General features: G+C 40.9%; 3 protein-coding genes, 1 long non-coding RNA gene and 1 pseudogene across 6 annotated transcripts; 1 reads left to right on the top strand and 4 right to left on the bottom strand.

The window, feature by feature from the left end:
• Positions 1–36,033: 36,033 nt before the first annotated feature.
• TTC32 (tetratricopeptide repeat domain 32) lies at positions 36,034–43,471 on the bottom strand. Its single transcript, XM_036872356.1, has 3 exons — positions 43,037–43,471; positions 38,273–38,439; positions 36,034–37,527 (listed from the first exon to the last, which is right to left on the bottom strand). The coding sequence occupies exons 1-3, from the start codon at positions 43,186–43,188 to the stop codon at positions 37,400–37,402; spliced, it is 447 nt and encodes a 148-aa protein (XP_036728251.1). The 5' UTR covers positions 43,189–43,471; the 3' UTR covers positions 36,034–37,399.
• A 3,968-nt stretch (positions 43,472–47,439) lies between these two features.
• Positions 47,440–110,096, bottom strand: WDR35 (WD repeat domain 35). 3 transcript variants are annotated; one of them, XM_036873776.1, is made up of 28 exons: positions 109,968–110,096; positions 108,937–109,054; positions 101,608–101,679; positions 100,448–100,540; positions 98,764–98,892; positions 95,626–95,759; positions 94,581–94,746; positions 94,315–94,460; positions 91,001–91,126; positions 88,037–88,222; positions 85,381–85,413; positions 84,961–85,021; positions 78,804–78,948; positions 76,034–76,103; positions 74,947–75,000; positions 72,943–73,052; positions 72,250–72,460; positions 66,257–66,337; positions 61,863–61,999; positions 61,343–61,546; positions 60,338–60,484; positions 59,598–59,730; positions 57,459–57,569; positions 56,376–56,540; positions 55,199–55,339; positions 54,373–54,529; positions 50,460–50,700; positions 47,440–50,160 (listed from the first exon to the last, which is right to left on the bottom strand). In XM_036873776.1, exons 1-28 carry the CDS (start codon positions 109,989–109,991, stop codon positions 50,010–50,012), a joined length of 3,546 nt encoding a protein of 1,181 aa, XP_036729671.1. In that variant the 5' UTR covers positions 109,992–110,096; the 3' UTR covers positions 47,440–50,009. The 3 variants fall into 3 exon arrangements, with proteins under 3 accessions (XP_036729671.1, XP_036729672.1, XP_036729674.1); XM_036873777.1 differs by lacking the exon at positions 85,381–85,413; XM_036873779.1 differs by lacking the exons at positions 47,440–50,160; positions 50,460–50,700 and adding an exon at positions 51,320–52,974.
• On the bottom strand, positions 103,285–105,028 carry LOC118906284 (annotated as a pseudogene).
• A 93-nt stretch (positions 110,097–110,189) lies between the features above and the next one.
• Positions 110,190–111,815, top strand: LOC118906254. Its single transcript, XR_005022463.1, has 2 exons — positions 110,190–110,350; positions 111,465–111,815. It is a non-coding gene; the product is annotated as an uncharacterized LOC118906254 (long non-coding RNA).
• Positions 111,816–112,388: 573 nt separating this feature from the next.
• Positions 112,389–133,204, bottom strand: MATN3 (matrilin 3). Its single transcript, XM_036873425.1, has 8 exons — positions 132,956–133,204; positions 128,252–128,818; positions 125,516–125,641; positions 124,455–124,580; positions 122,903–123,028; positions 120,020–120,145; positions 114,869–114,979; positions 112,389–113,190 (listed from the first exon to the last, which is right to left on the bottom strand). The coding sequence occupies exons 1-8, from the start codon at positions 133,164–133,166 to the stop codon at positions 113,135–113,137; spliced, it is 1,449 nt and encodes a 482-aa protein (XP_036729320.1). The 5' UTR covers positions 133,167–133,204; the 3' UTR covers positions 112,389–113,134.
• Between the last annotated feature and the right edge of the window lie 10,975 nt (positions 133,205–144,179).

Below are 144,179 nucleotides of genomic sequence, written 5' to 3'. Positions count from 1 at the left end.
AGAATCAGAATGTCATCTATCACCATGTCCTTACAGGTGACCCACCCTGGTGGTTTTCAAACTATGCTTGAAGGAGCCCCGGGGTGCACAGGTCCTTTAAGGGGTGCTGGGGATCAGATTGAAAGGGCAAGGTAGGGCCCTGCTGCTCTCCACCCCACCTTAAAAGAGTAATTCCGAGGTTATCTATTCTATGTGTGGGGCTTTTTGTTTGAAGAAGGGCTCTCACGGATCCTTAAAAAAAAATTTTTTTTGGATACTTCTTGCTTTTTACAAGAGAAAATAAAACCAAGGCCCAAAGAGAGAATGGAATTGGCAAAGGCCACCGAATGGGATGTGATGATCTCCTGAGTGTCCAGCCAAAGTTCTTTTCATGCAATTCACCCAAACTTTAGCGCTACTTTAAGGGAAAAGGCACTACATAGGAATATTGAAAGTGAGAGGTGAGAGGCAATTACTCTCTAATTGTGGATCGTAAGAAATGCAAATGGATGGGTTTTTTCCCTGCACAGAAACCACACACAATCCGGGCTTGGACAGAGCACCTGGGACCTGGGCAGGTCCCCGTGCTAGATTGTTCCCAGGTCAGATTGACGGTCTGCACATCATCAGGCCCAGTCTCAGGGCCATCACAAAGCCCGGTAAATGCTTCACTTTCCTGAGCCTGTCCGTGAACTTGAGCATAGAGACCATCCTAGGGGATTTACCTGGCTCAGGTATGGAATCTTTCAAAGCCCCAGACGAGAAGGCCCCAGGCAGGGCCCCAGCGGGGCTGAGTCAGTGTCAGGAGGAGACATGGTGTCAGCGTCTAGCTAATGCGCAAATAGATCATGAATAATTTGCTGGAAGCAGCTGAAGGCCATACGCATTCTACAGCCATCAAATGTAGACTGTACATTGTTTTTAAACTTATTTCACTTTCTCTTTTGCCAAAAAAGGGGGGAAAAAAAGACACAAGTTTTGGGCCATGAGATCAACCCACTTCATCTGCTCTATGTCCCTGTGTTTCTCCAGGCCTGGACTTTTATTGGTGTTTTGTCTGCAATGGGCTTTGGCCATGTAAATGCAAACAAAATGAGGTAACTCACACTTAAATCTTCTGGCTATATTGTGGCTGAAGGCTAGTGCCTCTGAGTGTCGGCAGAGATAGACAGGCAGGCAAGCACCCCAATCGATTGGTGGCCATCAGACCGGGAGCCAGCATGTTCCACAGATTAGGGGTTCAGACCAGTGGTCTGGGATGGGGAGACTCGGGAAGGCAGGACAGGATGAACTTAGCTACAGCCTGTGGGGTCTGCTTCACGACACCGGGCACTGAGAGTCACTACGTCCTGAGCCACAGTGGGGTCCCCATTCTGAGTGTAGCACCAGGGGAATTCACTGCCCTGAATGGACCACACAACCCCTGGTAAGGAGAAATGGCCAAAAGGAGACCACAGCCCGTCCTCACTCATCCTTGCAGAAGTGAAGGAAGAGAGAAGAGCAGGAGGGGGTCGGGCATGGGGGTGGGTGCAGCGGGACACAAATAAGGAGAGAGATTGGACGTCCAGCAGCCAGGAGGCTGGGGACTGAGCCAAATTTGATTTAGAAAAATAAATGTGACATTTCTTACACCCAGATGACATGGATCAAATTCACACTGGTTATACTTGTTTTAAGTGTATCAAACTTAAAGTTTGCCAGCTGTCCACACCCACAGATACTAAGCACCCATTTTTCTATCAGCTCTTCTGCTGTGACTCTGCTCAGCCCCAGCAGATCCCCTGCACACCGAGGCGCACTGACACTCCAGCTCCTGCAACAGGGGACGGGCAGATTTTTTCTGCCACAAGGGAAATTTGGGGCCTGGCTGAGGCCTTTGCATCTAGAAAGCCATTGGAAAACACCTGAAATGCTCCCAGGTGAAGAGTAAACAGAACTCTCCCGAGATGAAGGGGCGGGGTGGGGGGGCAGTGGGTTTTTCCTTCCTTCCATGTATTCACCTATTCAACCAAAGTTTCTGGGGCCACTTCACTAGACACATCCGGTGCTCACCAGTGTCTGTTTCTTTTCTTCTTCCTGGAAGTAGAAGACCCTCTCACAGTTAGAGGGGGCCCCACAATTAATTCTAGCCAACGGGCTATAAGCAGAGGTGATGAGTGTCACTTCCGGGCTGGAGCATTCAGAGCGGTTGGGGGACCCTCCTTCATCCCCGTCTACCACAGCATCAAGAGAGACCATGCTCAGACGATCCAGATACAAGTGACGGAGCTTCCGGCAGCTTAGGACTTTGAATGGCTGCGTGGAGCAGAGTCTCTGGCCCTGATCTGTGGTGGAGAGGAAGCATGAGCGAGAAGTAAAACACTGTATGAAACCACTGAGATGTCCAGGGTCATTTGCAAGCCAACCTGACCTAGCCTGACTACTACAGTGGCCAACCCCATAAAACCTGTCCCAGAAACAGGAGTTTTGGGGGGAGGGTCAGAAATCAGCAGAATGGAGAGAGAATGGAGAACATAGGGAGAAAAGCCACAGAAAGCAGGGCCTGGGGGCTGCCAAGGGGAACTTTGCCAAGTTCATGGTCTCTGGAGGTCAATCCCAGCCAGCAACTATCTCCCACCACCTGGAAATGCCCTCTGCTCTGAGCCATTCAAAGTCTGCTCTGCCCCCTCCCCAGCCCTCCCTGGTCATCTATCAGAGCTGCACGAAGGGTGGGAGAGACTACCTGGGCGTGGAGACGTGAGCAGCTACATAATTCAGGGGGCCCAGTGGGAACTGAAATATGAGTCCTCTTGTTCAGAAGTTAGGAAGAGTTTCAAGATGGTGATGGTGTGAGGCCCTTCTAAGCACGGACACCCACGGAGTGCGGAGGCCACAAGACAGAGGTACAGGCGGGGGCGAGAGCCTCACACGGGGTCTCCGAGCCACTGTGGGTGAGTCACAGCACCCTGTTCCTAAAACACCCCCAGGAAAAGCAGCAGCTCCTGGAGAAGCCCAATGGGACACACAGCCAGGGAATAGCACACATGCACCCCCCGAGGCCAGGCCTCCCCCTGCACCCCGTGTCAGATGGGATGCTGGGGGAGCTGAAGCCGTGAGCTTGGCCCCGTGGAGGCCCCGGAGGGGCAGGCGTGAGGTTCAGACCCGCCACCTCCCAGGGGCTGCCGCCATCAACAGAGTGAAGGAGAATGAGTCACTGTCACATGGCCAGGCCAGGAAAGAGGCCGCCAGGGCTGAGTTCTCTGGCAACCCCTGGGCAGCACTGGGCAGCCTCAGGGGAGGCACTAGGACATCTCAGCAGCAGCGCGCTCAATGCCGGGGGCGGGGGGAGGAAGTCACAGGCTGGGACGGCACCCAAGGGCTCAGGAACCTTGCCCACACAGGAGGACCACATCCCCACAAGCTCAGGGCGTGTTCCCACCCCTCGCTCCCCCTCTCTTTGGTCCAAAGCCGCAACCTGAAGTGGGGAAAGAGGTCTGGTCTCAGCCCCAATGCCGACCTACTTCATGACCCTCGGCACGGCTCCCCTCTCTCTCCCAGCTTATTTCTTCCACGGTAAAATCCAAAACTGGGTTATATGATCTCAGAGGCACTGCTGTCTCCAAAATCATGATTGTTCCTGAGAGGACTCTTCCTCGAGTGGGACAAGTCACGCTAGCCTTGGGGACTGAGTTCCAAGTCCCCCTAAGAGCAGACGGGGAGACAGGGCTGCATGACTTTACCTCCTTCCCAGCTTTTCTGGAGCCAACCTCCCTGCGGGGTCCCGGGGCCCCTCTGCTCAGCCCCAGGTCGTGTGGTGCGATTTCACACCATGGGGGCCGTCCCAGACCGAGGCTTTGCCGTGGAATCAGCCAGAAGCTGCCGTCCAGCTGGCAATGTGTGGGATCTCGGACAAAGGCCATGTGTAAATCACCCATAAAATCTCTCTCTTGCTCTCCACCGAGCTCTAATGGACCCCACGGAATAATTTATGTAGCCCAAGTGGGGAAGACTTCATCCCTCACCCAGGGCCATAAAGCACAGGGTCTCCTGGTCCTTCCCCAACAGTTGCCCCAGGCTGGAACAGGGGACCTCCCCTCATGCACGTGTTTCCAGTCCCAACCCAGGGGGGCTATTTCAGTCCTGTGAAGGCCCGGGTGTCACGGCCTCAGAGTAAGGACGTGGGCAGAAGCACAGGCATCCCAGGGCTATTTATCACCGTCGCTGCCCCCAGGATCTACAGCACACTCATGTGGAATTTCATAAATTTTTTCCAGATATCTATTTCATTATTAAAATCAAGGCGATGACTGTATAGAGTTAAAAAGTCAAATAGCGCAGAAATTTACACGATGAAAAGAAAACCCCCCATCTGACATTGAAAGAATCATCTCATGAGTGGAATCTAGTCCCCTCTACAGATACAGAAACTGCAGGAAGAGAGATCAGGTGGCTTGTCCAAGGTCACTCCGCTGGTCCGTAATGGAGCCCAGGCCCTCTGACCACCTGAGGTGACCGGTCCCTCGGGATGGCATTTGCTACCCATTCTGGAGCTGGGAGGTTCAAGGTGCCTCCTGTCTACTTCCTGAGCCCCACACAGACCCGGATGCACGGCCTACCCTAAAGAAAGATGGGACTGAAGCTGGTTTCTGGTCCCTCTTGTGCCCGTGTGGAGCCTGGCGTCCACCACCTCATCCACCAACGGGCCCCTCTGCTCCCGGCTCGGCAGCCCCAGCTCCTCGTGGAGCTGGGGCTGCATCACGTCCCCGGGCACGGCTCACACTGAGAGGGTCTGAGCTAGGGCTGGAGGGGCGTGGGGAGCAAGAGGGAGGAACTGTCCAGCCTGGCACCCGGGGGATGGGGGCCCTAACCTTCAGAGCAGACTCCAGGGGAGGGTAAAACACAGACGGGTGGCTTGAATGAAGAATAAATGAATGAGTATCTCATCTGGGGACAAATACACTTGCAGTACCATTGGGCCCCGAGGTAAAAGTCCTGCAGGCCATGAGGAAGGCAGCCAGAGACCACCAGGGCCAGACCACCTGCTGGACGTGCAGGGCCCACCCCAGCTGTGGCAGGATGACAGTGTCCGGGGGGCTCACATTCTGAGCAAGAAACCTGCGTCATCTGGGCCTGGCCCAGCCAAAGCTGTGTGATCTGGGATGAGTCCCAGAATCATCTGAACCCCCAAAAGCACCCAGAATTCTAGGGTACTGAATGTTAGGAGAGCCCAGGATAGAACGTTGTATGTCCTTAAACAGAATCGCAGAGAGGAGGAGAAAGTCATCTGTGATGGTAAACTTCTCCCCACCCCAGGACAGGGTCCTCTCAGCAGCTGTCCTCACTCACCTTAAATACTTCCACCAAGGGCACTCACACCCCTAGAAGTCTGCTCATTCCTTGGTTCAAATTTGTATTTTTTGAAAGTTTTTTTTTTTTTTTTTAGACTAGAATCTGCCTTTTTGTAATTTCTGCTAACCAGCTCACGTCTATCCTCTTAGAGCGGATTTTTGCCACATTTTCTTCCTCCATGACATGTAACTGCTGGCTTCCAAGTGTGCCTCATGGGCATTCACGCATGCGTTCATGCAACACATTTTATTGAGCATCTACTAGGTGCCAGGCACTGGAGCAGAAGAGAGCATGAAAAAGACAAAAACTCCTGCCTCACAGACCCTATATTTATTACAGTATTGCTTATAATAATAATAAATAAAATACACAGTACGTCAAATGGAGATAAGGAGAAAAATAAATAAAGCAGGGAAGGGGGGTTAGTACTCAGGGTAAGGTTTTAGATAGAGTGGTCAAGAAGGCCGCATGGAGTAAGGACCGAAAAGGGGGGAGGGAGCAAGCAAGTCATGCAGGGGGAGTGGTAGGTGCAAAGGCCCTGAGGCAGCAAAGGCTGGGGCACAGATGGGCTTCAGGACAGGCACGATTCTATGGAGTCTGGGGAAAACTCCACCCTTAGCTCTCCACTCAACAAGGAAATGGGAACGCAGGGGAATGAGAAGGACGTCTCAGAGATGAACCTTGAATCTGCTCTCATTTCTTTTATAACGTACATTAGTACTTTATTATTTGCAACAGATTATGCTGGCAACACACCTCACAATGAAGACGACTCCCCAAGGCAGTGCCACACCGTGCTGGGAATGCTCTCCTAGTGACCAACACAACCAACACAGCCCTCTCCTTGGAGAAGAGAAGGGAGCTCACATCCCTCACTGTCCTGTCCCCCTCCTGGACCCCCTCCAGCCTGTCTAGGTCAATCAATCAGTCTCCATCCTTCTTTAAATCACGATGTGCAGCTCACAACATGAAAGATGGAGAAAAGGCACACTGCGTATCCGTTCACACGCAACTCAGGTTGCCTTAACCCAGACGCGTGACCTCCATGTTGGGGAGTCCGCACACGGGCCCCCCCTTCCCCCCGCATCCACGTCACCTCCAATACCAGAAACATGAATCACTCGGATCCTTTCCCTTTTTTTAAGATGTTCCCAGGAAAATCTGTATTTAATTTATGGGCAATTTATAATGGAAATAGACCATATAAAATGTATACAAATGTGTAGGACTGTATATAGGGCTTGGAAGGAGACAGTTGAGCTTAGCAATAATTAACGTGAAGGGTCTCTTCCCCGCTGCCAGGTAGACGTTTGGATTGCCTGTACTTTCATTAAACTTAAACCAGAAAGGGCTCGGGGGCCGAGGTCCAAACATTCCTCAACTCTACAGAGGACGTCAGGACACAGAGCCCGACGACAATACATTTCACCAGGATTGCCAAAGCCCTGTTTAAGTTTAGAAGATGCCTGCATTGCATTACTAGGACAGAGAGAGCCAGACTGTGCACCACAATCAATTTTCCGGAGAAACAAAACCATTTCCAACCAAACCAACCCCAAACCAATGTGAGGCCTCAAGGGTTTGCAAGGCAGTCAGCAGACACACAGCACACCTGTCTTCTGTCCCCACTCTGGGCTCCTCGGCCTCCAAAGGCAAGACAGCTGCTGCTCCCAGCCTAGGGCCGTCCTGCTCAAGTCAAAGAAGAGTTACAGAGAACTTCAGAGTTGCCAAAAGTTATTTCCAGGGGACTTTGATCAACTGATGCTGTAATCTCTGAAAGGAAACATACTTCATTTAGAAGGTATTCTTTGGTGTCATTCCCAAGGAGAAGGCACATACTTGTTTTTGGAAGAACAGAGCACTTTCTCTCTCTCTCTCTCTCTCTCTCTCTCTTCTTCTTCTTCTTCTTCTTCTTCTTCTCTCTCTCCCTCTCCCTCTCTCTCCCAGCCATGAGCACTCTAATTATGATGGTGCACAAATAACCTTGCTGAACACAGGGAAAGATCATAGAACATGCTGTCAGCCAGAAAAGCATGTTTTCAACAATGCCCCATTAGGAGCCAAAATCCTAGATGGCGGCAACACCATAGCCTAAGGGCCAAATCCCAGGCTCCAGCCTTTCCTACCCACCCCCTCGCTGGTCTCCTGAAGTCCCCACCCCCTGAGGATTCCTCCTCTCTGACCCCATTCAGGGTGAGACCCGAGTGTAATAGAGGCAGGCCCCCCTAGAGCACATGTGGGTCCCTCGAACCCTCTGGATGCCATGGTGAAGGGTGGTACATTTAAATAAGTTTTTCCTGGCATATTCTGACATGGCTTAGATCAACTACCTCATTTTTCAACAATGAAAAGATTAAACAGTTGTTAAGAGTTATAATATGATATAATATGCTATTAAGCAGAGATGTAAACTATCAACGTTTAAGTTTCCAGAGAGAGACTTAAATATCAATTATATTCGAATCCAATTTGTATCCAGCTCCCCCCATGCCCCCATCCAGAAGCCCACGTCAGGGACAGCTCCCTGCCGCTGCCATGGGCACACACAGCCCCTCCGAAAACATCTTTGGAAATCCAGTTCCCATGCGCTGCTTTCATGAGAATTTGTCGCGGCCAGGGAAACCAGGCTCAGGCTGTTCACGACACTTGTTTCCTTTAAATGGAGAACGATATCAAGTTTTGGAGACATTCTGGGGATACGTCTCCGTGCTGAATGATGGGAAAGGACCGTTAAGTACCTGATTTGAAACCAGAGTAGGACTCTAACTTCTGAACTCTCACTGGTTCGGTGCTGGCAACTTTTCAAAGTGTTTTTGTTTGTTTGTTTGTTTTTTCCAAATTACCTTGTAAGGCAAAATGCAAAAAAAAAAAAAAAAAAATTATTTTCTTCATCTGTTTCCTCTCCTTGCATTCACGTTTAAAAATATGGGTTCTTCTGTCTCACTTGACTCCCCCAAACCATTCAGCCTGAAAACCCGCAGCCCCAGCTACTGACATCTTCCCGATTCGCAGAGCCCCGTTTACATAATGCATCAACAGCCGTGTACCTGCCTCAGTTCACCTCCAGGCCGCTGGACAGGTTCCGACACCGTGGGCCTCATCAGGAGAATGACTCCGTAACCCATTTCATCAATTGCAACTGCAAGAAGGAAGGGAAGGCAGACCCCACTGCGGGAGGAGTTCTGGGTCAGCTCTCACAGAACACAGATGTGCCCTCACCTCCTGACTGTCTCTCTCCCTGTTTACTCCAACTAGAGCAGATCATAGCGGAACGGCACCAGCACGGCAGGCTCTTGACACTGCCCTGTGGTCCAACCAAGCCCCCTGTCCCGGCCAGACCCGCAGGCCCCCATCTCCCTCCATCGGAGCCCAGGCAGCTTTAAAGATGATAAAGAAATCTGTGGACGGGGAGCAGGATCATCCTTCTCTTGACAACCGTCTGGGGGAAGCGGCTGAAAGAACATGTGAGAAAATGCTTTGCAGGGTGACTATCTCCTGACCCCAAACTACTGCTACCCAGTATCCAGGAAACCAGAAAGTCCTTATTAGGGCAAGATTGTGATTGCAATTATTTAAAAATGCACATTCCATGTTTTTCAAGGGGAAACCAGACTCCCCAGATTAACAGCAGATCAAAACGGAAAGCCATGCCCGTGCATGAGGCAAAGCACTTAGCCGCTGATGCGTCTTAGAGGAGAGACTTTCCACGGCTGCTGTGTGCGCGTTTCTGCCGTCAGTGCAGCGACTCTCCCCAGTCGCCAAGCGTGAGGCCCTCGGGGCTGGTGAGACGCAGCCCGGTGACCTGGAAGTTTCCCGCCTCTCTGCCTGCTTCTCTCTCCAGCCTGCTGCAGAAGGAGGGACTCGGGATCCACTTCCTTTATGACTTGTTTGGCCTTCCAGCTGTGCTCCTGGACAGCTTGTGATGAGCGGGGGTGGGGGGGGGGTGTCTCTGACCCTTTTCCTCATGTACCCCAGCTGGCTGCACCTGCCGGGCCTCTGGCTCCAAAGGACGGGCCTGTATCTGGGTGAGAGGGAACCTCGGTGTATCAGTCACCACGTCCCGAGCACTGTTGCCAGAGGCCAAGATGGGTTCTTGCCCTGAGTAGGTCTCCCCGTCCTGTTTCTGAAGCGTTGAGTCCCCTGTGCTGGGTCTGCAGCCGAAAGACACTCTACCAAAGGCAGGGGCACAGGGTGGGGACAGCTGCAAGCATGGACAGAGGCCATCGTCTGGGTCAGGCTCTGTCCTCCCTGAAAGGGGCCCTGACACACATCTCCACTGAGGAAGGCAGACTCGCGTTCTGTTAAGTGAGAGCGAAAACTAAGTCAAAACGATCCGAATTCTGGTCTTTAGTCCCTCAGTCAGTTTCTGCCACTTGAAAACCTTGTTTGGGGTCTGAAAAGGGGACCCCAGCAGAGGCGGATGAACTGTGGGCTCTGCACCTGGAGAGGGGCCCTGGCCAGGCGTCCCCAGCTTCACCGCCACCTGCCCAGGGCCTCGGGAGGGAAGCTGGCGGGCACCCCAGGCTGCAGGCACCTGGGCTCCCAAGAAGCAATTCTCGGAGCTGTTTCTAGAAGTGACTGCTGGCTCCCCTCCTTACAAAGGGCATCCAATAAGGCTGAGCAATGAGTTGAGCAAATGCAGATTGTTCATTTAGAGGCATCGTGTAAAAAGATGGGATAAAACTGATGTTCTGCTTAAAAACGAGGCTATAAATATCGCGCTGGAGGGTCTTTTCCCCCAAAGTCTGTGTCACGCCAGGAGCAGAGGTGATAGCAAGGCTCGCCTTCCCAGCCTGGCCGTTTGCACACAGAGCTGCTTCCCGAAAATCGAGGGGGGTAAGAAAAGAGGTGGGCAAAGGCACCCCCAGTGCCTGAGTAACCCCAGAATCCATGGGCCTTTGCAAAGACTCAAGGACCCTGCTCGGACCTAACACGCCACAGCTCCCAGGAAGCTTCCAGAATCCCCTGCAGATAGGGGAGCGCTTCTCCTCTGCTCTTTATACCCAGATATCACGATGCCCTGGGTGACCTTTGAGGTCGGCGTTAGTGCCCCCCCCCCGTTACAGGTGAGGAGACCGAGGTGAGAGGTCACACGGCAGGAAGCGGTGGAGCAGAACCAGAGCCATCCCTCCCACCTCAGCCACGTGCTCTTCCTCACGCTGGCCACGTGTGTGTGTGCACACCACACTCTCACACACGCACACAGCCACACACCTCACAACACTCACACTCACACACCCACCGGCGCACGCGTGCAGGGCTCTCTGAGTGACAGACCCTGGCACGGCTGGCAGCAGGTCACCCGCAGCCTCGGCTTGCAGAAGAACCAGGGCTCCCTCCGTGCTTCCCGGGCCGGGCATGTGTGTGGGAGTGTAAGGGCTGGATTTGGGATCTGGATAATATAAATAACGGACCACCACACTCAGATCGTCTTGTTTCCATGCAACCACAATCCCATGACCCTCCATTACACTCCAAGCCACTCTTGTCATATAATATATGAACTATGCATAAACATTTCTGGGTTATGATGGGTTTCCTAAAACTAAGAGAATTTCAGCCATAACACTGACATTTTGTTTCTGGAAATTAAAGCCTGGGAACAGTGGAAATAAAGTCCATCGATTTATGAATCGTGTTTCCGCACATAGCTCAGTTCCCAGCGCCTGTGGGGAAACAGAAACGCGATCTCGTTTCTGACGGCGTGGCCACTGAGGCCAGCAGGCCTGACTCTGCTCGGTTTTCCACTTCATACCAGGAAGCCGGACTCTCCAAATAAGGGCCCTGCTGAAACCCAGGTGAACTAATACTTCAGGAAAGGACAAGGACGCACCCAAGTAAGATGGGCCCGTTCATTGCTCCTGGGACCCGGGCGTCCCCTGCCGCTGCCCGGCTGTGGCACGAAGCGGACAACACTTCAGAGCTGCTGGGAGAGGAGGCTGGGGCTTCATCTGGGCCGTTCCTCAGACACCAGGTCTGCACCCCGCTGTGAACCAGGCCTGGTGACACGGTGCGGGGACTGGTTGGTGTGTTGGCCTGTCCCCTGACTGTGACCTTCTGCAGATGGCGGACACGGACCCCCAACACCCAGCAAGCTGGAGGCCCGACCAACGTTTGCAGCATGATCACTAAGGGAGGTTTGAAAATGACTTCAGGCAGGCAAAGAGGGAGTGGTGCCTGGCGTGGAGGGAGGGCTGAGAGAAACCGGGGAAGCTTAACACACAAGGTGGGATCTGGGTCTGGGCGCGAGGGTAGGATCTCAGCGATGCCGGCGGGAGAATAGACTAGGTGGAGGGAACCCAGGGCAAAGCTAAGGGGTGGGGCCGGGGGCGCAGAAGGAAGGGCGGGAACGTCGTTTCGATGAGCGCTTTGGAGATGAGAAGGGAATCAGGGATGCAGCGGTTAGGATAAAGAGATCCCTGGTGATATCTAATAGATGTTCTTTATAAGATTAAGGAAGTTCTGTTATATTCCTTGTATGCTCAGGGATTTTTTATAATCATCATAAATGGACATTTAATTTTATCATATTTTTATTAATTTATCAACATTGTACTGAAGGTACTAGCTAATGCATTTAAGAAGAATAAATAAAATATGTAAGCATTAAAAAAAAGAGAGAGAGAGAGATCCATGGTGACGCTTCCGTGCTAGAAGGTTCTGGAACGGCCTGGAGGGGCAGCCTGCCACCCGCACGTCCCACTCCCGCTCCTTCCTGGATGCTTCTCTCTGCAGGGCTTCCTCAGCCAGAATGGCCTCCCCACCCCTTCCTCTAGGATAAACCTATCCATCCCTCAAGGCCCTGCTCAAACTCCGCCTCTTCCAGGAAGCTTTCCCTGAACTCCTCAAAAGGCAATAATGCTCTTCTTCCTCCCCTGTTCCTATTTCTACTGCACACAGTCTGTTCTGCCCAAGCCAGCCATCAGTTCAGAGCCGTGACAAGGCGGAGGAAGCATTTCAGGGCTCACAGTGTTGCCGCAGAGGACAGTGCTCTTCTGGAAGGAGGGCCACTTCCTACACCATCAGTTGCCCCCATGGTGTGACTTAACCCAGGCCGAGCACACAGGACTGCAGAGAGGGACCTACCGATCCTGAGGGAGACTGGCTTGGGAGGGGATGATCCAGCCAGCCTAGACGCCCCCCCGACTTCCCCACCCTGCAGGGACTCTGCCTGCCTTCCCAGCCCTTGACCCAGGAACCAGGACTTCAAGGCTCCTGTGGAAAGAGACTCCTGCACCCAGTTCAGGGGGCAGCCCTGCCTTCTGCGCCTCCCCCCGGAACACCCAGCCACCCGACCTCACCAGCCCTGCACAGCTAGAGACCATAGTCAGCACTCATTAAAGCCAGGCAGTGTGGCCTGCCCAGTGTCAGCACTTTCTGGGCACCATCATGTCCAGCCAGCCCAACTCCCAGGAGGCCAACTAGGCCTGCCGGCTGGCACCATCCACCCCCAGGGGCAACCTGTCTGGTCAGAGCAGCTGAAAACTGCCCTAGCTCTGTGAGCAATCCCACTGTTACAAGCTGGGGGAGGGGGAGGGGGGAGGGGAGGGGAAGGGGGAGTGGGGAGAAGAGGCAGGAGGGCCGCAAGAGCTCTGGTCTTGGTCCTTCCCACTGAGGAGGAAGGTGGGAGACTGTCCCTTGCCTCTCCTGGCGGGCTGAGGCGTGGGCCTACAACAAGGGCTCCCACCTGCAAAGAAGCCAGAGCCCACCCCAGGCCTCTGGGACCGCAGCACAGACACAGGCCCCAGGACTCTACCCTGCTCATAAGTAAGACACAGAACATGTTTCGCGGATTATTTACGGGGCAAACACTCACATGACAAAATTTTTTTTATTCATTTTTATTGGGTATGGTTGTTTTACAATGTTGTGTTAGCCTCCACTGTACAACAAAATGAATCAGCCATTGATGAGGATGATTATAATTTTTGTGACTTTCTGTTCGAATGAATAAAAAAAAAACAACTTAATTTTCTGCCTCACAAACCTTCCCAAGTACCCAAATAATTCTAAAAAGTCTAGTAAATTAGCGAAAGTGTCCTGATGAGATTACACACACATATGTAAATATGCATGTACATAAACATATACTATATATATAAAACACATAGAAACGTGAAAAAAAAAAGAATCATCCATACACATACAGATATCCCCTCCGTTTTGGACTTCTCTCCCATTTAGGTTGCCACAGTGCACTAGGTAGAGTTCCCTGTGCTATACAGTATGTCCCCATCAGTTGTCTATTTTATACGTAGTATCAATAATGTCTATGTGTCAATCCCAGTCTCCCAATTCCTCCCACCCCACCTCTTTCCCCCTTGGTATCCATACATTTGTTCTCTATGTCACACAACAAAATTATTCTTCATTCAACAAAGGGTCCTCTTAGGGAATTAACAAATTTTTCTCCAACACCTAAGTGCCCCTGGGAGAGCTAAGTAAGGCCTTACCCCAAATTCACACCACTGAGGTGTTAGTCACTCACCCCTTAGTATGAATCTTCTGCCTCTGGTAGAATTCAACTTCCTGAAAGAATGGATTCAGTGGAGGACTGATACAGGCTGGTCATTTTGGAGCAAGGGCCACAGTATGAGGCTAGGGAGAGCAGAGGAGAGAAAGGGGACTTGTTCAGCCAGAGGGTCAAATAAGGAGATAAAAGAAGAGCCGGCATCAGTCAGAGGCCCAGCTGGAAGAAATGAGGGTCTGAAACAGCCTCTCAGATTTGGGCACTGCATTAGTGTGCTCGGGCGGCCGTGACAAAGTACCACACACTGGGGGGATTAAACAACAGAAGTTTATCATCTGCCAGTTCTGGAGGCCAGAGTCCAAGATCAAGGTGTCCACAGGGTTGGTTCTTTCTGGGGACTGTCAGGGAGAATCTGTTAGCCACTGGTGGTTTGCTGGGCATTTTCAGCGTCTGGCATGTAGAAGCATCACCCTGACCTCTGCCTTCACCTTCACATGGCCTTCTTCCTGAGTGCTTGCCTGTGTCCAAATTTCCCCCTTTTATAAAGGACACCATCGTATTGGATCATGGCCCCCTCCAGTCCAGTACAGCCTCATCTTAAGTAATGACATCTGTAACAGCGTATTTCTAAATAAGGTCGCATTCTGAAGTTTCTGGGGGTTAGGAATTCAACACGTGAATTTGGCGGCACACGATTCAACCCATAAGAGGCACCTCTACCATATGACCCAGCAATCCCACTATTGGGCATATACCCAGAGAAAACTGTACTTCAAAAAGACACATGCATTCCAATATTCATTGCTACACTATTTACAATAGCCAGGTCATGGAAGCAACCTAAATGTCCATCAACAGACAAATGGATAAAGAAGATGTGGTACATATATACAATGGAATATTACTCAGCCATAAAAAGGAATGGAATTGGGTCATTTGTAGAGACGTGGATGGACCTAAAGACTGTCATACAGAGTGAAGTAAGTCAGAAAAAGAAAAACAAATATCGTATGTTAATGCATATATGTAGAATCTAGAAAAATGGTACAGATGAACTGATTTGCAAGGCAGAAATAGAGACACAGATGTAGAGAACAAACGCATGGACACCACAAACGTATGGACACCAAGCGGGGGAAATGGAGGTGGTGGATGAATTGGGAGATTGGGATTGACATATATACACTAATATGTATAAAATAGATAACTAATGAGAACTGCTGTATAGCACAGGCAACTCCACTTCGCTGTACAGTGGAAACTAACACAACATTGTAAAACAACTATACCCCAATTTAAAAAAAAAAAAAAAAAAAAAAAGAGGCACGTTTTCGAGGATGGAGCTGTGGTAGAAGGGAACTCAGCCGCGACCAGCTGAGAGACCTTGAACAAGGCACTCCCCTGCCTGACCCTCAGTCTATGGCATGTGGATGGTGGGTCCCTCCCACCTGCCTCCCAGGATGTTGAGAGGGTCCGTGAGGACGGGCCTGTGCTCTGCAGGCACCAGGGCAGTGTCAAGGTCTCAGCAGAGCCTCGCCTGCCTAGATCTTCGAGGCCCTTCCATCCCTCAAAGAAGGTCATGGGCCTAGCTTCCAAGATTCCCAAGCCCCTGGGATGAGGGAGCTGGGACACTGCAGGTGCAAAAGCACAACCTGACACCAAGTGCCCTGGAGATTTCTTAAATGGGTAAGCCTCAAGGACCACAAGGCGGAGACTTCCACAGAAAAGCGTTCTATGAACAATCCCAGTAAATTCCTGATGTTGCCTGCAAACAGCTTGTGCGACCAGGAAGGAATAGCACTATCTCTGCCCCAGGCCCATCCGCTGCCTTCAGAACAGAGCCAGAGAAGGGAACACACCTCCCCAGCCCCTATCATTGGCCAGCACCTGGTAAGCCCTTAAGGAGCCTTAGACTGCAGGAGGGAAGACCCACTTGCGGAGCGAGGGCGACACCCAGTGGTCATTTAGAAAATGGCATGCTCAGGCCCAGTGGCTGGACAGGAGAGAGGGACGCCGCCCCACCATGTTTACCCAAGCGGCTCTGCCAGATTTGCGTCCCACATCCTCCGGCCTCCAAGTTGAGACGCCAAGTCCTAGGAGGGACAGCAAGGTCTCCTTCACCTTCACAGGGCCATCTGACCTCCTACACAAATATTTAAAAGAACAAAACCAGGCACGAGAGTGGGGCAGCTGAGCCCTCCTATTCAGACCACTCGTGCCAGCTGTGGACAGTCGAGCTGGCCCTCTAACAGGGTTCCGTTCCCCAAGGGACACCCGCAGCAGGGCTCCCGGGCACCTCCCAGCAGGCCTGGAGTAAGGGAGCAGGGGAAACTCAGCGGCGACCGAGGCTCCAGGCCTGGCTCTGCACCAGGACCCGAGAAGCCCTCACCCCCGCCGGGACTCGCACATCCCATCCCTGAAGTGTGGGCGCAATGGGGATACAGCAAAGCACCTCTGAGGGCATTTGCAGCTCATATGCCCTCTGGGTCGTTGTGAGCCACTTACTTTCAAGACCCTGAGCCTTGGCATCAGGCAGAGCTGGGTTCAAATCCTGCCTCTGCCCTTAACCAGCTCTGTGGTCTTGGGCAAGTCACTTAACTCCTAAAAGCCCATTTCCTCTGATCTAAAATAGGCTTTTAAAAGAACTTACCTCACAGGGTTACCAAGAAGATTCGATGATACAGTATATGGAAAGCACCCCACACTGTACCTTTCCCATAACAGGTGCTTTATTATTTAAAATAAGGGTTCTTTTAAAAATATATATAACATAAAAATAAAATAAGGGTTCTTCTTTTAGCCTCAGCTCTACGGCACGTGTCGAAGACAGCTCAGTATGGAATTAAGTAATGGAAGGTCAGAGAAGGCATCTACTTCCTCTGCCCTTCCACAGAGCCTCTCAGCCACAGACCCCACCCAGCCCTGATCACGCACTCCCACCCAACACGAGGCCCAAGACCACTCACTGACTGCCTCAGGTTCAAGTCCATATTGATCCCGCCCTGCATCCCATCCGGGAACCCCCTTCTGATGGGGGGTGGGAGGGGGGTATTCCTGTTGGGCTGGGGGTTCTGCCCCTGCCCAAGTCCAGCCTCCCTGTGTGACTGGAGACCATCCCCCACACACACCAAATCTCAGCTTCAGCCCTCCGACCTCAGAGCTGGCCGCAGTCTGGGGTGAGCACAGAGGGTCTCTCAACTCAGCGATTTTAGATAAAGGAAAACAGCTGCCCAGAGCCAGTAAGTGGCAGAAGCAGGTGTAATTAAGTTTAAGTGTATTTAACTTGACCTAATCTATCCAAATATGTTATCTTTTCGACCCACAGTCAACATGAAATATAATTCATGAGATGTTTTATATTACTTTATTGGTACTAAGTTTTCAAAATCTGGTATATATTTAAAACAGCACATTTCAATTTGGACACTAAAATTTTCATCAAAAATAGTTGATCTGTGAATCTGTTGTTCCAAACATCCTTTAAATTTTTCCAATAACTGAACTGAGTATTTTAAAAATTTAAGTTAATTCAAGGAAAATTAAATAAACGGTTCCTCAGCAGCAGCAGTGACATTCAGGTGTTCAGTAGCCACACATGCTAGTCTACCAAGTTGGACAACACAGCTCTAGATCCTTTGAGTAATTCTTTTTTTTTTCTTTTTTTTTGGCCACGCAGCTTGAGGGATCTTAGTTCCCCGACCAGAGATCGAACCTGTGCCTCCTGCAGTGGAAGCATGGAGTCCTAACACCTGGACCACCAGGGAAGTCCCAAGTAATTCTTAAATGAATCCACACCCAGAGACACAGCCCTTCGAATCCATGTCTTTTCTTCTTGCTCTGCCCGGGAACTCAGTGTTTTTGACCTTCATACATTATTGGGCTGGCTGTGTGTCCCAAACCCCTCCTGATGCTCCATGGGTATGTGTAACAGTCAAAGCATCAAGATCAGTATCCATAGAATAGAAAGGAACATGGCGTAACTTCTGAGAAAGTAGCCAGTGCCCCCAAAGAGTCCACGCTTGTAAAGAATCAGAGGGATAAGTCCAGTCTGCACATCTCACAGACTCGAGGGACCCGAGAGGAGGTGCCATCCAGCTGCCACTCTGCTACTCAGCAATGGAGGCCCACACAGAAGAGTGAGTGGTCCAGACCACAGAGGCAGTAAGTGGCAGAGCCAGCACTGGAGCCCAGGTCCTCGAATGCTCAATTCTGAGCTAATAGGTGAGACAACTTCACCAACTCCATTTCCTGCAACCTTAGGTTTCCCTAGGAAGGTCGAGTCCTCCACCACGGGGGCACCTGGGGGCAAACGTCCCACATGGTCTCTAGCCTGGGAGACAAGACCCCGACCCTCAGCAAGCCCTGTCCCCACTCACACCCATCATCTGTAAAAGGAGGGGTGTGTTAGTTTCCTGGGGCTGCTGGAACAAAGGACCACATACTTGGTGGCTTAAAACAACAGAAATTTATTCAGAAGTCAGAAATCAAGGTGTCAGTAGGGACCATACTTTCTCCAATGGCTCTAGGAGAGGTTCCTCCCTTACCTCTTCCAGCTTCTGGGGGTTCCAGAAGCTCCTCAGTTTGTAGCTTCATCACCCAAATCTCAGCCTCCATCCACATGGTCTTCTCCTCGTCTCTGTCTCAAATCTCTCTCTGCTTTTCTCTTAAAAGGACACTTATCATTGGATTTAGGGTCCACTCAAATAATCCAGGATGCTCTCTTCATTTCAAGATCCTTAACTTAATCATACCTGCCACGATTCTTTTCCAAATAAGGTCATATTCACAGGTGCTGAGAGTTAGGTCTTAGGCATATATGCAGCAGGGGGGTTCTGGACCAAATGAACTCAGGTCTCACTCAGTTCTAAAACTCTGACACAAAAATGTCAAAGGGCAACTATTTCAATATCTCTAATGCATCCAGGTAGGTTAAAAAAAATATCAACATCCCAAGAGGTAAATGGACAATTTTTACATACAATTTGGAAGAGACTCCAATTAGTAAGCAGACACACATGGATGCCCTGCCTTCCTAATGTCAGAGAGATGCAAACCAAGACGAGTCTTAGATGTGTTTATTCTAAGAAAACGCAAACCCAGTGCTGGCAAGGATGTGATGAAACTGGGACTTACACATGGACCCGCCATTTCTTCCCAGGGAAAGAAAGGGAGGCTCGAATTAAACGGAATTGAATTGCAGGTGGGTATGTAAATTAGCAAAACTCCTTGGGGGAAAGAGCGTGGCAACATATTCCAAGAACCTTGAAAATAAAGATGTCGATTGGCTGAAACGTCCACAGCTGAGAATTCACCCTAAGGACACCATCCTTGTAAACAAATGGCTGTCTCACATTATTTACAAAATCCGAATATTGCAAACAACATACACTTTCAAGAGAATGGGAAGGGTTTTGCATGGACACTCTGTAGCCACAAACGCAACTTTAAAACCAGGAAAGCAGCTACGGCTAAGTGAATAAATCCGGATCACTGAGGAGGAGGGAAGGGAGTCTTCAGAGATGCAAGCCGTGTTTAGTTGTGGGTGATCAAGAGCTTTATAATTATGTCATAAACTGCATCTGTTTTAAGCATTTTTATACTTAAATCGCATTTTAGGATGGATGGATGGATAGACAGATATATAGTTGTTTGGGGTTTTTTCATTTTGTTTTGTTTTGTTTTTCCTTTTTAAGAGGTAGATCCAAGAACCGTTAGGACACCAACTGCCCCACAAGCGGAACTCCATCTGGGACAGAGCCTTGAAGGGCTCCCAGAACTGGGAGATGAATCGTCAGCGATTTCTTTGTATTTCCATGAAGTCCACGGCTGCTGACACACACGGTCCTGAGTGAGGATGAACGGAAGGAGGTCCCTAGGTTTTAGGTCCCAAGAGGTGAAAATGTCATGACCGCGACTCCCAGGCCACGCCCTTCCCTCCTCGGACGCGCGCCCCACCCTCCCGTGGGAAGCCAGGCGCGGGGAGCGGGGGTCGCTCTGCAGCCGAGGAGCCCCTCCCACCGCATCACACCGGGGGCGGCCGCGCGGAGCTGCAAGGCGGGTGGCACGCGACACACACCTGCCCCTCGGGGCCACCCCTCCTCCCCCTGGCGATGGCCCCGCGCAGCCCACCCGGCTCACCCCAGCTGAGCGCGCAGCCGTGCTCCCCGGGTAGGTGGCCTCAGTTCCCCTGCCCCTTGCTCCTCGCCGCCCTCCCCACCTGCCCGCTTCTCTGCCACAGGCTGTCCTTGCTGTTCCGGACCGTCTCCCCACGGCCGGGCCTGGAGGCGCCCAAACCAACCTCTCGCTGCCCCCGGGTCAGTGAAGGATCGACTGGAAGTGCTCGCGGGGAGTTCCCGTAGGGCAGCCGCCGGCCCGCCTTTTCCAGCAGACCCTGCACCGGGTCTTCCCAAGCTGCTTCCCTAGAATCTTCTGGATGAGGCTGGCCCGGGCTTTCTGAAAAACAAAACCTACCGCTTAGAACTGATTGGTGGGGACTTCCCTGGGGGCTTCCCTGGTGGCGCAGTGGTTAAGAATCTGCCTGCCAATGCAGGGAACACGGGTTGGAGCCCTGGTCCGGGAAGATCCCACATGCCGTGGAGCAACTAAGCCCGTATGCCACAACTACTGAGCCTGCGCTCTAGAGCCTGCGAGCCACAACTACTGAGCCCAGTGCGCCACAACTACTGAAGCCTGCACGCCTAGAACCTGTGCTCCGCAACAAGAGAAGCCACTGCAATGAGAAGCCCGCGCACAGCAATGAAGAGTAGCCTGCGCTCACCCCAACTAGAGAAAGCCCGCGGGAGCAACGAAGACCCATGCAGCCAAAAATAAATAAATTAAATAAGTTAATTTTTTTAAAAAAGCACTTATTGGTGGGAGGGGAAGGGCTCTTGCGGCTTCTTATGGCCCCATGTCCCCAGAGCAACCTCCTGTCCCCCACCCCACCACCCTGACCAACAAGGTAGACTGGCCTGGCCGGGGGGCAGGGAAGGTAGTGAATTGAGGGGCCTCCCAGCAAGAGCTGCCTTCCGGCATCGCCAGTCCTTCCATCTGTGGGCCCCTGCCCACACCCCCCGCCATGGCGATGAGCCACCAGGGCCTGGGAAGCATGAGGAAAGCCAGTCAGAATGTGTGTCTCCAGGGCCTGAAACTACTTCATTCATTCACTTCACTCTGTGAATGTGAGCCAAAACTCGGTATTTACATGGAACACCAGTCCCTTCGTATTTAAGCCTTATCAGCCATGAAACTAGATCCTTTCCTGGAAGCAAGCTCTGATGAGATCAGTCTTGGGTCCTCCCTCCAGGAGGGCGGCCAGTGCACGCACATCCACTGCTCAGGGGCCTGGGCTTCAGAGACCGTGGGCGAGTTTCTCTTCATGGACACCTGTCAACAAGTAGGCTTCTTTATGGGCAGGTACACACAAGGGGGAGCAAGGGCTCGGAGAGGGTCCCCGGCTCTGCATCTCATGGGCCCCTCCCGGCCCACAGTCATGCATCACCTTCACTGCGGTCCACACACATTCCCAGGACCCAGCCCAGCCAATACCCACACCCAGTTACATCTTCCAGAGCAGGGTATCTGCCCAGGGCCACGGGTCCGTCATAGGAATGGCCTTTCTTCTTGGGACCTAGATTCTCTGGAGGCATCCTCAGGGCTAAGGGCCTGGTTGGGGCACCGGCTTTGACCCACCTCTGTTGCCCCAGGCAACAGCGGGGCACCACCCTGGCAGCAGTGACTGCATACAGCCTACCAACCTGCAGGCCTGGGTTCCTGCCATCTAAACCCTAGACCTAGGACAGAAAGTGGCTTCCAGATCCCAGGGCCCCCCAGGCTAGCAGACAACTCTATAGGTCCCAGGGCCCAACATGCATGAGTTTGCCAAATCTGCCTCTTCCGGTGAGGAAGCTGAACCCAGCCGTGGGGTGGGTCCCAGAATCTTTCCCTCCAGAGAATGCAAGCCCGGTTTGAGGTGGTTCTGAAGAAGGCAGGCACATTAGAGGCTCCAGAAACCTCTCACAGAGTGTGTTCACCCCTCTTCAGGCTTCATTCGTGAGTAGCCAGGCCTCTGGGCTCTCCAATCATGGGGCCCCCTGCTCGGTGCTTCAGGAGGGCTCCTTGGCCTCCAGCAGCCTTGTGTCCTGTCTGCCCCGTGATCCCCGCCTGCCTCATTCCACCTTCCAGCCCTGTCTTAGGCCTCCTGCTGGCTCGAATCTAAAGCCACAGCATCTGCCTCCGTCCTGAGTAAAGAAGACCTTGAGTGTCTGCCTTGGTGGAATCCCTTTCCACACTCACTGATTTCTCACTTCCTCTGTGGAAGATGACTGAGACGGTCACAGCTCAAAATCACCTCCTATCACTTCCACACCTCGGTGAAAATTATCCCATCTCTTCCTATGTGAATTCCCAGGCTTCAGAGCACATTTTCACATGCTGGCCTCTTCCACAAAGCCTTTCTGGTTCTCCCTTCCCTCTCCCCCAACCCTCCTTCCTTTAAATTCTTATGATCAGAGTCATAACTATATTCTACCTTGTATGGTCATTTGTCCCTTATTGTTTGTCCTTATTTTCCTTTCTAAATGGATTGACTTGAAGGCAAGGCCCATGATCTTTGCCTCTGGTAGCATTCAGGCTTGGCATTCAACTCCTAAAATGTATGTGAAAATGAGTAAATTCTAATATTTGTCCACTCATCCTAGGTCAGTGCCAATCTGCTGCCACTTGGGTAAAGAAACACTAACCCAAGTGGGCAGGCATGGGGACAGGCCAAGGAGAAAGCTGTTCCGCCACCAGGAGATGGCGCAGTGGTGTTCCAGACCCAGATTAGAGGTCAGTGGGGGACCGAGGGAGAACTTTCCTTAAGTATTTCTACCCGGTTGCTCTAGGCTTGGCATTCTCACTCAGTAGGGCCTATGAGGCAGCAGACAGACACTGGAGATGCAGACAAGGGTGGCTAAAGGTGAGGGTATTCCGGAGTGTATTCTGGGGGAAGGAGGGCAGAGGAGAAAATTCTCCCTGAGTTCACCAAATGCTTCCCCTCCTAAGATGAATCCTTCACTGAGTTCTACGTTGGGAAAATGACCACCGTGAGTCAGATGTCAGAGTCGGTGTTCTTTGAGATGGAACTGATGAGCTTGATGGATATCACAGCAGAATTACTCCTGGGCAAGTGCTGGGTGTCAGTGTCACCAGAATTTGACACTGGAACACAGTGAAACATCATTGTAAATGGCAAGTGCCCTCAGCTAGAAGCTAAGAGGGCAGAACCAGAACCCCAGTCTTACCAGAGGTAACAGTCCAAGATTCTGTAAGGACACCTCATGTGACAGAGCAAGACCCCTAAAGTGGGGGACCTGATCTCCCAGTGGGTCTTAGTGTCACCTGAGCCTACCTGAAAATTTTTCCAGCCCTTCTGTGCAGTTGCTCAGTCAGGATCTTCCCCTGACTTCCTAGCAGTTCCCTCCAGCCCCACACAGGCTTCCTCGTGTGTAACAAGGGGCCAGAATGGGCTGTAGTCAGATGGTGATGGACACAAGTTTTCTCCAGAGTGCCTCACACTTTGTTTGTCTCCAAATTCTTCCTGGAAGCTGCAGAAAAGAGAGTAACCTGTCGGAGGTAGGCTTTTACCCTGTTTCCCAGAGTGAGGGAGTCCTATACCCCTCACTGGTCAAGAGGCTGGTGGGGAAGCATGTGGCATCTGCACCCAAAGAGGTGACCTCTCGGAGGACCAGAAAGCGCCAAACATGAATCTAGACTCCCAGTTACAGGGACAGTTTGGGGACACTGAGCAAAGTCTCTGGGAGCCCCAGGCCCCAAGTACTTTCTAGGTTTTGGGGAAGAGATCTGGCTCACACATACTGCTTGGTGACTTGGCGTCAACGTCCAGGTCAAGTCCAACAAATGGTGACTAGTAACTCAGGTTAAGCGTGGTGGGAACTGCCTGGTGTAAGTTGGACCTCTAGCTGATCCTCTGCTCAGCCAGCTGTTAGCGGGTGACCTGGACCAGTCATTTCTCCTTTTTGAACCTCCCTACCTTCTCTGGTAAAATAAAGACTTGAACCTATGAGGTCACTGAAGACTTTCAAAGTGGTGGTAAAGCATCTAATTCATAGACATCCTGTTTGTGAGTCTCCACTGTTCCCCACTTCTGTTCTCATGAGTGTCTGCACTCCCTGACCCGAGTGTGTCTACATTCCGACCCTAATAGGCATTGTCCAGGCCAGTGTCCTGGGGAGGAGAGAAGAGGAGGTGAGAGCCAAGCCCTACCAAGTTGTAGAGCAAGGACACTAACAAGTTCTGCCCATGAACAACTGCATCTTTCCCCTCCGTTGCCCAAGATGAGCCTGACCTTCGACAGCTGCCTCAAGGCCTGACCAACCCACAAACTCGCCTTTCTGTCGAGCTCTCTGAACAGCACACTGCAAATCACGGCTCCGTCTCAGCCAGGCCCGTTTTGTTCACTCAGCCCAAGGAAGAGGCTTTGCCTACAGATCTGTGTGATTTCTAAAGACTCTGGCCCAAACCACCTGGCCCTCACCCATCAAGCTTGTCTAGTGTCTGGCTATGCTCATTTTCAGGCATTTTATGAGACGTTTAACAAGTCTGGTTATCCTTCTAGAAAAAGGAAGTCCTGGAAGAAAGTCCACATGAGCCAAGAAACCTTAGTTTTCCTTGCCTCGGTGACTTCCCCTCTCTGCATGCACCTTGAACTTGGGCCAGGAAAGTGTGCTTAACCTTATGGCCTGGGTTCTCAGTCAGGATCTTCCGCTGACTTCCTAGCAGTTCCCTCCAGCCCCATGCAGGCTTCCTCGTGTGTAACAAGGGGCCAGAATGGGCTGTAGGCAGATGTTGATGGACGCAAGTTTCTATGGGGCCAGAAAGTCAAGACCTGAGAGGGAACCTCAGAACACATGTCACCTGAGACCCTGTCTTCTTCCTCCTCAGAGGGTGGCACCCAAAGTTCCTGGCCGTGGCTCTGCCTGGCTGTCTGCTTCCTCGTCACAGAGGTGGCCACTGCGCTGGCACTATCCAGGATGACCTGTAAGTCATTCCATGAATGTCAACAGATTTCAAATTCCAAACGCCCTTAACCAAGGACGTGTCAGCCCCGCTGCCCTGACAGTGGTGTTCCAGTTCAGGGATCTTGCACCCTTCCTTAAAACAGGGAGAATTCTCAGCACGCCACGGCAGGGGCCCTCCAAACTTGTTACCTTATAATTTGTTTTATGAGATGAATGACATCAGCCCTGTTGTCTGGTTTCCTGTCGGCAAAGAAAAAACTTTGGGGACAAGGATAGTCACCACATGCAGAGTCCTTTTGTGGAGGAGAAAGCTGCTCAGTAACTAATTTCTCCACAAGCATTTTCAACAGCTCCAGTCGGTCTGTCCCCACTTTCTCACATGTCCTAACCTGTTAGGAGCAGTTGTGGTCTCCATAGCAGCACATGTGAGGCCCAGCTGCCCACCTCTCCAGGTAAGAGTGTTTTCCAGTGATGACCATGTGACTGTCTTCACCCCAGGGGACCAATATTAACCCCACTGTGGGAGTTCACAGAACGCAGTCTGACTTTGGAGGTCATCTTTGGCATGGCTCTTTCTTCCTCCACGTGTGATCTAATGGCCTCAGATGTAGGCCAACAGTTGTGGAGCCCTTCCTGGCCAGTCCTGCAGCAGTCTCTGAGGAGGGCGGCAAGAATGTTTCCCCTGGGCCCAATTATGGAGCTTGTCTCCTTTCCAGAACATGCCGTAATGGACTGAGCCCTCAACTTGGCCCATTCTCCCCTTCCTGGCCCCCATAACGGTCTCAGGTGGGCAATGTTTCTCACTGTAAAAATGGGAGGTCCGTCCTGTTAACCTAGCTGAATGTTATGGGTTGGCTAGCTATAATGGCCAGGGTGGTGTGAGTGGAGTGTAGTTCTTGGCTTTGGTGACAAAGAGCCCTGGCCGCAGAGTCCCTGCTGGTGGCCGGACCCCTGCTGGGCCACAGACGCTGATTCAAGATGATGGCTTCTCCGCACTGAGGACCTCAGGCCCCCAATTCATTATGAGGATTTTAGAAACACCAAGAGCATCAAAGAAAAGAAAGAACACAGTTTAAGTGTAAGTATTGGCTCACATAAAGGAGACCCTTAAAGGGCCCCTAAGAAGACAGGATTTGCATGGTAACCACTGACTAAAACTTGAACTGCTTTAAAAAGCAAAAGCCCCTAAGTAGTGTGTCTAAACTGACGGGCGTAAGTATTCAGAGAAAGGACAACAGCTCCGAGGAGAGTGAGAAAGTCTTCAGGAAGGAAGTGGCAACCCAGAGCCTTCTTGGAAGGGGAAGGGGCTCTGAACTTGAAGAGCAGAGGGTGTAATGTGCCCGTAGGGTGGATGGTGGCCGTGAGCCAAGGCTGTTGCAGCTGGACTATTGGGAGAGAGAGGAAAGGCTTAGTCCCCTACTCCTGATGCCTCCTTCCATGTGGGAAGAGCTCTAAGAGCAGTGACACTCAACATTTCTCCACCCCCTTACCCATCCCTCCCCAACCTGGGGTAAAGTGATTCCTCTTATTAGTGGGATAAAGAACCAAGATGCATAGCTAGGACACGACCTCCCTTCCCTTCCTTCCTCTCCTGGGAGTAGCCTGGGTTTCAGAGTCTGTGCTTCTCTGGTTTCCTCCTGGCCATAAAGTCTTCCCTGGGCGGCAGCAGCAACCCACGTCTTCCCCAACGATGTGGCAGAGCAGCAGGGGGTGAATAAATTGTCCTAATTCTAAGTCACTGGTTGGAGGATACAGCTGACACTCTCTGTAAGCCCTATATGCTGGGCTTCCCAGAGAAGCCCAGCATCCCCCCTAAATGTGCCTGTCTGCACTACCAGTTGGTTCAAAGCCCAGTGCTATTTCCTTGGCCCCTCAAGACTGGGGGGAGCTGGCAAGGAGTGGCCACTCCCATCCTCCCTCCTCCCCAAGAGCACATGTGAAGCTCATTCTTGGATCCCATGAAACTTGTATCCTTAAAAGAAAGTCCCTTTTGACTTGAGTTGAATCTGAATAAGTTTTTGATCCGTGCACCTAAATTTGCCCCAAGGTGGAAATGGCAGGGATTGGCTTCCTCGGTGGCTGAACCACTAGTCTTCCTGTTTGTCATCCTCTCAGTCTGGGCTGAAGTAGAACCAGGCGGACAGCGCCTCCTGCTGACCAGTGCTCCACAGTGAAGTGCAGCCTGACGGGGGTTGGCGGAGAAGCAGCCAGCTTGGGGCCATGGACCCTTTCCCACCTCCACCCCAAAGCAGGGATCTTCTTGCCCAGCTGATGGGCGCCTGGCAAGACAGGCCAGGCTCAGGCCCTGTGGTGCCAGGATGGCTCCTGCCAAGATGCCTGTTGCCTGGGGACAAAAAGAGGGAGAGCTAAGTTTACCCAAGACTGGGGGTGTTCCCAGGATGCTGGACTTCCCATCTCGAAACCAAGAAAGTCTTGGGCAAACCAGGGCAAGTTGGTCCTGCTACAGGGAGCTTAGGTTCAAGGAAAAGGAGAACCTGGACTCTCTAGGAACTTTGACTCCAGCCTAATTTACATCAGGACTCATCCCTTTTGGTAAAACGGATATAATGTCAATCTTGAAGGGATATAATGAAGCTTAAATGAGAATGCAGGGAAGATGGCAGGCGTTTGCCTTACTGGAAGGTTCTCTAACTAGTGCCCGACACTACTCCCAGCAGGTTGCCTTGATTTTGTGTGAGATGACTCTTCTCCTTCCCATACTTGCAAGTCAGATCATAACAGCATTGAGGTGGGTGGAAACCCCATTGGGTCTACATGCCCTTCTCTATCCTCCCAGAGCTCTTTGTACCAATTCCTTCCCTGCAGCGCCCCCCCCAGCTAGGGCCCCACAGCTTACCTGTGCCTTGGGGCATCCTCTCTACCTCAGGGGTGCGATTTGGGCACCTTTGTACATAGTGCTTCCCTGTGTTAGTTTTCCAGGCCTTCGCACAGGGCGTCCCAGGGCCGGGCCTTCGCACAGGGCCTCCCAGGGCTGGGCCTGTGGGGCTCCCGTTCTGGGCAAAGAAGTGGATCTTGAAGCAGGTCCGGGTTTGGATTCATGAAAATAAGTATAAACTGAGGTGCATCGCCAACGGGTAGTCACTGTTATTCTTAAACTGAGGGTTCAGAAGGGCTGATCCTGTCATAGTTCTGTTGTTCACCAACTGCCTAACCTTGATGCCAGAACCTTCTCCTGTTTGTCTACAATAAATGAAGAGGCAGAGCACAGAGGAATTTTTAGGGCAGTGAAAACACTCTGTATGATATTATAATGATGGCTATATGTCACCATACATTTGCCCAAACGCATAGGACGTACACTACCAAGAGTGAACCTTAGGATAAACGATGGGCTTTGGCTGATTATGATGTCAGTGTAGGTTCATCCACGGTGAAAGATGTACCACTCTGGGGAGTGGTGCTGATAATGGGGAAGGCTGTGCATGTGTGAGGGTAGAGAGTATATAGGCAACCTCTGTAACTTCCTCTCAGTTTTGCTGTAAACCTAAAACTTCTCTAAAACATAAAGTCTTTTAAATAAATAATAAACAAATAAAAATACAGGAGGAGATGATTTCTTCCAGCTCAAGTGTCATATGACTCTGATTAAAATGATAGGCCCATTAGGCAATTCAAAAGGAATTATGTCTAGAAATTTGAAAGCCAGCAGCCAGCCTGAGGAGGAAGAGCACTTAAGGAAACATTCTGGGACGTTCTGCCCCCACCCGGGACTGCTGGCTGTGGTGGTAACTGACGGTGATGGGACACAGCAGTGTTTTATGAGAGCCCAGGAGTAGGGAGCCCGAGGAGGCTATACATTAGTCATGTCTGAAAATCCTTCTCGCTGATACTGTGTGCCAGAAGAGCTAGCCACCGCCACTTGCCCAGACGAGGGACTTAATTGATCCAGGGAAAGGAACCTTCAGCCAGCATTGTTTTACTTGCTCAATGGCAATGACTTTTTCCAGGGAGGAAAACCCACATAACACTGTTGGAAGTAGAATTCTGGATCAAGTCAGGCCCTGATGTGTTATTAACCCATTATGCAAAATTACATGGTATTCGTTTGGTCTCCAATTTGAGAGAAGCAGCTCAATGCCCTCCACCCCCCCACAAGCTAAAATCCTAGAGAAACTCAGGAGAACAAAGGGAAATCTCCCTGCATCTTCCCTTTCACCCTCTCGCCTCCTCTCCAGTCCCCACACGCTTGAATAGAGACACTGGTCGGTTACTCTGGACATCAGTCATCCCATGCTTAGACCTGGGCTAAGTGCCAGAGAGACGTACAAACGCTGCTCCTGTCCTCAGTGTCCCCAGCTTGAGGGGAAGGACAAACACACAGGAAGGGAAAGAGCAGAATTAGATGCTGGACTGAATGATACAGACAAGCGGTTCGCAAATTCGAGTGTGCCTCAGAGCCCCCTGGAGAAGGCTGCGCCCCGCTCCCAGGGAGTCAGGTTCAGTGGGTCTGGGCTGGGCCCAAATGTTACGTTCTGACAAGGTCCTAGGTTATGCTGGCACCGCTGGTCCAGAAACCACACTCTGAGAACCAGCCAAACAGACCAGTGTTCCCTACACCTTAGTGTCCAGCCGAAGCACGTGGGGAGCTCATGAAAATGTAAATTCTGAGTCAGTAGGTCTAGCATAAGGCCTAGAATCTGCACTACTAACAAGCTCCTAGGTGATGCCAATGCTGCTGGCCTGTGGACCACGTTCAGTGGCAAAGGTGCTCTGTCTAGACCATCATGGAAAATGGGAGAACAAGGAGATGAGTTTGGGTTGATCTTGGCAGGGAAGGGTTAATGGTATTTGCTGGGACTTGAAGGAGGGGCAGGATTTAAATAAATGAGGGCAAGAGGGCATTCTGGGAGAGAATGCCAGAGTAGAAGCAGGGAGGTGGGAGTGAGAATAACCAAGGTAGAGAAGTGGCCCCTGGCCACTGTCACGTGCTGGCATCAGTGACAGATGGAGGCTTGGGGCTCCGCAAGAAGGCGCCTCGCTCCATTCACCCTCCACCCCACCCTCCGCATCCAAGAGGCTGTTCCTATTCCAATAAGTCTACCAGCAGCTGGTCTTCATAATGGAAATGATTATTGTTCTGCAGGCCCCACTGACAGCTCCCAATCCTGCCAGCTTGGCCAACTTGGATGCCTGTCACCTGGCTTGCTGTAATGGCTTGTTGTTTGGCAGCCTGAAGGAACTCCCACTTTTCTTTTCCATTCTCAAGCCAGAGGAGCCTGTGTCCTCCAAGAACTGAGTGTCTGAAAGGCACAGGGGGTGGTTAGGAACTTCTCAGCAGGCAGCCGGAGCAAACCAGCCTGTTTTTGTCGGGAGCTTACTCCTGGGTCCCTCTCCTGATTCAGTCAAGGTCATGACCAAATAAGGAAATAAGAGCCATCTCTTTCCTCCCCTCCCTTGTTCTAACAAAATGTTCACCCTTTTCCCACAGAGCTGCATTTTGTGGGTGCAGGAACAGGAAGGCATACATGTAAAAAGTTTGGAAATGGAACTAATATTTACTGGGTACTCTTTTAATTTTCCGAGGGCTGCCAAAACCAAGTACCACAAACTGAATGGCTTATAAGAAATTTTTTCTCTTACAGTTCTGGACACTAAAAGTCTGAAACCCAGATGTCGGCAGGGCCACGCTCCCTCCAAAGCCTCCTGGGGAGGATCCTTCCTTGTCTCTTCCGGTTCTGGTGGCTCCAGGAGATCCTCGACTTGTGGCAGCATCACTCCAGTCTCTGTCTCCGTCTTCACATGGCCTTCTCCTCTGTGTCTGTCTGCATCCAAATTTCCTTCTTATAAGGACACCAGTCGTACTGGATTAAGGGCCCACCCCTCTCCAATATGACCTCATCTTAACTAATTACATTGCAAAACCCCAAGTAGGGTCATATTCTGAGGTACCAGTGCTTAAGACTTCAACATATCTTTGGGGAGGGGGGGGACACAATTCATCCCATAACAAGAAGCCCCTGTTATAAAGCCATATTAAAACATAAAGTCCTTGCAGAATTTGACCTTGTCTTTTAGAGAGCTTTCGTCCTCTAAATTAAACTAGAACTATGAGCTGTTTTAAATACAATGAAAACAACTACAAATCAGGCCCTTTCTCAAGAACAATGTTGAAACAAGAGGTCAAACACCTGTCCACCCCATACCTAATAGCCAGGGATGAATCTGCAAGACCTAAACAGCAAGTCAATTGGCAGATTATGATCACTAATTCATCTATCCGTTCAACATATTTGAGGCCCTTCTGTGTGTCAGGCACTGTTCTAGGTGCTGATGATACAGCAGTCAACAAAACAGACAATAACCTCTGCCCTGGTATAGCTTACTTGCCCAGGGGCGAGAAGACAAGCAGACCAAATCAATAAAAATGTGGTATGGGTTGAGAGGGAAAAATAAAGTGCGATGAGGATTGGGATTTGCATTTTAAGCGGGGTGGTCAGAGGAGGTGACAGGCAAGCAAAGGCCTGAAGGACAGGAGGCTCTGGCCTTGGGGTGAGGGGTGCAGACAGGAAACAGCAAGTACAAAGTTCCTCAACAGAAGCTTTTGTGAGAACCCTGCTTCCTACTCTGTGATGAGCCACTGCATGCTTTCAAACACTCACATGACAAGTGTTTATTTAACTGAAGAACCAGAGACCCAACAGGATGAGAGCCTTTGAGGCACTGAGTAGTTTTAGTCAATGAGGAAGGTCCCAATTTTACCTGGGAATAAAGTTACTGGGTTAAAATCAAAACTGGTTAAGGTCCTCCAGGCCATAAAAACCATAAAATTTGGGGTTATCATTTCTACCAGGCTAAAATCATTTGCATCTCCTCTGGACAAAAATCTTCAAGTTATGTGTAATCTCACAGAGTCCAGGCCCTAATCAAGAGTAAATAGGAAATAAAAGAAAGACGCAACCCTGGAGAATTTAAACAGACCGTGGGTAGGTCTGTTAGGCTGTGCTCAGTATGATACTGAAAGGCTATGCAATCCTCCTTTTGCCTTCTTCATAAATGTTGGACCCTTTTTCTTAACATAAGACACGAATTTACATATTGGCAGCTGTGGCTTTCAATTTTCCAAATGGAGTGTGCTATTAATATTAATCTGCTTTTCACCATCTTCTGTGTCTGTTTTCAGTCAGGCAGGAAAATTACCAACAAGCAATTCTAGAATTACAATAATGTTCCATTATAAAAACTAAGTATATTTTAATACTGTTTTGATACTCACCTTTATGGATACTAAAACATTTTATGAGCAATTTAAATTTTGTAACAGGACAAAAAAAAAATCCACATATCTGCTTTGAGTTGAAGCCAGCAACAAAAAAACTAATTGACACTAACTGCGGTCTTGAATTTTATATGGATTTTGGACATAACTTTGGGCAAGTTACTGAATTTCTTAGCCTCAGTTTCCTCCTCTGAAAAATAAAACCTTTGTCACTTCACTGTTGTACATGTGATTGTGCTGACAGACACAGAGCTGGGATTATGCTGCTGTGTTCGTCTTCACTCTGTTAAATGCATATTCACAGGTCATAATTTCTGCTTTTTGGGCTTTCTTGTAGGTTTCTTCTTTTTATCATGTCTTTTGCTACATGGATGTGTCCTTTCATCTTCTTGTGATTGTAAAAAGTAAAAATCAGGTTTTTTAATCTTACCAATTGCTTTTTTTTTCCCAAGGGAAAAAAAAATTTTACTCGTATTTCTCATCCTTCTTTCCTTTTGTAAAGAACGAAATGGTGTTTTCTGAAGTACCCTTAACATTAGATATGAAATTCAACAAATCTCAATCTCTCTCTCTCAATCGCCTCTCTGTCTCTCTCTAAATGCCGTTTTTAACTGGAATCCCTTTCCCGTAATTTAGTGTCACATTTTTGAGAAATACAGAAAACAACACAACGTGCATTTATCTAGAAGCTGTTAAAATTACACACTTAGCTCATGTACCAACTGTTCTGTTAGCTCTTCGCTAGGTTCTTGGAAAGTTACACCATATGTTCGTCAATAATTAGTTTTTTTTTTTTTTTTTTTTTTCAAATTTTCTTCCAACCTGTGGAACTTTTTTTTTATAGCTACTTTATTTATTTATTTTATTTTATTTTTGGCTGTGTTGGGTCTTCGGTTCATGCGAGGGCTTTCTCTAGTTGAGGCAAGTGGGGGCCACTCTTCATCGCGGTGCGGGGACCGCTCTTCATCGCGGTGCGCGGGCCTTTCACTATCGCGGCCCCTCCCGTTGCGGGGCACAGGCTCCAGACGTGCAGGCTCAGTAGTTGTGGCTCACGGGCCCAGCTGCTCCGTGGCATGTGGGATCTTCCCAGACCAGGGCTCGAACCCGTGTCCCCTGCATTAGCAGGCAGATTCTCAACCACTGCGCCACCAGGGAAGCCCAATAATTAGTTTTTTAAAATAACAACCTGTTCACCCAAACACATTAAATAAATATGCCATAAGAAGTGAAAGTTCCACATCACGGCTTCAGGCAGAGATGCACCTCCCGTTTACTCCACACAAGTTTCTTGTCAGAGAACATCACATTAGCCAAATTGGAATCATGCTACTTATTTGGATGGAAGCAGAAGAGGCAGCAGTTTTTAGGACTCTTCCATCTGTGTTGTGTGTGTATTATTAGGTGTTTTGAAACACTCTCATGTTTAGCCTTTAATTTGCCCAAAAGTGTTTTTCTGTGTTATAACTTCATTAAGTGCATTTTGCATGCCAGAAGACCATGAGACCCAAAAAGCTTGAAAAAGTTAAGAATGGTACAGAAACTCTGAATATACTTAAAAACCACTGAATTGTACACTCTGTATCTCAATAAAACTGTTTTTTTTAATGGTTATAGAAAAAGTAATGAGTAAAGGAAGCATTCATGCCATTACAGTTTATGTAACTGTTGTAAATGTAATTATGTAATTCCAAATTATTACTTATATAAACTTGTCTTTATCAGTCAATTGATAAATATATTTTTTAATTTTTATTGGAGTATAGTTGATTTACAATGTTGTGCTAGTTTCAAGTGTACAGCAAAGTGAATCATTTATACATATACTTATATCCACTATTTTTTAGATTTCTTTCCCATATTGGCCATTACAGAGTATTGAGTAGAGTTCCCTGTGCTATACAGTAGGTCCTTATTAGTTATCTATTTTATATATAGTAGTGTGTATATGTCAATCCCAATCTCCTAATTTATCCCTCCCTCCCCTTACACCCTGGTAATCATAAGTTTGTTTTTACATCTGTAACTCTATTTCTGTTTTGTAAATAAGTTCATTTGTACCCCTTTTTTAGATTCCACATATAAGCGATTTCATATATTCGTCTTTCTCTGTCTGACTTACTTCACTTAGTGTGACGATCTCTAGGTCCATCCATGTTGCTGCAAACGGCATTATTTCGTGATATAGTTTTCTATCTGCAAAAAGTATTTGGGTATCTTGGGCTAAAATGGAATTTGTAATTTTTCCAATTAAAATGAATGTAAAATGTTTTCATTTTATGGCTTTTCACTTAGCAGAAGCATTTTCAAGGACAAATTAAAGTTGTTAAGCAAGATAGGGGTTTAATTATTTGAAGCTTAGAGTTAGATGTTTAAGGGGGATTAGACTTGGCAGAGATGGAGATATTGAGATGTGTCGGTGTATGCTGAATGGATCTGTGCTGAGTGGCAGGGTTGAAATATATTCTGCCCATTGAGAAAGACGAAGACCTGCAAAACAGCGGAAGGCTAATAAGACTATGTATAGTGTTGGGGGGGGGAAGGGGTAGAGAGGCCAGTGAAAGGCAGAAAAACCAGGAAAAATCTAGAAGAGGGCAAACAGATAATGACTAAAAGCTGACTTGGAAATTTCATTTGCTCATCCAGCAGCTGGGCTGTGGTTTGTTATCATAAAGGAAGTTCACATGCTTCATTCAGTTCCAGATTTCAGACAAAAAAACAAAACAACAACAAAAAAAACCTCCATGCTTAAGAGTTAAAACTGATTTTCTAAGCTCAAAAGTAATTTATATCCATTTATTCTCTCTTACCTTACTTTGTAAAGGACAAACCTTAAAACAAACCACAATTTTCTGCCTTGTTTGTAGAGAGAAAAAAACTGGCAAACAATATAGTTTGGGCACTTTTCTAATAGAAAAGGAGCTCAACAAATACTGAAATGTGGGAAATATAAACAACAGCAAACATAAAATAACGTCTTTTTTAAAAGGTACATAGCGGGACTTCCCTGGTGGTCCAGTGGTTAAGACTTCGCCTTCCAATGCAGTGGGTGCGGGTTTGATCCCTGGTCGGGGAGCTCAGATCCCACATGCCTCGCCGCCAAAAAACCAAAACATAAAACAGAAGCAATATTGTAACAAATTCAATAAAGACTTTAAAAATGGTCCACATCAAAAAAATCTTTAAAAAATTTTTTTAAAAAGGCACATAGCAAAGGTATTAGTCAATCAGAAATTTAGAATCTGAATGTGTAATGTCGAAAGTTTTGAAGAAATACATGAGGAAAATATATTATTCTTTAGTTATTTCCAGTAACTTGAGAAAAGTAAGTGTCTGGGTTCCAAATCAGCAAGTGCTGATTCTGAACTTCAGTGACTTTTTTCTGATAAAGGATGAAGAAATGTTGAATAATAAAACCCTACAAACCAAATTAAATTTTTAATAAGCTTTTTTTCATATTACATCTGATCCCAGTCAAGAGTAAAGAAAAGAGAATATAAGCCAAGAGAAAATAAAGTTATTGAAGCATTTTTTAAGTATTTGATTTTCTGGATAGACTGGCTTTAAACCTTCCCAAGGTCTACGGACTTTGCTTTTTATTTATTTTTTTTAATAAGTTGTAAAAGAAGTTTTTAAAATAAGTTTTCTTAAGAGGAATTTTTCTACATTTTAATGCAACTTTATAAATTCTTTTAAAGACATTTCCAGCAAATAGAAAGATAAGTCATATTGGAAAATGTGAATCATTCCAGAAATAGAGATTTTAGTTTCCTTTCAAACTTCATTTCCTTTTAATATTCATTCACCTGCAGCCCAAATTCTTCATGTATTTTGCCAGATATTATTTACGAACTACAAACGAGGCAATTACGTCCTCTGCTTTATGAGATCACTTAAACTCAAACAAGACAAAACAAAACACCCTTTTAAGGGTGATGATGGTGATTGCATCCGAGAAGGTCACAGTAGTTACGCTGAGCCCTCCTCTGGAGACACTGGGCAAACATACTCTTTTCTCCTGATTAGGGCAATTTCCACCCCAGAACAGCTTTTTCCACAGCAATAATAAACTAGTTTGGGAAATCCCCAGATACAGGCTCTGAATCTTTGAAAGCCAAACCTCAACAATAAAAACACACACACAAAAATGTAGGTGAGACATGGTGACTCTGGCTCGTTTTCCCTTCAAATCCTTCCCAGCTCTTGAAAGCTTCATCATAGCCTAACCATGCATTGCAGCACCCAAATAAAATAGATTTTTTTAAAGCCTTCTATTTACTAAGTGCTTTTAGTCAGTTTCTCACCTCTCTAACCACCCCCATTCCATTCGCAATTTATTATATAGAGTATGAACAGTTCTTGCCTTATAGTGAGTATTCCGTATTCCGTAAATGTTGATGATGGCAATTATTAGTGTCATTATCCAGAGACAAAAAACGATGCTCGATATTTAAATCTTAACTACCTTATCAATGATTACTAGAGAAAATCAAGTGTAAGCTGAATTCTTTCAAATTGCTCTCATGCAAGACGTGTGTTTATTTTTAAGCCCAAATGTTATGTCTCTCTAGCCTAGCTATATAAAATAGCTTTGCTCTCAAAGTGAATGCCATGGGGAGAAAATGGGCAGGGGACTATTGTAGATTAAAAGAACACAAAGAGACTTAACAACAAAATGCAATGTAACTTGATTGACTCCAGATTCAGAAATAAAAATCTACACAAGACATTTTGGAAACAATTGGGGAATTCGAATATGGGCTGGGTATGAATGATATTATAGAATTATTAGTTTTATTAGGTATTATAATGGTATTGTGGCTATAAAGAAGGCTGTCTCTATTCTTAGAAAATGCAGGCTGAAATATTTAGGAGTAAAGTATTGTGATATCTGCGCAACTTATTTTCAAGTGGCTCAGCAAAAAGTTATATATTTAAATACAGAGAAAAAGCAAATGTGACACAATGTTAACAACTGGTGAATCTCAGTGGAAAGTTTATAAGTGTTTATTGTACTATACTTCCAATTTTCTGCAGAGGTAAGATTTTTTTCATAAAAAGTTGGGAATAAAAAATAGCAAAATAGTTTTACTGAAGAAAATACCACACATTTCTTTAAATATTTTACTGTAATAATATACAATTATACATTCTTTTTACTTATTTACACTTCATAAAAGCATACCTACTCAACATAGTTACTCAATCTGAAATTAACTACCTTAAGTACATCATTTAACTTTCAGTGCTGATGCATGAATCTCTTTATCTTAAATATAAATCAGAATAGCTTAACACCAGCTTTAAATTAGAGACAATGAGATGCCAGGTGGATCATGAGTTAATATTTCAATTAAGTTAAAATTTTCAATAATTTCTTCTTTGCTTTTCTTTTTTGTCTAGAACAGTCTGTTTTAAGCTCAAAATAGCATCTTGAAATCCAGGATTTAAGTCTAATACTTTCTTGAAATCTTCCAAAGCATCATCAAAGTATCCTGTACCAGAACCCAAAAAAATGGAAAAGAAAAAACACTGAGTATTTCTATATATTATTCATAGCAAAGTTTGGATACATACACTTTTGCTTTTATATTTACAAGCTTTCAACCACTCCTACTAAAGGAATATTTTCCTCTTGATAATGATGTAGGGATGTGTGTATCACAGTAACTTTGTGTACCCTTACAGACTAATACACTTAAAATTAGTTACGGGTTTACGTACTGGGATTTAACAGGTACATAGCCTAAATCATCCCAAAATTTCAACAAAACCATGTCACCTATTTTATATAATTACAGTAAAATTAAGAAACAGGAAATTAATATTCTTTTTAACACTTGAATGAGGAACGATCCTAACAGTCCCTTTAGTCCAAGAACCTAAGACCCCTTCACTTTATATTGTCTTGTATGCCTGCAGAGATTTTAACTCAGAAAAGTTTCACAGGGTATCAGCAGCATTACCCTCATTTCGCAGCTGGGGATGCAGAGGCACAAAGTAACGGGAGCACGCTCACCCCGGCGCCCAGGTCCAATTCCCACCCCGGTGCCCCGCTGTGGTCTGTAACACCTACCGAAAGCCTAAAATAAATTCAGGTAGGCTTCCTTTGCTCCAGGCTCTAAACCTAAATTTCACATCACTTTCACACTGGATGATTACTACATTAGTTTTACAACATTTGAGAGCTCTGAATTCACAGCATACAGTCAAGGACAAAAGGGGGGAAAAAATTCTTACCCAGCCTATATAATATCAACCCTCTGTTGTAATACGGAACTTCAAAATTGGGTTGGACTTCTATGGCAGATGTGTAGTCATCCATGGCTTCATAAAAATCCACCCTGAAGTACTTGATTTGCCCCCTGTTGTTATATGCAGTAGCCAAATCCTCAGGGCTGCATTTGCTTTAAACAAAAAGTTCACATTAAAAACACAGTGTTGCCAAATTCCTCTTGCTTCCCCTTTCATTCTCTTTTGGGTGTTGTCAAACTCATAGCCTATAACATGCAGTATCTACACTGAAAAACCAAGCGGAAGAAACAAAGTGCAAGGAAATAAAGCGGTGGAGTCAATTTTTGTTTAATCCTGTTTTCTACATTTGCAAGGTTATATAGCACTACAACGTCAATCTGAAAAGCGCATTCATTTTACTGTGTGTTCAAAGCCCCTGTTCATTGTCAACTTGTTTTTTGAATATAATATGAAAATGTTTATTTTCTAAAGCACATGCCAGTGCGGCAAAGTAGACAGCTCAGAATTGAATGAAGCAAGGAGGGAAAGCCAGCCCAAACTTCAAGTGTGCTACAGACGTGTCATAAAGTGAATCAGTTTTATCCTCAAATTTTTAAATGATCTCAAAACATTGAGATTTTAAATCATTTTCCACCAGTAAAGAAACAGAGGTTAACTCTAAGTGAAAAATCAACATGCTGATCCCTAGGGAGTGCTCTCTGGGGACAGAATCGCCCTCCCTCCAGCCTCAGCAGGCATCCTTCCCAAGGCCAGACTGGCTTCCTGCTAGTGGGACATCACGGCTCTGGTCCACACTGGGGGTCCTGTGTGCAGAAACGGCACTGCATCTGAGGGCTCCAGAGGTGGTCCAAGGAGCTTTTTTTTTTTTTTTAACATCTTTATTGGAGTATAATTGCTTTACAATGGTGTGTTAGTTTCTGCTTTATCACAAAGTGAATCAGTTATAGTTAGTTTCTGCTTTATAACAAAGTGAATCAGTTATACATATACATATGTCCCCATATCTCTTGCATCTCCCTCCCACCCTCCCTATCCCACCCCTCTAGGGGGTCACAAAGCACCGAGCTGATCTCCCTGTGCTATGCGGCTGCTTCGCACTAGCTATCTATTTTACGTTTGGTAGTGTATACACGTCCATGCCACTCTCTCAGCTTTGAGTGAGCGGACTCCTATGAGTGGTTAGACATCCAGGCAGCTCTGACAAGCCACCAGCTCAACAGGACACACACACACACACACACACACACACACACACACACCAGCCTCTGCTGGACAAATCATCTACACAGAGAATATCAGTGGGCTCTGCTCCATGTCAGAGACGATTCTGTTTTCCTTTCTTTTTTTCAAAGAGGATTCTCAAATTTGAACCAAACAGGGAAGATGCAGGCTAAACTCAGCTGTCATTCTTTGTTATACTCCACAGTTCAAAGTCTAGTTCTCAGAAAATATTTGTGACTGCAGTCAGTGTTATTAAAAGTTACTTCTCTTAACATCTTGATCCTTGAGATCTCAGACAGGGACTGTAATTACTGCTGTCAGGAGGGGTACTCACAGCCTAGGGGTCTCCTTCAAGTTTAAGTTTCCTAACAATGGAAAGGAATCACTGCAACTTTAGAAAATGTCTGTTTCTGTGAGCTAGGACTGAGAGAGACTAGGTACATGGACACTTCTAGATGCCACTAGCACCACCGTTAAATCCTAGTGAACAAGAAGGGACACTCCGTTTATCTCTCTCTGTTATGATATAGCTGAACTGCTGCCCAGTAAAGAGTATTAAGAAAAATGCAGCCTCAGGACTCGGTAAGGCTTTAGTCGTTAAATTTCTAAGCTTCAAAACTTTGTTACAAATGTCTTATTATCAGAGGATCATCAAATGTTTGATTTAGAATTAGATCTCATTACAACAAATTCTAAAAGCCTATTCTCCATTTGGAAATCATTTCATATTTTAAAGACATGGGCTAATTAAAGCTGAATTTTTTTAATATTGAGAATTTTTTAATGATAGTGTTTACTTGGATGGAATATAACCAAGTCACCTAATCCAAAAGTAGATTTTTTTTTTCCTTGCACTTGCTAACTTTAGCAAAGAAAAAAAAATATTTGGAAATTAGGTTTATGGCTAAGGCTGCACTTTTGGATATTAAAAGAAAACGTTATAAACCATTCAGAGTGGCAGGCATACAAAGACTGTGAATACTGTTTCAAAATGATTCCCTGACCCATTGTTTTAAAAATAAACGAATCCTAAAAGATGTATGTAAGGAAGAAAGTTGAAATGACAGAATTCAGTTTAACCATGAGTTTCTAGAAGGATTTCAGAACTATAAGGAAATTAGAAGGTTCATGCAGGCATGCTGGGCAACCTTCTGCTAAACCTCCACAGATTTTCTTTCCTATGCTGGTAAGGGGCAGAAATTACATTTGCCACACAACAAATTTGTGCTCTCAGGCTGAGATGAAAAAAGGAGGAGGAGTAACAAGACTAGAGGCATCAATATGCCTGTTGCTGATGAATCCTTTTTGAAACCTACTAGATAAGTCTAAAAAATATAACAAACTAGTGAATATAACAAACAAGAAGCAGACTCACAGATATAGAGAACAAACTAGTGGTTACCAGTGGGGAAGGGGGGAGGGGCAATACAGGGGTGGGAGATTAAGAGGTACAAAATATTAGGTATAAAATAAGCTACAAGGATATATTGTACAACACGGGGTATATAACCAATATTTTATAATAGCTATAAATGGAGTATAACCTTTGAAAATTGTGAATCACTATATTGTATACCTGTAACATATAATATTATACAGCAACTATACTTCAATGAAAAATTAAAAAATAAAAAAAAATTTAACCTACTAGATAAGTCTATGCTTAGAGCTTGAAACAAGAATAGAAAACTACATTTTCTATGTTTACTAACTTTGGGGGGGGGTACCATCTTATTGCTTGTCCCAAAACTTCTATTAACTATTATTCTGGTGTATTACTGACATAAGAAAGCCACTAAATGTTTCTGATTTAATTCCATGTGAGTTTAACAAACAGGAGAAGAATCATAAGCCTCATACAAATAAGACAAGCTGGCATCCTGTCAAGAAAAATCAAATCCTTGAGGGGAGAGGAGGGTGATAGTGCAGACAACTCAAAACTGTCAAAAAACCCTGCTCATTCCGCTGTCCTTTCTTTTCTCATCCTGGACCACTCAACACAATCAACAAGAACAACAAAGGCAAAACCTGGAGTACAACAAATGCTACACACTCAAGCATAAATCCAAGATGCTTTGAGAGAGTAGGTATTAGCAGGTGAGGTTGAGACAGGCTGGGACCTGGGACCCTTTGCTGCAGTGCTTGCACCTGGACAAACATCTCCTTGAGCAGCAAAATACAAAGAAACTATACGGGACTAAAAAGTTGGCGCAAATTATGGACAAGATACAACAAGACCAAAAACAAAACCAAAAACAAACCCCAACTGCCATTTCTGAAGAGCCGGGAGCAAAAACAGGGCGTCGGGAGCAAAAGCAGGGTACCGCGCATGCCCCCTGCACTCAACACCACCAAAGGGGTGGGCAAAACACCTAAGCCGCCCCTCCGGCCAGCCGGACCCCTGGACACACCCCCTCCCCTCACCCCATATAAGGAACCAGCTCGCCCCTCCTCGGGGAGCAAGGGAATCTGTTACTTGTGTTTACTCCCTCCTGCTGCAGCAGGGGCCCCAAGAAAGCCTTGCCTGAATTTCTTGTCTAGTCTCATCAGTTTCTATTGATTGGGGAAGGCCAAGAACCCTAGTCGGTATCAAGGTTGCTAACATGACAAAAAGAAAGACACTACATGTTCTCTGACAGAAGGACACAACACCACCTACAATAGTGTTCTCACCATAATTCTGGATCTGAATTGGATCAAACCTCAAGATTTAACTACCAACTCACAAGAAATGTAGGAGACAGAGGACCATATTAAATGACATAAGGGGGATGAATTCAGCAAATCCAAAATACGGGAAACTCTCAGGACACATGACCCGGTTTCCTCACCAAATAAACTGCAAGGCAAAAAAATGAAGGGGATCCTTAAAGGCTAAAAGACTTGACGTGCATCCCGACTTTAACCAACTGCTAAAAACCAACCAAACAAGCAAACAAAACAAAACAACCTTTATTGATCAACCAGGAAAATTCCAAAACTTGACATTAGGAATTATGTGCTAATGATATTGTGGTTACGCCTTTTCAAATGCTTAATATCTAGAAATGCACTCTGAAACATCCATGGATGAATAATATGATGCCCTGGATGAACTGATAATGCTTAAGCCCTGTGATGGTTACCTGGAGGTTCATTACACCATTTACATATATTTAAATTTCTTTTCACAAGTGAAAAACAAAACACCTGCTGCGATGTCGTGGAGCTGCGGTACTGTGTGCTAGCGTGGCCCCCACGGCACCTCGCCCTCACCAGGTCTCGCTCTAAGACTCTGGATCAGAGTAACACGGAACGGGCACACTCGAGGTGAAAGGCAGCCGGCGCCCCGGTGTCCGGACACCCTCATGGGTGTCCCAGAGGAACGCGCAGAGGACTGCGTTCTAGGATGCTCCCTCACTGCCTTTCTGGAAAGACAAACGTCTGCCCGCTGCGCGGGTGAGCTCGGGTGGCCGAGAAACCAGATTAGACGGGCCCTACCGCCCACCTTGCAGAGGTCCCGCTGTGCCCACTTCTCGCGATACTTACCTCCCGGGCGCTTCTCCCTCGGAGGCCGCACAGGCGTACTGGCGAACGTAAGCGGAGTACAGCGCTTCGGCCTCCGCGTACTCGCCTTTCTGGAAATGAGCTTGGGCAAGCGCTAGGGTCGCGAGGTTTTCTTGCCCTTGCTGCCCTTCCATAGCGGTCGGAGGCCTAGCTTTCCGTGTAGAATTGGGGTTGATTTCTGAGCGATTAGAGGCGGCACGACAAAGCTACTTCCGCACCCCGGAATTTAACTTGACGGCAAAAACCTGGGCTCTAGCAAAGGGGGAATTTTGTGCCTTCCGAGGACCCGTCGTCTCGCGGGATTAATGACGCTGCTGGTGGACAGCGCAGGTGCTTCAGGAAAGCCTAGGCAGACAGACCGCTGTGAAGTGCAGTTCTCTTGTTACTGCTGGTCTCGCCTGCCTCGTCTCCAGAAAAGCAGTAGATCGATAGTCCCAAACTGGTTTCTAAATCCGTGGTTACATGTTGCAAGGAGTTTGCCCTTTGTTAACAGTGAATGGTGGGGGCAGGGGGGCGGTGCCGGAAGCGGAAAAGATATAGGTTTGTTTTATGAATGGCTAAATGACCCACGGATTTATTGTAGCACTTTTCCAATTCCTGCGTCCACCTGCTAGAGGTTGTTCTAAGTAGGCTGTGGTTACACTGAGACATTTTATGTCGAAATCCCATGAGATTAGTTGTCCCATGGACGTGAGTCCAGTTTCAAACACTACCATTGATTAACTCCAAGGCTCTAGACTGCAAACTTCTCAACCTTTTTGAACCTCTAGAATAGTGTAAGGGTTAGTAGAATAGTATTTTGTGTTAATAGCCTGTGGTCGAGGACGTCAGTTTACATTCCCTGGCCCTTTATGCCAAAGGGAAGCCCATGTAGTAATGTATTAAGTACAATATGTTTAATCCAAGTAAAAATTACGTAAAATGAACAGTCCTGAGAGAACAATTCCATTTAACATAGCATTAAAAAGAATAAAATACTTAGAAATTAACCAAGGAGATGAAAGACTTGGTTAGATGAAACCTACAAAACATTGATGAAAGAAATTAAAGCCATAAATAGACAAACCATGTTCGTACTAAAGCAATCTACAGATTCAATGGAATCCCTATCAAAATCCCAATGATGTTTTTACATAAATATAAAACTCCATCCTAAAAATCATAAGAAATTTCAAGGGATTCCAAATAGCCAAAACAATCTTGAAAAAGAACAAATTTGGAGGACTTACACATCCTGATTTCAAAACTTACTAAAGCACAGTAATCAAAACAGTGTGGTATTGGCATAAAGACAGTCTTTTCCATAAATGGTGGTGGGAAAACTGGATATCCACATGCAAAAGAACGAAGTGGGACCTAAATACCATATTAGAAAATTCACTCAAAATGGATTAAAGACCTAAACATAAGAGTTAAAGATTAAAAATTCTTAGAAGAAAACATAAAGCAAAAGCTTCATGACGTTGGATTTGGCAATGATTTCTTGGCTATGACACCAAAGAGACAGGCGACAAAAAAAAAAAAATAAACTGGACTTTATGAAAAGTAAAAACTTCTGTGCATTAAAAGACTATCAACAAAGTAAATAACCCAGAGAGTAAGAGAAAATATCTGCAAATCATGTATCTGATGAGGGTGGGAAATGCAAAGATGGAGGTTCTGTGGAGCAGGTTTGGGCTGGTGTGTCCATCTACTCGCAGAACCAAGGGATCTGACATGGCATCTCCATCACACTTGGGAAGCTCTGGTCTACAGGACACGGAGGGCCCTGCCCCGTGACTGAGGTGCTGGGCCCAGGCTCAGTTGCTGTCCCTCTCCGACTCTCTTGCCCGTCTTCCACGCAGTCCACCTGCACTCGGTGCTTTGCCTGCAGGGTGGCATCATCAAGACTTCCCTCAGCCAGCTCAGCCAGCAGTACAACTATAAGATGATCTGCTGAAAGCGTCATGCTCGCCTTTAACCCCACACTGTCATCTGCCTCAAGAAGTGTGGCCACAACAACAGCCTGTGCCCTGAGGAGAAAGTCAAATAAGACTCCTCCACGAGTTCCTCCTTCCTCTGCAGGGCAGCCCTCTGTCTGAGCCCCATGGCTAGGGGGCTTCACTAAGGTTTCCCTGTCATTGACTGGGATAGTAAAAATAAATAATAAATAAATAAATTTTAAAAATACGTGTATACACACACATACACTATACATATATATTTCCAGAATATATAGAGAACTTCTAAAACTCAACTTTTCCAGAGTGGGTGTACTACTCTGCATTTCCCCCAGCAATGTATGAGGGTTTCAATTACTCCGTATCTTCACCAACATTTGTCAGTTTCAATTCTAGCTATTATAGTGGGTGTGTAGAGGTTTCTCATTTTTCTCTAAATTCCTCTCTGTTTTACTAACTAGAAATTTAAACTGTGCCAAGTAAGAAATGAGTAAATAAAATAGAAACTCTAATGTCTACTTTTTCTTTTAATTTTTGAGAAATCTCTTAAAAACAAAGAGCTCTTATTATGAAGCAAACTTACAGAACAGCAATTTCTTCAGTTTCACCTCTTTTTTTTTTTTTTTTTTCTGGCCACACAGCAGGGCATGCGGGATTTTAGTTACCCTACCAGGGATCGAAACTTCACCCTTGGCAGTGAAAGCGTGGAGTCCTAACCACTGGACCACCAGGGAATTCCCATTTCACCTCATTTTTTTCTTCTCCTAAATTCAACTAAAATATAAATTAATGCCTTTTATTTTAAAAAAGGTTATTAAGACTATTTTTACTTTCTCATCTATACTCTTTATGTACTTTTGAAATTTTCTCACATGAACATATGTTAGTTTTATACTCAAAAACCAGTAAGTGGGACTTCCCTGGTGGCACAGTGGTTAAGAATCCGCCTGCCAATGCAGGCGACACGGGTTCCAGCCCTGGTCCGAGAAGATCCCACATGCTGCGGAGCAACTAAGCCCATGCGCCACAACTACTGAGCCTGTGCTCTAGAGCCTGTGAGCCACAACTACTGAGCCCACGTACCACAACTACTGAAGCCCGCACGCCTAGAGCCCGTGCTCCACAACAAGAGAAGCCAGTGCAATGAGAAGCCCGTGCACCGCAACGAAGAGCAGCCCCCGCTCGCCGCAACTAGAAAAAGCCCGCACGCAGCAACGAAGGCCCAATGCAGCCAATAAATAAATAAATAAATAGATAAATAAATTTATTTTTTTTAAAAAGTGTTAATTTCTTTTAAAAAATGAACTGAGAAAATGATAATAGGCAGTAGGGGGCAACATAATATTGCTATTTTCATTTTAGAAACTCCGTAGCAATATTTTGGAGCTATAACATCATCAAATTAGGTACTCTTGATTTTCCATTAAAAATCTGGGAACAATGTTTCCCCCATTTCTAAATGTGAACTCTGTATGATCTCTAAGGAGTAATTCACTGCAACCACCAGTCATCAGACATTTGCCTACTATCTTTAATAAGCTGTTGTTGTTTTCCTGTAGGTAGCAAAAGTGATATTGTACAACTACTGTACCTCCTGTCCCTATCTCCCCTTATCCACTCTGGAGCCCAATACCCTTCGACCCAACCCCCATCAAAATATTTAAATCAAAACAAGACAAATACCATGTTAGCATGAGTTATAGATAAAGAAAACAGGATAAATACAATTTTTACCTCAACATTTATTATTTTTATGTTTTTTCACTAATGTCACATAAAACCTAAGATCTCAGCTCTTAGAATACAAAAAGATAATTTCAAAGTGTATGTTAGCAAAAACATGTATGTAATATATATATATAATACACATATAAAATAAAATTAGCATTTGTGCATGACAGCAGGTCAACAATGCTATGCTGCTTGTTAGCACACTGCTTATTTGTATAGCTTTATCAATCAGTTCAATCATCTCAATAGTTGGGCCTACCATGCTACTTTGAAACTTAACATAATTCAGGCCAAATTTTATGATAAAGAAAAGCATTACTTAAAGGGAGTCAGCTCACGTTTATTACAAGAAGAGAACAACCTTTATTATAATGTCTTCAATATACTGCCTCATTCTGTCTATCCAAATTCTCTCCAAGTATTTGTTATATATAGACAATTTTGCTTCTCACTGCCCCTTTAATCAGGGGAGAATTTGTTGGTGCTGTTATCCTGAAATTTCCTTCATGTTGAATAAAACCAATTTTCAAGCAGGACAAAGGTCTGTCCCCAAGACATTATGGCAGATCCCTAAAACATTCACAGATATAAATCCCAAATAGTCATAAGCTTTTACAGTAGTTGGAAAGATAGGTCTGTGTGTGTACATATATATATATATATATATATATATATATATATATATATATATATATATATATATATATATATATGCATGTGGGTATATGTATGTGTATAAGTATATATACATACATACACACATATGTGATAATCTAGGTCTACAAGGTATGAGAGGTTGTTTTTAGAGATTTTGGTTTCTTGATTAAACTGAACAAGAAGTAGTGACAACAACTTGGGTTCTATCTGAAATAATTAGTTGGAGGAAAAATTCTAGCACTCAGGTAGCAAGGAATTAGTGGCAAATGAGAAGGCTCCAAAAGAGAGTTCCCATAAGATATGTTAGGAAAAGTCTGAGGAGTCAACAGCTGATTTTGGAATTGAAGCAAATGGGAGTGTAATCAACAAGTAACAGTAAGGGCTAGAGAATGACAATCTAACTTTTGAGTTCTCAGCCGATTTCTGGGATGAGAAAGGGAAGGAAGAGATATTCAGGCATTAGACCATGGACCAAGAATCACAACTCTGAACATGCAGTCCTGCAGGAATTCCTAAACCTATATCCCTGAAAACTTCTCTCTCTTTGATGAAGCAGAGAATAGTTTCATTCCTGAAAAGAGAAAGTCTTGTGGGAAGATGTAATTAAGTTCAACAGGAGATATATTCCCTAGGGCTGATATCTTAGTTAGGATGTTGTTTTCTGATTTGGGGGAATACTGCATTCTGTTATAGACAAAAACAAATGAGATAGATGAAATTCACTGTCTTAAACTTAGATAAGTTAGAAACTTATGAGACATGTTAGACAAAGTAAATAGAGCATATATGTGTGACTATACCTAATATTGACAAGGCACTAAAAATACAAAAGGCAACCAAGGCACTAAATATTCACGGCACACTAGGTATGCATAAGACTTATCAAGTGCTCAATATGTGGGAGGTCTTAATTCAATTACCCACTGATGACACTTATTCTGGTCTGTCCTCTGCCCAGGAAATACAACTGAATCCACAACTGCTCAGCAGGCTCATTGGCACCTACAGCTATGACCAGGTAAAACTGCCTTTTCTATTGAGCAAATGTGCCTCACTGGCCTTGGGCACACTCCATTCGATCAGGTCCCCTGGCTCAAATCTCAGCTCTGGTCCTCTTCCTAGCCACACTATCAAGGGGAAGGTGATGAGGCAGAGTAAGAGTCAGGACATAAGAACAGTATATAACTCAGGAATCAGGAACTGTACTCTCTCTACCTGACTGGCATCCTATACTAATAGTATTAATCTACCCCATCACTTTCTCCTTGTTCTTCACTGTATATTTCAAGTTGATTCAATAAACCATGTGATTTGAGCTTGTAACCCTTTCTGTTCCATGACCTCTGGAATGGCTTGCTTGGTAGTGTATTTGGAGGCTACCATTGTATCAAGGTAACTTCCCACAAGGCACGTGAACACAGTCAGAGACTTCGAAGATTTCTGGTCTTCTCATTTTATTTAGGCACAGGAGCTTGCTATCTATAATGAACTCATTTAAGCTCTAAACCTCTTCTCATAGCTCACTATTCTCCATCTGCATCAGGCTTAACTTGGCTCTAAAGGACTAGAAACATATCACATTGAGAGAGTTAACTAACCTAAGTATTGAAGCTGCAATAACAACCTTGCATATTTCTCTTTGTTGCCTCTGCTAAATATCAGCCAAACTTCACCAAATAATCTTGACGGAATAGTGCTTAAGTCTGGCCTGAAACCATAAAATGAGAGGAAGTAAGATCGTGAGAAATGGAGAACATTATTAGCTACATAAAACAGGTAAGAAATTACCCATTGCTGATTACAATTTTTCTTTTTTAAATTAATGACAGTAAGTCAAAACAGATGCATATTGAGAATCACTCCCCACAACCCAAGAGTTGTTTAAAGAAAGGATCCAGCTTGGTGACAATGTTTCAAGTAAAACTACAGCTACAAACTAGATGTTTTTGTATAAATGTGTATCATTATAAATAGAGCTAAGTGTTCGGCACAATAATATGAAGAGTAAAGTGCCAAATGTCATCTCTTAGATGAAACTAAAAGGGTAGATTAAAAAGGAAAAGCTATATAAAAATTAAGCTATTAGAAACAATTCAAATTGTAAAAAACAATGTCTTAATATGCCTTCTCTTCACTTCTGAAAATAAAATAGAGAAGACTTTCAATGCTTATTTAATTAAACACAGCTAGAGACAGTACTCATTTTGGTATTTCAACTGTTTAACCTCTGTCTAATACAGGTTATGTCATTTCCCTAAATTCAACTTTGCCCCATTCCCATGTTTCCCCCATCCCTCCCTGCTAGTAACCGTGACACTGTGAGAAAAATTTTCTTATTTGGAATATTTCCATAGTATCATATAACCAACCACAAGATAGATAAATAGACAGATAGATAGATAAATAAGACAGACAGGCAGACAATATGGTCCATTGCCATACATTTATATGACAATCAGCATCATTATTTCATGGTTGTATTTTTACACAAAATTTTATATATGTATATATTATGTATTTTATATATAGAAAATTTTTATAAAAATACAACTGAAATAATGATGCTTATTTACATAAAGTCAACATTGTTATATAAACACTCCTATTATAGGCAGTTTGTCATTTCTTCATCCCACTGCACTATGGCATAAGGGACAGAAGTTATAGTTACTTATTTCCTGAGCCAGGACACAGTGCTTGCACACGTTGCACGTCCAGAATTGATATTCAGTGACTGGGTTTCCTGTGGCAACACATGTCGGCAGCTTCCCTTCCCCTCTGTAAAATAAGAGGGGACAATTATACTTTGAAACTCCTAATTCCTTAAAACTTCATTACACTACAAAAACTGAAGAATGAAAAGCATTTCAAGATAAGTTTCAAATAAAAATCTTTTCTTACAATGAGAAAATCAAGTATTAATATACTTACAAGACTAAATTAAATAGGGTATTATGTTAAGGTAAATTACTTCAAAATTTAGTGCTTTAATTATTATATTACACTATTTAGATATAAAGATCCAAGCTTCTAGTAAGGTGTTATAGAATGACATCTACTAGTTACATTTAGCCTACCCTTCAAGAAGGCTGTCCAATTCAGATTTTCTGTTATCTTTTGGAGTATGTTTGGTGAAGATTGCTAGAGCAAGATCTTCATATTGCTGTTTCTGTTCTGAACTGAGGGTCTCTAAAGATTCGAGTTTAATAAAAGCTTTTGAACAAGTGCCAAAAGCCCTACTGGCACACGCGCAGAGTGCTAACAGAGAGTAGATCTCAACGGCAGGGATAATGTCTTCATAGTCTCTCAGGTGAAGAGCTAGGAAACAGAAGACAATTTGGATTTTTTAAAGCAATCATGATATCTTGAACATGCATGGGAAAAAATCTATGTTAAGCTGTTTCAGTTTAACCTACATGAACTTTAGCAAACTTAAAGAAAACAATGGTAGGTGGCCAGAGAACAAGTAGGAGGAAGGAGGCTCCATGATCTCCGCATTCTGTAAGTCCAGCTAGCAGCTCAGGGCCTATAAAAATAACCATCATCAAATGATGCACATGGCTGTGCCACTTAGAAATATATACACAGACCAAAAATAATTGGTGTCAAAACACCCATCTTTTGTTGCATATAAATATGTTAGAATTTCTGTGGATTCTCAAGATATGTTTCTTTTTGTTAAAAAGCAAAGTATGAAATCGTATGTTTTCTCTTTGTGTTTCTTTGAACAGATTATTGCTTTTGTTTGTCTTACTGAAACAATAGAACTTTGAGAAAAAAAAGTGAAAATGAGACTGTAAGTTGTCAGTTCAGACAATTTATTTTGACAGCTACCATATTATTATATGGTAATATATTATATATATTATATTATTATTACCATACCAGCTACTTATTTTCAATTTTTCTATGCTGGAGATATAATCTCTTTCTTAAAAATGCACTGCACAATTAATATCAGATTGGTAACCAAATTGTATCTTTTTATTCTCTAGACCTTGCAATCTTAAAAATATCTTGTTATAGTATGATATTGGAAATTTCACAAAACAATTTAAAACAACATAATTATGCATTTTACAACTAGATTCCTATAAACTAGTGTTGGGGTCAAGTGTTTACAACAAAGTTCAGTGGAAGAAATTTACAAAAAGGAAATTCATTGAGTTACAATAAAGAATACCCTCTAATTTCACAGGTTCACAGGCAATAATTTACAGAGTATACATTGTTTCAGACCATTTTATCACCAAAGACAACAATATTAAAGCATATGGATATCTTTACCCAGTAGATAATCTCAAGTTAAAAGTCCAACTGATCTTGTAATATAGTAAGTCTAGATACTGTGCATAAATTATATAAAATACAACTATTTTAAACAGTGCATAACTTATATCACATATTAATCAGTTAAAATTCAATGAAGGTAAGTTATAAACATACAAAAATAAAAATGATTCCTATGTATAGCTGATAATCAATTAGAAAAAAAGGTACATTCCTCAGTGCTAACAATGACAAAAACAGGAATAAACTACAAAAGAAATGTACAGAGCATACAAGAAAACTACAGAACTTTAGAGAGAAACACAGATATACAAAAGGTTTTTAAAAATTGATGTTTCTGGATGAGAAAACTCAATATTATAAACATAACAATGATCCCAATATTAATACATTAAATTAATGCAATTCTAATTCAAAATCCACTAGGACTTCACTGAAACTCTTCCCACCTTCAAAAAGATTCTAAAGTTAATCTGGATGAAAAATGCAAGTGAATACCCAAAATGTTTTTCATAAAAGAAGAGGAATGAAGGATAACAGAAATTCCAGATATTAAAATATAAAAGTAAGGTAAATAAGAGAAAGTACAGACACAGAGATCCATGTCTAGAAAATAACAGCCTAGGAAGAGATTAACAAAATGTGTGAATTTAGTTTCATAAAGGTAGAACTTCAAATCTGTGAGGGATGAATAAGTTTTTAATAAATGGTTTTGGAATAACTAAGAAGTTAAAATAAAATACAATATTTAATAACCCTGAAGTAAAGGACTTTCTGAGCATGACCCCTATCAAGACTGATTGATAGGACTATGTAAAAAGCCACTGTCAATATCATCATCATGGGTACCACTTCTCGAGGGCTCACAATATCCAGGCACTATAGTAAGTAAATTTTCTTTCCATAAATTTCTCACTTAATCCTCAAAACAACCCTATGAAGAAGATCCTATTATCCCCACTTTTCACAAAAAGAAACTGAAGCTTAGAGAGGTTAAGTAATTGTACCTTATAAATGCCAGGGAAAATCAACAGATATGACAGAGGGTTACTATATATAATTTCTAAAGAGCTCTTACAAAAATAATGAATAAAGAAAACGAAAAGTCATCACTATAGAATTCCAGAAACATTCAAATAAAAGAATTTCTCTAAAAGGTTTCTTTTAAAGATGATGCCATTGTACTATAGATTGATGATGTAATGGGGTGTGACGTGTGCTGGTGATGGCTATTTCACAGTGGCCCAACCAATGTGACCCAGGGTGAGTGGTGACAGTGCCGGCAGTGCTGTCATGGCCCATCTGAAAGCGTTGTAACAACTGAGTCTTTCATATGCTTTGGTTTATAACATAATTCTCATAACTATGCTCTTTTGGAGTTAACCTATCTAAACTTGAAGATATTGTTAATCCAGAAATGAAGATCCTGATACTACATGTAAATAATCTTCTATAAATTATAGTACATAAATACAATGGCACATTATATAGGTATTAAAAATGACAACATAGATCTACACTTATCAACGTGGAAAGATAACTGCAATATACTGTAGAGGGTAAAAATCAAACTCCGGAGCAACATACATTGTGTGATATTATTTTAAATAAAACTGTATACAATTTTATAGGCTTGGAAAAAATGTCTAAAAGGAGGTTCACCCAAATGTTAGCAATGATTGTCTCTGAATTATAAGATTATTTTACTTTTTTTGTATTTCTTTCTGTTTTGGTTGAAATTGTTATGTAAGTATCATTTTTATAAAAAACACTTAACATACAGTTAAATGCTATAGAAATCTATCTACTAATATGGAAATATTTTACAACGTATCATTATGTTTTTTTAAAAGTACACAAAAGTATGGTTTGTTATACTCCCAATATTGTAAAAAAACAAATTATTTCTAAATATATATACTTATTTTTATTTAAATATATATTTTATATAATTATTATACATAATGTAATACATATTACAGATATTAAATATGTAAATATTTATAGTTTATATTTTATATATATATATATATATATACACACATACACACACACACACACACACACACAAAAGGATATGAACTGGGCTATTAAGTGTTTAAGTGATAGTGAATGCTATAAATGTTCTTTTTGCTTATCTCAAACTTCTGGTTTTTCTGTGAACCGTATATATTGCTTTCCATGTATTAAAAAATAAAAAGGGGCTTCCCTGGTGGCGCAGTGGTTGGGAGTCTGCCTGCCAATGCAGGGGATACGGGTTCGAGCCCTGGCCTGGGAAGATCCCACATGCCGCGGAGCAACTAGGCCCGTGAGCCACAGCTGCTGAGCCTGCGCGTCTGGAGCCTGTGCTCTGCAATAGGAGAGGCCGCGATGGTGAGAGGCCCGCGCGCCGCGATGAAGAGTGGACCCCGCTTGCCACAACTAGAGAAAGCCCTCGCACAGAAACAAAGACCCAACACAGCCAAAAGTAAATAAATTAATTAATTTTAAAAAATAAATAAATAAAAAATAAAAAAATAAAAAGAACTTCAAAAAGGGAATGTGAAAAACAGATCATAAACAGCAAATCTCAAATATATGAAAATAAATCCACAGGAAAAAAAGTGTTATTAAAATATAAGGGCAACTTGAAGGAGCTAGCCCTTCATTTGCAATTTATGATTTTTTAGACATGTTATATACATTAGGTAATACGCCCACCTGTCTTCAATGCACTGTCAACATAGCCCTCGTAGAGCTGCCTCTGCGCCAGGATGAAGAAGTGGTAAGCCTCAGCCCCTCTCCAAGCATTATCTGTGAAACGACTAGTTGTAGACAGAACTTCTTCTTCCAGCAAACCAGCCAAAGCAGAACTGGCCTACAAGTAAAGCAGACCCACATTTTCTGTCAGCACAACCCTAACAATGGTCCTTCCAATAGAGATGATTTCTGAAACTGGTATATCAATACATTAAATAGCTCAATTAGCAGATTTTATCATTATAAAACTGTCACTACAGACTTAATGTCTCCATTATAATTCACATTTTGTTAAATTGATATGATCAAATTTTTTCTTCAGTTTTATTGAGGTATAATTGACAAATCAAATTGTAAGATATTTAAAGTGTACATCGTGGTGATTTGTATACGGGTACATTGTGAAAGGACTCTCCTCCCCATAGTAACATCAAATTTTTAAATAGAATTGATTAAACTTTAAGTTAATATAAGGCTCATTTGCACATTAAAATAATATATATATTCTAGGAAAGTTTTTAAAACTCACTGATTAGAAAGGATTTACCAAGTAAGGAATTTAAGCAAAGATTACAGATTAGTAAAAAAAAATAATTTTCAATATTTCCAAGTTGAAATGTCTAAATGTGAGCAGTAATTCCAAATCAGTCATTCCTTTTCCTCATATCATTTAAGAAAATAAATGCAAACAAGTAAATTAAATGGCCTGTCCATAAAGAGAAGTTTGATAGTTCTTTTTTCCTTAAACACTTCAGATGACTTAATGTTACTTAATGTTCTACCTTACCTCTGAGCTCTTTCCTTTAACTTTTCCTCGTTGGGCATTTTTCATTTGTTCATGGTACTGCTCTATAAGTAAAGCTGATAGTACATAGAGCTTCTTAACACGTAAAGGTTTAGTTCTTTTCTTTGCCTCTTCATCTGCAATCTTTAAACATTTAAAGAATTGGGGGAAAATATTTCTTAATCTATACTTGTACAAATATTATCATTTCTGAAATATGATTCTCTAAAAAAAGGAGGAAGGTCAGTAGGGTGGAATATAAATACCACCCATTTTCTTTTCCATAGCACTGATAAGTACTTAGTTCTTTCCTTAGTATTTAGCCATTAGAGTTAGAACTCAAAACAATTTTAGAAAATAACAGATGCTGATAAATAATTAAAGCAAAATGAAGAAAGCTTTCATAGAATGGCTAGTATTTTATATAACAAAGAGATTTTAAAAATAATGTTCCAAGTACCCAGAGATAAGATGGCTTTAACACGGTACATCCTTCAGAAATTTAAATTTTTTTAAATGATCCGGAGGGAAATTTTTCCTTTGTCGTTAAATCGAATGGGAAAAGTATAGACTAGAATGTAAAATTTGCATCCATTAATACTGTTACTAGTCATGTTCCCTCCAAATGCATACTATGAAAAGTGTAATGTCGAGATTGGGATTGACATATATACACTAATATGTATAAAATAGATAACTAATAAGAACCTGCCGTATTAAAAAAAAAGTGATATATAATAAAATCTTTCTTAAATAAAAAAAAAAGTGTAATGTCTTTAAAACTTGCACATTTAAAAGGACTTAAAGTTTTGTTATCATCAGGATTTAGATTCCCTTAAGGGAATCTAAATCCTGATGATAACAGGAATTTGTACTTTATGTTACAAATGTTAAGGGAATTTGTACTTTATGGTCCCTGAAAATTCTATAATTCTCTGTTAACTTCGGTATTGAGTAAATATAAAACTGCTTCAGCATCAATAAGGTGCTAAAAGTAATAAACAGCCTTTTTAGTAAAATGTAATAATACTAAGATAACACATAGTTATAGTAGTAATAAATGAGAGGGATTTTGCTATAACAAATATTTGTTTCCAAAAAACGGAAAATGTATCCTTGAGCTATAAGAAAACATTGGTAACTAGAACAAGCCAAACGCTCACCAAGGTTATTACATTACCTTAAACATCAGCTTAGCAGCATCATAAAAGTAACTGGCTTTCCAATAGAGTTCTATGGCATCAAGAATTTTATTCTTTTCCAATAAATGAGATGCATACCTCGCTAACAGGGAACCAATTTCCTTCATATTATGACTTTTAGCCAATTCAACAGCTTTGTTCCACTGGGGAAAATATATATATAGCATACAATTACCCAAGAATTCATAGTCAGATATGTCTTAAAATACATACAATAAAGCTTTAAGTTTATAATAATAAATAACACTATATCAAAATAAAAAACTGGTACATGTTTTTAAAAATCACTTAAAATCAGAGCAATTATAAATTTTAGGAGTCAAACGTGTCAAAATAATCAAATGATCTAAGACTGATTTGCTTAAGAAGTACATCTGAAAAAGAAAGCGTCAAAGTTTATAATCACATTAATCTTATAATTCTAATTTTGCACAAACTATGAGCAAGAAAAAGATACATTTGTTTATAGTAAAAAAAAATACGCAATTTCAGTTAAGAAAATGTCCTATCAGATTTAACATTTAAAAGTTATTTTTATAAAGCAAATGGAGCTTTATAAAATACTTCAAGAAAATACTTAAAAGAATACATTGATAGTCAACAATTTCAACAATTCTGCATTTTAATTTTAGTTAAATTCCAGCTCTTAAAAATATCAAATATGTGTTTTCTACAAGGGGAAAGGAAAATAGATTTGCCAAAATAAATACTGATAAAGTAACTCAATTCCTTCCTCTTGCAATGACCATTAACTGGTCCTTGTTTGGAAACAAAACCCAACCCTAATAAAATGCAGAAAATTATGAAATTACTTCCAGACAAAAACTTGCCAGACTAAAAGCACAGGGTTTGTTCAGGTTCCCATACTGAGTTAGTTATGAGCGGGTCACCCTTAATGGTAGCATTTCAAGAGGTAAATGCAAATTCCAGCATTTTCTCAGTCCTCAACTAAGTAAGAGACTATCTGGCTCCTTTCACAAAATCCATCTCAAGCTCTCCAACCCTTACTGGCAACAGTCTTTAAAGCATCTCTATGGTGACTTTAATTTTCAGTTCCTTACTCGGTTGAGATGTACACAGGTATCCACTGCTGCCTTTGGTTGATTACATTTCAAAAACGCAGTCACTGCTTGTTCACACATTCCAGCTCTCACAAACATTTGTGCTATTTCCTGTGGACAAAATAATACTATCGGATCTCAGAGAACAAGGAAATCACTTATATTTTAACTTATAAAACTCCATAGGGACAAAAGAATATTAAATTTTCTGGTGGCTATAGTAATTTTTCTTTTAAATGGACGTAGGCGCAGGGGCTACAAACCAGAAGAGACGCTAAAACATCACCTCCTATAAAATCTGTGCTTCACTGGCTCACAGCACGGATCTGATTTTCAACCGGGTTCTGAAGATACCGCACTCTTACCTTCTCTCAGTGCAGTAGCTAGTTTACAGAAATACCGAGCTCCAAAACAAACCCCACGCTAGTAAGTAAAAAAAACCCTTTAAGGCAATTGATGTTACACTCAATGTCAATCATTAATTAGAGGCTTAAGGGAAACCTGACACTCACAGGGCTCTCAAATACCTCTATAAAGCAATGCCCCAGACAAGTTGGCCATTCATCAGTTCAGGAGGCTGGACCAAAAACAGAGGAGAACCACAACAACCACCGATCACACCCCTTGGGCTGTACTTGCCGTCTTCAGAATATCACTTTTTTTTCTTTCTTAATATCTAATTGGTCAGAGTTTTCTCTCCCCATCCCTACTCCTAAAAATATTTTGGGATATATCATAAAAGTACAATTCTGTACCCAACTATCTTTTTCAAAGTAATGCTTATATTTTCCTGATTATAAAGTAATACATTCTTATGGTAAAAAAAAATTAGAAAATATGAAAAAATAAAGGTACATATAATCTTATTCCCATAAGAAACCTCTCTCTATATTCTGGTGTAATTTCCTAATATCTGTGTCCTATGAATATATATGTATATGTGAGTTTGTGAATATATTGTAATCATATTATATATAGTTTTGTATCCTGTGTTCCTCACTTAAATATTTTGTACATTTTCCCATATTATTAAAAAATCCTCCAAAACTTGATTTAAAATTTGCAGTACTACTGAAAATTTTTAATTATTTTAATTATTTAATTATTATAGCTATAATTACTTAGTACTTAATCAGTAATATTACTGTTCTGGATACCGTACAGCAACATTTTTTTCTGCGTCATCAGACACACCTAACAGATGACAGTATAATGTCAGATACACAGTCCCTAATCCCAGGGTTGTAAGTAATTTCAGTTTTCCTACTCAAGTAAACATATAAGATTGAGAATAAGGGTGTGTAAAAATGCCATTATTACAGGGATAATTGCTCTAATTCACAATAGAGAAAAGAACTGAATTAACAGAATTCTATACTCATCTATTAAGTAACCGACAAAATTTTGTAGCAGAACCCGCAACTGATATATGTCCAAACCCTGCAGTTGAGAGCTACTAGCTCTCCAGGTCTTGTACAACTCAGTGATTTACCTTTCAGATAAAACAAATAAAATACAAGCTCACTTACATTATTCAACAATTAATTTAAAGAGCCTTAAAAAGAAAATTTAGAACAAAGTTATAGAGAACTCTGCGTTTAGCTTCTCTTTTTTTCAACATTAAATCCTTTATTGTTAATATAACCTAATAAAAGTCAAGCTATCTTGACTTTTATTGCTAATGTAACCTAATAAAAGTTTATTGTGAACCTAATAAAAGTTTAAGCTATCTTAAACTTTTCTTATAGCAAATTTCAAACATACATACGCACACACTACTCCCCATACCCACCTCAAATCATTTTGAAGCGAATCTCTGACAACATGTCATTTCATCTGTAAATGTTTCATGTGTTCAGCTGATTTTTTAAAGCAAGTTTACAAAACTGACAAGCCTACACAAGACTGTGATCATGTTAAAATAGTAGGAATATGACTGATTTCTTCCTCTCCAGTTTCAAGCATTCTGTAATACTGGTAAATTGTTTTAATAACTAAAGCATCATTCCATGCCTAAGAAACTGTAAAGTTTTAGTTAATTTTTAATTTTCTATATTGCAGAGGACATTTCCAGACTATGACATAAAAACCTTATAAAGTAACCTAACCACTCCAAAAACTGAAATTTATAATACCTACTGGAAGCAACTTGTGGTTTTCTGGAAGTGAATTGGCAAGATTCTCCAATCCCTCATAATCCTCTAACATATAATAACACTCAGCTAAGCGTTCCTGGTTCCGGCCTTGTACATAATATTGTACAGCATTCAACCTATGGAAAGAAAAAAAAACCTTTTAAAACTAATGTGAATCTCCTCATAAATAAGCACTTTTACTAAAAATCTTCTTCCGTTAGAATGCCAGCACTAGTATTACTCTAATCATCTTTAGTTACAGAATGTCTTTGAAGCATATAAATCGAAAAAAAAACAAAACTAAAGACTGCATAGCATATTTTAGTTACAACATTCTTTGAATGTTCTTAAGAAATATGTTTTAATCTGATATACAGTTGTATTTCCAAATACTGACATAAATAAATAAGCATACTGATCAAAATAACTTAAGAATAAAAGTCAACGATTTCTGAAAATAATCAATAGAAAGAAAAGAAAATATAAACTGTGGCCTCAAACAGTAGAAAGCTACCTGGAACTACGGTATAAGTCTTCTGGGTTTTGAAACTCCAAAGTCTTACAGCGCTTACCTGACAGCTTGAAGGATCTCTTGCTCCTCAGTGTGAATCCAGAGCTATGTGAATTTTGGGATCTGGAAGGATGGTCTTCATTTCCCTAGCATTATTTCATAGGGAAGTACTCAGGCAGTTACAATTTTAAGTGCCAAATGAATTGATGAGGGGGTCCAGATAGGTTACCTACCACTTTTGCCGATCAGCAAAGTAGTCTCCGATGGCATTGTGGGCTTGTTCAAGGAGACTGTCATCCGCATCACCAGATCCAGTTTTCAGGAGCTGGAGTACTCGAAACCAATCTCCCAACTTCAGCCGGAGGCCAATAGCCAGATCTCTACAAAAAATGACATTCATTCATTCATTCAACAAGTATCTATCAAGCGCCTACTATGTGCTAGATTCAATTCTAGGGTACTGAGAATACACAACAATGAAGAGACAGATAAGGTAACGCCAAAGATTTTAGAAATTTAGCCTGACCAGGTAAGAGGCAATGGAGAGAACCTGCAAAAGGAAAAAGGAAACAATTTCCTGCCTCTTATTTTCCTAGACTTTCAATTTACTTGGCAAAATAATGACTTAAATAATAATCACTTCTTTTCATCAATTTCTTAAGACATAATCAGACTTATTTCATGTTTGGTTTTGTATTTCTTTTCAGGGCTTGAGTTGTATTAGCAACCTCCTGAAAGTACAAATAATAAAAATTAGATATAATGTTCACAGCTGACATGAAGTTCATACAGTATTTTATATAAATAAAAATGAAATATAAAGAATAAAACTCAATCCCTAAATACCTTTGATTTTTATTTCATGCTCCTTGACAACTGAAAATTAAATAATGGCCTAAACCAAAAAAGAGAACCCAAATAATGAGTGGTGTAATAAATGATAAAGCTTCCAGTCTCTGCAGTCATATGAATTTTTTTCCTACCAAGTGAAAAAAGTCTCCCATGGCCAGTCATTAATATTACATAAAAACAGAGAAGAAAGCTGCCCCCAAATTACAAAGCATAAATTAATGAAGGTCATGTAGACTATCTAGGTTGTAATCCAAACTGAAATTATTTTCTGAAAGAGATGGTATGATACATTTAGTCTATTTTACAATCCTCGTTTGTGAAAACAAACAAAAAAAAAAATCGCAAATTCTGGAAGTAGTCCGGATGCCTGCACCTTTATCACTTACCTTCTGTCCATATCGAGATACATCCTTTCAGCCTCTTCAAACCTGCCAAAGTAGGCAGCCACTTCCGCCTGCTTCATGGACTCACTCTGCAGGTTACCCAGGCGCTTCACAAACTTAATGCCTTGGTAGTCTTTGCAGCGCACAAACGCTTGCTCTGCAGTGTGCAAATCCAGTTTCTGAAGACCTGCTTCAGCAAGTAGGCGCCTTTATTAAAAAGAGAAACAGAAAAGCCGATGGCGAATTACGGATAAACAAGTCTTGAATCAGAATTCAATTATTACACCTATTGTTTCTAGCGAAACATGGTGGAAAGTGATTATTTTAACACATTTATACGTTTCATATAATATTATGCTTATGTTGAATACTTCCAAATCTAAAATAAATTTCTATATTTTAAAAAGAAGAATAAGAACAGAAGCCTATTCCCATCAGGAGCCTAGTATGAGAGCAGGGGACGACAGAGCTGAGACTTTACACCTGAAAATTTGAGAGGTTTTATTTATTTATTTTTAAATACCAAAGTCGGGGGTGTGGATTATCCTCTATGAACTGAGATGCATCCTCAATTCCAACCTTCTCAATCAGTGCTCGGCTATCTCTCAGGGACCGAATCTCAAAGTTAATGATATAATCCTTGTTTGGATATTCTGGATTCTAAAAGTAAAGATGAAAAGAAAGAAAGTCAAATAGTTGCCTTTAGAGTATGTATTTCTTTTTTACAGTAAAAACAGCAAACAAATAAACAACTGCATCATATTATGAGCAAAACTGGGAAAAAAAAGAAATGGCCATGTGTGGGTCTTTTGAATTATCTGGAAAACACCCACAGTCCACAAGTGAAGTCCCTCCTGAGGCAATCAGGGGAAAAGGGGACAGTCGTCAAAGGGGTCCCTCACAATTAGGCAGCCTTGTTCCCCTGGGCTCAAAATGTCTTTCCCCAGGAGCTACTCTCTTCCCGTCCCAAGTGCCGCCAGCCTCCACTGGAGCAGAAAACACCATGTGCAGGACCTCTACTCCTCACTCCTTAATCTACTCTTTTTTTCTATTATTGAAAAAAAAAATTATAAACAGCAGTTGCTCTGAGGGTGGGTATGGACAGATTTACTGGGAAGAGGCATGAGGGAACTTTCTAGCATGATAGTAATGTTCTGTATCTTGACAGGGGTTTGAATTGCACAACTGTATGCATCTGTCATAACTCACTGGCTGGTACACTTAAGATCTGTGCATTTCATTGTATGCAAATTTTATTCCAAGTGAAAGAAAACTATAAGCAAATACTGAACTTGAATTAGTGAACTTTAATGATATGCATGCTAAAGTATATATGTACTAACTCTGAAATATATTAAAAAACAGGACTGATTAATGGGCAGATGGAGAGATGGACGGAAATATGACACAGCAAGTACAGTAAAATGCTAAATAGAATTTAAGTGCTGCCCACATGCTGTTGGGCAGCAGACAAATTTTTTTTAAAGAAAAGAAAAAGGGCTGGTTTTCATCACTACTTTCCTTTTATAATTTAGCAGCCTGACAAAGAAAAAAAAAATTTAAAGGCCAGTCTTGCAGGAAAGAACTAGCTAACAGCCAGAGAAAGAAAACAAACAGTTATAACGAACTCACCGATATTCTACATATTTCTAAGTAATGAAAAAGTGAAGCATACAAGAAAATTAGAGCCCCCATGTGTAAAAGAGTAATGGCTCCCATGGACCAGAGTTCTCTGAAAAGGTTAACTGAGCCACACACACCCCTTCCCCACCCTGCAACTGAACCCCTGTATCTAGAAACTGAAAAGTTCTTAGGGAACTACCGTACAAAGTAGGATGGAAAGAGTATGAGGTTTGGACTCAAACAGTCCTTAGCTCAAATCCTAATTCCATCCCTTGCTGGTTATGTGGCAGCTCTTTCTAGAACCTGCCCTACCCCACTCCCTACCCACCCAGGAAGCCAGGGCCATCTTCCCCAAATATAAACCTAATCATATCATTCTCCTGCCTTACTCTGCCACCGACTCCAGGATCAAGTCCAAACTCCACAGCAAGGCATATGAGGTCACTTATGACCTGGGCCCCCTACCCCATTACCTCTCCCCGGCCTCATTTCTGCCAGCACTACAGTTACACACACCAGCTTTGAAGCCAGACAGCTTGGAGTCAAATCATGCTTTTGCCTACTGCTAACCGGGTATCACTGGCAAATCAGCTTATTTCTCCAAGCTTCAGATTCTTCCTCTGAAAAAATGGAATAGTAATCAAACTTACTTCCTAGCATTGGGAGGATTAAGTGAGATAACACATATCAAACACTGAGCACAATGCCTAGCCGTGTTATTCACATTATTCACAGTCTCAGAACTGACCCAATGCTCTCTTGCTTCAGACCTTTGAAGAGATACACCTACCGACTGAACCACAGCACCCCTGCCCCTCTTCCAGTTGCTGAAGTTCTTGTCTATCTCCCCAACTCCTCTACTTGAAGCCAGGAACTGTCTTACTGGCTCTCAATAAATATTTGCTGAGTCAATGAACAGATGAACTTTGGGTAAATCATTTTCAGCCACTAAGAGCCTTCCTCACCTAAAAATGAGGTCTGTGTAATATCTACCAGGTACAGCTGTAATCACAAACAAACATCTCATACAAAGGAAATTTAGTGAACGTTAATTCCCATCCTTTTCCTTCTGCATTCCTTCTTCTCTAGTCCTCCAAGAAATTTCTCATGTTATTTCTTTTTCCTATTTTATTGAAATATAATTGGCATGTAACATTGTATTAGTTTTAGGTGTACAACACTCATGTTGTTTCTTAAAACTGTATGCTTGAAGGAATCCACAGTTCAGCTAAATATTTCCTGGGTCAACAAGACCTCAGAGGGAACTAAGGTATGACAATATTCTTTTCTCTATGGCTTTGCATGTAGTAAGTCAGACAGATAACAAAATTGTCACAGAGAACCTGGGTTTCCCTCACAGGTTAACAACGCCTGCCAGTAAACCGGGCAACAGTACTGTAGTTATTCTTTATCCTAGTATTAGACATGCATATAATGTGTATCAAGAATTTTAAAGTACATCTAACCAGTTTAAATATGTGTTTTAAAAAATTCTTCATAAAAGTCAATATAATCATCAGAGCAACACATCACAGGCATTTTTAAGCATTCCAGAATTTAAGGCAATCAGCAACTATGAGCCTTTCTTGAAAAAAATTATAATGATGAAATCCAGCCAACTAAAAGGTTAATCAAAATTAAGAACTCATGTACAGAGAAAATGTAGAAAAAGACTGGTAATAGCTTTCATTTAAATATAAGACTACATATGTGGAAAATTAGGGTTACAAAACAAAATGTAAATGTTCTATATCTTGACAACATAAAAATAACAATGTGCCTAACAAAAAGAGGAGAGAAAGAGGGAGAAAATGTAAAAACACCATCTTTTAGAGTGGACAATCAATACTATTAAAAATTAAGATGTAGTTTAAAAGCAATAACCTCTTGGTTTTTCAGTTTTTTCCTTAACCCAGAAAAACTGTATCATTTGTGGTGAAAAAAAATTAATGTTCTACAATTCCTTCAGATTCACTGTCACATTATTGAATTAAAATTAAACACTAAGCAAGTAGATTGTACAGTGATGCCATTTTTATAAAATTACTTCTGTTTATTTATCTAATCTATCAAATCTATCTTTCCACATACTGGTTACAGCTATAGGAATAATGTTCTGATGTTTATCTAACGTTAATCATTAAGAGACCTAGATTGTAACAGAACTTTAGACCTTCCTTTTTGACTTTGACTGCTGATAGCTTTTAAGCCTCACCCTTCCCCCTTCCCCTTCTGCCTCACATCTGGACAAGCTGATAAGAAAGCATAAGTGTTCCATCCTTTGGTGACACAGGAGTTTCAAACCACACATATCTCTACCTACCCATGGGAACCCTCACCCTAGGCCCACCCTCTAACTACCAAAAAAACCCAAGCCAGTCTCCTTTCCCTGCTCTCAAACCAATTTTGGAGCAGCTTGGGAAGCCTATCCTTTCTCCCCTAAAAACTCATTAAGTTTGTAAGACCTTTTTACACCCTTTTGGTGTATCTGTGGTGTCATCACTCTTTACATGCAAACCAAATTTTGGGTGGGGGCCATTCCTGCTGCGGCAGGGTGGTCATGACACAGAAAACAACTGGTTCCCAATAAAAGAGCTGCAATTTACATGTCAAACCAAAATATGAAAACATGTTACAAAATGCAACTAACTTCTGGAAATTTAAAATCCACTATTCCAATTCCAAAAAACATATGTAGTACATGGAAAAATAAATATTTTGGATAAAAGGAAGGTAAACTTTCAATACATTCTTAGAGTAAAAACTTTTCAAAGAACGTTCAATGAAGGCCAAAGTAGGGATTCAAAAATTATCTGGAATTAGAAATAGATTATTTTATAAAACCTTAAAAATAAAATAGGAGAACAGTGGACCCCCAAATAAAAAAGTTACTCAAATATCCTAGAACAAGAAAAAGACTAAAGAAAATTATCAAATATTTCTTCAGTATCTCTGTTATTAATATAAAAATATTGAAAACAACTAACTACCATTTATGAGCTCTTGGTCGTAGCACTGTGCTGTTTTCCACTCATTATCTTATAAAATAACAATCCTGTAAGATAGGTACTATTACTATCCACATTTTATAGAGGTAAAAACAGGCTCATAAACAGGAAAGGAAAAATGAAACTTTAAAAGATGAAGGAAACTGTCTAAAGGTTGTATAAGTGACAAAGCAGGGCTGGAACTCCTCAATGCATACTCCTAACCAGGACACTACACTGCCTGGTACAAAAATGAATCCCAGTCAAGCCAGCAACAGAAATATAATTGTTTTTTAATAAGAATTACCTTTAATATCTCATCCAAAAGAACAGATTTAATTTCTAAATCCTCAAAATTACAAATATATCCAGAAGTCTGAATGGGTTCCTTTAAAGACAAAAACAAATGTTATGTTTAACTGTACAAAATTTTCCTTCTTTACCATATCATGATTTTAACTTTTATTATCAAAATTTTCAGAACAACAAAAGAGAGAGAATGTCATTAACACCCATATACACATCATCTAAATAATTATTAACATTTTAGAAATATGCTTCAGTCAATTTTTTAGCTAAGGTATTTTAAAGTAAAGTAAATTTAGACATGACATTTCACCCCTAACTATTTCATATCTCTAAAACATAAGGATGTTCTCTTACATGGCCACATTACTATTATCACACCTTAACATAATCAGTATTAATTCCCTAATAGGATCCAGTATCAGTTCAAATTTTCTGAATTAATCCAAAAATGGTTTATACAGTTTGATCATTCTTATTCATTCCATGCAACATTAAATTTAATTCTTAATGAAATTGACAAACACTATATTTGTATCTAAGCACATATATCAAAGTCCCATACCATACTGAAAAGTATGTCCTCTGTAACATTAGCCGGAGGGCATCCTTGATAGATTCATTTCCTACGTAAGAAGATTTAATTTGCCAACATGGAAATACATGAGCCTGCTATATGTCTGTTTCTTGTCCTAGTGTTATACAGGCTTGTAGAAATAAAGTATGGTAAATGCATATTATAATGTAAAGTAGCTGTTCTAAATCCCTAGTGAAAGAAATACACTCCCAATATACTTAATACCTCCAAGAACACTGTAAAAAGAATAGGATAACGTTGTCTGATAATGAACATAACTCCAGAATGCAATTTTTTAAAATATGTGTGTGATGTCATAGTGAAATAGAAAGGAACCTAAATCCAAATGAAATAACATATCAAATTTATAACTCTGAAAGTTAGTGCTTCATATATAATAGAAACTACAAAAATTATTATCATGGGAGGACACTAAAAAGATGAAAATAAGAAGTAAATATTGAATCATATTTAGTTTGCACTTAATATGTCTAAGTTTAATAATGAGGCTCTTGTAGGCACATTATATGTGTTTATTGGGTTTTTAAATGTATATTTTCTTTACTGACTAAAATTATATGAGAAAATTTTATAAAATCCCTAAATTTCCTCAAAAAAATTATATTACCTATAGGCAAACAGTATGCTTTTATGAACAGAAAAAGTCAGAATAAAATTTAATTCACAAAAAATCACATGTAATGAAATATTTCTTATAAATTATAGAGGCCTTTCATATACTTTATTTTGGTACTACATGTAAACTAAGTGTCCCCTTATAAAAAGGTTAATCACTAGAAAATTTTTTATTTTTAGCTAGATAATTTAACAAAGCAAGAGGGTCAAAAGATAAAGTCATAAAAGATGATCTGTGGATAAAAAATAATACCAAAAACAAAGAGAAAAGGAGAAATATAAGGATAAGGAGAGAGATCGGGCAGCACCAAGATGGCACAGGGAGACCCTGAGCTCAATTCCTCCCACAAACACACCAAAACTACACCTACATATAGAACAGCTCTCTGTGAGGATGACTTGAAGACTAGCAGAATGGCTCTTCTACAACCAAGGCTGTAGAAAGACAAAACACACCGAGTCTGGTGGGAGGGGAGGGGAAGTGATCTAGCCGAGACCCACACCCCTAGTAGGCAACCCAGAGATGGAAGGGCTTATCACAAGCATGCGGATCTTCCCTAAGGAGCAAGGGGTTCACACCCCACACTGAGCACCCCAGCCCTGGGGTCCAGCACTGGAAAGACAAGCTCCCTTGGCTGATTTTTAAAACCAGTGGGGCTTACCAGAGGGCTGTAAGAAACTGAGACTCTGCTCTTAAAGGGTGCAAGCACAGTCTTGCTTGCAGAGGCAGCAGACTGAAAAGTGCCTGGAACCCTGACCCACCTGCCAAGACTGCACCAGCACAGTCTCCCAGCCGGCACTGGGCTGCAGCTCTAGCACCCCCCACAGAGGTGGCAACCACTGCACCACGGGAGAAGACGCAACATGCACTGGGCCCTGGCTGTAGCCCTTCCGGCTCCAGCCCCACCTTCTGCCAAGGCAGCAGTCCCAGAAAGCCCCAGGAGAAGCCCCCACCTGTGCTGGGTTCCAGTTCTAGCCCCCTACTCCCCTCCCCAGCTCCAGCCCATCCCTCCAAGGCAACGGCCCCAGCACACCCTAGAAAAAGTCCCGGCCTACACTCACTTCAGAAGGAGCTCTCCCACCAAAGCCACTGGGCACACACAGACTGCATACAGATGTTCTCACATAAGGACACACCTTAAAGAATGGGATAGGTAATTGTTTCACCTAATTTCACAGAGACAAAAAGAGAAAGTAAAACAAAATGAGAAGATAGAGGAATATGTTCCAAATGAAAGAACAACATAAAATCCCAGGGAAAAACCCTCATGAAACAGAAACAAGTAATTTACCTGATAAAAGAGTTCAAAACAATGGCCTTAAGAGTGCTCACTGAACGTGGGAAAAGAACAGAGGAAGACGTGAGAACTTCAACAAAGAATTAGAAAATATGAAAAAGAACCAATCAGAACTGAAGAACGCAATAACTGAAATGAAAACTACAGGAGAAGGAATCAACAACAGATTAGATGATATAGAAGTATGTATGAGCGACCTGGAAGACAGAATAGTGAAAATCACCAAGAAATAAGAAAATATATGAAGGGAAAAAAAATCTCACTGGTAAAGGCAAATATATAGTATAGGCAGTGGATCAATCACTTTAAAAAGCTAGTATGAAGGTTAAAAAATAAAACACTGTAAAATCAACTATACCTACAATAAACAGTTAAGGGATATACATAAATATGTAAAATATCCAAAACATAAAACGCAGGGGGTGAAAAAATGTAGAGCTTTCAAAGTGCAATTGAACTTAAATGACTATCAGTTTAAAACAAATAGATATATGGACATATAAATATAGATATAGAAATGTCATATATATGAACTTCATGGCAGCCACAAACCAAAAACCTACAATAGATACACAAAAACAAAGAGACAGGAACCCAAATATAATGCTAAAGAAGATCATCAGACCAAAAGGAAAGAGACTAAAAGAAGAAGTAAAGAACAGAGAAGAACTACAAAAACAACCAGAAAACAAGTAACAAAATGGCAATAAGTACCGTACATAGCTATCAATAATCATTTTAACTGTAAATGGACTAAATGCTCCAATCGAAAGACATAGTGTGGCTGAATGGATAAAAAAAACAAGACCCATCTATATGCTGAGACTCACTTCAGAGCTAAAGACACACACAGACTGAAAGTGAAGGGATGGAAAAAGATATTACATGCATAAAAATGAAAAGAAAGCTGGGGTAGCAATACTCATATCAGACAAAATAGACTTTAAAACAAAGTCTATAACAAAAGACAAGGAAGGGCATTATATAATGATAAAAGGGTCAATCCAAGAAGAGGATATAACATTCATAAACATATACGCACCTAACATAGGATCACCTAAATATATAAAGCAAATATTAACAGATATAAAGGGAGAAATTGACAGTAATACAATAATATTAGGGAACTTTATTCCCTACTTACATCAATGGAAAGATCACCCAGACAGAAAATCAATTAGAAAACAGTGGCCTTAAATGACATATTAGATCAAATGGACTTAATAGATATCTACAGGACACAAACACAGCAGAATATACATTCTTTTCAAGTGCTCATGGAACATTCTCCAGGATAGATCACATGCCAGGCCATAAAACAAATCTCAGTAAATTTTAAAAGACTGAAAAGATATCAAGCATCTTTTCTGACCACAACAGTATAAAACTAGAAATCAATTATAGTAAGAAAACTGGAAAAAAAAAACAAACACATGGAAACTAAACAACATCTAAACTAAACTAAAAAATCAATGGGTCAACAAAGAAATCGAAGAATCAGTACCTTCAGAGGGTCACTGGGGATGAAAATGATCAAGCAGGGAATATCAACATTAAATATTCATTTCCTAATTCTCAAGGAAAATATGTTTTGTCAATGAATTAGAATTTTGCACACAAATGGCACCCTTTTCTCACACATAATCTGAAGAAAGGTCTACGATTTAAGGAAAGGTATGAAACTAGAATTCATAATAACACTCAAACGTATAAAAATGGATTCAGTATTAACCATCAAACAACAGTTTATGTCCTAAATAATAACACAGAATACTACGTCCTGAAGGACTTCTAGTAAGTTCAGTTTTGAAGAGTATGACCTCACATGCTAGAGGAGTGACTAGCAGAGTAACTAACCAAACAGGGACCACAGGCAGGGTCCTCATGAATGAAAAGAACAGCACACCATGGTTTATAAAGAAATCCAGTCAATGGTAATGTTATGAGAAATTCACCTACCTCTAAATCTAATAGAAATCGAAGGACTTGCCAAGCCAGACAACAGACTCCAAAAATAAATAAATAAAAGGTTGTTCTTTTAAAACTACTTAAGAAACACTTTCCACCAGGCAAAGACTTCCCCTGGTGCTAGACTGACCATGTGCGCTACACACACATTAAGAACAGCCAGGCATAATCCTCTCACTTCTCCAGGCATGTGATTTTGGAATTAATACAAGTAGGGCCAAGGATGGAAAAAGGACCCTAACACTCAAAAAGTATTTTACTTCCATCCTCAAGTTTATCCCACGGTTACCTGTCAAATTTCCACACTTGTTTTGTACCAAGGGTCAAATTTTCTTTGAACCCTTGAAAGAAGTCCATGCTTATATAGGTCAAATGCAGCAGCCCTGAATGCCCTTCCTTTGAGCCATTACTCAGGGCCTGAAAATTACAAAGATCCTTAAGACTCCTAAAAGCTTTAACAAAGCCTTTGAGAACAATTTACATCAGGTCATTGACCAACCCAAAGATCCTGAGTAGGGCTCAAACGGGGAAATGTGAAAATAATCCAGGATATGAAAGATGTTTAGTTTACCACTAAATAAATAATTACAGAAGATCTTCAGTAGCTCGGGGGCCCCAGCATGTAATTTCTTCCCAAGAAGGAAACTACAGGTCCAAACAAACATCAGTTAATGACATAAAGCATTTATCAAGTCATCTCTTATTATTTCCACTAGTGGAGTATAACAGGAGCATTGAAAATTCCAAATTGAAAATCCACTGATAATTCAAAAATTGTTTAAAAGATTTATCTTCTTAATGATGTTTTGATTAGGCTACCACTCAAATTATTTTGAATTCCCAAGCACAACAGCTAACAGTTGATACACAGCAGACTGACAGGAAAATTCTGAGCCTAAAAATTAGCTGATGTGAGCCACAAGTAGAAAATAAAAATATAACTCTAAAATCAGTGAGAAAGCAGCTTTCTGACACCCCAGAGACAGCAGATTATTAATCACAGCCCACATCTGCCTGTTCATAAGATTATCAGGATGAGAGAGAACATGGATTACTAGGTGATAAAGTTCATGTAAATATACAGAAGACAAAGGTAAGCACAGAATAAGCACAGAACAGGCAAAAGAGAATGAAAGGGCAAGGCAATTCCAAAACCACATTTTTTTGGCTGGTTGTTTTAAGCAATTTTGGTAAATAAGACTACTTTATTTGTTTTAAACTTTGACAAGGAAAGAAATAAAGACTATATAGTTAGTGAGCATGGTTCCATCTTTTAAAAAGAATAGATAAATGCTTAGGAAGCGCCTTTCAGTGAAAGTGGAGAATATTTAAAGGATAAATATTAATCCCACTTAAGACCAAATATTTTTAAATTCCACAGAAATGTTTCTATTTATTTTCAGAATTCATGCAGCCAACACCAACAAACTTCTTGAAGAAACAAAGGGGAAATGTCCAGGTTTTGGTATTTGGCTCATTACTTATGTACTGTTAATACTCATTTCTTGTTTTTACCTCAGGATCCAAGTTTCTGAAAACATACATTCTTGTCTTCTCCATCATTGCAAACAAATCAGGATTATCTTTGGCCCACTTCATATCCCAGACATCTTTTCGCTCCAATTTTAACAACTCGCCAATAACTTGCTGTCCTGTGCTGTCTGTTACCCGAGCATCCAAGTCAAAGAAGGTCAGAACTCCTGAGATGTCTATGATAGCAAGACGACTACAAATAATGAAAGTGGAGAAGGGGAAAAAAATTGTAAAAGTACTATCTGCGTTCATGAATATAATTACTTAGCACCATTCTTCAAAATAAGTTCATCAGAACCCGGGAATAAGGTAGAAATGGCTTTAAATAAATAACTGGCTTTAAACTAACATTTATAAATTTGATAGAAGACATGAGCTGCTTTCCATTTTGCTTCCTTGTGAAAAAAGTATCCAAAGGGATTAAAGCAACTGGTATGCAAATAATTTTTTAAAAATTACACTAGAATTTCTATATTTTGCCCAATGAGAGAAAGACATCTAGACGCAGTATAATAAATATAATATTTAAATACAAATATACTATAGTAAAACCACACTGAACTGTAAGACAAGTTTAAAACAAACACAAGTCTTTGCATTTATTACATAAATACAACAATCCCAATGGATGACTTCTAAGTCTAACATGTACGTGAGGAAAGTTTTCAGACTTACCTGGAGTTGCAATTCAAGGACAACTGGTAGGCTCGACAATTAAGGGAGTATTTTTGAATCAAACCAACGTTAGGAAGACTGTATCTCTGAATGGTGCCAGATTCACGACTCTACAGAAAATATTTTTGATTACTAAAGCGTATTTACCATAATAATATTAAATTACAACTACGGGTCTCTCTATATATTCATGCATTTGCTTCAAAACCAAAGTGATGGTGTCATAGTGAATTCTCAGTTCTGATACTGATCATGTTCTGAGTACATATTTACCTCATAATTTAATTAAAACCTTTTTAAAGTGGCTGAAGGTGATCTAATTTTTTTTGCATGTAATATTCAAGAGAGAAGTCAGAAACCTAGTTCTTTAATAATACACAAAGTCTTACATCACAAGGAAGATGTATCTAGGGTTATTTACACTTGTCTAGGTTAAAATTCGGGGTACATTAAAGGCTAAAATGTAAAGCACTTATTGAACTAAATTTCATATATGTGAAAAATCAATATAAGATCACCATAGGAAACAGCTGTTACTGAAAGTCTCTGTTTTTATCCTATAGCCATCTATGGGATACCAGTTTGTGGCAAAGGGAGATGATCAGAAAGCAGTGATACAATGAGTATTAGTTTAAATGTGCTTAAAAATAAAACAGAATATAAGTTTCTGTGCAAGCCTTAAGGCTGACAGATCAACAGAGCAACAGACAGGAGAGAGCTGTGATTTTCAAACCCTGCTGTGCCTCCGGCCATAGCCACGGGGAAAAGGCAGAAGGCTGCACTCAGCCCATCATTCCCTAACCCCTTTCTAATGGGAGCAGCTCTGCCCTCCCAGCATGCTTCTCCAGAGAGGCCTATCAGAAAGGCTGGGGAGGGCAAGAGAGGGGTGAGGAGGGCGGATATTTTTTAATGTACAAAAAGGAGGTATAGGCTTTAAAAGATTATATTGAAGTACACAATAAGATTTTGTTTTTGAAAAAGTGGGTCCTGTGGCTTTAAAAGTTTGAAAAAGGCATGGCTCTAAAAGCTGTTTATATTTCAACAGTGGAAAGTTTTAAACGCAGAAGATACCTTTTCCATTAAAACTTTTGGCTGGTATTAAAACTATTTGAGTGTTTCTTACAGATAGACTCTCATATAGGAATTAAGTCAATTTTTGTGACGGATCCGACTTGCATGTTTTTTTATTTTTCCTGCAAATGTCAGAAACACAACTAACACAACCAAAAACCTGCTGTGTAGCAAAGAATCTAAAAAGAAAACAAGAGACTCCACAGACCTGACTGTAAGACAAACTGCCTTAAAACATATACCAAATTTACTTGTTGAGGAAAAATGAATACTATGTTCTTAAGATTTTTTCCCCCATAAACTTAGCTAATGTCTAAAGAATGTAACTAGAACTGGAAATACACACACGCAAGGATCTATTTACATAATTCGAATTTAATGACTCTACCAGCATTACTATATTAAACATTTATTTCTAAAATTAATATTTTCAAATTTCAGAGCTCAAGAAAAGGCACAACAACATTGATACACTGATTTTATTTGAAAAATGCAGCAAAAATTTGCCACAGGCTTCTTTATTTTACTGGCTACCAAGCACACTACCTCTTCATTCCAATTCTTATGGAAGCAGCTGAGCCAAAGCACTTTCTCCAATATGAAAAAGCAGGCCACACAGAGGAGGAAACTTTCCAAGACCTACTACCACCATCCATCTGCTCCACATCTGCCAACCTTTATAGGGCTCATTCAACCCAGCCTCAAACTCTCCCCAGCTGGCCACGATTCTACCGCTTTCACAAAGTTATTTTTTGCAAATGATTAACAATTTGTGACGCAATCTTTAAAACTTTCTTATTTCTTTTGTTCGACCTAGTAAAACTTGAGGTGCCCGCAAGATGATATTCAAATCCAAAACATGTTGCTTTATTCTATTTTTAACAAGTTAAACGATTATTATTCATAGAATAAGTTTTTCTTTCAACAACTTACCACAATCAATGTCTTATCAGATGCAGTTATGGCACAAATTGGATCCCTTGTGCCCTAAAATAAATCAGCATTACTCTTTAACAAATATTTATTGACTGGTTAATCTGGTACAAGGTAGTATACAATTCACTAAGAAGAATACTGTAACTATATATTTATTAACTTAACCAACATTTACTTACTGAGCACCTACTATATGCCAGACATTGAACTAAGCACTGGAGATACTCGGATAAAATCTTTGCCCTTGGGGATTACTCAGAAGTCTACTGGGAAAGACAGTGGACCCAACACCTAATGACAGTACAGTATGATCAGAGTAGAGGTAAACACAGGAGGTATAAATGCACAGAGGGAGGAGCATAAACTTATACCAAAATGGGAAGAGAGACAAAAACTTGAACTTAGCTGTAAAAGATAACATTCAGCAAAAGGACCAGCGCGTGCCAAAATAAAGAAGGGGGCAAATGGCATGGCACTGCTACAACCTGGATGGATTATTTTTTTAAGCCAGTCTCAAAAGATGACATGCTATTACATGCTATATGATTCCATTCGTAAGACATTCTCAGAGTGACAAAACTATAGAGATGGAAACAGATTAGTGATTGCCAGAGGACAAGGATGGGGGTGGAGAGTGGGTGTGAAAATGAAGAAGTAGCACGAGGCAATTCCTTTATGGTGATGAAGTTACATAAAACTACATGTAAAAACTAGTGAAAACTGAATAGGAATTGGGTCGTAGTCTAGTTCACAGCATCATTACCAATGTCAATTCCCTGATTTTGATATTACACTATAGTTACGTAAGATGTCACCACTGAGGGAAGCTGGGTAAAGAGGTTCTATGTGCTATTTTTGCAACTTTCTGTGGGCCTATGATCATGTCAAAATAAACTTTTTTTCAAAATCAAAAGAAGAAGAAACAGATCTAGAAAAATTTGAATTAGAATAGAAATTTTTAAAAGAATTACTAGAATAAAATGCTATTCATTGGAAACAAATTTTTTTCAGGTCTCAAAATAAAATTACAGTATTTCCAAATCTATGGATATTAACATTTGCTGGCAATAATAAAATCACCTACTTGAATGGCTTTACTATAATCAAGCACACCATCCACCGATCCAGAAGGAGTATCATCAACATGATAAATTCTGAAAAAAAAAATTTTAATTTCAATGATAGTATAAGTAAGGTTTATACTATTTCATGATCTCTAGAACAATTAAAGGATTGGATGACACCGATGAATACTGTTATTTAATATTACTGTCCTGATTATTTTAAAGAGTTCTTGACACAGCTCAATCTTACAAAGGCAGAAACTACCTACCATGTGTTTACTAGTTATGCAAGTGCCGTGTTCCTGAGAGCTATGCCAAAAATATATTTGGACACTGAATCATATATTTCCGATGAATTTCGGTAAGCCCCAAGAGATATCTTCCCTTACTCTCCCAATGAACATCGGTCAGGAACAACTTCTAAAGCACCAAGTTTCTCTGCTGTTTCTCCATAATTTCCCTTCTAATGATATGCTTAATAAAGGTAAAACTTAAGTGTATTTGGGAAGCTCTAATTAATGGAATTCTTGCTCTGAAGTAAAAAACCCTCCCCTATGCCTACTGTGTTATGAAGATGCACCACTTCTGGTGTACCATCTCTCGGATACCTTTACTGTAACACTTATGCACACCACAGTATTGCTGCTAGTTTCCTTGTCTCTCCCACTAGACGGTGATTTTCCTAAAAGCAAAGACTACATCTCCAGTGCCTGCCACACATTGTCAGGCGCTCTATAATGTCTGCTGAAGAAAACATTAAAATGAATGGAGGTGAACAGAGAAGACACATCATTGAGTAGCTATGAGGCCCTGGGCAAGTTATTTAACTTCTCTAAGCCTCAATTTCTTCATCTGTAAAAGAAGGCCAACAATTCCCCCTTTGCAGGATTTTTGAGAGGCATAAATAAAATGATGTTTGTAAAGCACACATGCACAGAGCCTGATACATAAAAGGAGTTCAAGACCTTGCAGCTGTAATATAATCACAGGAAAATTAAGCCATTTTCCATCTTTAAAATATCATGAAATTTTATCACTGTTAAATTGAAGTCATATTTGTACTTTCACCAATATAATGAGATCAAATGTCAAATAAATTTTAAAGAAATGTATTAAATACAGAAAGATATACTAATTTAGAGGTACCACGTTTCTGCTTTCTAATACATTTTTATTAAGTACATACAGTCAATATTTCTACTTAGTTATCACAAAATTAAAAGTCAAAGGTTAGAATAGGAGGTCTCTCAAGAGATCATTTGACCCAAATCCCTTTCTTAAAACAAGTAGGGTACTACAAGAAAGGCCAGTCTGAGTAAAGTGGCTCAGAGCCAGATAAACCTGGCATTGTGTCCCATCTCCTCTTATCAGCTGGGAACCTCTGGCAAATAATTTACGCTGTGTGTCTCAGTTTCCTCTCTGTGAAACAGGAATAATACGAGTACTGACTAGACTTCCCAGTGTCTGGCACACAAGAAGTACTCTATCAATGTTGGTTCCTATCAACATCATCAACGGTATTTTACAGATGACGAAACTGAAGTCCAGAGAGAACTGGCCCAAAGTCATTAAAACTAGTAAGTATACCCCAGACAGAAATATAAGGAAATGATGCCTTCTTTATTTAAACAGAAGCCAGAATCTCTTTAGCTGGTTCACGGAGCACAGTCACTCCATGGAGAGGCTAGACTTTTCTGCCCCAACCTTGTCCTAAGATCCACCTTCTCCCCACAGACTGCAGGTCTCTTGTTACTAGTGCTACCACTGCCACATGCTGTCCTCAAAGAGGCCAAAGGTTCTTCCCACTGGGTCTTTCAGAACCACAGAGAATACAAGATATAGTATTTTTCCACTTCTTTTTTTCCCTGCTTCCACATGAATTTACGTATCCAAAATACTTTTACTGGGGTTATATCACCTATCTTAGTACACGAGTGAGTCTTAAAGGGAAGGGAAGATTGCCTTAAGATCTCAAGTATGTGTGAAGGAAAATGATTTGAAAAAAGCAACCTGAGATTTCTGACATGACTCCCTGCTGCCCACCACCACCAACACAAGCCTGTGCCCTCATTAACAATCATTAGGTTAAAGTTACTCAACCAAATGCTTTGCTTAAAGGCTTAGGATAACAACAAAAGGGCAGTAAACATGGAATATCACTAACAGAGACAAGATAACTTACAAAACACAGTAAATGCACTGCTATACTTATTATAAAGAACCCCTCCATCCTGGATCCTAATTTCTCCACGTGGTAGAGTCATCTTTACCCCCAGTTATCAGAAATAGTTCCAACCCCAAAACCCCTGGAATCCAGGGCAAGAGAAAGAAGGCAAGCGACCAATTCTCCCCACCTAGAGACCTCCTCCATATCTGTGTCTAAGGACCTGCCTCTCCTGTGATGATCATGATACTAGAATCACCCCACCGTCCTGGAAAGATCTCTACCTCTAACCCACAGGAATGAAGTTTTGGTCAGACAATCACATGTCAGTGTAGCAGTGTAACTCTCATACGGCGAGAGTAGATAAGCGAGAATAGCCATCCCTTAGAAAAACATAGGTTTCCAGTCTTTTAACTCTAAAGGCTTTTCTTTTGTTACATCATGCTACCTCTCTTTTATTTTGATAAATTTAAACACATAAATCTGAAAGATATTCAAATTAATGGAAAATTATTTCTAGTAATCAAAACAATTTCCAGTTCTCAAGCATGACATTTGTAAATAGCTATGTCCGATTTAAATGTGATATGGTTGAGCTACTAAAAAATGTTCATCAAAAGATATACCTTTCTCTTCCTTCTTTTCGAGACCGGGTGATCTGATTAATTTCCAATGCTGTGAGCTTCTTTGCCACACGATACTGCCAGGTATAAAATGCTTCTTTTGAAGCTGCTATCACATGGGTTTTGGTCATTGTAACAAACAACGGTACTATTAAAAAGAACATTAAGGCAATTAGGTTACAATTAGACAGAATCACAAAATGTGCTGCAAAAGACTTCAGTGATCACTGAGTCCAACCTCGCATTTTATAGACAATATACCCTAAAAACAGTCTGAGAACTCAGAAGGGTCAAAAGTTTGGAGGACCATACAGAAATATCAACTCAAAATGAATCAAACATAAGTATAGAACTCTTAGAAGAAAACTTACGTGTAAATCTATGTGACATTGGGTTACGCAGTGATTTCTTAAATATGACACCAAAACCGCAAGCAAGAAAAGAAAAAGTAGATAAACTGGACTTCATCAAAATTAAAAACATTTGTGCTTCAAAGGACACCATCAAAAAAGTGAAAATACAATCCACAAATGGAAGAAAATATTTGAAAATCATATACATGATAGGGAATTACATCTAGAATGCATAAAGAACCCTTGTAACTCAATAATAAAAAGACAAATAGCCCAATTTAAAATTGGGCAAAGCATCTGAACAGACATTTTTCCAATGAAGATATACAAATGGCTACTAAGCAAATGAAAAGATGCTCAACATTATTAGCCACCAGGCAAATGCAAATCAAAATCACAATGAGATAACACTTCACACCTACTAGCATGGCTAGAATCAAGAAGTCAGACAATAATGAGTATTTGCAAAAATGTGGAGAAATGGTAGGAATGTAAAGTGGTGCATCCACTTTGAAAAACAGCTCGGTAGTTCTTCACAATGTTAAATATATCAATAGAATTACCACATGCCCTAGCAATTCCACTCCTAGGTATATACCCAAGGGAAATGAAAACATATGTCTACACAAAAACTCATACACAAATATTCATAACAGCATTCATAAGAGTCAAAAAAATAGAAACAGCCCAAATGTCCAAATGTCCAAATGGATAAATAAAATAAAATTATTTCTATAATTATAACAGCTGGTTGGAAGGCAGTCTATTCTCTTATTCACTACCATTACTGCTTGGTTCAGGCCTTTATCCTTCCCTCTGATCTCATATGTCTTATATTTCCTCATTAATTTAGAAAATGAAATTCTCCAAAGTTCCTTTTAATTTAGGAATATAGTCTCTTAAACATTTTTTTCATCTGTTCCATTTCTTAGAGAATATTTAATTAAATTCCTACTGTGTACCCTTTGATGAAGTAGTCTCATCAAATCCATCTTACAGATAAAGAAACAGAGGATTAAAGATGTAAAATAACTTGCCCAAGGTCACAAACAAAATAAACAATATAAAATTAAACACACACATTCACAAAAATTTAGAAAAACAAAAAACTCTTTCATAAAAGATCATTTTAGTAGCTAATTTCTAAATTCACAATTAAAATGGTACAAAACATATTGTTCTATTCAAAACTACTGTACAAAGTAATCATTAATACAGTCAGAATAAAGGAACAGTGTTAATAACAGCTACCATTTATGGAGTTCTTGCCACAGTCCAAACAAAGGACATTTAGGGCAGTAAGAGACTTAGGAACTAAACAAAGAATTAGAAACTGGACTGATGGTATAGTGTTAACTGAACAGATTAACAAGTCGAGATTCAAACGCAATAATTTTTATATGCTAAATAAATAACTCAGTAGAGTTGGATCATATTAAAAAGTTTTCTTTAATTACAGTTGTCAAGATTTCTCTATTCAAAATGTGTACCACTACCAAACTCTAGAGGGAGTGAGAAGCCTTCCTGTAGGGAACAGCTGGTAGGAAGGCAGTCCTGAGAATGGTGGCAGAGCCCGATTCAGGGGGAGCCCTGAGTGGGATGAATGAGCAGGCCAGGCCTAGGCTTTGCTGAGCTTTTGCTGATCCCATCTGCACTAAATCATAAGACATTTGCTAAATATTCAGTAAATTCTACCATAGGTACTCTGATGCTGGTAACTATTATGCCTTTAGTGTGATGTGAAGTAAGTTCACAAACCTTAACTGCTTTCTAATAAAATAGTTTTTCCTAAGCATATAAAAGCATTTTTCTAACCAATGTTTAGCTACAATTATAAATTATACTCTTGTTTCCTTTTTTTTTTTGATACATCCTAAATAATCACAAGTTTATTAACAGCCTAATTAATTCAAAATTAAAAAGTTAGTGGTTCATAGCAAGTCAGACTTCTTGGATTTATATCACAGGCACTTGCTAACTCTGTGGACTTAGATAAATTACTTATTCTCTCTGAAGCTCTGTTTGCTTACTGTAAATTGAAGATAATAATAATATTACCAACCTTAGAGCTACTTTAAGGATTAAGAGAGATAACAAATATAAACCATAGTACAGTGCCTGGCATAGAATAAATGCTTAATAATAATAATTTTAAATGCCAATATTTATTGAATTTTTTAAATTATATGTCAGGCATTTTTATATAATTATATAGTTATGATATATAATTATATTAATATATAATTAATGTACTACATACATAACTCACACCTACCCTATAAGGCAGGAACTATTATTACCCCCATTTAGCAGATGAAGAAACTGAAGGATGAAATGGTTAAATAACTCACTGAAGTTGCACAGCTAGAAAGCGGTAGAAGCTGGGACACAAACAGTCAATCTGGTTCCAGAATCTGTGCTCTTAACCACTATGGCAGACTGCTTCTCATTAAGGGTTAATAGGGCTTCCCTGGTGGTGCAGTGGTTAAGAACCGCCCATGCGCGGGGCATGGGTTCAAGCCCTGGCCTGGGAAGATCCCACATGCCGCGGAGCAACTAAGCCCGTGCGCCACAACTACTGAGCCTGCGCTCTAGAGCCCGCAAGCCACGACTACTGAAGCCCACGCACCTAGAGCCCATGCTCCGCAACAAGAGAAGCCACCGCAGTGAGAAGCCTGTGCACCACAACGAAGAGTAGCCCCCGCTCGCCACAACCAGAGAAAGCCCGCGCACAGCAACGAAGACCCAACGCAGCCAAAATTAAAAAACTTAAAAAAATTTTTTAAAAAAGGGTTAATAACTGTTAGGTGTGGTTGCTATTATTTTTTGCTTTTTATAATAAAATGATATATAAATTCACTAGTCAATACAAAAAACAAATACAATATATATGAAACATGTTCTGAATCAGCATGGCAGTAATTTTGGCAAATTCATATGGGTAGATAATCCTATCTACATAAATTATGCTAGATCATTATTTATTATCTAACCCATCCAGGTGGTTTAGTTCTTAGTTTGCTAGAACTAAGCCTCTAGGAAAAAGTTAAAAGACCAAATTTTAACAGACTGAATATTTTAGGAAAAAAACACAACCAGGAAAAAAGCAGTCCATGTCCTTCTCAACTATTCAGTATCCAGAAAGAAAAAATTTGAAATATCTAGAAAGATCATTGGGAAAAAATTGTAAAGAAAGTAATTATGCTTCCATTAATTGAAACTTGTAACACTAATAGGTAATAGTTACTAGCTAAGCAAGGATGTAAAATAATTTAAGACAATCTAGGAATTCACATATAAGTAAAACCTGCTTGTAATATTTTAATGCTGAGGCCTGAAATAAATGTCTACATCTGTAATGTTCCCCCACTTTTCTACCTATTTCTCAGCCCTTTAAAGAGCTGGTAAACTGAAATTGCACTGAACTGTTTTCATCAAATCACCTCTCTCTGGCCTATATAGAAGACTTAGTGCAAATGCTAGCGGCCACCATGAGAAAGCTCCTACGTGCTCCCCACAAAATGGCTGCAGCACAGGCACCTGGTACTTTTCAGGCACTTTTCATGTCTTCATTCTTCTGCAAATGCTGTTTCCTCTCCTTAAAATGTTACCTGAAGAAATACTTATCCTTCAGAACTCAGCTCAAATGAAACCTTCTCTAAGTAGAAAAAATGTCCCTGACATCCTTATGCACCCATATCTACTTATCTAGCACCTAGCACAAAACCTAGCACACAGCAGGGGAGCAATTGTCATTGTTCAATAGACTAACTATATTTTAATTATCTGTTTAGACATTCTACAGGAAATGTCAGAGTTAATTTCTATCACTCCCAGTACCCAGTACATTACCTGAAACAGTATATACTCATCGATGGTTTGCTAAATAAATAGATTTTATTTTAAATATTTTCATACATTCCATAAACATTTGTTATGGGGCAAGCACAGCGTTAGGCAGTGGGGATACAGAAATGAATAACCATAGTTAGATCTTTAAGAAGCTCAAAATCTTGGAGGGAAGGTAGATAAGAAAATCAATAATCACAGTGCAGAGTAAGTACTTTGGATAGAAGCACACCAAAGGTATACTGAGGGCTCAAAGGAAGAGGCCCCAAAAACGGTACCTAACTCTTACGTGTACAGTACAACAGAGCCTCACAAACTAAACTTCTGTAATAATACATAATGTTCTTTTCAAAAGTTTCTCTAGAGATTTTCAGGAAGAGCAGATGACAAATCACGTTCCCTAGAACAATATCAGTTATACACTTTTTTTGCTTTAGCCTCCAGTCCTCGTGAAAATTTGGCATAGAAACTTAAAAAAGGAATTTTACAGGATATGTATGAAGCAAAAATGTTGAATCTTTGGCTGAGTTTATTGCAGACCAGTGAAAGAACTGTTTGTTAAAATTTCAGCCAGTGAGACCGCAAAAAAAAAAGTTTCAAGACTCAATAATACAAATAATCATGCCCTCAAGCATTTGCCATTTTATGAGGGTAAAGGATTCACATCTGGCTTTATTAAAACACAGACTGCCTGTGATTAAAATTACTTTGAGGCTAACCCTATCATCATTATGATATTATGCTAAAACTTTTGATATTAAAAGAAAAAGCATATAATCTGAAGACTGACAGAATTCATCCCTTAGATTTAAGACTATTATATTTCTAATAAATGGAAGATATTCATGTGATAAGTATAATAACTTTAAGCTAAGGAATATTAACATTAACAAAGAACACGAACATTTATGTACATATATAAATATATAGAGAGAAACATATAAACATACCTAACAGTGAACATAAGACAAGAAGTTGAAAAGTTTCAGTGTTTAAAAGTGAGTTACCAAGACCCTAAACATAGAGTATAAAATCTTTGAGGCCAGTAAGTATTCTTCACATTTGCTTGTATCACCCAAAGTCCTTAGCAAAATACTTAGAAGGCACACTTTAACATTTAATTGTTAAGGCTGAATGTGAAATCTAAAAACAAAAAAGACTAGTCCTCAGATTCAGAAAATAATTCAATGGGTTTTCAATTTTTGAAACCTACTATTTTTTCTAACACCATATCCCATAAACTAACATACACTTTAAAAGAAAATCATTATTTTGGAAGTTACAGTGAAATGGCAACAAAATATTTGGTAACAATTTTTGACAAAATACTAAGAATAAGATTTGGAATTTTTTATGGTTACTTTCATAGCTATTGGATAGAGGGAAGGGTAAATCTAAAGAAACAAATGTCTTCTGAAAACAAAAGAGTCAGGAATTTTTTTAAGTTGTCCCTATTAATAGACTAATTTCATCACAAAAATCTAGACAGGGCAAACTCACTTTAACAAGCAGCTAAAGTGTTTTTTATGGAAGAGAGGTACTTACAAGCAGTTTATTAATAATAAAAGTGGTTTCATGGCAAAATTCTTTCTATAATCCTCAGTATGTTACATACTAATCATTACATTGGATACCAATTCTCATACAATTATATTTCCCATTTAAAGCAAATGATAGCAGTATAGCAGTCGTGAGATTATTGTGAATTTTAGATACAGTAAACTTAAAAGTTATTGTATTAAGCAGGATCCTTCTGAGAGTGAAATGGGGCATTACTAATAATTTTACCATGACAACAGGCATAGACTGGTACTGAACCTGAACCTGGCAAACCAGGAAGTATGTTCATCCCTGTTTTAGAGAATACCGTTCTAATTAATAATACCATTGTTACATTTTAAAATTAGTTTACAAATAAGATTTGATTAAAGAGGGAGTAAATATTAACATTTCCTTACCAAGATCAATGTATTTGGGATCCAGAGGTGTGCCAATAGAATTACAAAGAACTAGCACGAACTGTGAACAAATAAAACAGAAAGTATCAAAACTCCTGCTTATGTACAGTAAAAGAAATAATGCTTAACATACCATGCTTATCTCTTTTTCAAGTATCACTAACATGGAAAGAATTGATAAAATTAAATACAAAGAACAGCAAAGATAATCTACAGCACAAAAGTAAAGAAATATGAACTAAAATTAAACTAAGGCTGATTTCTCAATATAGTGGAACACTGGTTTTTAAGAGACCATTTAAGAAACACAAGTACACTGGCTACTTTTCATTTTTATACTTCTAAAATTCCTGGTCAGCTATAACCTCAAAACTCATTTTTATCCTGTAACCAGCTATGTAAGGGCTAACAATTTGTTACCGTTGCACCAAATGTTTCCATCTCGTTCTCCTCCTTTGAAGCAATATATAAATGACATGAGAAAGTCAGAAAAATTCAGTTAATTCAGAAAAAAACATAACCCAACCCAATGAAAATAACTTAAAATGCCCAGGGGTTAACACATACACAATTATCAATGATTAATATTAGGAAAAATAATCGAACATAATGCACACTTTACATCAGATTATTCTAATGATAATTTCATTTTTTTTGCTGTTAGTCACCTCTATATCTAGTACTAAGAATAATATTTTACATAGATGTTTTCCTGATTAGAATAATAATTTCAAATAAACCACTTCTCAATGTACTATTTACACAGACTTCTTTTCTCAGTATCTCAAGTAAAACTTGTTTAATTTCATAAACGTAAACTAAATGATAAAAATTACAGTAAAATATCATAATTTACTCTTCCACTACTTAAAACAAGCTTATTTACTGCCACAAAATACAAATGTTTTAGATACTTATTATTCACATGCTCATAGCTTAAAGAATCAAATGAGACATCTTACTAAAAACAGAAGTCCCCCAACTTCCCATTTCTTGTTCCCTAGAGTAATTACTTTCAGCTCCTGTAATTCATTCTTTTGCTATTCACCTCCACAAATGTAAGTAACATGTTTACAATGCTACTTCTCATTCTGTTTTGTTTCCATTCGGGACATCATGTAACCATTACTTTCACCCCTCCTTCCCAGCCTCCCATGACACAGGGGCACGCTCCCATCACTCCATCTTTCCACTGCAGTCTTGTTAAGTCAGAATTTAAGTTTTAAAATGTTATTATAGTTCAATTTTTAAACAATTTTAATTTTTAAAAAATCTAGTGAATACATCATTTTGACTCTAAATGCTATTCACAGCTTAGGCAAGTATATGACATGATTTATTTTCCTTTCAAGCATGTGTTAAAGCTTTCCCTGGCGTGGATAATTGCCTTTATTTTTTTCTCTTTGCTTAGTTGTCTCTGTGTTTATTACTAACTCAAGTCCCCAGTTGTCTCCCAGTTATCTATGTCTCCTCTCAGGAAGTCAACCGCATTAACTATTCTACTAATTTCATCTTGGATTTCTTTTGGAGCCACCTGGGCGGCTCTCATTTGATGACTCACTCCCTAGGCATGTGCACAACTGCCGGCGGGTACCACTCCACACCACTGTTGTCAGGTTACCTTGTTTCTTCCTCTTTCTTAGTTTATTCTTCGTTTTGGTAAACCATATCCCGAAGTAACTTCCTAAGTTAAGAAAGCTCAGAAGGTAAATTTTTGGTGATCTCATACATCTAAAAATGTCTTTATTCTACCCTCCTATTTAATGAATAGTTTGCTTAAGGTATGGAATTCAAGGTGGGAAATCATTTTCCCTCAGAATTTTGAAAGCAATTCTCCAAAGTATTGAGGTTGACAAGTCAAATGCCCTTATGATACCTGATCCCATGAAATCTGTTCTGGAACCAAGTGGGAAATGAAGACTGCAGTAACATTAATTTAACTGCCCTGTTTTCAGCAAGAGTTCCTCCACCCTTCCCTGTGCTTGGTGCCCTTCAGTGCAGGGACTCTATATCCTCTCTGGAGGGTAAACCAGTCTCCCTCGTGGTTAGAAGGGCAGCTGCCCACAGTCTCAGTAGGGGGAGGGGATCTAGAAATCTGCTCCTTTATATGCCCCTTTTTCTTTTTCCCAAAGTATTCTCCTGCCTGCATAATCTCTGGTACTTCCGAATCGCTTTTCTGTTCACTTCTTTCTCCTACCAGGTACCACCACCAAGGCCTGTGTTTCTGGGATTCTGTGATGTAAACTCGTTGCTTCTTTCCTTTCTCCACTGATGGCTGAGCGTTCCATTTTCTTGGGTCTGCTAAGGTAATTACCACTAATCTCCTTACTCTCTAAACTCCAAAATTATGTTGCTCTTTCCTCTCCCTTTCTGGTCCCTATGGACTTATAGCTTTTTAAAAAATACCTTTCCTGTTGTTTCAGTGAGTTTCAGGAGAGAACAGAGCCAAATGTAGCTGTTCAAATGGCCACCTTAAACTAAAAATTCTATACTTTTTAATGGGATAAAATAATTTATAACACAGCCAAAGACATTGGTAGTCATTTTTTGAAAAATTTGCATACTTCTGCAAATATTTAAATTGTTAGCAGACTTTTTTAAAGGGCATTATTTATATTATTTATTGTATGCTATGAGACATTGACTTTTAAAGCAATATAACTCCACATAAAAGTACATTTCTGAATGTCAAAGCTACCCAAATTGTTATAAATGGCCATTGTTACATCATTTCTTGAGCATTTGTACTAGACATCTGGTTATTCATTTCTACTTATGGAATTTTAAATTGGAAAAGAATTGTGGTATTTTAAATATATTTCAGAGACAAAAAGCTTCAGTACCGGTCAATATAAACTGCCAATGGATTAACTAACTGGAGAAAAAAATCAGGGTACACAGAACCAATGGAGTCATATAACTTTCCAAACAGAGGTCTAGACAAACATGCCCAATAGACCCAATACTTTGCTGTACCTGCCAGTACAGAGGCCATGCTTGAGAAGACAGAGAACTATAGCCCAATTCTGCCAAGTAGTTAACCCATCTAAGTTTTAAGATATCAAGGAACACCTACCTGAGGATGATTTTCATCAGCTTTTGTAGCCAAAATGCAGAAATCTCCACAAGTAGTAATAGAAATTAGACTCTTCACATACTTAACATATTTCTCATTGTTTTTTGTATCCCAAAAGATAACACAGTACTCTGGACGATCAGGTCTGGTATAAGCATAAACTACAGTGTTTGAGCAATATCCCCACTAGGAAGAAAGGAAGAAGGAAAGGGAGGGAGGGAAGAGAGAGAGAGAGAGGAAGGAAGGAAGGAAGGAAGCAAGGAAGGAAGGGAGGGAGGGAGGAAGGAAGTTAGGAAGGAAGGAAGGGAGAAAGAAAGAAAGAAAGAAAGAGAGAAAGAAAGAAAGAGAAAGAAAAAGCAAGCAATTAACATTGGGAAAGTCATATTATTATATTTTTATATTTTTCCTCTAGAAATACTGCAGATACGTGGTTTATTGGTGCTGACAAAATAAATTCTTTAGAAATGGAAGAGAGAAGGACTGAATATTCAACTTAATCTCTTTTCTCACTAAAATAACAAATCTAAAAGTAATAAAGACAGTTTAAAAAAAAATGTACTGCAAAAATAAGTTTGGTTTAACTTTCCTTATTTTAATTTGTAAGATTTAAGCTTCAGCGTGGAGGACAACAGCAAGAGAGATCCCTGCCAAAGTTCAATTCTGAGTCCTGAAGCCAAAATTCAGAAATAGCGGCTTTGCCTTTTTTCTCCCATACATGTATTTTTATATTTGTTTTTATCAGAGTAACATATGCACATAGTTTATAGTCAAATAATTCTACAGGGCTTATTTAACACAAAAACAAAATGCAGGACCCCCCTGCCTAATTTCCTCCTTGGGGTAGCCATTTACAACTATTTTAGCTGTAACTGTTTTGGCATTGATTTCCATATCACATGTGGATTGATTACAGAACTTAGAGCTTTCCCTCTCCCAACAAATTTATACGTAATTTTGAATAAATCAATATTCAGTGTCTACATTATTAACACTGTGTTTACTCTTCTTTTTTGCGGGGGGAGGCCGTGCTGTGGGGCATGTGAGATCCCAGTTCCCCGACCAGGGATCGAACCCACGCCCTGCCACAGTGGAAGCACAGAGTCCCAACCACTGGACCCCCAGGGAAGTCTCCAGTGTTTACTATTCAAAGTAATACTGTGATTACTTTCTAAAATAAACTTTTTAACTCTAAAATAATTTTAGATTTATACAAAAGTTGCAAAACTAATACAGTGTTCCCTATACCCTTTACTCATTCTCCCCTGTTGTTAACATCTTACATTATTACCACAGTACATTTGTCACAACTAAGAAACCAACATTGATACGTTACTATTAACAGAACTCCAAACTCAATTCGGACTTCATTTGTTTTTCCCTAATATCCTTTTTCTAATCCAGAATCCCCTTTGGAACACATTATTATATTTAGTCGTCCTGTCTCCTTAGGCTCCTCTGGGCTATGATGGTTTCTCAGTCTTTCCAGGTTTTTGATGACCTTGACAGTGTTGAGGAGTCCTGGTCAGGTAGTATGTAGAATGTGCCTCAATTCATGTTAGTCTGATGTTTTTCTCAGGCTTAGACTGGGGTTACCAGTTTTTAGGACGATCACCCCACAAGTGAAGACCTCTTCTCATCACATCACATCGGGGCGTAGTGACAGCCATGTGACGTCACTGATGATACTAACCTCGATCACCTGGACAAGGTGTTCTCCAGGTTTCTCCACTGTAAAGTCACTTTCTTTTTTTCCCCTTTTTTTCCATACTCCGCTCTTTGGAAATAAGTCAGTAAATGCAGCCCACACTCAAGTTGGGGGAACGAGGTAGGAGACTTTGCTCCACCTCCTGGCAGGGTGGTGTCTAGTAAATTAGAATACTTCTGTAAGGAAGATTTGTTTCTTCTCCCCCATTTGTTTATTTAAATAATTTATTGATATCAGTTTGTACTCATGGACATTTATTGTATAATTTGGGTTACAATCCAACATTACGTCATTTATTTTGTTGCTCCAATTGTTCCAGCCTTGGCCACTGAGAGCTCTTTCAGGCTGGCTCCCTTGTCCCTTCGGCGTACCCCATCCTTTTGTTTTTTGAGCACTTCCTTACTTTCTGGCACTATAAGATGCTCCAGGCTTATCTTGCATTTTCCCTGCCCTAGCCCTAGAATCAGTCATCTCTCCAAGGTGCTTGACCTTTAAAAATTAGATATATAAATCTTCTCACAACAACTATCCTTAGTAGTTTACCAGCTCAGTCTCATACTTCACAGCTTGTTATGGGTCAAATGTTAAATTTAAGGTAAAATATTGATTAGTCATTATGCTGCTTAGTCCCATTTTCCCCTTCTGATCCATTCTCCGCCCTTCTCTGCCCTGCTCCGTGCCCTGGAGGCTGACTTCTATGAAATCCATTACCAGGACTACCTTGCCTTCTGCTTTCCAGTTGGGGTTGGCCAATAGAAGGCACCAGCAGGTGGTGAGATGGGCTGAATTATTTACTCCCCAAGGCTGTCTCTGCCCGGCCAGCTAGCAGTGGCTGTGTCCCTATGGGGTAGCCCCTCTTGCGTAGCCACAGCGCTGGTGGGTTCCAGGAACAATACTTCCTTCTCTTGCCCACTGTTGCTAGTCTCTGGGTGCTTGCTTTGTCATCCCTTTCTGGCCCCCTTAACTCTGCTCATCCCTCTGTAATAAACCCTTCATCAATCTCTCTTCAATTACTCCTTTGTGCCATCTGTTTCCTGCTGAGACCCTGACACTGTTGGAGTAATTTTACTAATTAAATATAGTATTCCAGGAACATTTACCAGTTCTAAGGTCTTCACACTGAAAAAGCCTCCTTTCAACTGGTTTCTAAAACAATGTGGCTATGAATATATGCAGGAAACACACATTATACTTTCAGCTATAACAAAATTATATCATAAAAAACATCTTTTTTTTTTACAACTGCTCTTAATACTCACCTTATAATCGGGTCGAATATTTGCAAAATATATAAAAGAATCAACAGCTAGTGCAATTTTCAGTCCACCTCCTTCCCAAGATAGTGCAGACATCTGCTTTCCAGGAATCTTCAAAGTACCCAGATGCTGAAAAAAGTAATTATATTTAACCTAAAGTAACACAGTTAAATAAAATACCAACAATCACTTCACAGAGATCAAAAGTGGTACAAAAATTATTTTATGAAAGGTTGCTACAAACTTCAAATCATTTCCCTTCAATTTGTATAATGTAAAGCAAACATATGAGAGGAGAAATTTACAAACTATAGCCAAAGAATTCAGTATCAAATTTCATCAAATCTAAGATGCCAGAGATTTAAATACACATCTTTATTTTTATGTACAACTTAGGAAAGAAAAACACACTGCTAGCTAAAAATAGGACAACTTTGATTTTAAGATGCATCCCAATTTAGGGTTGTAAAGAATTGTGCTTCTTAGAATCAATGAAATATTGGAGTAATAAACTCAATCCTTAAGTCTTGCCTCTCGTTCATGCCCCATCCCACCACCAACAGCCAACCAGATGCCAAGCGTTTTGCTTTCACTCCTTTCTATCCTCCATTACAACTGCCTTCTTTCTTGACTGAACTATGGTAACAGCCTCCTAACTGCAATTTTTACCTTTTGTCTCTTTTCTCATTCCTGCCCTTCCAATTCAATCTCCACTCTACTGCCATGAGTATCATTCTAGAACACATATCTAATCATGTCCTACTCTGCTTTTAAAAAATGTTTAATAATTTTTAAAAATCAATAGCTCCCCACCAGTGCATTCTCTAGAATAGTATACACTGCCTTTCCCCACTTGCCCAAAACTCTGTGGCTCAATACCTTAACGAGTTAGCTGTAATTACTGTGTTCTCCTCATGAAGGAACTACTGTGCCTCCATTCCTTTGGCCCATATAATATCTCTTCTGCCTGAAATCCTCCTTTTCCTTTTCCCCAAGACTCCCTCATCCTACTATTCCTTGTCCTCCAGGAGTACTCCTATTCATCCGTCAAGAAACAACTTAAATATTACTTCCTGCCTTCTTCCCTTCCTCTACGGTTCCAGAGAATTTAGACAATGAGCTACTTGAGAGCGCTAACTTTATCATATTCACATTTATTTCCCTATCCCTTAATAGATTCCTTGGTAAACAAGTACTCAAAAAAATATCAAGTAAATAAATGTATCATGCATTCAAATGAATTTCTTCATATACTAACAGTAAATTTAATGGCTAAATTAGCAAATGAATAAATGAATACAAACACTTTTTTAATGTGGACAAAGAAAGAAAACATTTTTAATCTATGTTTATTTGACAAAAGAGTATAATCCCAAGAATTTTAATAAATTATACTGGTATCCCTCATTCTTAAGCAGATATGCTCTATAATCAAATTTAATATATTAAACTCCATTTTGCCAGGGAAAACAATGGGGAAAAAAAAAGTTGTAACCTAGGAGGGTCCACTCTCTCTGTCCTGCTGCCTGTACGAAACCAGAAGGAAAAAGCAGGGTCTCACAACATCACTCTTGGTACTGACAACCCATACTAGGAGGAGAATAAGGCCATCTTCTAACTCTGCAAAACACACCAGGCGGTGGCAGCAGCAGGGAAAGAACACTGTAGGCATGTCCCCAGAGTTACCTCCTTTTATTTTTACAACAGTGCCATGAGGTGTTACCTTTATTTCAGGAAATAAGTTAACCGAGTCTCAGAGGTTAAATAACTTCTCTAAGTGAAACCACACTGTAGAAACGGAATTCAAAGCCAAAGCCAGGTCAACCAGACTACAAACCCCATGCTCTGTCATCTCCTCCCATGGCTAAGACCACACCGAGAAAACTAGAAGACCCCAGCCCTCAGAACCAAAAGTAAATTCTTCCCTGAGGTTTTCCTTAAGTTTAAATCTTTAGTTAATTTCCTCCCAAGTTCTTTCTAATAACATAGATCCAAAAATAAATACCCCATATATTCACTCATTCAAAAAGTACTATGACTAAATACCCCGAGGACCTATGCTAGATACCTTTAATTACAACTATACCAAAAACCACTTACAGTTTTCAATTTAACACATAACAGTTGATTTGCAAGATAAAGCAAATAGGCCTTTGAATGCATGTTTTTATACTTGGAGAAGACTGAACTAACAAAAATAAGCTGATAAGATAATATAATGATAAATAAACCAATGGCAACAAACAAAAATAACAAATAAAGAACATGAATTTAAAAGAAAGCTATAAACATTGAGATAACCAGAATTCAGATGTTTAATTATTTAGGAACCTTGAGAACTATACTTTTGTTTTTTCTTAGCTTTTACATCTACCAGAAATATTATTAGTTGACAAAGTACAGAGACTAAATACTCTCCAGAGCACATTCTGCTGGGTAACTTTCAGCATCAGCTGACACCATTACTTACCCTTACAGAATTTATTAAAATATATTAAAAAATATTAACATAGTGAAACAACTGGTATAGGTTTTTGTGTAGCCAAAAATAAATATTATTGAAGTCTAAGGTGAATTTATAAAAACCAACAGGATATCCAAGAGACTGAATATAGTCTAAAGTTAGAAAATAAAATAGGTAAAAATTTATTAAGCTTAGTTACTAATAAGTTCTCATTTTCTAAATTCTTTAAAATGCACAACATATTAATTCTCCTATTTTATATTTTCTACTGCTGCTTCAAGAAAATTCTCTTCAAAAATTAAATTTATTAATAATACTATTGAGGATACCATATGTATTTATGAAAAAATGTTTATATTTTAATGTAGCATCACCTAAGATTAATTATAAAGAGATTTTCTTAAAATAATCTATTATTCCACAACAACTTGAAACAATTAGAAGTTTGGGAAAAGGATAGACAGCACATTTAATTTTTCATATTAAAACCCCACAAAATTAATCTGAAACAGCTAAATTACACTAAAAACAACTCAAAAAACAGCTGTAGAGAGATGCATATTCAGATCACAGAGAAAATACTCTCAGTAACTACTCCCTAATGATTTCTTATATGAAACATCTGGTCTTCTAAATGTAAGGATTATAAAATAAATTCCACAATAAAATGAAGGCTTATAATATAAGGATATTATTCAAAGACATACACCTGATAGTTCATCATTTTTACTTAAAATGTCCGTTTTAAAAAATGTGACAAGTTTATACCCCTTCCTCCATTCTTCTTTCCCCTACTTTATTCACTGCATATTTAAATGGAAAGAAAGAAAGACAAAACCTTTAATACGTTTACCTCACCAAATGGAGTATAAAACTGCACAGTGTTTACATCTTTGTCCTGAGTGATGGCCTTCTGGGAGCCTGCCACAGCTAACACGCTGCCAGTGTGGTTCCACTGGATACTTACTACGTACATGCCACTATCAATTAAAACAGGATCTAGTCAACAAAAAAAAAGGAATTGTGGTAAAATATTTAGCCTAGAGAACTGTATAACCTTAAGAATAATTTTAAAATATTTTTTTAATTCTCCACATTAAAAAAAGAAAAATTACATACTTTGGTCATTCTCATGTCTCATTATTTGGCATCTGCCATTGTCAAAACAAATCGCAAGGCAGGGGCAATGTAGCTCCACATAGCCTTCTGTGCCGTGGTACCAGTGAATTCCAGCAATACTGATTGCTCCAGTGACATTCACCAAACAATTCAGTTTCATTTTCATCTAAATAAAATCAGTTAGTTAGTATTTTATATTCTAAAACAGGGATTAGTATGAATACAGTATTATGGAAAGACACTGAAAATAGGATTTAAAAATCTGGTTTTGAATACGAGCTCCATCACGTACTGCTTTACCAACCATGGACAAATCACTTCACCTGAGTTTCAGTTTTCCCCATTTGTAAAATGAGGATTTCAAAAAAGCTCATAGAGTTTTTATGAGACTCAAATGATCAAAGGTATACAAAATTACTCTGAAAATAGCAAAGTGTCATATAAAAGTTGGTTACTATCACTTCCACCACCGAGTGGGTTCATGTGACGTCTTAACCCTCACTAAAAATAAAACCTCCCCATAAGTAAGATCAGAGATCTATCATAGCTAGACCTCACAAAGCTAGAGTTTTTCTTGAGATTCTGCTACCTAAGCTTATTCTATTTTGCCTTCTTTCCAGGGCCTGATTTTTGTCCCTTACTGTTTAAATCTTCCATCCTTTTTATAATCTAGTACCTTGCTACAAAAATATCTTTGGTATCTCATGTCACCTTTGGCTTCAGGTATTAGAAGACACAAAGATCAAACTGCACATCATCCTACCCATCATCCCTCAGCTTCAATACACTGAAGCCTTGTATTGAAAAGCCTGTCCTTCCCAGCTACCAGGAAATCAGAACTAAGAGCATTAATTTACCTTGAAGCAACCCAGAAGGTTTTTTTTAATAAAATGAATTTTTAGACAAGTGGAAAAAAAAACCTGAATTGAAGACTTTCTTGATTACACAAGCTATCATAATAAATGAATGTGTATACATATATGAATGATATATAAAATAATCATACAAAGTTGTGTAAATAAAAGTAAGGAATATATGTACTTACTATAAAATTCCCTTGATTATCATAAATGTGTATTTCTCCATTTGCCATTCCAAAAAGTAAGATTTTACTATCTGCGGACCATGCTACATGACATAACTGTATACCCTTCAGGTCTTTTCCCCAAATGCGATTCCCTAAAACAAACATAAAACATAATTATTTCCTTAAAAGTTCAAGGTCATGATTCCCTAACAACTGTTCTAGAAATCTTTGTTTCCCTAAAGAGCTCTCACATTCTTCACAGTATTCATGCATTTGTTCAATTTATTCAGTCATTAAATATTTACTAAGCACCTACTATGTGCCAAACACACACTAAGCATTTGAAATAGCAGCTGTTTCCAACTTTCTCCCTTCTCTTCTAAATTCTCACTCAGGACCTCACTCCCAAATAGCAGATGAATTCATCTTTTACTTTGGAAAGAAAATAAAAGCTTTCAAAAAAGAAATCCCCCATTCCCACTTTCAAACATTCAGAACATAACTGAATCCACACTTATCCTTTCTGCTTTGCCCCCTAATACAAAGGAAGAGGAATGTCCCCAACCAGACACCAATCTAAAGCTAATCCCTCTACCTATTCTCTGATCTAATCCCTTCTGAGCTTTGCAAAGATCTCCCTCTACTGATTATTCATATTTTCTCTCTCTCTCTGTATTTTTTTGGTTTTTTTTGGCCTCGCAGCGCAGCTTATGGGATCTTACTTCCCCGACCAGGGATCGAATCCGGGCCTGGCAGTGAAAGTGCCCGGTCCTAACCACTGGACCGCCAGGGAATTCCCCTTCTCTTTCTCTTTAAACTCTTCTCTCCAGGCCCTTTCTTATAAGCATTTAAACATACTCAGATCTATTCCTCTTCAAAACTACCACCTCAGATAAAAACAAACAAACAAAAAACACTTCCTTCAACCTTAAGTTCCCTTCTAACTACTGCCCTATTTCTACCATTCCTTTCCCAGCCAAACTTCTTGAAAGAGTTATCCACACTGTAATCTTTACTTGCTTACCTCCCACTCAACCCTCAACCCAACAGAGTCTGGCTTCTGACCCATAACTCCACTGTGGGGAAGGTGAAACTGCCTTCGTGGAGGTCACTAATGGCCTCTTGATAAATCCAATGGATGCTTTTTTCTTTTTCTTTCCTTTTTTTTTAAGTACTTAAATTATTTTATTTCATGTTTTTACTTTTTTTATCGGAGTCTAATTGCTTTACAATGTTGTGCTAGTTTCTGCTGTAGAACAAAGTAAATCAGCTATATGTGTACATATATCCCCTCTCTCTGGAGCCTCCCTCCCACCCCCCTCCCTGTCCTTTTTTTTATTTTGACCACCTCGTCCTTCCTTCTTGGTTTCTATGACGTCTCCAAGACGTCTACTTTTCAGTATCCTTTATGGAATTCTCTTCTCCTATCCATCCATTAAATGTGCTGGTTCTCACTCTACAGATGGCCCCTGGGTTTTTCATCTATTCCAATGGTTTAAATTACCATCCCTATGCTGGTGATTCCCAAAATTATGCCTTCAACCCAGATATTTCTAAGCTGCAGGCGTATATATCTAACTGTGGTCTAGACATGTTTATTTGGATGTCCTACGGGATGACAAAATCAACATGTTGAAAACTGAAATCTCCCCTCAAAACCAGTCTTTTCCCACATCCCTTATTTCAATGAAAGGTACCACCATCCATCCGGTGGCAAAGCTAAGAACGTGGATATCACTCTAGACACTTCCATCCTCTCATCCCCAACCCAATCAATAACAAGGTCCTATCTGTTCTACTATCTAAGTATCTCTAGAATATGTCTACTTACTTCCATCCTCTTTGTCATCACCCTGGTTCAGGCTACCATCCACCATCGTCTATCACCTGAATTACCACAGTAATTTCCTAACTGGTACACCTGCCCCCATCTTTCTTCCCTTTCTCCTTTCTTCATATTGCAAATATAGAGATGTTCCTAAAGAACAAATCTGACCACATTGCTGCCATTCTTAAAACCTTTCATTGGACAAAAAACAAAACAAAACAAAAAAAAACCTTTCATTGGCTTCCCAGTGCTCTTCGAGCTAAGTCCAAACTCCTTGTATACCTTATAATCTGCATGATCTGGCCTCTGCTAATCTTTCTAATTTCATCACATACAGCTCTTCTTCCTTTAGTATTATACTATACTGATTCTCAAAATTGTTTCAATATCCCAAAACATGGCTGAGTTCAACTCCTCTGGACCTCCTCAAATGCTATCTCTTAGGCCTAGGACATTCTACACACCAACCTTCTTTGTGGCTAATGCCTCAGCACAGATATCATTTCCTTTAGGATGCCTTCCCTGGTCCCTCTAAGTCTGGGTTACATAATTCTTCTACATGTTGCTGTCTTTTCCCTGTCTTAGTACCCATCACAACGCATTGTAATTGCTTGGTTACTTATCCATCTCTCCTGCTCTAGATCTGGAATATTTTTTTGTTGTATCTAGTGCCTAGAACTACAGCTGTCACTTTGCAGACTCTCAGAAACAGAATTTTTTTATACCAAAAAAAATTTTTTAATAAATTCTTTAATAGAGAGAACTTCACACTAAAACAAAGGTACAGACTCTCAGAAGGCCCAGTGTTATCTACGAACTAGAATTTTAAAGATATAATTAAAAACACAGCAAACAATGATATGATCAGTTCTATTAAAAAAAGACTAGATCATTTCACAATATATAAAAATACTGAATCATTATGTTGTACACCTGAAACTAATGTTATATGTCAATTTTATCTCAATTTTTAAAAAGTGATAGATCTCTATATACTTTTTGAAACTAAAATCTAAATATTTACAATACAGTCTAACAAGTGTAAAGATAAATCATATAATTAGGTAGACATATTTAAAATAATTCTGAGAAATTAATTCATTTTTTTCCAGTCCTACTGTAGAAAAAAAAATTTAAATAGATTTTTTACTTGAATATACTTAAAAATAAGTAACTCTTAAATGTCATCAAATTGTACAGTAACTATTTTCTCTTTTAATGTTTATTTTTCTGTCAGAATGCTAACATATGATAATTAATTTAAATCTCTAAAGATTAAAAATGTCAGCTAAATCTTGATCTTAGCTCTGGGTGCAAAAATGCATTACCATCCACTGAACCAACTATCACAGCCCCATCCTCGTATACAATGCAGATCTTCTGTCCATCAGCATTCCAGCTCATGCTTCGAACCACTGATTTATTTCTATTGTTGATCATCTCCTCATACCAAGAGCCTGTTTTCACAAAGAAAAACAAATGACAACTCAAAACTTTCACATCTAATAAATAGTACTTCAGAGTTGAAACATTCCATAAAATACACTGTGGGATAAATAACTGCAAAGCTTTCTACAACCTGAGACATTAAACTATGAAATCTTCAAATCCAACAGAACAAGATGAAAAAATAACTTAGGCCTTGACTAATAATTGCTTCAAAGATTATCACAGAAAACACAATAAATGCCCATCTTTTTTCTCTCTCTCTCTCTTTCTCCCTTTCTTTCTTTCTTCCTTTTTTTCTGTCAATTAAAAAACAAAACTTCATTTGCTTCTGAAGGCTGAAACAACTGATTTTTCTCAAAGTCTGACTTTTCCCACTTGAGTACACCTCAGATAATAACCAAGGAAAGAACAAAATAACCACAATTACTTCGTAAGTATGCACAAACTCTCCAATGATTAATTATAGGCATATTAAATATAAGCATATTAATGTTAAAGCTCTAAGACTGCTTGAAAAAATTTTTAAACAGTTCATATCACATTAGTGATATCACATCACTAATGCTGAGTGACAAAAATGTTCTTGTACATGGGGTTGGAGTGAGATGTGACTTGTCTCAAGGTGTGACCAAATGTGAGGCAAATCACAGGGCTATTCTGTTTTCTTTTTGTTTTTTAAAAGGCTTTACTACATTCTGGTACAGGGAATTCTGGCCTGAAGCCAAGCAAGTAATCATGTAACATGGAATAACTAGTCAGAGCAGGGTATTATCCATCAAGACTGAGGCTCAGAGAGGACCTACTTTGGAAAAAGACAAAGTTTAATCTCCTATATTTTCACATTCTACTCACTACACACATATACATAGACATAAACTTTAAAAATAAATAAATGAGTTTGTGTACTACACCATGTTTTAATTAAGAATTTTTAAAAGGTATACACCGTGAATGTTTTTAAAACAACACACATAAACTAAGGTACCCTTTTCACTTAAAGATGATGGCTACAGGCCCCAAGAGAACGTGTTTTATGAGTTATTTTTCTGGTAATAGTGATGCACCTAAATTAATCCCTCTCTTGTTCTCTCTTGTGGGCAAAAGACACAAATTGTGAGCCAGTAGTCAGAGCTGAGATAAAATCTATATCCAAGAAGGAAAAGGAAGCTAACTGACTCATTAAAGGAAATTAATTATTGCTTTTGACATCTTCATAAAGTGTTTTTATCTGCTGAACTAACTCCAGCCACTGACCACAGAGAAACTAATCTTACTGGAAATCTGAAAAAAAGAGCTATCTCAAGCAGAAACGATTCTGCCAAGAGCCTAAGTTCAGTTTGTAGATAACCAACAGTCACATAATTCACTTTCTTAATGCAAGGTCACAGTTCAAAAGAAATACGGTTAAAGGGAAAAGTAGGAAGCCATAAACCCAGAAATATCACCCTTGTGAACTCCTACTGCCAGTTAAAAAGGGTCTATTTCAAAGATGCTGTTTCCCCATTCAAATACTGTAATCCAGACTCCAATTTGGGAAAGATTAAATAAGCTCTCCTAAGATACCTTTATATAACATCCAAACAATGATAAGACCATTTTGATCACTGGTAGTCAACTTCTGATATTGTTCATTCCATGTTACAACTTGAACAGAACCTAAAAAATTGTAAGACAATTTAGAAAATTTAAAAAAAGCTACAATTAATTTCAAATTTATATTTTTATAATAAACACCAAGAGCATGTTAAAATCAATACTGTTCCTGGGCAACAAACAGTAATTAACAGTCTTTAATATTACTCATAAATGTTCATAGGATGCAGTTACTATTATCACTGATTTCTACAATAATGCATAATACTAATTTTCATGTTTATTCCTATTTCATGCCAGCTAAGGTACCAATTATGATCAGCTGCAAGAGCTGCCATATATCTGATGACCGAAACAAATGTAAGTAAGATTTACCCAATTTGCCTGACTCCCCAAGATTATTATGCCCAAAGGACATCATACTAAGTACTTGTTTTTTGAGGGAGGTGGTATTTGTTTGTCATTATTATGTCCCCTAATCTCTCCCCCTGCCCCACACCTTGTTTTCCATTCTAGTAGTAACACACTCTTGAGCAGCTCTTAAACCTCTGGGTTAAAGGAACAAATGTGTTTTTTTTAGTTTTCTTAATCCTTAAGTACTTTATTGTATATTTCCTAAGAACAAGGACATTCTCTTTCAAAACTATTTTACAAATTAGAAATTTTAACACTGATACAATATTATCTCCAACCCACAGTCCACATTTAAGTTTTATCAATTGTCCAAATAATGTCCTTTATAGATACTTGTTTTTCTCATTTCAAGATCCAGTCTAGGATCATCTAGTACATTCAGTTGTCAGGTCTCTTTAGTCTACTTTTATCTGGGACCATAAAACAGACTCTAAAAAAGGATTATATCTTATCCATAGACAGATAACAGTATTTTTAATATTTAAAATTACAGCTACTTTTTTCATATCTATTGAAGATGTTATTTAATCATGTGAAAGTTGTTGAATGATTCTAGGCTGTGTTAATTATGGCTAAATAGAAAGGATTACTTTAAATATTACCATCATTTAAAATGATGACATTTTTGCATTAAGTAGATGGTTTGCATTAAGTAGGTTTCTAAATACCTAAAGATAATACTATTCAAATATGATTTAAAAATTTACATGACTCACCACTATGACCTTCAAGAGTCTGATTCATAGAAAGGTTACTAGGGGCTGCAAGACCCCTCAATTTTGCATCATCTAGAACAAAAACAAAAACAAAAAATACCACGGAAAATATATGAAAGTGACAGATTATAAGATTTTGACATTTCTTGCTTTTTTTGAAAGGAGTTCCTATTCCTGGATAATATTAGAAAGATTTTTTTTAAGCATGCCTTATCCTGATCTGTTTTTCTCAACATGGACAATAACACCTACCCCCTTGCAAAGATGTTATTCTGGCAAAATAAAGCAAAATGTATAAAAGAACATTGTTTATTCAGTATACTGAATATATTAGTAATTATTATTGCTACTTATTCCTTCCCAAAAGATAACGAATAGAAGTATTTATGACATATGGATTGAGAATTCTAAAGCATAAGAGGGATCAAAAAGCAAAGACTTTGGAAACTAGTTTTTACTAGATTTTGCAGAATCTTATATTCATTCATTCATTCATTCATTCAACAAATATTTATTGAATGTCTACACTCTTCTATGCACTGTAGAAGACTCTGAAAATAAATGATGAACAAAAGCCCTCTGCCCTCAGAGAGCTTGTAGTCTACTGAGGGGACAGATATTATATACACACATACCCACAAAAATATATATGCATATATATGAAATTATAAACTGGGGAAGTAAAGGCATAATAGGAGACAGTAACAGAAGGGGATTAATTTAGATTTAAGGGAGAACCAGGGAAGGATTTCTGAAGAAATGATATCTAAACTGAGACTGAAGGAGAAACTGGGAAAAACCAAGCCAGATAGGGGGGAAAGTATTACAGGCTAGGAAACAGCAAGTGCAAAAGCCCCTGGGTAGAAGTATAGAGGCTTCGGCAAACTGAAAGAAGGCCTATGTGGTTGAATTAGTGGAGAATGGCATAAGATAAGGCAGAAGTGATAGGCACAGAAAAAATTATAAAGTCTTTGCAGGAAGTGATAAAAATTTTAGATTTTATCCAAAGTACAATGTAAGCCTTTAAAGACTGTTTTTTATTCAAAGTGACTTATTCTCCTTGATTATTAATCATACTATAGAGAAGAATACAATAATACAATAATATAAAATGTCATCTCAGTAAATTAATCTTCACTTAGAAAATCTGATTGCTACATGTAAAATATAACATTTAAAAATACAAATTTATGAAAATCTTAACAATTTGTGAGAGTGGGAATTATAAAAGTTGATGCTGAAGAAAATTCTCCTTTCAGATATCATGTATCTTAAAAAATTATGAAAAATATTCTTTATTCTGAAAACAATCTCAGGAAAAAAAAAATACCTGAGTTCCTCTAAAACCATTAGTTCTAATTATCCAGTTACTGTCTTGGTAACATTAACAATAATACACATATATAACATCACAATCATCCGTCAAACAATTAGGATAGAATCAACTTGACATACATGTTAGGTTGAACATTATTTTTTTAACAGAGGGTTCTTTCACTCATTGACTCTTTTAAAGATTGTACTACACACTTAAGCCTTATTCTACTCTTCTAAAAAAAAATTTGATACAAACATTCTTCTTAACTTATAGCACTGAAAATCCATTCTAAGGCCTATAGTCAGAGTCACTGTAACCAAGCAAAATTAGTGATATGTGATTCCAAGGGTTTGCAGGACCTAACATATCTGAAAGTGTGATGAAGTAGTTCCATCTTTCCATTTGTTTATATGGTCTGAATTCACAATTCTGCATAGCAGGTATGTTTTCTCTTTGTTAAACCACAAAGTACAGGACTCTTGACAAAATATATTCTGACAGATGACAATAAGTTTTTGAAATTCTACTTGACATGGTGAACAAACAGCATCCACATCTGAACACTGTCTTTTGCCGGCAGCAACTCCAGAACTTGATCATGCAGAAAATATCTGCAAAACCTACCTGAAAGTTCTGATGTCCAAAAAAAAAAAAGTCAAAAGTTTTCAATGAGGTGGAGTAAAGCCACCAAGATCCCAAGACTCCACTGAGTTACATTAAACTACCCATGGCCAAGAAACAAACCAAACTGGCATGGTATGTGCTTCTAAAAGCACATACCAATAACCCTTGGATTTAAAAGGCATGATGAAAGGAGGCACCAATAAAAGAAGGCATTTGAAACCCCTGAAGAGGGATTTCGGAATGAAATCAGTAATTCCAACCATCCAAAGTATCTCCCAGAAGCTCAAAAAGTCCAAAGGATTTAAAAAGATTAAACTGTCATAAAGTGACTGAGAATGAGAGATACCACAAAGGGGAACAGAAGACCCTGCTCAGAACACCAGTAACCAAGCGCACTAAATCTCTGAGCACCTTTATCTTACGAAAACCTGGCTGATGTTCATAAATATCAGTTTTTACATTTTGCATCCATAAAACTGGTTAGCTTTTATTTGCATACATAAAAGTTGTTAGCAGGGCTTCCCTGGTGGCGCAGTGGTTGAGAATCTGCCTGCCAATGCAGGGGACACGGGTTCGAGACCTGGTCTGGGAAGATCCCACGTGCCGCGGAGGAACTAGGCCCGTGAGCAACAATTACTGAGCCTGCGCGTCTGGAGCCTGTGCTCCGCAACAAAAGAGGCTGCGATAGTGAGAGGCCCGCGCACCACGATGAAGAGTGGCCCCCTCTTGCCACAGCTAGAGAAAGCCCTTGCACAGAAACGAAGACCCAACACAGCCATAAATAAATAAATAAATAAAAATTTAATGGAAAACAAATTGTGTTTGTTGGCATTGTGGAGAATCCAAATGAATTCATTATTTATTGAAAAAAAAAACAAAGGACCAGAATATTAAAAAAAAAAAAAAAAAAGTTGTTAACAGCCCAATTCCAAGAGAAATTCCTGTTATGTGCTGCATAGTAAGTTTGACAAGCAGGATCAAAATATATGGAAGACATTTCGGTAACACTTGAAGAGAGGGTGGGATTCTGAGAAGGAGCTGCTACGGGTTCTCCAGACTCCCTGGCAGGATCACCTGACTGCCTTGCTTCTCTGCGTGATTGGCTACCAGTGACCATGTGCACATCCATGGGTACAGCTATGGACACCTGACCTGATATTTCTGGAGCCTGGGTTTTCAGCACATTCTTTAGGTACGGAGTTGGTGTGGATTATGAACATCTCTAGAACAAAGGCAAGAAGCTTCACACGTCCAAAGTCTCGCTACATGGGCACGTCGGAAGGCTGAGGCACTCCCACTGCCTGCGGTTCCTGAAGGACTATGCAGGTGGCTACAGTTGGCTTGTATGGTCTTGGAACACTTTTTCTCTGACCTGAATGTTTGCTTTAGGGTGATACCTCCTCTAATGAAGATGAGGAGACTGCACCCTCTGTAGCAGTGGCAGGAAGAGCAAGAGATGCCATCTCTAGTCAGGGCCATCACCCTCAAACCCCACCACAAGCAACTCTGGCCCAGGCTGGCAGCCCTTTAGAGACTTTTAGCAGGGAAATAACATGATCTGGTTCTTTTTTTTTTTTTAAGATCACAGTAGCTGGAGTGTGAAGAATAGACTAGAAAGAGGCAAAAAACAATGAAGGGAGGGAAGCTGATTCTCACAACAGTCTAGGTGAGAGCTGATAGTGGCTGGGACTAGAGAGGTAGCACGGGACAAAGGAAAAGGATGGATTCAGATACTCTTTGGAGATAGAAGCATAGGGTTGTTGATGAAGGTGATGTTAAGGGGGATGAAGGGGGCTTCTAGCTTGAGCAAATGGGTGAAATTTAAGATATTTATTGAAATGGAGAGAAATGAAAGAAGACATATGGGAGAATGTCAAGAGTTCAGTTTTAGACAAAGTAAGTATGAGATGCCTGTGAAAGATTCTTGCGGAGATGTCCAAGTCTGAAAAATCAGAACTGGGCTACAGATATATATTTAGGAATCGTCACCCCATAGATGGCATTTAAAGCCAAGGGAATGAAAGAACAAGTCTAAAGAGAATGTAAAACGAAGAGAGTCCAGAACCAACTTCTCAGGAATTCGAACAGTTAGAGGAGAATCTAGTAAAGAGACTGAGAACTTACCAGAAAGGAAAGGAGGGGAAAGCAATATGTATAAATATAACAATAATTTAAAACATTTCTATTCTCCTTTTGTCTTGAAAAATAATGGTTCAAGACAGAAGGAAAGGTCAAATGCTGATAAGAACCCAAAAAAGCCATCCATGAGATTTGGAAAATGAAAGTCATAGGTGAGGGAGAAAAAAGAGGGAGAAGGCAGACTGATACTCCAAGGACAGAGAGAGGATAAAACAGTGATGAGGTCCCTGAGGAGGTGAGAGGAGGTGGTCTCCAGCAAAGCCTGTGGAAGGTGGCCCGTGAGAGAAGGAGGGTACCGCCTCCCCATCTTAACCTGCTGGAAGAAGCTGGGGCAAACGCTGATTCTAGTTCCTTTCCTTCTAAGGCAAGGGAGTGAAAACTGGGAATGCCACCACAGGGGATGCAACATAGTGCTTCAAATGTACTCGGCATGCAATATCTGGTGATTGTTACTGGAGGGATCTGTTGCATCACAACTATTACTATTAAATACAATAGACTGACCTTTTAAGAATCACCCAACAATATTCCTCATATTTATCTCTTTCAACATGATTTACACTCATTAAGTTCCAAAACAAATAATTTACTCCATATTTCAAGCCTCTCAAGAAACTATTTTCCATCTTGCTCACTAATTTCAAAGAATACTCTAACCACACTTCATCAAAAATGCAGAACAGGGACTTCCCTGGTGGCACGGTGGATAAGACTATGTGTTCCCAGTGAAGGGGGCCAGGGTTCGATCCCTGGTCAGGGAACTAGACCCCACATGCATGCTGCAACAAAGAGTTCGCATGCCACAACTAAGGAGCCCGCGTGCTGCAACTAAGGACCCGGTGAGCCACAACTAAGGAGCCTGCGAGCCACAACTAAGAAGCCCACCTGCTGCAACTAAGACCTGGTGCAACCAAATAAATAAATAAATAAAATACCAATTAAAAAAACATATATATATATTTTTTTTTAAATGCAGAACAGGAAATGAAGTAATTTTTTTCTTGAAAAGCCTTCAATAGTAAACATAATAAATGCATTTCTTAATGTAACTAAAACTTCCTACATATTTTAAGGAAAATAAAAATATGTATATGTACATATACTTATATATATTCGAGAAATATAACAGAGACAAAAATTTTCTTTTAACACAGTTAAGAAAACTAAAGTGTTGAGAGATTAAATTACTAAACATCAGAAGCCAAACTCTGATTGGTACATAAGTATCTACCTTCCAAGTTTGCCTTTTATTTCATATAGTTAATCTAGCACATCAAAACAATTATTCTTTCTTTGCTTAGACTGCCATGAGCCCTCCTCATAGTGGGTAAAAACGAGGCTTTGGGGGCTTCCCTGGTGGCGCAGTGGTTGAGACTCTGCCTGCTAATGCAGGGGACACGGGTTCGCGCCCTGGTCTGGGAAGATCCCACATGCCATGGAGCAACTAGGCCCGTGAGCCACAGCTACTGAGCCTGCGCGTCTGGAGCCTGTGCTCCGTAACAAAAAGAGGCCACAATAGTGAGAGGCCCGAGCACCGCGATGAAGAGTAGCCCCCGCTTGCCGCAACTACAGGAAGCCCTAGCACAGAAACGAAGACCCAACATAGTAATCAATCAATCAATCAATAAATCTTTAAAAAAAAAAACAAAAAAAAAACGAGGCTTTGAAAGTGAAACAAACTAAGTTTTGATGGAAGAAATTTTCACATATTGAGGTATGGGGAAGTCATTCTGGCTTACATATTATTTAGCTTAAACTTTATGCTAATTGGAACAGTCTGTTTTGTAGCCTATCACACATATCTTGTATATGTGCTTTAACCATTAAAGAAAAGTGTGCATTGTCCAGAAGTAAAGAATGTCCATTCTGGAGACAGAGATCAATGCCTCCCTTCCTGGGACCTCAATGCTAGTACTCCTTCGATGATAAGGCTCCCTTCCCAGGTGCCAAAGCCATACTGACTTGCTGTGTAGGAAGCAAATATATTCCTTGAAGGAATGCACCCCTGTCGTGTTTGATGTTCTTTGCTCTGACTAGAGATAAAACCATGCTGAAAACCATCTTCTTCGGAATAGTTCCTCAGAGCTGTCTGAGAGGCTGCCTCCCCAGCTATAGTCCTCAGTTTGGCTCAAATAAAATTCTTTTCTAGTCCTATTACTTCAAATCTTAGCTGTGTCTCTTATTTCCTGTGTGACCTTGGACAAGTTATTAACTGATCAGCACCTAGTTTTCTCATCTGGAATACCTACCTCTCAAGATTATTGTGAAGTCAAATTAGATAGTGAAGGTTAAACACCCCAGACATAGAAAGTGCTCAATAAATATTTATAACTACCACTTCAAAGCTGTAAAGCAGTGTTACTCCAAGTGCGGTCTGAGAATCAGCAACACCAGCATCATTAGAAATGCAAATTCTCAGACCGAATTCCAGATCTACTCTGGGGCTTGGGTCCAGAAATCTGTTTTAACAAACTCTTCAGATGATTCTTATGCCTGATAAAGCTTGAGAAGCAATGCTGTAAGGAATCCAAAATGTAATTTAGTTCAACCCTTCATTTTACAAAAGACTGAACTAAAACCCAAATATACTCAGCAACTTGCTGAAAGACATTCAGAAGTCTTATGGCAGAGCTGAGGTTCCAACTCCAATCTCTTTATCTAGCTCTCCAACCTAGAGCAACACTAGATAATAAAGAAATGTGAAACTGTTTGCTATGATTCCAGAGAACTAGGAAAAGAGAAATCAAGCTGTAAAACACAAGAGACTTATTACTAAAAATATTTTTTTAAATCCCATTTTCTGTTCTTGGGAACTAGGTGCATAATTATTAACACATCTGAAAAGTGGAAAGGACAACAAAGGCCTGTAAATAATCTGCCAAAACGTGAGATTTTTGTGACCTTACTGAAATGCTGATTCACATCATTTTTATTTTACTTTATTTATTTTAGACTCCTACTAATATAGCACAACCAATACACATAAAACAACATAATGACTTAGTTTTCATTCTTCATTCATTTTCATTTGCCATCATAATTTCAGCAAAAGCCATCTGATGTTTACATTCAATATTTTCTGAACTTTGTTACAAAAATACTCTAGAAGAACACCCCAAAATGTTTGGGTTTTTGTTCTTTTTCCTTTTCAAAGAATTAGAATTGCATACTGACAAATACCATGAGCAAATCTCTCTGACCAAATGATTTTCCATCAAGTTCAAACATTTGGGCTTGCATTCATTTACCTGTCTGTGTCTCTAATTTCAAAACCTTCAGTAATCCATCTTCACCACCACATGCTATGAATCCTTGGTCCTTGTTCCAAGATATACATTTCAGCTTCACATTATTGGGAATGGCAATCTGAAAAGCAACCACACCCCCTCTCACAGCTTTTCACCAAGGGGTTGGGAATGAGTCTACAGGAAACGAAGGCTGAAGAAGAAAAACGGCCAGCCTTGCAGAAATGTGAGCCGTTATGAAAATGAGCATAGTCCCCTGAACTGCCCTGGGCCCATTTGGGAAAGAGAGAAAGGACTGCCCACAAGGAGAAGGGCAGTGACTGCAAACGAACCCAATGGGGAGTGACCTGATGGATTTTTAAAAGGGGGAAGGGGGACTTCCCTGGTGATCCAGTGGTTAAGACTCCCCGCTCCCAATTCAGGGGGCCTGAGTTCAATCGCTGGTCAAGGAACTAGATCCCACATGCCACAACTAAAGATCCCGCATGCCGCAACCAAAAGATCCCGCAGGCATCAATGAAGATCCCACGTGCTGCAACTGAGCCCCTGCGCAGCCAAATAAATAAATAAATATTTTTTTTAAAAAATAAATAAAAGGGGGTAGGGATAACGGAAGTATAAATCTATATCATCAATTCATATTCCCTTTCTGCATACACTTTGGCTACATTTTTATTACTTTTCTCCTGCCCAGAGGCCTGTGATGATCCAAAGAGTTTAAATCACCTGGATAAGCAACAGGTGAAGGAGGAAAGATAGGGAAGCACGAAGTGATCAGCCCTGCAGGCCCCCCAAAAGGACCTAACCAGGGGCAGGAATGGGAAAGAATCATGCGAGAGGGCTGCTGTCTCCGCCAAGGACTATTTGGGTCTGGGAGACCATCAGGCGGAGGTTCGCGGCTGGACCATGCAGGAAGGTGGGCGGAGGGATGTCGAAGCCGGGATCACCACTCATGGCCTTTCCGGCAGGATGCGGGAATCGCCCGCAGGTCGAGAGACCAGAGGAGGAGCGAGGGCGAACCCCGGGAAACTCACTTTCTTGCTCAAGTAAAAGAACATTCTGGGAACCCCGAGAGGACGACGCCAGTAGATAAAGCCCGGCACAGGAAACTTCTTCTAAGCCGCCAATCGCTAGTACCCGCGGCCCTTGGGAGCTCCGGTCGCCCTGGCAACCGCCGCCTCCGAGTCGCATCCGGGGCGCCGAGGGACACTTCCGGCGTCGTCCTCGTCTCGCCGGGCGTCGTACGCCTGCGCGGACGTCGCGGGGGTGATAGCCCCGCTGTCGCTGGCAGGACCTGGTCGCTTTGCTTCTGGGCTTTTCTGCCCAGCGCCCTGGCTCGTAGCCTCAGCTGCCCTCCGACTGGGCGGGCTTCGAGGACCGGCCACACCTCGGACGGTCGCGGCGGAACTCGATTGAGGTGTAGTACCAAGTCAGTAAGGGCGCCCATTCAAATGAGGTCTTAAAGATAAGGTGTTCCGTAAGCCCCGAAATCCCAGTATTGTGAAAGGGAAAAGTTATTTACTGTATTTGGTAGACTGGCGCCGTTGGCCAAAGGAAGGTACAAACGTGCATTTTCAGAGCGTGCAAACCTTCCTTTGTGCCTTTGGGGATGGGAGAGCCCCCTGGAGCAATTTGGGGGTGGGAGATTTGGTTAATTCTGTTTTAGTACTTTTTAACAACTTGTTTAAGCTGTTACTGCAGCCCAAGGGTCCTTATAAAAAGAATAAGTGTGTACACTTGAAACTAACACAACATTGTAAATTACCTACACTTCAATTTTTTTTTAATTTTTAAAAAGAGAAAAAAAATATGTGTGAGCTGTGGGCTGTTACAGCATATAATTGCCATTGGGGCATAGCCTCCCATTTTTAAGTACTTGAGGTGTTTGGTATTTTCTTGCCTGTGGTCCACTGTATTCTTTTTCTACCTTATTTCTTTCTTCAGTTCTCCTTGTCCTTTCTGAATGCTTGGAGAGTTACAGATCACCACAATTTTAGACATAGCGCAGAAACTCCTATGAAATATTCAGTCTCATCTGTTTTTTTAATTTGTCTCTGGTTTTACCTTTTACCATATTTGCGGCTACGACTGTTGATTTGTATAATCTAGTGTGTACTTTATGCAGCGGTAGCTAATTTCCCCACCTAGAGTCTTTCCCCATCTCAGGCAAATAACATTCAAATCCTTTGACCCGAGTCTCTTGCCTCACCCAGCATACTCGAAAATTGACGATGGTCCTAGTGCCTTTCCTATTAAATCTAAACCCAAACTAAAATCAGATATTCCTTCGTTCTTAAAATGTTTTTACTTTGGTGCCCCCACTTTAAGCAAGCCAGTATACTTTTTTCAGTCCCACTATTCCTGTGTGCTTCCAAGGCCATTTTATATATCCTATGATGTTCCTGCTTCCTTGGCCAATTGCGCCTAGCCAAACGCACACATCAGGTCTCCCTGAGAAATCCTTCCCAAACTTAAGCCCGATCCCATTCAGATAATATGTTTGTTTTCAAATGAATGTGTATCTTTTTCAGCACCAACTACATCCCTAAGATATGTTTGTCGGCACCGGATCACAGGCTCCCCATACTGGACTCAAGAAAGAAATCAATTGTCTAAGCCAGGGGATTCCAGTCAACTGGTTAAGCTTAAGACATGATTAGTTCAAGCTACTGATGGTCACACTCTTGAAAATTTGTCTCTCTTTAAATACCTTTCCCTAGTTCTTGCACATGAGCTCTCATTTATTCCTCCTATAACACCATTTCTTTGTGATATATTAATATAACTGATTGTGTGCTCAAATAAGTTTGGAAAATAATACTTGCTCTGTGTCAGGTGCTTTCAAAAATGTTGAGCAATAACAATATATGTTTCATATAATATTTACTGCCTTTGATGTGTTCATCTTTCATTTCTTCCCTTTACAGTTTATATTGTAGATTTTTTACTGTTTCTGGGTTTGCATCTGTAGGTTATATTTTCTTTTCAAGTGCATATATTAATGTACCCTCATCATTATTTTATCTGAATTTATGTAATTTTGTTTTATTCCCTCTCCCACAACATTCTTGATTAAAGCCTTTCTGTTTAACCTGAACTTAAATTTTTAATTTTAAGAGCATGGGATTAAATTATAGGAAGAGTCACAATATTGTGTCCTTTGACAAGAAACTGTTTCATTCAAAATAATTGTAATTCAGCTTAATTTAAGAAAATATGTTAATGGACAAAGCTGATGTAAGAGTTACCAAAAAAAAGCATGACAATAGTATATAAAGATATTGACATTTTTATTATACTAAACACAACATAAACCAAGAAAAGAATGAGTAGTATACAATTTAAAGAACTATTTTTTTCTAAAAGTTATAAACATAAAAGCTGAAAAAAAAATTTATCAAATATGTAAGTTAAAAAAAGAGGTTTATCATTAACATTTTAAAAAACATTAGGTTTTGTTACTTATTATACCAGTATTTATTAATATATAATTTTATTGACTGGATCCTTGAGTAAAACAATAAAGTAAATTTAGGGTTTTTTGTCCTTGGTAAAAAGTTTAACACTTAATTCACAACTAGTTGTGTGTTTCTTTCTAACATCAGAATGAATTAAAAATGACATATAACAGTTCACTTAATCTGTATTAACTATATTTAGGTATGTGTATTACAATCTCCTGATCACAGCTTCAACAATACTCTGGCAAAAATGAGAAAAAAACAAAAAGTGATAAAGATATAGTTCTAAATTGTATTCATCTCAATTTAATTATATGAACTTCTTATGTGTAAAGACCCTGTACAATTTACACTCTAAAGTAACAAGACTGGTTTACACTATAAATACTATCAAGAAAACAGATCAAAAGTTCGCATTTTAAGCCTGGTTATCTTACTAATATAAACATTTAAAAATTAAATGGCTCAATTAGTAAAGAAAGAAAGAAATTATGAAACTTTTCATTCTGTTTCCTACCAACTATTTCACAGTCATAGCTTAGAGACACTAAAATTTGCTCTTACTAAGGGACATTTATTTCCTTAGAAAAATGATACAGATTCTCCAGAAGATCTTCATACTACTTATCCAGTAACATGAAAGCATTGGTAATGGCACATTACTAGCAGGAACACTGGAGTATGCCAAAGTATTAAGTACACCAAATGCTTCATATTTCCAGGTAAAAAATTTGAGGAATTTAACGATGTATTTGTCCATATTCACTTGCTTGCAACTTCTCCAAAATGTCATCAAGTGGCTAGTTGTTAAGGCTAACACCATATATTTTTAGACATTAGAAAATGCAAACACACTTTCAAACACTTCAATACAGGATAATATATATATATATATATATATTTAAGTTCTATTTTGAACAAAAAGAGTGAAATTATTTTCTCACCAAAAATCTAATCTATCTAAAACTCAGATATTCTGTTCTTTAGCGAGCATGATATAAAGCAGTGGTCTTCAAACATTTTTCGTTCATATGTCCCCTAAAATAATTTTGACAAATAAGTGCTATCTTGTGCATATTTAGATTACATGAAAATTTTCATCATAAGTTTTAGTTGCAAATACGCAATTTCTGCTATATTATAAATATTGATGCTTTAAAACAAAATTTAAATCCGTCTTTTAAATGTACCCCATGTAATATTAATACCATACTGAATTGTTACTACTGTTGTTCTTCTAAAATAAAATATTTCCTTGAATTTGTATTTCCTTTCTACTTCCTCCACAATTTTATTCTACTTTGAATCTTGGAAATCTGTTCTTTATCACTCTATTATACTTCTCTGATGTAAACTTTATACAAACAACAAGCACATACACATTTATATTGAAATTACCTTTGAATTAATTTTCTTTGACCATGAGGTGCTAAATTTTTTTAATCGTCTCAGTTGAGTTACCATTACAACTATTACGGGGACACAATTGATCCAAACAACGAATAAGTCACAAGTTTTGACATAAAATCATTAAAAATAAAAGGTAAATTTTAATTAGAAAGGTATCTCCTAATGGGATGAATTGGGGGAGGTGTGTTTATGAAGGCTTAATTTAAAAAACTGTTGAACTGGCCCTTTATTTGGCTCTCTGGAGATTTTACCTTTCCAAGAAATTCACCTTAGTAAAGTTCAGGGTAAGTAAGAGGTATGCCTTTCTTGTATAAATTTAGGAGAATGGTGACACTGAAGTGAGAGATGGGAAAAGAGAATGTCAACTGACCCCAAGTTGCATTGTAGGCAGATCGATTTAAGGAAGTGAAGGATTTGGAAATTGATTCCTTTAAAATTTTCTGTGTCCCCACATACCCCTGGAAAGTCTCTGCATACCCCTAGGGTATCCCTATCACAGTCTGAATACCATGCCTCTAAGATCCCTAGGAAAGGTGTTGTTAACTTGAACTATGCTAAGAAAAAGTACTTTTCCTGAATTACTCCTTTGGCTAAAAAACTGATTTTGAAAGTTTCTGAGGTAGTACCATGTTACATTTTGAAATCCGCTTTTTGACCACTTGGCTAGACAAAGCACACAGCTGTGTGTCGTCTGAACTATCACACTCCATTAATCAGCTGACTCATTTTGTACATGTACAGATTCTGAATAAGAAAGTCATATTAAGGAATCAGGATAATAGCACTGTCAAATAGAGCTCAATTAGGAGCTTATACTGTTATGGAAAAGCACTAGAAAAATAAATAATTACACAGCTCTGACATGTAAATAAGAATGGGTATAACGGTCTTAAAACATTTTAAAAGAACTCTAAATTTAAAAAATTAAAGCTGTGTATTACTATGGCTCATCTTAAAACTTAATGAATAAGGCACTTATCCTGTGGAATGTCCTAAAATGTCAGCTCAATTGTAGTACCTAGGCTGGCTTCAAGCAGAAGCAGAAAACCTTCCAGAAAGGATATGCTTGGTGTTCAGTCTCTGCAGATATGAGCTGACCTTATCCTGGAATGCCAGTGTGGCTTCACATGCACAAGCATCTTCTGTGGAGATAAGTCTTCGTGCTTCTGCAATGGCTGAAGACAATGACAATACACGAAATGTTATAGCTAATTAGAAATCATAGCAAATCAGGAAATCTGTGATTCAATACTTCCATTTTTAATTCTTACCTAAATGCATTTTGTAGGAGATAATATAAGAGCACATGGAAAGAGGAGAAAGTACTGTGGACTTTGTCACCAAAGAAACTGAGTTAGAGATGTTGAGGAAAAGTTTGCAATTGTCAAAGCTGGGTGATGGTTATATGAGAGTTCATTCTATTGTTCTCTATACTTTTGTAATTGTCTGAAATTTTCCATGATATAAAGTAAATATTTAAGTTGATGCAGGGAGAAGCCAAGAATGCAGAGATAAGACAATCCCTTGTGATACTGTGTACTCATTACGAAATGAAAATGTTCACTATGGAGAACAGTGTGAGGTTCCTTTAAAAACCAAAACTAGGGCTTCCCTGGTGGCGCAGTGGTTGAGAATACGCCTGCCAATGCAGGGACACGGGTTTGAGCCCTGGTTTGGGAAGATCCCACGTGCCGCGGAGCAACTGGGCCCGTGAGCCACAACTACTGAGCCTGCGCGTCTGGAGCCTGTGCTCCGCAACAAGAGAGGCCACGACAATGAGAGGCCCGCGCACCGCGATGAAGAGTGGCCCCCGCTTGCCGCAACTAGAGAAAGCCCTCACACAGAAACGAAGACCCAACACAGCCAAAAATAATAAATAAATAAAAAAAAAAAAAAAAAAAAAAAAACAAAACTAGACCTACCATATGATCCTGCAATCCCACTCCTGGGCAAATATCTGGAGAAAACCCTAATTTGAAAAGATACATGCACCCCAATGTTCATAGCAGCACTATTCACAATAGCCAAGACAGAAACAACCTAAATGTCCATCGACAGATGAATGGATAAAGAAGATGTGGTACATATATACAATGGAATACTATTCAGCCATAAAAAGAATGAAATAATGCCATTTGCAGCAACATGGATGGACCTAGAGATTGTCATACTAAGTAAAGTAAGTCAGACAGAGAAAGACAAATATCATATATCACATGTAGAATCTAAAAAAGTGATACAAATGAACTTATTTACAAAACAGAAATAGACTCACAGACATAGAAAACAGACTTATGGTTACCAAAGGGGATTGGGGGAAGGCGGAAGATAAATTAGGAGTTTGGGATTAAGACATATCCCTACTATATATAAAATAGTTAAACAACAAGGACCTACTGTATAGTACAGGGAACTATACTCAGTATCTTGTAATAACCTATAATGTAAGAGAATCTGAAAAGTTATATATATATATATATATATATATATATGTATGTATATATTATTGAATCACTTTGCTGTATACTTGACACTAACACAACATTGTAAATTAACTATACTTCAATTTTAAAAAATGAAAATGAGGAAAACAGTCCTCTATTTGTGTGGCCAAAACATTTCAAGGTTTAAAACTAGATAATTCCTGATTTCCTATACAGACCATTATTCTACTGAATGGTTTGAACTGAGAATTCTAGTTCTTACCCATAAATACTTTGGAACTAAAAATTCAGGTTTGTATTGATATTTAAGCAAAGAACGTGGGAGAATGTTAATTCTAACTCCAATTTCTTTCTGTAATTCAGTAAGGCAGCTATTCCTACTCAATATAATAGCCCCTAAAGTTGCCTAACAGAAATAAGAGTAACTTCTAGGTCTGAAGACTGATGAATAATCTTCCAACTGAGTAGTAGTACTGCTTGGGGACAAAGAGTAGTCCTTTGCTCTTGCATTTTCTCCCACATTCTATCCATAAAATGTTACAGAAAAACCCAAACGAACTTTTTGGTCAACCCAATACAAAGATAAGATACAGGGCTGGAGGACCATAAATTCACTTGATTATCTAGCTGTCTAAATCCTATTGAAACTTTTAGGGACAGCCAGCTCAAATCCCCATCTCAATGAGTAAATTAATTAGTAAGCCAAAAAGTATCTACTGAATATCAAGTACATGCCCATCATCCCTGTACAGAGTATAAAATTTGTACCTATGATACTTTTCCAGTATATCTTGCCTGATAGCCTATAAGCTCTGTGAGGGTAGGGGCTCAGTGTAATATTCTCATTAAAACACCCCGTAGAAAACTGGAAAACTGGTATGTTGCACAATTGAAAGTTGAGAGAAGGATCCATTCACACTGGCAGCAAAAAGAATAAAATATTTAGGAATAAATTTAACAAAAGTAGTGCAAGACTTGTACAGTGCAAACCACAAAACATTCATCTGTCTCCAGTTCTTTCCTCGGGACCTAACAGAGTCCTAGATATAGAACAGAAGTTCCATGAATACTTGCTGAACAAATAAATAAGTGAATGGCTAAACAAATGAGGTCAGAGCCTAAGCTATTATAAACCATTCTGGAATCCTCACCTTCCAGGAGAAGAAAAAATGCCCGAGACTGATTTTTCTGAAGATTAAACACTTAAGATAGGAAGACAGTACCCAGAAATACTCAAATTCTAAAAGCATGCTGCTCCTTATTTTTCTCACCCTCCCCAAGAAACTGATCCACACTTTACTTCAAATGAAGAAGTACCTGCTGAGTAACTGTCAGGTGTTATGGTAGATGCTAAGAGTACAGACAAAATCTACTACCCGTGGTGGTTGGGGTCTACAGGAGCATAAAAACACAAGTCCAGGAGCTTCCCTGGTGGCGCAGTGGTTAGGAATCCGCCTGCCAATGCAGGGGACACGGGTTCGTGCCCCGGTCCGGGAAGATCCCACGTGTCGCGGAGCGGCTAGGCCCGTGAGCCACAACTGCTGAGCCTGCGCGTCTGGAGCCTGTGCTCCGCAACAAGAGAGGCCGCGATAGTGAGAGGCCCGCACACTGCGATGAAGAGTGGCCTCCCGCTTGCTGCAACTGGAGAGGGCCCTCGCACAGAAACGAAGCCCCAACACAGCCAAAAATAAATAATAAAATAAAAATAAATAAATTTATTTAAAAAAAAAAAAACACAAGTCCAAAACTTGCATTTTCTTCCCCAAATCTGCTTCACTCTCAGTCCCCTCAGTAAAGATACCCCATCCTTCCAGGTGCTCAAGTGGAATAGGAAAGCCATCCTACTCCTCCCCCATCCTATCCCCACATCCAGTCTATCACCAAGCCCTGTTCATCCTACCTTCAAAACATGTCTGCAATCAGTTTACTTCTATCACATTGTCACCATCCTAGCCCAACTGCAATAGCCCCCGAACTGGTCTTCTTTTGCTCTTCATCCTCTTCAATCCGCTGTTCACACAGCAGCTAGAGTGACTTTTAAAAATATAAACAGCATCGTGCCGCTCCACTGCTAAAAACCCTCCATGACTTCCCATTTCTCATAGAATTTCCCATGCCCCAGAGGAGCAGCATGATTTGACCCCGCCTAACTCTCCAAACTGCCTTACCCCACACTTATCCCTGGCTGGTCATGCTTCCGTCACACGGGTGGCCTTTCACCTCCTCTCCCCACTAAAGCCACCACTCAGGACCTGGCATTGCTCTCCCTCCTTCCGCCAGCACTCCAGTCTCAACCTACCTGCCGCTGATCCTCAGCATTCAAACGTCACTTCCTCAGAGAGACCCTCCCAACCTGAAATAGGTTCCCCAACCCGCATTCTGTTCTCTTCCATCACTGCTCTTATTTAATTTATAAATGTGTTATGTACTTGTCTTTTCCCCCTAGACTGTTACCAAAGACCATACCTGTTTTGTTCATGATTGTATACCTAGTGCCTAGAACATAGCAGATGCTATATTTATTGACTGGATGAAGGAATGATTGAAGGAACACACAAGTAACCACAACACAAGGCATCCAGTGCTGAAAAAGAGGACACAGTTCAATGGAAGAATAAGGGGAATTCTGGTAAAGGGGGTAAAAACTGAACTAGCCCTGGAAATTAAACAAACAAACATTATTTTGTAACATTTGATTCACAAAAAGTAATTTATAGGACACTGATGTGAGTTATGATGCATAATAAAGACAAATGCCTCATAATGCATAAAAACGAATGCATGATAAACCCACTGCACAACTTAAGAATTAAAACATAACGAATGCTGTTGCAGATACGTCATTTAAGAAGTGGAAGTATAAATACAATCTAGGAGAAGATATTTGCAACACATAAAATCAACAACGAATTTATATCCAGACATGTGAAGAGTTGTTATGATAAGTAAGAAAAATATAAATAACCCAATAGAAAAATAAAGGCATAAATAGCTTTTCCAGATAAGAGACTGAAGTGACAAATAAATATTAGAAGAGAAGCTTAGCCTCTTTAGTAACCAGGAAATGGGGGAAAAAAAGACTACAGGGAGATACTTCTTTACATCTACCAGACTGACAAAAGTTTAATCCAACAAAACCAAACGTTGGCAAGGATGTGGTTCTTGGATTTTGACAAGCAGAAGAGGCAAGGGAAGCAGATCACAGTAAAGGATGGAGACAGGTGAGTACAGGGCATGCTTCAGGAATATCAAACAGTCCATGTGGCTGAATCACAGGTCTTGGAGAGAAGGAGTGAATCTGGGGCCAAATGTAGTGACAAGATGAAAAAGAGTGGTTACCAGGGGTAGGGAGAGTGGAATGGGGAGTTTTTGTTTAATTGGTACAGAGCTTTAGTTTGGGATGATAAAAAAAGTTCTGGAGATGGACAGTGGGATAGTTGCACAACAATGTGAATGTACTTAACACCACTGGACTACACTTAAAATGGTTAACATGCTAAATTTTATGTCATGTATATTTTACTGTAATTAAAAAAAAAAACCTGGACTTAGGGAGAGACTTTAATTAGGAAAAAAAAATGGAATCAGACCATGGAGGGAAGGATGCCTGGTGGAAAGGTAGAATTATTTCATTCTGAAGACATTTGGGAACCACTGGAGAATTCTGACCAAGGAGCAAGACTCAGAAGCGTGCTTCGGACTTGGAGACAGGAAAGCTCACTCCTAAGACTGTCCTAGCACATGAATTAGGCTTAAAGGGACAGTCTTCACCTGAACATGTCTTCTTGTCTTCATTCAAGGTGTAGCCAGTATAACAATCGCAGTGGTAAGACGCGGCCCCGTCATTCACACAGATGTGCTGGCACCCATGAGAGCCCAGTGCACACTGGTTACGAACTGACCAGGAGTGGGGCAGGAAAGAGAATATTCACAAATTACAACTGGAAACTAAACACAGACTTCCAGGAGAAAGAAGCTTTGGTTCGGTGCCAACAAGTGCAGCAAATGAATCCTACAGTCGTCAGCAACGCGTCTCCCATGTTTCAGAAGGAGAGAGCCTCTTTTCCCGTTCCCTATCCCACACCCTTTTCCTTGTTATCTCTTGCAGCTATCTCGGTGCCTTCTCTTTTTTGCTATCTGCAGTCCTGGGGCTGCACTGAGTCTTGATTCTATTCCAGAACTTATCTCCAGCCTTTCCTGATGACCATGAATGCCTCCAACCTCTCCAGCTATACACAGATCATCTTCACCATCACCAAAAATAAATTATTAGGGACCTACCTGCACATGGAGTTACATTTGATGCTGCACCAAAACTGTGTTGACCAAGGGCCTGCCCTTGATGCTTAAAGTGGGACAGAAAACACTGGCCTGCACACACACACACACACACACACACACAGATAGAGGAAAAATAATAACAGTGATGATGATGATGGTGATGGTGATGGTGTGTATGACTGGATAGGGAAGTATTTGTGTCTGTCACAAGTAAATACATTACAAGGAACAAGGGCTTCCTGGGATACATAGCTTCTTCCTCGGCCATTGCAGAAGCCAAACTACTTTATTTGTTCTCCTCTGACTCTCCTCTTAAGTGTCATTTTATGCTCACAAACCTTCCATGGCTCACTATTGCCTATAAAACAGCTGTTCGTGAAGCATAAGGCCCCAGGTAATCTATCCATAGTGTCTTTCCAACTTTCACACTGATATTCCCTTTCACTACTACAATTCAGATGTTTCCAGCAAAATGCCTACTAGCAGAACATTTTGTTTTCCCCTCAGCCCAGCTTAGCAGCGACTCTAGCGATAACAAGTAGATGTGCCTCCAGCCCCTGGCCCGTGATCTGGGGCTCCACATTTAATTTACAGGCCTTCCCACTGCCCAGCAAGGGGAAGGCAGGCCATTAGAGGGGATCTGACCCATGTCGTGTACCCCGGTTTTAGAATGGCATCCATTATTGCTGTAAAATATATAAATACCAACTTCCCACCGTCTCGTCTTTTTCTTCTATCTCCTTTTGCTGTCCTCTGCTTTGCACCATGAGACAGTGTAGCTTAGTGTTTGAGAGCATATGTAACCACCAGAGCAAGTGCCTGGCTTCAGATCCTGGCTCTGCTACTCACTAGGCAAGTGACCATAGGCAAGTTACTTTGTCTGTGCCTCAGTTTCCTTCTAAAGTTGCTGTGAGTAAAGTTGCTGTGAGCAGTAAATGTGTGACTGTGCCTAAAATGCCTAGAACCGTGCATGGTACCCAGTAGGCACTGAAGAATGTTGGCAAACCGTTATCTGGAAGTGTTGCCTGGAGGAGTCTGCCTTAACTGAAAATCTCCTTTGATTTCTTTTTTTAATAAAACGGTCCATTTTATGCCATAATATCTGTTAGTTTACATGTAAATGTGTTTTTGTTTCCTTTTCCCAGGTCTTCAGATTAAAGGTCCTGCTTAAAGTACCAAGAGGGATACTTGTAACGGTTTGAGAAATGCAGCCTTGAGTCCTTTCCATCCAACTGACTTAGTCCCACCCCCGAACAAACCAATGCAAGCCACTCCCCTTGCCCTTGCCCTCTCCACTCCTCCATCTAAGCCTTATCTGCCCTCCGAGGCCCACCTCCAATCCCAGCCCTCTGTGTCCATCCCAGACCTCCTGCTTCCCAGCCCCTCCCGCCCTTAGTTACTGCTGGTGCCTCTCCCTGGCTAAGAGTCCCTGCTTTCTTCAGGTGCTGGTTCTCTTTGCACCCAGCCTGTACGTAGCTCAGAGGCAGAAGCTGACGCTTCCTTACATCCCCACAGCTTAGCAGAGTCCTGGGAACAAAATAGGTGCTCAGTACTCTTTTACTGATCTCATTTTTTAAAAAAAAAGGGGAATTAGAGATATGCCACTTCCTTTAATCTCTCTTGAAAAGGTCACACATTACATCTCAAGGAAGAGGAAAGCATACACAAAATCTAAAAAAATATTGAATATGCCAAAACTAAACACCACCTTGAGAGCTAGGAATTTCTCTTAGGAGTGTTTTTACATTACAAATGCCACTCTGTTCTGCCAGTGAGTTTAAATCAAATTAATGAGGATTAGCAGTTCTGGCACGGGCTTCCTCGCCAAGTTGTAAGTCTCAGATTCACCCAAGACTGATCATCTAGAAACTGTCAGGGAAGGACTTGCTTCAAACTTACTGGAAGATCTGTGTGGGTCTAATTCAGTCATTTACAAAGCCTCCTTTACTAAAACGATCTGGCTTTAAGATTAACGCTACAGAAAAGTTCCAGGACAAGTTTTAATTGGAAAAAGATCAGTTCAGCCTATCACACCAAATAGTTACTGCCCAGCTGACTTCCTCTAAAGTTTCCTATTTGCTTTACAGAGCTATAAAATTTTCCTGGATTAGGACCGTACATTCAATTAGCTTTTCTTATATCCCCCACTCCCTACCCATTACCCAGTAATTTTCTGAAGTGAGCTATGTTTGCAAAACCTAGTGAGCTCACTGCCTCCTGAGCAATGTTTACCTTGGTCTGAAAAGCATGGTAGAATGTCTGAAGCCCAATTCCTTACATTACCTTTAAGAATCTCTCTCTTGGTGAGATGCAAGTTGGTTTCACTGAAGTAGAAAGAGCCCCAGATGAAAGAATTTACTGAGTGGACCTTACCTGAACACGTTTTTTTATCTTCATTCAGAGTGTAGCCCTCGTAGCATTCACAGTGATGAGACCCAGCTCTGTCATTCACACAAATGTGCTGACAGCCGTGTGTGCCCAAAGCACACTGATCTTGAGCTGCCCAACAAAAGTCCAGAAGAAAAGATATTAAACGTGGAAAAGTCTTTTATCAGCCATATATAGAAATCTTCTTATTTGCAGCTAGCAACGCAGAAGAGGAAAACTTATTAGAAACCACTCAAAGCCATCAGTAATATTTGTTCTTACTAGGAATTAGCTGAGTAAAACAAACTCCTACACACACAATACTTATGCTTCTATTTTTCCCCACCCCTTTTCAGAATCATCTATACTGAGCTTTTATAATCGAAGTATCTCATGAATACTTTCTAAAGTGTTCCTTTTAGATTTGTTGTATTTATGCTGAATCAGAGGGATTCTAACAGCTGTGGAACGAATTATACTAGATTCAGAAAGACATAGAATTAGAGTTTGAAGAAACTGTAGCTCGACCCTCTCCTGTAATAAATGAGGAAACTGAGTCCAAAGGAGACCAAATGACTCAGAGCAGCATCAGAACTCAAGACCCAAATTGCTACTCAATGTATTTTTCTCTGTACTGACATGATATTTTTTTTTTTGACATGATATTTTTTAACTTTTTTTTTTTTATCTTTGAGCTTTTTGTTTTGAAATCACTTCAGGCTTATGAAAAAGTTTCAAAACTAGTGCAAAAAATCCAGTACTTCACCCCATTTCCCCAAATGTTAACATCCTATATAAGCATAGTGTAATTACCAAAACCAGGAAACTAATACTGATACAATGCCATTAACTAACCTACAGACCTTATTCAAATTTTGCCAATGGTTCCACCACTAATGTCCTTTTTCTGGTCCAGGATCCAATCCAGGATCACACATTGCATTAAGTTGTCACATCTCCTTAGTTTCCGCCAATCTGGGACATTTCTTTAGTCTGTCTTTGCCTTTCATGACTGTGACACTTTTGAAAATTACTGAAAAATTAGTTTGTAGAATGTCTCTCAATTTGGGTTTGTCTGAGGTTTCCTCATGATTCTGAATTTTTAGCAAGAATACCACAGAAGTGCTATTGTGCCCTCAGAACATCATGTCAGGAGATGCATGACGTCACTGTGTGTTATTGCTGGTGATGTTAACTCTGATGTCTTGGTTGAAGTGGTGTCTGCCAGGTTTCTCCACTATGGAATGACTGCTTTCCTTTCTGTAAATAGTAAGTACCTTGTGGGCTGTTATTTGATTTTCACATACTAAATTGTCTTTAGATTCTGGAAAGGACTCTTAGGGCTGGGTACAGAGAAGGAAATAAACAACACACTCACACATGTGGGTCATGAGACACACATGCTGCCATTTATAACTTTTCTAATAAGAAAGGGGAAAAGCCCGAGATGGCAAGAGAGGAAAAGAGACCGAGCTCCCCGTCGATGTGACCCCCGCCAAACACTGACTAGGGAGATAGGTAAACAGGGAGGCGACAAAAAGCCTCTGCCCCCACTTACCCGAACATGTTTTCCTGTCTTCATTTAAGGTATAACCTTCATAACACTCACAATGATAAGAGCCAGTTCTGTCGTTCACACAGATGTGTTCACAGCCGTGAGTGTTAAGAGCACACTTATCAATAACTATCAAAAGATGATCAGGACAAATGTCAACACATGGAAAGCATGGTAAATACATAACTACGGGCCACACCACACACACACACACACACACACACACACACACAGTGCTAACTACGGGCCACACACACACACACACACACACAGTGCTAACTACGGGCCACACACACACACACACACACACACACAGTGCTAACTACGGGCCACACACACACACGCACACACACACACAGTGCTAACTACGGGCCACACACACACACACACACACACACACAGTGCTAATGAAATGGGACAGCTTGGCACAAGAGGAAGCCTGCTGGACCGTGTGGGAACCCACTTCCTGTTCTTGGCTCTTTCACTAACAGACCCCATGACATGGGTAGGTAAGTCTTCTCCCTTCTTGCGGAGGTCTCAATTTCATTTTCTATAAAATGAGCAGGTTGAATGAAATGATCTCTAAGTTTTCTTCCTCTCAAAAACTTTTTTCTAGGATTTAACAGATTGGACCTAATTCCCACTCTTCATTGATTGTACATGAGTATTCATAGAGCAGATGAGTGAGAACCTCCCTAGATTTTCTTCCACTTCTAGATTCCATGAATCTTCTAAGGTCACAGAGAGGTAAGAGGAGCTTGTATTTAATTAAATAAAACCCAGGAAAAAAAAATCCAAAACCTCAAAAGGACGAAGAGTTTTGGCCCCCTTCCTCACTAGCCCTTTTCCCTACTAACCCTTCTCTCTAAACCTAGTAATAAGTACTGTAATAGGCTGTTTTAGGTATTACCTCACTTTTCCCCTCATGTTCCTTTTCAAGGCAAGTCGTTGATAACAGTAAATCCACCACAGGGCAGTTAGGAGAAAAGCATAAGGCCAGTCCAAAGCCTGGGGTGAGTCCCCAGATAAGTTTCCATCAGCCACCACCCCTTAAGCAGCCTCACCTGAACACGTCTTCTTATCGGCATTCAAGGAATATCCTTGGCTGCACTCACAGTGGTGCTTGCCTTCCCCATCACTGACACACACATGCTGGCACTGGTGTGTGCCCAGCGCGCATGGGTCCAGAGCTGTGCAAAGGAAATTTACAACAGTCAGCGTGGACACGTAAGAAGCATTTCAGATACTTCCTCCTGTGTCAAAACAACATCACTCTCCAGGTTCCTCTCTGATTCTATCTTTAGTTCACTCTAAAAATTGGCTACGTGTTTCCTGCCCCTGGCTTATTATAAATACCACTCTTAGTAATGTTTAAATTAGTAACTAATTTAAAATCATAGATCTTGTGGTGGACTTTCTCAAAAAAGAAAGGGAATTTTGAATTTGGAGCTGAAGCCAAACTCTTTACATGAAAGAGCCAAACTCTTTATATGAAATTCGATATTTTATTCAATGTATCCACCTAGCCAGAAAAAAAGACTTCTGCTTCCCAACAGAAAAAAACAGTAATGTACTTCCTGAAGTTCTATGAGCTAGTGGTCCCACTGCCACCAGAACCCAGTTTCCAAGGGTTCTATAGTTTGTGTCTAAACAGAATTCACACCAAGGCTTTCCTCTAGGCCTGGAACCCACTCACTCTTGGGCAGCAATACATGTTTGAAATTGCAAATGGTGGAGGGCAACGTAGGTAACTGCCTTCCGAATATGCGGCATGGGTTCCTGAGCCCAAGTGTATATGCATGCGACTCTCATATCTGCCAGGAGAATAAACTTACATGCTATATACAAATCAGTAAAAAAGAAAAGAAAGAATACAACAAATTAGATTACATTAGCTAAACTGCATCCTCATCTTTTTGCTCCTGGAGCCATTTTTAATCTCAGATTTTTTTTTCCCCAGTGACATGTTTTGATAAAAGAATCAATGAATTTAGTCATTTCTGAGAAAACAAGGAGGCCTGTTGCAGGAGGCTGGCACCCCTGTGGCAGGTCACCCAGCCTCCACTGTTTTGGCAACAGGACAGGTTAATAGGATAGGCCCTTTCCCAAGAAGGGCCTTCTCATGGAATAATCTTTCCAGCTCGTTGACTACAACAGCTGCGCCTCAGTCTTTTTTCCACAGGATATTTTCCCCCCAGAACAAGCAGATCTTTCGTACCAGAATGAAAAGATGGCCACTCACCACTTGTTACTTTATGTCCTTCAAGCCCAACCCCAGGTGCTATCTTTGAGACCCAGCCTTGCCATAGACCAGCATGTTTATGGAAAAGTTCTCACCCACAAACACAGGGGGGTTTCCTGGGAGAAAGAAAGCTATTTTCTTTTGGGAAACCAATGAATGCTGAGTCAATGCCACCAAAGCCAAGGACAGCTTGTGAAGACCCAGTGTCCTAGGGCAGGAAAGATAAGGGGTCCCTGGCCAGGTCTGGTTGAGATGAGGCCAGACTTTGCTCCAGACCGAGACTTCATCTCTCATTTCCTGAAAAATTGTTGATTGCTGAGTTTCACATTCATTTATATATAAAGTCTCCTTGAAATTTACAGTTGTAATTATTGGTTCACTTGTTTGTCTCATCCCCAGCCGCAGACTGTTGCTTGATGGTAGGGAGGGACTACTTTATCTTTGTATCATCAGTGATCAATAAACACATGTTGAAAAAACAAATGTGAAATAGATTATACAGCAAAAGGTATCTACGTTTTAAAATTCACCTGAACTAGAAATTTGTCCACACCTACTTAGATAATTCCACAGAGGGCTTTGAAAGATTATCTCCAAATGATAAAAAAATAAAGCATGACTATAGAAAGAAAAAAAGAAACAAACAAAGGAAGATAGAAGTTTTTAAAAGAAAAACAAAAATAAATTTAAAAGTAAAAATTAAAAAGTTTGAGTCCCACAAATTCATAATTCTGGTCAGTGACTACAGATAAACCCGAGCCTTGAATGGATTCATATTCATGGGTTTGGCTGATTCATGCTAAAAATTCTAATTAAATCAGCATGTTCGGATTTAAACTCCATCCTAAAGGAAGAAAGGAGAAGAACAGTAACAGAATAATTTAAAAATTAAAAATTAAAATAAAAAGACAAAAAATACCCTGCTTCTTGCTATCTCACAAGTGAGCTGAAATCCTAACCTTCCTGGTCCCTAATCCTCTCCCTCCACAAGGAATAATCAGACACCGAGCTGAATCTGAAAACTGGAGTATTCACTAAGTGTACACACTGACTGACAGTTACACTGGAATATAAGCCAGTTGATCTTTCCACAGACAGACACGGTCCCCGTCTTCTGCCCGAAAACAAGCAGAGTTCTGTTAAATCTAGAGATGGAAAAACTAAAGAAAATATCTGGAAAAACATGTGGTGGGCAGAGGGGAAAAGAGAGTTGTCTGGAGATTTTTTATTCGTATTTTTTTCTGACCCCATCAGGGAATAGCAGGATCATGTACCCTGGATATTTCCAGAACTTCACATTTCTAATGCAAACACGAAGATTTTTATGAGCAAACCAAGTTATATATAAGGCAGCTCTATATTTCTAAACCAACAAAGTATGTTTAAGTTGGTTAAAAAAAAAAAAAGAAATACACACATACGAAAAAAGCATTGCTTATATTTAAGTTTTCCATAAATTGCCACCAAAAAAAAAAAAAAAAAAGAATAAATCTCTTTTTCTTTGGATACACAATGTCTGACTGTATAACATCTTTTCTAGCTGGAAGCAAAGACTTACCACAAAAGGTTTCCTGGAATCTAGAGGAAAGTTTCTCAATGACCCCATAGGTCTCCACATAGAAAACGTGCTCGTCCAGGGGCTCACTGGCCATCATCTTGAGGGACTCCATGTCTGCCCGGTCCACGCCCACGGCGTACAGCTCAATACCGGATGCCTGGGCCCGAGCCGCCACCTCGTTCACCTGATCCTGGGGCCGCCCATCTGTCACGATGATGGCCACCTTAGGGATGTTGGAAGCGGGTCCCCGAGCTCCCGCCTCCACTGTGAAGGCTTCGTCCATCGCTGTCTGGATGGCCAGGCCCGACATGGTGCCTGTGGACAAGGGTGTGATCCGCGCCACGGCCTGTTTCAGGGACTGCTTATCCGAGTGGGTCTGGAGATGGAACTCGATCTTCACGGTGCTGGCGTAGTTCACCACTGCCACCCGCGTGTCCGCCGGCCCGATGTCCAGAGTGTCAATTACCCGCGAGACAAAGGTTTTTACTTTGGTGAACTCCAGAGGCCGTACACTACGAGAACTATCAATGATAAACACCAAGTCCAAGGGCATGCTCTTGCAAACACCTGCAAAGAAGGATGTGGGAAACAGACATGACTAAGCGATGAGCAGACCACAGTCAGAAATGGGGCAGTTCTGGGACTTCCTTGACAGTCCAGTGGTTAGGACTCCACGCTTCCACTGCAGGGGGCGAGGGTTGATCCCTGGTCCGGGAACTAAGATCCCGCATGCCCGCGCTGCCGGGCCAAAACAAAAACAAAACAAAACAAGAAAGAAATGGGGGCAGTTCTCCCACCCAGAGAGCTCTGGCCAGCATCCCTTGATCCCAAATACCCCACTGTCTGCTGTCTTCCCCAAGACCACCCTCCCTTTGGATGTTGAAAGCACTGAGGCCTTCAGGATTCCCTAGTGAGAATTCACATAGAGGTGTGACATTTCCCCAAATATCTCCCCTACAGGCTGGCTGAGTCCCAAATTTCTCTGGGAACCGTATCCTTCTGCTTAAAGGTTTGTTCAAAGGTTCCTCTAGACTCCCAGGAATGAATGGATTCCAGACCTCTCTTGGGCATCTTGGCCATCTGAGGCAATGGGACTGTGACCCTGTATCGTGTGAAAGGTGAATTCAGTGCACCCTCCCCTGCCTGCCCAGGCCTCAGAGCCCCTAGGGCAATGGCAGAGTGTGAGGTAAGGCACACTGGTGCTCTCATGCTGGCCTCCTTCTTTTACTCCACTTCCAAGGCGGTGAAAACTGCTCCAGAGTAGCCCTAAATTCTCCCTCCATCTGGTCATTCACTCATGTTTAGTGAACTTTGAGGTCCAACTACCCCTGAGTTACAGTTTGAAAGTGGAAAGAAGGATAACAACTTAATCTGGTCCATGTTGATTTCCATCTTTGTCAGCATGTCTTGTTTCAAGAAGCAGAGATTTTGACTTAGTATCTGTCCTACTGCCCCCACCAAAGTGTCTTAGTCACCTCTCTTTCATTTTTTCATTCACCAAATATATGTTTTTTGAGAGCCTACCATGTATTAAGCCATGGGGCTACAAAAGCAAATAAACCAGATTCCCTGCCCTCAAGAAACTTGTATCGTTCCCACACAAAAGGACCTGGCACATTGCAGCAACACAATACATTTTTGTTTTCAGCACATCCTTCTTATCCTTTTTTCCTCTAATCTCGTTCTATACTCCTCCCTCTCCTAGCCACCCAAATCAAATCCAAAAGTCAGGACTAGCTAAGAAAGAAGCCATTCCTCTTCTTTCAACACACACACACACACACACACACACACACACCCCAAGCCCTGAATGGAAATGAGATGCTTGGGCATGAAGTGTCATTCAGGGTTCTTTTCTTTCCTAATAGGGGGCTGGAAATTGATGCAACTCTAAGAAGGCAATTTACTCAGTGTGTAGGGGGAAAAGGTGTAGGTATTTATTCATTCAAAATAAATTCCTAGGCTAAGCAGTTGATGACAGAAAAAGCCCAGTATGGAACAGGAATTATGCCTCTGTATAGTTTTCTTTTAAAAATTGAAAAGTATCCTCTTGGTTTTAGCCTGATTCCTAGAGGTATTAACTAAAACAATAAATAATATCCTACTTTCAATAACACTTTAGAGATCACAGGATTCCAACACAACAACCCTGTGAAGTTAGAGATGCAGAGGTTGTTTTTATACCCATTTTACATGTGAGAAAACTGAGTCTCAGGAAGCTGTAAGAGCTAGAAAGTGGTAGAAAATAGCAGTAGATTGGACTCCAGGTTTCCTGACTCCCAGCCCAAAGGGACTTTTCATTTCATGGTTGCCTCTCTCTGAAGGAACATTTTCTACTACCAAAATTAACATTACTTCATGTACCTAGTAAACATCCTGCTTGGTGACTTTGAGCCACCAGCCTGAAATATGCTGTGCATCATGTATTTAGCTAGGTCAAAAGGAATTAATTCTTTAAAAAAAAAAAAGAAAAAACCCTCCAGAATTTCATTTCATCCCTGATTACCATGCATCGAGAGCAAAGAAGAAGAAAATCCTTCCAGGAGTTGGATCTGGATGTTTTTGCATAATTTGAGTAAAGGGAAAACTACATGTGATACGAACCCATATCTGACAATGCTGTCGCTAACACCCAAGTGGTGTCCTTACTAATATCGAGGCTATGTTCTTGTAAGTAAACATGCAGGATTCCTTCCTTCTTCACTTGATTTTTCACATGGAATCATCTATGGGGGGTCACAGGGGTGTGGTGGGCAGGCTAATGCCCCCCAAAGATGTCCATGTCCTAATCCCCAGGACCTGTAATTATGTTAATTTACATGGTAAAGGAGACTTTGCACGTGTGATTAAGTTAAAGATTTGAGATTGAGGATGTTGTCCTGGATTATTCTGGTGGGTCCAATGTAATTACAACAGCCCCCAGAGTGGAAGAGAGAGGCAGAAGAGGAGATCTGAGAGATGACATGTGAGGACTCATCCTGCCTTTGGCGGCTTTGAAAATGGAGGGAAAAGGCCATGAGCCAAGGAATGAGGGCAGCCTCTACAAGCTGAAAAAGGCAAAGAAACGGATTCTCCTCTAAGATCTTTCCAAAAGGAACATGTCCCTGCTGACACCTCAATTTTAGTCCAGTGAGACTAGTGTCAGACTTCTGAGCCACAGCTCTTAGATAATAAATGTGTGTTGTTTTAAGCCACTAAGTTCATGGTAATTTATTACAGCAGGAATAGAAAATACAGGGGGCTTGACTCAGATGGTAGGACATTCTGTGAGCATCTGCTTACTTCCTGATTCAGATCCCCTCATCATTAATTGTTTTTGAATCTCACTCCCCTTTATTAGATAACAGCACTTTGATTCTCAGAAACCAAGAAAATGAGAATCTGCATTTCCTAAAATGTTTCCTTACTCACAATAATTGTCAATTTCTGATAGCTCTGCTAGAAATAAAAGCCCATAGCAAAGCTTAGCAGTTTCTGGGTGCAAAAAGAAGTGAATTTGAAAAAGGGTGGAATGCTGTGTTTATTAAAGAATTATCATTCAATATTGGTTTGGGTTCCAGGTAATAAAGGACCAGTACTGCTTAGGAGGAACATTGACCTCCCCGCGCAGAATCCCTCCTCTCCCTCCCAGATGTTTCCCCAAGGGAGGTGGATCAGGACCAGAGGTAAAATTAACTTCTGGGAGAAAGGCTTCTCCCCTATCCCCATTCCTGGGCTGGAGCAACCAACTGGCTACTAACTGAATTTAACCGTTGTGAACCCTGGCACTCCCTGTCTCAATGACAATGCTCTCGCCATATCAAATCCAGCCCACTGGAGCTGATGCAGGAAAGAATCCTTTGTGCTCTTCCTCAACATTATCCAGAAAGGTGCAGGAGGGGGAGATAACACAAATCAACCTGGGCCATGAAGCATCACTGGCCAGATGAGACTGGACATCCAGAAAATGGTTTGATGCAGCCTCTCTTTAAAGCAGAACTTTAACAAGTCTGATGCTGGACTTTTTGGTAATGAAGATAAAATCTTATGTAAACCATATTGAGAGTTTGGTAGCTTGAAGCAGTGGAAAGATCCATGCTTGGGATATCTGAGCCCTGCGTTTTATTCTGGGCTCTCACACTGATTTGCTGGGTCCCCTCCCCTTGACAAGCCTCGGTTTCCCTATATGTGCTGTCAGGGGCTGTGTCAGATGATCTTCCAGCTCTGCTGCTCTAGGAGCTTTGCTCAACCAGAGAACTAAAAGCAGAATCTCAGGAAAGGTTTACTGAGCTGAACCAGAGGTGGGTCTAGGACAGAGAGCTGAGAGGCGCCTGGTGTTCCCACAGCTGCCCCATCCTCCCTGCCCAAATCTCAGGGGGCAGTTGCTGGAGTTTGATCTTTAGGAGACCCAAAGTCTAGCCCTGACTATGAGTGACCTTGGGCATCTCCCTTCCCTTCTCTGGACCTCAGTATCCCCACAAGATTCATCGGGGAGGGGATCTTTCTCCTGCACCACAGTCCGGCTCGGGCTGGGATGGAGGGAATACCTGGTGGACGACGGAGGCTCTTCCTCCTCATTCAACGCCTGATGCCCCTGCCCACCCATCCATCCCGCCCGACCCCGGCCCGGGATCTCCCTTCTTCCTGGAGTGTGTCCCTCCCTGGGGCCCTCTCAGGTCCCTCTCGGCCTGGGGTCCCTCTCCCGTCCCCGCCCAGGCCGTGTACCTGCGCCGCGGGCCCCGCCGTGCTGGCCGGCCCCAGAATAGGGCGTGCCGGTGGGGGCGGCCGGAGCGGGACGGCGTCCGGGGTTGCCCCCTGGGCCGCGGGTCCCCAACCTCAGGAAGCCGGGGCGGTCCAGGGGGCCGGGGACGGCAGGGGGTGGCAGCAGCAGCAGCTGCCAGAGCAGCAGGAGCAGTCCCGGCAGATAGCGCAGCATTGTGGGCTTGGCGCTGCTGCCCGTGTCCGTCGGTGGGTCGTCGCTCCCTCGCTGGCTGGGTCAGTCGTGGGCCCGTGCGCCGTTCCCGGGCGGCCAATTTAAAGGTCCCGCGGCCGTGGGCCCCGCCCCGCAGCCTTGGGTCCCGCCCCTCGGCCGTCGGCCCCGCCCAGCGAACCCGTCCGGGCCCGCGCGCCGCCTGGTCAGTGCATTCCCGCGGCTGACGTGGAATGTCTGGGGTACCTCGGCCAGCGGCGCGGTGCCCGACTGCGGCCCGCTGCCGCCGCCCCGCCCGCTTGTCTGGGTGGGCTCGGCCCGGTGCCTCCCGGCCGGTCTCTCCCTCTCTCGAAACTTCTGCCTCGCTGTACACCCGGGGCCTGGTCGACCCCCACTCGTCTGGCCAGGGCCCCAGGCTCCGGGTTCAGGAGGCCCGAGCTCTGCCGTCCAGCTCCGTTCAGGTTTGCCTGCCTCAAGGTTTTACCTCCATCCTCACACTACATTCCTTTCCCCAGCCAAGTAACCCAGGTTTTTCTGTGGGCTCTCTGTTAAAAAAAAAAAAAAAAAGGCTCACAGATTCTACCAGCATGAATAGACATGCTTTCATCCCAGCTTCAAAAACCCATAAACATTTGAACTTATATTACCAGGACTAGAAAGCCAAACATACATTCCCCAGAGAGCCCCCTGTGAGCTGGAAGGACAGCCTGTACCCCAGGCTTCGAAGGCTCTCCCTCTATCCCACTTCCTCCCCGGAAGAGTGATGGTGGCAGAACAGGACTGGAGGCTGCCCAGGGGACCCTCCAGGAACTCACAGTCTACTGGCAGAGAAAGAAGCATAAATGATGTACCTGTCTAAGGGAACACACTGAATTCAAGGAGAGACTGGCTCTGCCTGAGGAAACCAGTAAGGCTTCTAAAAGCAGGTCGCCTCTGAGCTGGATCGTCAAACATGACAATGAACATGAGTTCCAACAGATCCTGTCTGGTCTTCCTGCTTTCAGACTACTGCCTTTTAAAAGCTACACTCCACACAGTAACCTTAAAATCACTTCTCTTCTTAAACCTTGCAACTTCATTTCCAGTAAAATCCAAACTCCTTTTCATGGCCACCTCATCTACTGAATTGACCACATCTGGAACTGTATTCTGCCCTACATGCGTCAACCACACTAGCCTTCCCCCTGTCCTGGAGGACACCAAGCTTGTTCCCACCTTGTGGCCTTGGCACCTGGTTGTCCCACTTCCCATCTGCCATCTTCTCCCCCCACCCTAACACACCCATCTCCCTCTCATCACCTCAGAGCAGTGGTTCTCAAACAATTTCTCATCTCATCAAACCTCACAGAATCTACACACTCCATCAGTATCCATGGGAGCAGCTTATTAGGACATTGAGAGTCACAAGGAGGGAAAACGTCTCTCAACTCCCAGTGAGAATTCACCAATTTCAAAGAATCTTAGAAGAAGCTAGAGTGTTATCATAGTGGGAAAGGGACACTAAGAAGATTGAAAGAAGTTATGCCAAGGTGAGAAGGGCTCGCCAAACACAATGTCTGCCAGCGCTATGGACATATGTCATTTGTCAGTCGTCATAGTCTTTGGATGATTCTCGAAGCCTTTGAACACTCTTATAAACTCGAGGATTCCAACTTTATGAGTCAGCACTTCCCCAGGTAGAATCCAGCAACTTGCTTCCCAGCATCTCTTGCAGCTATACATGCAAGGAACCCAGACTTCATTGACCAGATGAGCTCGGCCATTCTGTTTCAGCAGCTAGTGGTGAAAAGAAGCAAGCACTTTGTAGACTTCATTCTGACAAGCGTGGGGAGACAGCTAGCTTTCAAAGCAGCCATGGAGAGGGTAGAGCTGGATACAGTGCCTGGGGAAAGCAGGGTGAGCTCTGTTGTCTGTGCCCAGCAGCAGTAGCTGTAGATGTCCCCTAAAACTGACCTGCAATATCATCTGGGAGTGTTTCATGACTGTGTGGTCATGATTCTATTAAGTCTTTGAGAATAAGCAGAAAATGTGGGAATTAAGTTTAAACTTCATGTTCTAATGTCTGTGCAGTTTTTAATGCCAGCTTTCTTGCTACGTGAGAGTTGGTTGAAGGCCATGTTGGCTGCTCTGGAAAAGAAGAGGACTACTTTTGAAACTTAGGTAGCACATTTGTATCATTGCCAATAAGTTCTGAAGAGGTCGTTTAATGACCTACTGCTATTAATTAACATTTAGAACTCAAGATGTATTTCTATTCAAAACAATTGAATTAATATTTGAAAAGAGCAACTCACAGCAATTTCGCTTCCTTTAATAAAAGATTGGCATTGATTTTTATTGTTTTATTTTATAGGTATAAGCATGAGTGTTAAGTTTCATTACTTAATTTAAAAAATGTCAACCAATTCATTAGTCATCAATGTAATGCCTTCCTCTTCAGAGCAGTCTTTCCTAAGGCCATCTCTTTTTTTTTTTTTTTAATTTTATTTATTTATTTATTTATTTTTGTCTGTGTTGGGTCTTCGTTCCTGTGAGAGGGCTTTCTCTAGTTGCGGCAAGCGGGGGCCACTCTTCATTGCAGTGCGCGGGCCTCTCACTATCACGGCCTCTCTTGTTGCGGAGCACAGGCTCCAGACGCGCAGGCTCAGTAATTGTGGCTCACGGGCCCAGTTGCTCCGCGGCATGTGGGATCTTCCCAGACCAGGGCTCGAACCCGTGTCCCCTGCATTGGCAGGCAGATTCTCAACCACAGCGTCACCAGGGAAGCCCCTGAGGCCATATCTTAATTAGTTTTTTCAAGCTTATATTTACCACTATCTACTGTAACAACTACATTTTATATCATGAATCAGGAGCTACATAAATATACGATAGGGATATATACAACAGAAATAGTCATTTCCTGAAACAAGTTACCCTTACCAAATGTGACACACTCTAATGTCTTCTGTTTTATTCATGTCCATTCGGTTCTATTTCATTTTTTTTTTTTTAACATCTTTATTGGAGTATAATTGCTTTACAATGGTGTGTTAGTTTCTGCTTTATAACAAAGTGAATCAGGTATACATGTACATATATCCCCATATCCCCTCCCTCTTTCGTCTCCCTCCCACCCTCCCTATCCCACCCCTCTAGGTGGTCACAAAGCACCAAGCTGATCTCCCAGTGCTATGTGGCTGCTTCCCACTAGCTAGCTATTTTACATTTGGTAGTGTATATATGTCCATGCCACTCTCTCACTTCGTCCCAGCTTACCCTTCCTCCTCCCTGTGTCCTCAAGTCTGTTCTCTATGTCTGCGTCTTTATTCCTGTCCTGCCCCTAGGTTCTTCATTTTTTTAAAAAATATGGTCATCAACATCCAAACAGAGTTTGGATTCACTAATGTTTCCCAGTCAGCAGTTTGAAAACTGTTTTAAATAGATTCTTTCCTAGTGTCTCTTCCTTTCCAATCTATTACAGTATCCTGTGTGCTTCTTTTATATATTTTTTTAAAATATTAAATGTATTTATTTCTATACCCCACGAGACTGCAGGCTCTGGGAGCGCAGAGCTGAGGCCTGTGTTGTCCGCTGCTGAATTCCTGTAAATTCTCCCTCACTGCGTGTAGGTTCACAGTCTATGGTGGGACCAGGACTTCGGGAAATGAAAGCTCATAGAACAGGGCTGATATTTAGCCGTGCCTTGGCAGGACAGTAAACAGGCATGACAGATTGTTTGCAGAAGAAATTAATTGGCATTACTTTTCCAAGAGTCAAATGATGCTGAGGAAATGGCTTTTCTCAGATTCACTCCACTGCCTGACAAGAGCCGGCTCTGTGCTGGGCATGGGCCCCGCAGACAGGCCCTTCCTCTGGCCTACTCTAGCCGGGGAGTTGGTGCTCCTCCACCACAGGCTCCTTCTCGGAAGAAATGCAGGGGGAGAAGCAAGATGAAGCATAATGGTCTGTTTCAGCACATTCGCATGTAGGCATATGTAGAAATTAAAACCATTTCGGATTTGATAAAGAGGTCTAAACTGGTTTGGCTAGTGAATAAATTATGGGTAACTTCCTTTAAAAATTCGTCAATACTGCTATTTTGTACAATTCTAAAAGACTGTTTCTTTATCATTCAGCTCTAGCTAGGTTATGCTCTGATAACTAATGACTCCAAAATCTCGGGGTCTTATAGCAACGAAGATTTACTTCTTGCTCTGTTATGTGTCTTTCATACGGCTACATCTTCATTCTGGCACACAGACTTAAGGGGCAGCCTCAATCTGGAATATGCTGGTCTTGTGACAAAGGGAAGGAATGAGAGATGGCAGAACCAGATGACAGATCTTAACATTTTTGCAAGGAAATGGCTTCTGTTAATTCCACTCACATGTTACCCCAAGTTAATGAACCCCAAACCAAAACCCCATCACATGGGCAAGCCTGATGTCAGTGGGTGGGGAATATAAGCCTTTTACAAGAGGTATGCCAAATTGCTAAAAGCCATAATGCTATCTAGCACAATGTATTTATACATCTTTTATAATGCAATGGATGGGTACCCCCTGGGGTTTCCTCTCATGGTTCAGTAAGAACTTTTGGGTTCTGAATCCAGATCAGTCTCTCATCAAGAGGCCCCTGGCTTGGGCTGATCTAACCACTTTCTAACACCATTTCGGCTCCAGAGCGAGAGAGCCTCCATGGATTGGTCTCCATGTTCTTGCCGCTTGGTGACTGGTCAGTAAGGGAGCTGCACCAGCTCTCCCCTGCCCAGGCCGGTTGGGAAAGTAACTGAAAGCCTTGTTGTCACTCCCAGGAGCTAAGCCCTTTCCTTCTGGTCTTGTGCTGCTGCCCAGCTTCAAAGGCTCCCAGGACACATGCAAGGCTGTGGTGTCAGTTGGACTCCGAGAGATATTTTCTTCATATTCTGGACTTACTGACTTATGACAAAAATGCCCAGTTGTGCTATTTAGAGAAATTCTCAGGTTCGGTCCTCTCTGACTCTGCTGAAAACCTAGAGAAGTAGGCCTGTTGAACACACAACCTAACCCATGCATAAGAATCACTCGGGAGACTTTTAAAGGCAGAGTCCTGGGTCCCCACCCCAGATATTCTGATTCAGATGGTTTGGGAATCAGCCAGGAATCTGCATTTAACATCCTCTGGAGGCAACTGCCACACTGAGGGAGTCTGCAATATGGTGGTTCTAAAGATCTCGGCAACAAGCCTGGACGGAGACCCACTGTAGGGGCAGGGGCAAGAAAATAGCCACCCAGCATGGAGGGTGCATGGTGGGACCGCGTTCCTGCAACAAATGGGCCTTGCCAAAGGACCAGCTCTGTGGTCATGAGACATCTTGGACCAGGGAGTGACTGCCCTCTCTCCTCCTTCTCTCCGCACTTCTCAAGAGCAGTCACTGATGACTTGGATCACCAAATGCAAAGGCCTCTTGGGAGAGTTCCGACAGCTCCACTTTGGCCGATGCTCCAGTTTCAGCCCCTTCCTGCCGGGCTGGGGTATGACCCCGATTCAGTACCAAGTGTCTATTTCCTTCGCTACTTCCTTTTCTGCCATCCACACTCTATACAGTCTGGAAATCCACAGGCTTTTTTCTAGGTACTTTTAAAAAATTATAATAGGTGTTTTTCCTTGTTGTAAAAGTAATATAACACTGTATAGAATCTAGGAAATGTACGTAAGCAAAAATAAGAAAAAAAAATATCCATGACACTACCACCCCAAAGATACACTATAGGGTATTCTTTTTCTCTGCTTATATATTCATCTATTTTATATAAAATGAGATCATACTGTATATTGTGGTCTTGTAATTTGCTTTCTGTACTTAATGTATTGTGAACAATTTTCCATTATAATTATTCTTCTAAGACATCATTTTTAAGGCTATACTGTATTCCATTGTATATTCCATTTATTTAACCAATTCTCCGTTGTGGGACATTTAGTTTCTACTTGTTTTTAAATTATAAACGGTGCTTCTATGTATCTCCTTTTATGAATTGTTGTGAATTATTGTTCTTTCCCTAGAATAAGTTGCTGGAAGTGGAAAGTCTGAATGACCAGGGCTTCTTTGGTTCTTTGTGTACCATCTATGTCAGGAATTTCATCTGATGTGGTTTCAGCTACCACTCCTCTGCTGGTAATTACAAAATCTGGGTCTCTTGTCCCAATCCTGCTCCTGGACAGTAGACCTCCATTAATAACCCTGCCTGTTGTACTCTCTATTCACAGGTCACAAAAGCACTCCAAGCTCAAGCATTTACAAGAGTGAACTCAACCTCTTCCTCTTTAATGAACTCCCTCTCCTTTATTCTCATTTCTGCCAGTGGTACCGGTATTCTCCCAGCCACACAGGCATGAAGTCGGTGTCCTCTTTCCTCTCTTGAGCCCTTTATATTAAGTAACTTACCAATGGGAATTCCCTGGAGGTCCAGTGGTTAGGACTCCATGCTTTCACTGCCGAAGGCCTGGGTTCAATCCCTGGTCAGGGAGCTAAGATCCCACAAGCTGTTTAGCGCAGCCAAAATATTTTAATAAATAAATAAAGTTACCAAGTCTTCTACCCACATCTTCACCTGTTCAGATCTGTCCAATTCTCAAGGCTTATGTCTAATCACCTAATTGTAGGAAGTATATTCTTATCTTTCCAGCCAGACATGAGCCCCAAAGGAGAGGAAGGGGAAGACAAGAAGAAATATTTGAAGAAATAATGGCTGAAAAACTTTCCAAACCTGATGAAACATACAAATCCACAGATCCAAGGTCAATGAACCCCAGCCACAAGAAACACACAAACACAGAACATAAAAAATGTACATAATGTAAAAACTGTACAAATCAAAATGTACAATCAAGGAACATCATAAAAAAAACTGCTCGAAACCAGTGATAGAGAAAAACTTTTAATCACCTGGAAGAAAAAAAACAAAAAGAATTTCCATACAGAAGAACAAAATTAAGGAAGACAGCAAATTTCTCAATGGAAACAATGTGTGCAGAAAAACAGTGGTGCAGCAACATCTTTAAAGTACTGAATGAAAAAAAACCTGACAACCTAGAATTCCATATCCTGGGAAAATATCTTTTGAAAACAAAGGTAAATTAAAGACATTTTCAGACATGCAAAAGCCAAAAGAATCCAGTAGCAGCAGAACCACACTGCAAAAAAATGTTTAAACACGTCCTCTGCCTTAAAAAACTAAAAATAGAATTACCATATGACCCAGCAATCCCACTACTGGGCATGTACCCAGAGAAAACCATAATTCAAAAAGACACATGCACCACAATGTTCATTGCAGCACTATTTACAATAGCCAGGTCATGGAAGCAACCTAAATGCCCATCGACAGACGAATGGATAAAGAAGATGTGGCACATATATACAATGGAATATTACTCAGCCACAAAAAGGAACTAAATTGGGTCATTTGTAGAGACGTGGATGGCTCTAGAGACTGTCATACAGAGTGAAGTAAGTCAGAAAGAGAAAAACAAATATCGTATATTAACGCATATATGTGGAACCTAGAAAAATGGTACAGATGAACAGGTGTGCAGGGCAGAAATAGAGACACAGATGTAGAGAACAAACATATGGACACCAAGGGGGGAAAGTGGCAGTGGTGGTGGTGATATGATGAATTGGGAGATTGGGATTGACATGTATACACTGATATGTATAAAATGGATGACTAATAAGAACCTGCTGTATAAAAAATAAATAAAATTCAAAAATTCAAAAAAAACACAAAACCGTCCTCTGGCTGAAGAATGTTAACAGATAGAAATGTGAATCTACAAAAGGAATGAAAGCACCAGAAATGGTAGCTAAATGGGTATATATGTAGGTTTTTATAAATTTATTTATTTATTTATTATTGGCTGCATTGGGTCTTCGCTGATGCATGTGGCTCTCTCCAGTTGCGGTGAGTGGGAGCCACTCCTCGTTGCGGTGCGTGGGCCTCTCATTGCGGTGGCCTCTCCCATTGCGGAGCTCGGGCTCTAGGTGCGTGGGCTTCAGTAGTTGTGGCACACGGGCTCAGTAGTTGTGGCTCGTGGGCTCTAGAGTGCAGGCTCAGTAGTTGTGGCTCACGGGCTTAATTGCTCCACGGCATGTGGGATCTTCCCAGACCAGGGCTCGGGCCCGTGTCCCCTGCATTGGCAGGTGGATTCTTAACCACTGCACCACCAGGGAAGCCCTAGGTTTTTAAATTATTTTTCTCTTTAAAAGATAATTAACTGTTTAACCAAAAATAAGAGTCACAGAAGGTCAGAGGAAGAAGGAATCTTGGCAGCCACTTGTTTGCAGAGTTATTTACTAATGTCATTCAACTGATGGGAGGGCCAGAAATATAAATCAGGTTTCCTGATGCCTTGTCCAGATTTTCAGCTACCTAACTGAATGATGACAGATACAAAGCTCCTTTCCAACAGACCAGAGAACAGTTACTCTTTTTCTGGTTTCCAGGTCAAATACTTTTCTTCTTCCTTTTCAGACCTTCCTCTAGCCATTCTTGCTCACACACCCCCTCATGATAATATTTGCACAGGGCTTTATAGCTGCCAACCCTCCCACATCTGTTCCCTCACTTGATCCTAAGAACAACTCCAAGAAGTCTGTAGGCCAGGAATTTGCATCTTCTTGATTTTACAGATGAAGAAACTGAAGCTCAGACCCCAGTGAAATTTCCCAAGATGAGGGAATAATATCCTGGTGAAATTAGGAATTGAATTTCAATCTTCTGTCTCCAGATCTTGTGCTCATTCCACCAGTGCCATTCTGCCTCTCTCATGTACCCGAATTTCATGTTATTTGGCAACATTCACCTTGCTCTTATCTTCTCATACTTGAAGTCATGACTTTTCTAGAAAAACAAAGCAACCTCAGAAAAGCAAAGGCACAACTTTTTCTTTCAGTCAACTCTTGGGCTTATTTATAACATATGCCTTCTCTGAAAGCAAAAGAAGACCTGAAAATGGCACAAATAGCATTTGCCTACAAGGAACACTGGAACAAACGGACTTAGAACAAACTAAGTTCCACAATGACTGAACAAATTAGCCTGGAAAACAGAGCGATTAGTACACCATCAAACAGAAGGAACAAAATGTACAGTTTAACAATGGAAAGTCTCTTGGTTTCATATTGTAAGACCCTTTAAATGTAGGTGTGCTGTACCCCACATTTAGATGATACCCAACTTATACTGAAAATAATCTATTAGCAGTGAAAATTTTGTGGTGACTAATTGTTTCATTCAGTAAACATTTACTACCCCCGACCCCACGCCCCCGGTTTGCATAGGTCATTGAACTAAATGCTGTGGATGGAAAAAAAAAAGAGGCCCTTATTTCCAAGTTGTCCACTAACAGGGACACAGATACAATATAACATGAGCTATAATGGAGGTAGGTGCTGGAGGAGAGGAAAGGAAGCAGCCCAATTCACCAAATCATTCTCCAAAGCCAATTCATTGAAAGTCCATTTGTCAAATGATCAGAGGAATGACCAATTTACAGAATTTACCATTTAGTAAAATCTTTTAAGTAGTATTTTTAAAATATTTCAGTATATAAAAATGTATTCTTCTGAGTACTTACTACAAGTCTGCCCTTGTGCTAAACACCGTACACACTGGCTTCATCTTAGGAAGTTATTGTACAAATTAAAGCTCACAGAAGTTAAGTAACTTGGCCACACTTACATGGTAAATCAGTGGCAAAACTGGGGTTTAAAACCAAGTGTGTCTGAATCCATCGTCTGATTTCTCAGCAACTCCCTATACAGTCTGTCTTACAGCAGCTACTGATTTTCGGTTATGTACTAGGCACTGTACTAGGGTAGGTGCATGAATTACAGCATTTATTTACAACTCTGTGAGCTATGAGTCCTTTTCCAGATGAGAGAAAGACTCCGAGAAGCTGTGTAATTCATTTCAGGACTCTCATCTGTTTGAAACCCGTAGCTTCCTGTCCACTAAAAGACAGTCATCAGGGACTTCCCTGGTGGCACAGTGGTTAAAAATCCACCTGCCAATGCAGGGGACACGGGTTCCATCCCTGGTCCGGGAAGATCCCACATGCCGCGGAGCAACTAAACCCGTGCATCACAGCTCCTGAGCCTGCACTCTAGAGCCCGCGAGCCACAACTACTGAGCTTGCGCACAACTACTGAAGCCCACGCACCTAGAGCCCATGCTCTGCAACAAGAGAAGCCACCGCAATGAGAAGCCCGCGCACCGCAACGAAGGGTAGCCCCCGCTCGCGGCAACTAGAGAAAGCCCGCGCACAGCAACAAAGACCCAACACAGCCAAAAATAAATAAAAAGACAGTCATCACAATGACCCACAATGGCCAATTCAAAACCTCTCTGAACTGTCTCCCATCATTCCCCACTCTCCTCCCTCTCCACTCACCAAGCTATTTTTTGAACATAACTGGCGTTGCTCCTGCAGTTCCCTTGGCCGGGAATATTCTTCCTTCCTCATTCTCCAGGTCTTACTCACATGTCATCTTCAAAGTGTGGCCTCTCCTGACACCGTTTAAAACTGCACCCTCTGCCCCCCTTTCCTTGTTTCTTTTTTGTCTCCATAGCTCTATCACTAACTTACTATACAGGTTATTTTAAATCATCTGCCTCTCCCCACTAAAATAAGACCAGGGAATTTTTTTTTTTTACATTTTGCCCATCCCTACATTTCTTGCACCTGGAACAAAGTACATGCTCAAAACTTATTGAATTGCATTAAACTTTTGCTCAAGATTAAATAGAAGTGAGAATTGGGTATTGAACCTAATAGAGGACGCCAGAGAGAATGTATATTCTGGTGAGCTCAATTTTGGGAACAAGGGCCTCATGGGCCCCTTGAGTTGACAGATCTCGGAAACACCTGGAACTTTACAGAGCTTTTGCAGCTACACAGTGTAAGTAAAAGTTGAGAAAGTGAAGCAAGATGGCCAAAACCACAATACAGAGTGGCATGGACAAGTGTAGATGTGGGTGAGAAAGCTAGAGA

Source organism: Balaenoptera musculus, chromosome 13 (assembly GCF_009873245.2).
Source record: "Balaenoptera musculus isolate JJ_BM4_2016_0621 chromosome 13, mBalMus1.pri.v3, whole genome shotgun sequence".
Taxonomy (NCBI): Eukaryota; Metazoa; Chordata; class Mammalia; order Artiodactyla; family Balaenopteridae; genus Balaenoptera; species Balaenoptera musculus.
This window is presented reverse-complemented; position numbering and strand designations above follow the sequence as displayed.

What these genes read in the sequence shown, in the direction of transcription:
- MATN3 (XM_036873425.1), bottom strand. Translation starts at nt 133,166, where the DNA reads ATGCTGCGCTATCTGCCGGGACTGCTCCTGCTGCTCTGGCAGCTGCTG. An exon ending in CGGCGGGGCCCGCGGCGCAG is followed by an intron (nt 128,819 to 132,955) that starts GTACACGGCCTG and finishes CCTTCTTTGCAG; the next exon opens with GTGTTTGCAAGAGCATGCCC. An exon ending in GCAGAGACTGAACACCAAGC is followed by an intron (nt 113,191 to 114,868) that starts ATATCCTTTCTG and finishes ACAACTAGCCAC; the next exon opens with TTGATGACATTTTGGAGAAG.
- WDR35 (XM_036873776.1), bottom strand. Translation starts at nt 109,991, where the DNA reads ATGTTCTTTTACTTGAGCAAGAAA. An exon ending in TTTGCTGATCGGCAAAAGTG is followed by an intron (nt 59,731 to 60,337) that starts GTAGGTAACCTA and finishes TTCTTTCCATAG; the next exon opens with GTTGAATGCTGTACAATATT. An exon ending in TTGGACAGCCTTCTTGAAGG is followed by an intron (nt 50,161 to 50,459) that starts GTAGGCTAAATG and finishes CTTATTTTACAG; the next exon opens with AGGGGAAGGGAAGCTGCCGA.
- TTC32 (XM_036872356.1), bottom strand. Translation starts at nt 43,188, where the DNA reads ATGGAAGGGCAGCAAGGGCAAGAAAACCTCGCGACCCTAGCGCTTGCC. An exon ending in GAGGGAGAAGCGCCCGGGAG is followed by an intron (nt 38,440 to 43,036) that starts GTAAGTATCGCG and finishes TTTTGTTTAAAG; the next exon opens with CAAATGCAGCCCTGAGGATT. An exon ending in GTTGATATTATATAGGCTGG is followed by an intron (nt 37,528 to 38,272) that starts GTAAGAATTTTT and finishes GTTCTGGTACAG; the next exon opens with GATACTTTGATGATGCTTTG.